Here is a 113,557-nt window from a genome sequence, read left to right as displayed (position 1 = left end):
CAGTTGGGTCCACCTTGAAAATATAGCTTACACCTGCTTACCAGCTTCTACGTTATTATCCCCTCTTGTTTAGTTTACTGCAATTGCCTCTTCAGCTGATGTCTCTGCTTCTGATCTTTGCTCCTAGAGCCTACTGTGAACACAGCAGCCACAGTAATCCTGTTACAACAAAAATCAGAGTATAACATTCCTTCGCCCAAATCTTCCACTTGCTCCCATGTCCTTCAAGGAAAAGCCAAAGTTCTCAAAGCCTTCAAGTCTCCACATGCTGTGGCTCCAGCTCCATCTCTGTCCTCATCCAATACTCACTTCAGCACATGGATCACCGTGCCCTTCCCTGGGCATGTTTGAGCACTCTCCTCATCAGGCATTGCCATTTGCTGCTCCCCTGTCTGGAACTGTCTCCCAAGACATCCATACTGTCCATTCTCAAATGTCACCTTCTCCTAAATAAGGAAGCAACCCTCTCCAGCACTCACATCTCCATCCTCTGCTTGCTTTCTCCCACCCCATTAGCACTTAGTAGTACCTGACATGCCATGAAATTACCTGTTTATTAGTTTGCTATATCTTCCTGTATAACTATAAGCTTCTTGAGGGCAGGCACTCTCTTTTGTTGTAGTTGTCTTACTGCTGTATCTCCAAAACTAAGAACAGTGCCCAGTACCTAGTGTAACTATGTAATATACATATGCACACACACACATACACTCACATACATTTACATATACATATAAACATGTTTTTTATATATTTATATACATTTGTATTGTGGATATACATAAATGTGCACATACATATCTATGTATTCTATATTTGTTGAAAAAAGTAATGGCATATGTCCATATGGAAAGAATGAAGCAACAGTAGTGAAATGCTTTCTCCCTCCATTTTTCCTTTTTCTTTTTTTCCTGTGTGCATATGCTCACTCTGAATCTATGGCTTTTTTTCACCTCCCATGTCTTGCTTTCTCTCTGTCCCCAGGTCCCCTTCTCCATTGCCCTTCATTCTCCTTCCTGGTTCTGCAGTAATCAGAGGGAGGCCACTTCCAGCCTGCTGCTGCAGCCACCTGCATTCTTCATCCCCACCTGGCTTGCTCACCAGCATGATGGACTTAGAGTCACCAGGACGTGATGTGGTTCTGTCCTAGAGTTGTTGATGTGTCCATTTTCCATTGATGGAAGCTGCTCCTTATAGATAAATGTATTTGTAGATGAGAAGAAATCAGGAATGCTTATTTGGTTCTGAGCTATAATAAGCTCATGTGTTATAATCAACTTAGCATATTTCTATTCCTTCTGCCATCACACACAACTGGTTCAAATGGACACTTTTCTCCCCTCAGGGAAAGAGGGAGGAAAAGAAAGTCAGGAATGAGTAACGCTAGCCCTTGGCAAGGTGGAGGTTGTGAATGGACCTGGCAACATAGGTAGCTGGGAATTGGGAGAGGGTCAGGTTGGAGATAGAAGACATGCACATGACGATGAAGTGGTGCAACGGTTTGAGCACCTTCACAAGGCACTGGGCCAGAGCTGGATTTTGGCTGCCTGATGACTAGGGTTTATCAATACCGACATGTCAGAAATACCTCTTGTTCTGTGTGCATTTGTCTTCCCCACTGACTCCTTGCTCCTGGATCAAAATCTCTCAGTGTTAACCATTTAAGAGCTGTGCCTGGCTGCACACAGATCTGCAGGTGGGCCAGCTTGGAAGCTCATCAAGCTGATGGACACTCTAAAACGATCTGATCCAACCTCTTTTTTTATTGACGAGGAAACTTGAGCCCAGCAGGGGAATTGAATGACTCAGGTCATTGGGAGAGTTAGGCATATTTATGATACAAATTGTTATTTAAAAAGAAATTAGTTAATTTCTATGACTTGGGTGGTCATTCTTGAGTTTTCTCTTTACCTTAACCCTCAATCAAATAATCAGGAAGCCCTATTGGCTTCCTACCCCCCACTCCAGTTTATACAACAGTCACTACTTGTCACTATTTTCACTGTCACTACTTCTGTAAAACAGTATCACTAGCCTCCAAACTGGTCTCCCTACTTCTACTCTTAATTTCTCACCCAGCCCCTACTAGTCTCTTTTTCATAGAGCAGCCAGAATAGTCTCCTTCAAAGTAAATTATATTACATCACTTTCCTACTTAGACCATGCATTTGTTTCTCCTTGTTCGAAAAAATGATCTCCAAACATTTTGATATGGACCATAGGTGGCTGCATCTCCTACATGGTCTGCTCTGTAGTCTCATCTAAAACCACTCATACCCCTTGTTCATAATCCTCCAGCCACATGGGCCTTCCTCTGGTTAGGCTTGTGTTCCCACCCAAATCTCATCTTGAATTGTAATCCCCAGCTGTTTAGGGAGAGACCTGGTGGGAAGTGACTGGATGATGGGGGTGGTTTCCCTCATGCTGTTCTCATGGTAATGAGTGAATTCTCACCAGATCTGATGGTTTTATACATGGTAGTTTATTTTTTAAAAAGTCTCTCTCTCGTCTGCTGTCATGTAAGACTGTGACTGCTTCCCCTTCTAGCATGATTGTAAGTTTCCTGAGACCTCCCCAGCCATGCAGAACTGTGAATCAATTAAACTTTTTTCTTTATAAATTACCCAGTCTCAGATATGTCTTTTTAGCAGTGTGAGAACCCGTCTTGGTTTCTGATATCATTCTCCAATGAAAGAAACCAGGGATCCTTGGAGAATAACTGATTCTAGGGCTGGAGATATGAAACATACAAGATGAGCCTGGGCCGTCATGTAGTGCCAGAAATTAAGGAAGTGCTCAAAACAAAACAAAACAAAATAACCAAACTCATAATGACAGGTGTAGGTCAAAGTGACCTAGAAACCAACTGAAAGAGTTTCTAATGGTCAAAGATGAACTAATTTGAACAATAAATTAAAATAATAGTGGATTCTAACCCAAAGTATAAAGTAAATATCCATGAGTCTATACTGATATAAATAAGTAATAAAATAACTAAGTTAATGGAGGAGAATAAACTCTTCTCCTCTGGAGAAGAAGTTCAAATAATCTACAGACACTACACACTGAGAGGGCAGCATAACTTCCCACTCCTTCAGTGTGGGCTACACATTGTGACTTTCTTCCAAAGAACACAGAATGGAAAGGAGGCAGGGAGGAGGAAGGTGGAAAGAGTTACTTTACAGAGAAGAAATCCGACAAATACTACTTTAGCCAAGGCCAACATAAGCAGTAATACTTCATGTGACCAATACCTGTGATGTTATGAAAATCGTATTTTATCTCTGCAGTCTTCCTCTCAAAAATCTATTACCCCAGTTTAATAACAAGAAACACAGCAGACAATCACTGCTGAAGGACATTCTATACAATACTTAACCAGGGCTTTGTAAAACTTGCAAATATATGATCAAAAACAAGAGGAGCCTGAGAAACTGTCATGGCAAAGAAGAGCCTAAGGAGACAGGACTAAATGCAATGTGGTAACCTGGGTTGGATCCTGGAATAGAAAACTGACATTAGGTAACAGCTAAGGAAATCTAAATAAAATGTGGAGTTTATTTCATAATAATGTATCAACATTGATTATTGGATTGTAACAAATACAGTACACTAGTTGTATTAGTCCATCTGTTATAAAGATACTTCTTGAGACTGGGTAATTTATAAACAAAGGAAGTTTAATTGACTCACAGTTCGGCAAGGGTAGGGAGACCTCAGGAAACTTACAATGGTGGTGGAAGGTGAAGCAGGCACTTTCTTCACAGGGCAGCAGGAGAAAGAAGAGCGAGGAACTTCCAAACACTTATAAAACCGTTAGATCTCATGAGAACTCGCTATCACGAGAACAGCATGAGGGAAACTGTCCCATGATCCAATCACCTCCCTTCCTCGACATGTAGGGATTACAAATCAGGATGAGATTTGGGTCGGGACATAAGAGTCAAACCATATCACCAATGTAAGATTTTAATAACAGAGGAAACAGGATACCTATATAATGGGACCTCTCTGTACTATCTTTGCAATTTTTCTAAAAATCTCAAACTGAAAATCTAAAAATTAAAATTTAATTAAAAAATAATTCAGGTAACATAACTCAAACTAATGCATATTAAGCAGTTTTTTAAAATATGAGTCAAGTGTGGTGGTTCATGCCTGTAATCCCAGCCCTTTGGGAGGCCAAAGCAGGAAGATCACTTTAGGCCAGGGATTTGAAAACTGCCTGGTCAACACAGTGAGACTCTATCTCTACAAAAAGGAAATAAAATATTCACAGGATGCCGTGGTGCATGCCTATAGTCCCAGCTACTTGGGAGGCTGAGGCAAAGGATTGCTTGAATAAAGCTACAGTGAACCATGATTGTGCCACTGCACTTCAGCATGGGTGGCAGAGTGAGACACTGTCTCTCTCTCTCTCTCTATATATATATATACACACACACACACACACACACATATGTGTATATGAGTCAAATCACTATTTCTTGTCACAGAGAATTGTCATAGTATATTTTAATTTTTTAAAAAAGCAAATTTTAAATTAATGTGTATAGTATATTCCTATTATAAAAACAATAAAAAGAATGTGGAAGGTACACAAGAAACAATGGTGTTCATTTCAGGGAGTGACATTGAACTGCTGAGGTGATATTATTGACTTTTTCCTTGTATATCTTTATATTTTTTGACCTGATATAATAAGCATATATTAATTTAAATTGGTTAAAGTCAATGAATAAATAAAGCAAAACCCCAGATGATTCTGATAATCAGGTTTAGACACCAAAACTCTAGTTCCCCCCATCTCTATGACAATTATATTTCAAGTACAAATAAGGACAACTGACATTCGTAAGTACTTCATAGCTTCTAAAATCCATTAATAGAAATACTCTAATGTCCAACCAGCTCTTAAAAATAAGTTTTATTATCACCCCATTTTACGAAAGAGGCTACTCAAGGACTTGCTCAAAGTTGCACAGCTCATCAGTTGGAGAACAAGGAGCAACTGTAGGTTTTGCGACATGTGCCATCTTTCCTCTCTAATCACATCACCCAGGCACAAATACCTCCTAGTAGCCTACATAACAGAAAATAATGATTTTTGAGCCAGATTCAAAATGTTCTAGAAAAAACAGGCCATGTTATTTTAAATTATCTTGAATTAAACTCCTAAGGAAACTGGTAAAACACTCTTAGCTCCCTTACATGAATTAGAATAAATATCCACCAGTCTTTTAAACAGTATTTTTAACATAAGTGATTTTGAGTATATTAATAAAGGTATATTAATAATGGATCTGTCAGTTGCAAGTTAGTGACATCCAACTCAAACTAATTTAAGGGAAGGAACATTAAGATCCCATATATACAAAAAGTCCAAGGGTGACTTTCAGGTACAGCTTGATCCAGATGTGCACACCATGACTTCAGGGATCTCTCTCCACCTTTTTGTTCTTCTCTCCCATATATTGGCTTTATTCTCATGCAGGCCGCTCTATTTCAGTGGTCAGAGAGCTGCCAGCAACCTCAGCAGAAAATAAGTGTACCTAAGAGTTCCGGCAATAGTCTCAGGTTTGACCCTCATTGGTTGTCATTATTTGACTTGTTGTCCCAGCTTGGGCCATGTGTTCACCCATGAACCAAATACTGTCATTAAAGAAAGGCAGAATTGTTACTGGCCAGGCCTTAGAGAGGATATTTTTCCGCAGCCTGGAGGTGGGGTCAGCCACACCAAACCCTCATGGAGAGTAGAGGGGAATCTCCTTCGTGAAAATTCAGGGTGCTGTTACCAGAAGAGAGAATGGACGCCAGGTAGGCAGAGCCAAGAGATGTCTTCAACGCTAAGTGTAAAATATTCCCCACAGGGAACCAGATGTCTAGATTACTGGGTTGGGTAATATCTAAAATGTGAAAGAGAAATTGCTATGGTTTGAATGTGTCTCCCAATGTGGCTGTGTTGGAAACTTAATCCCCAATGCAACAGTGTTGAGAGCCGGGACCTTTATGAGGTAATCAGGTCATGAGGGCTCTATGCATTAATGCTGTTATTGCAGCATTTGAACCAGATTTGAACCAAAACTTTATTATTTACATGATATTAAGAATTAGGAAAAAAAGAATTAGAAATATGAGTGGTAATGGAGTAGATATAAGGATGTCACATTTTTACATTGCTTCATAGTTTACATGAAGTAACTTAGTATCCTAACTTAGTGGTAATTTAATGTCCTATATGATTTGTATCTGGCTTAAATACTCTCAGGAAAGCTAAGAAAACCATGCAGTTCCTGGAGGACTACTTCACAGTTGGTGTGTAATGGGCTCTGTGGTAAATTACCATACAGTTGATGCAGGTAAATATCGAAACCAAAAGCAGCATAATTTAGTGATTGAAAGCATGAGCTTTGGAGTCAGGCAGATTTGAGTTCAGGCCCTGGGCTCTTACCTTGGGCAAGTCACTTATCCCTTCAGCTTCCATTTCTTCATTTGTAAAACAGAAACAACAATGCCAACCATACGATAGGTTAGGATTAAACAGGAGAATGCACATGAAACTGGCAGCACCTGGTGAGAACTCATTGAAAGTGTGGGTCTGCCTACCGATGAGGGAACCTGTTACAGCTGCCTGTCTGAAGAGATGAGATGAGGCAACCCTTGCTCTGGGAAGGCAGAGTCACCTGGTATCATCAAAGTATGATAAGAAAAAAGACTCTCTGGAGAGCAGGGTAATAATGACTTCATTATTCTGCTAGAATGTAAGCTTCCAAAGGGCAGTGATCTTTTTCTATGTTATACATTGATGCCCCCAAGTGCTTAGAAAAGTGTCTGGCACAAAGTGGCTGTTCAGAAATTATAAGTTGAATGAATGAATGAATCATTTCCATTCTGATATTTGATCACTCATGTAAGCAGGCACTAAATGGAAATACCTATGTAAATATATATGGCCAAAATCTTAATATATTGTCAATATATTATCCTTTGTAATTTTTATTAGCTTTCCCTTCTTGATACCTGCTTTGCAACAGACTACAACTGGGAGTAGACTCCTTCATGTATTGTTTTATTTAATTATTCATTCAGCAAATGTTTCCTGGTTTATTGAGTGTCTTCTGTGGGTGAGGCACTGTGCGTGGTGTTGGGGAAATGAAAATGGAAAAAGCAAAGTATTCTGTCATCATGAAGTTCACAGTTCAGCAGAGACAGACTAGTGGTGGGATAGTTAATAAGTCAAACGTGATCAATGATACATATAATAGTAGCAATACAGGAGCCAGTGGGAGGACAGAGGCAGGCATCGAAAACTTAACATGTTCCAAATCTTTATTTATACACCTTCAAATCCATCCCTCCTCCATTCTTCCCCTTCAATCTTCATTTCAGGAAACACAGTCAGCAAGAAAGTAGGAGGCTTCATTGATTCCTCCTCTTTTCTCAATGTAAGTTCCAGGATCTCTTCTCTCAAAACTGTCCTAAATATCCCCACTTCCCTGTATCACTACTGCTCTCCTCCTAGTCCAGCTGACTCATGATCTACCTGGGTGTCTGCTGCAGAAGCTTCTTTCTTGCTCTCACTCCTCCCAGTCTTTCCACTCATACCCACCACCGTAGCATAATCCAGGTTCCACAATGCAGTATTGTTGGAATATTGCATTCCACAACCCAATATTGTGGAAATGCTGCATTGTGTAGTAAAACAATATTTTAAAGATGTGAATTAGAACAAATCATCTCTAAACCATGTAAAGATGTCCCATCCCATTTGGAATGACACCTTGTCTCCTTACAAACATGATTATTTGCTTCCTTCCCAACCCTTCCATTTCTCCCTGCTCCCCTGCCTCACCATGTTGGGCTCCTTTTTCTGTTCTTTGAGCAAACTAGGCTCTCCCAGTCTAATAATTTTTTGCATTTTTCTCTCTCTGGGAAAAATATTCCTGTGTTCTTCATATAACTGTTTCCTTCTCCTTCTCAGGTCTCAACCCAATTGTCATCCGTTCAGAGATGACATTTGATGACCGCCTTTGACTATGAAATCAGCTCTTCACTCTCATTCTGTCATCACTCTACTTTTCTTTCATAGCCCATGTCATCATCTTCAGTCTTCTCTTGTGGTATTTATGTGTTGACTTGTTCATTGTATGGTCACTCTGAATGAGTATAGAAACTTCAGCATGATCAAAATCTTTTCAATCTTGGCGACCGCTTTATTCCCAGCCCCCAGGGGCTCAATACTATTTGCTGGGGTGGGGGGAAATGGGTCATTGGATTAATAGGGCCCTTATGTCCACCCAAATTAGAAATCTTTACACTAACTACACCATGTTCTTGAAACACAATTATTTGGGCACACACACATATTCAAGTAGGTGAGATACAGGGCAGGTGGAAAATTACATTAAAAGTAGAGTGCAGAATAAATATTGTCAGTCTTCTTCATTAAGGCAATGAAAGCCTTGAAAATATGAATCTCTCTAAGCTGGAAGGGGCAAGTGTGAACTGTAGAATATTTGTGGCTAAGACCTCTCTCTGCTTTTGGACAAATGGTGCCTAACAGAGCTGTGTGACAGAAAAAGGTGAGATCATTTTTAGCAGATGCCAGCCAACGTCAGAAGGGTTGACTGATGTGACAAAGTCTTTTCACAAAAAACTCAAATCAAAGAAGATGACTGACAGTGAAGTAAACATTTTAGAACTAGAGTAATTAGGAATATATTAGCAATTAAAATAAACTTATTATCATTAGCAAAATTGGCAGTTACTGGCAATTTCCCCAGGGGCCTCATTTCAAGTTTATCTTAGTTGATTATATCAAAAAGGATTAATGTGTTCAGAGATACGATTTTAATTTTTGTGCATTTCATGTACTCACATCCCTATTCATAATTAGTTGAACTTAATGGTTCTGAAATAATAATCTTGTGGATACCACGTTTTCTATGAGTTGGACCCGGGTATTCTAACACTAAAACTGAATAAAGCTATTGTTTACTTACTTCTCAGAGAAAATTAAATTAGTTTCTTAGAATTATTAAATTAAATTAGATATGTTTCTTAGTTTTTTCCTCTTATAATTTCTTTAGGCCTTTAGCACCTGCTACCACTTGTCTGCTAGGAAGTAACAGAAAATGACAAAAACCCTGGACTTAAAGCAAATAAACTAACCAAGTAAAAACTCTGAACGCCACCCTTCTCAGATGAATAGGGTCTTTACTGTGTGGAAATGTGTGTGATGGATGAGACATCACATGGTAAGAGGGAAAGGATTGAACTCTCTATTTCCTTCACCCTTTGGTTCTTTTCTCACAATGGGGAGGCTACTTTTTAGCATCACAAGACATCAATGTTTTATCACTTAGCATTATTTATTGTTAGCAATGAAAATGACCCTGGCAACAGAATCAAAAGGATTAGAAGAATATTGGGGAGCTCATATGGATTATGGAAATCTGAGTAGGTTTGTAGCAAATAATTTGTCCTTGACCAAAGAGATAGACTGGCCTTTGTGATCAGTTTCTAGGAGGCAACTCTAGTGTCTTTATTTATCTAGGGACATTGGGTAACACTGGTTAGTCCAACAATGTGATTTAGGGGACTCATGTAGTCTTAGGGTGGGGATTTTCCATGCCAGAAAGACCAATCATGTAACTTAGTATGGGGGTGAGGGCTTTGGATCACATGATATCAGTCAACCAAGCGACTGAGATTAACTACATGGACAATCAATCAGTCAATCAATTATGCCTATGTGATGAAACCCCAATAAAAAGTCTGGACAATGAAGTTCAGGTGAGCTTTCTTGGTTGGCAGTGTTCTATACCTGTGAGCAAACGTTGGTGCTGGGAGAGTAATGTGTCCTGACTCCACGAGGAGAGAGCAACAAAAGCCTCTGGACTCTGCCCCATGTATCTCTTCATTTGGCTGATTTAATCTACATCCTTTTTCTTTAATAAACTGTAGCTGTTTCTGTAACAACTTCCAGGAAGTTCTGTGAGTTCATCTAGTGAACTGATGAAACTGAGGGTGGTTTTTCGAAATCCCTGAAATTGCAGTTGGTGTCAGAAGTGAAGGAAGTGTTGTATGGAGAAAGTGCCTTCTAAAATTTCGTAGTTGGTCTTAAAAATTTGCTGTAGCTGCACCAAAGCTTGCAATGGGCAAAAACCGGGGGTGCCATGGAGTGCCAAGAAGGTAGAATCAAGAGGCATATCAACCAGGTGAAACAGTCTGGCCAGGACACCATGGGGATGACTCCACTAATCTTTCTGTCTACAGGTGTTCCCTAAAGAGAAGACCTACATGACCTCACCATATGAGCAAAGTGAGGTCATGTATTCCCACACTGGCCATTCTTCCAGGGGTGGTAGGAAAATAGGAGGGGTCACTTTTAGCTTTTCCAGCAGAAAACTGGCAACTGGACTTGTCCTCCAAAGAGATCCAGGGGAAAAGACACTGGGTACCAAACATGGCACATTCCTACTTCAAAAGTAACACATGAGAAACTATCAATAGCAGCAAGATTCCATTTTGTGTTAGAGATACTCTATGCAGAAGAACCTGAAGGCTTGGTCTCCTCCTACTGAGGCTGTGTAGGGGCCAGAAACAATAGCTGCCTACCCCCAGGGGCACTGGCAGGATGGAGCTGGGAGGCAAAGGAGAAGGCTGGACTGAGGGGTAAATAAGGAAACAGGTCAGGAGACCAAAAAGAACGAGGGAGGGCATGTTATTCTAGGTGCCCATCCAAGAGTAGCTGACCTGGTGGGAGGCTGTGCTGGCTGGGTTGTTCTGGGCACATTGAGGATATGCCTCAATGGGCTCAGAGGGGGCCAAGGGGCATCTTTAGCTCAATGATTTTCCAACCCTATTTTTGTGGAGTATCTTATGAGCTGGGTTCATGTGTTCCCCCTTCAACATCAAACAAAATCCAATACTTCTCTTTTCCCAGGTCTACATAGACAAGACATTGATTAGATTGTCTCAGTTCTCCTCAGGTTGGTCCTCATGGTCATTGACCCCTGGTTCAACCTGAAAAGATCCTTTTTTATTTGTCCTGTATATTAGGATTTGAATAGAAGATTTAGGCTGCTAAATCAAAGCTCAAATACCTTGGAATCCAGCTGCTATTATGTGGATTTGATTTTTCCCCTCCAAATCTCATTTTTAAAATTTGATTCCCAGTGTTGGAGGTGGGGCCTAATGGTGGTGTTTGAGTTATTGGAGCAGATCCCTAATAAATAGATGAATGCCTTCCCTTGGGGGTGAGCACATTCTCGCTCTGTTAATACCAGAGAGAGTTGGTTGTTAAAAAGAGCCTTGTCTCTCTTGCCTCCTCTCTTGCCTTGTGGTCTCTGCACAGGCTAGCTCTCCATCATCCTCTGCCATGAGTGGAAGTATCCTGAAGCCCTTACCAGATGCAGTTGCCCAACCCTGAACTTTTCAGCCATCAGAATCATGAGCCAAATAAGTATTTTTTCTTTATAAATTACACAGCCTCATGTATTACTTTATAGCAACACAAAATGAGCTAAGACACTAGTTTGTTACCTACGTAAAGTGTCACCTTCTACTGGAAGAGTAATGTGTCCACACTGCTGACCTATCCCATTAAAAACAGTAGTGAAAGGGGCTTGTTCACTTCCCAAGTCAGTCAGTGTATTAAAATTAGTCCCATATTTAAAACAGATATTTGACTATATCTCATGATTCTGTGGGTCAAAAATTCTACCAGGGATCAGCTGGATGATTCTTCTGTTCCTTGTGGCATTGACAGTGGTCAGTCATTCAGTGATATTCAGCTGATGGATGAAATGGTTCAGAGAGTCCAAGACAGCATCAATGATGTGTCTGGTGCCTTGGCAGGGAGGGCTGGAAGGCTGGGGCTGGGCTGCAGGCGGCATCTACATTCCAGATGGAAAAAAAGTTATCTCTTATATTGGATGCAACAGATTTACTTAAGCAATGCTGCCCTTCTCCAGTTTTCTCTGTGCAAGCAAAACAGTTAAGTTTGATTTTTTTCAGATCTTTTTCACTATGTTGATACAAAGCAGACTGAATTTCTTTATCTGTAAGATGGAGACAGTAATTGTACCCACTTTTTAGGGTAACCATCTATGGATTGCTTTGTTTCAAAAAAAAAAAAAAAAAAAGGAATAGTTGGCTGGGTGTGGTTCCTCACACCTGTAATCCCAGCACTTTGGGAGACTGAGGCAGGTGGATAACGTGAGGTCAGGAGTTCAAGACCAGTCTAACCAACATGGAAAAACCCCATCTCTACTAAAAATACAAAATTAGCCAGGCGTGGTGGTACATGCCTGTAATCCCAGCTACTTGGGAGGCCGAGGCAGGAGAATCTCTTGAACCCAGAAAGCAGAGGTTGCAGTGAGCCGAGATCACACCATTACACTCCAGCCTGGGCAACAAGAGCGAAACTCCGTCTCAAAAAAAAAAAAAAAAGTTATTGGGTGCAAAAGGAATTGCAAAAACCACAATTCCTTTTGCACCAACCTAAAAGCTCATACTGAGTATTTTCTACATGTTAAATATTCTTCTAAGTGTTTTACATGTAATGTGTCAATTAGTCCTCAAGGTGCCTGGTATATGGAAGGCACTCAATAAATACATGCTGATGGAAATAAAGAAGGAAGGAGGGAAGAAATGAACCAAGAAGGGAAGGAAGGAAGGGAGGGGAAAAAAAAAAAGAAAGGAAGGAAGGGAAGAGAGGAGGGGGAAGGGGGTAAGAAAAAAGGGATAAGGGAACAGGAGGATGAAAGGAAGGAACTGAGACTTGTAGTGGTGCTGGTAAACTTGGGAGGTTGGTTTACCTTTCATAAAGTTGCAATGAAGAAACTTTTCTGAAGAAAAAAATGCAAAGTATGGTGTAATTCTAGTCACAATATTGGTTACACATCATAAAAATATGAACTTATGTAAATTAAAATGAAAATAAAAAGAACTAAATTGCTTTCTAGGCCAATGTCCCTGGAATTTATCCAGCATAAAAGAAGTAGGAGGACTATTTTGCTGTTACTGGAATTAATAAAAAAAGAAAAACTGTTTAAGATTTATTTTTTCTACTTGTATACATGAAATGTCACAACTGTTTTTTCAGGAAGCACAGCTCATCTTGTTATAGTTCCAAGAGTCAAAGAAATAAGTCTATTTGGACAACAATTGGCATAAACAGACACATGTCGCAACTCTTTAAACTCTTTCATTCACTTTGAGTGAAATGAACTTGACTTACTTAAAGCTGTCACATTGTGATTTCCCAATTGTTCTCCCTGTCAGTGGACTGTGACAATCACAGCACACTGTACACATGTCCTTCATATCCCCTGGGTCCTCTGTTTCTAAGAAACACAGTGGCTGTGATGTTAGGTTGAGGAAGGACACATCATAACCAGCCCAGCCTGGCCCATGACAAACTGCAAAGAAGAGATTGTTGATTTCCTTGCTTTCTCATCCAAAGCTTTTCTCTGCTTGTATTAGTCTGTTTTCATGCTGCTGATAAAGACATACCCAAGACTGGGCAATGTGCAAAAGAAAGAGGTTTAACTGGACTTACAGTTCCATGTGGCTGGGAAGGCCTCACAATCATGGCAGAAGGCAACGAAGAGCAAGTCACATCTTACGTGGATGTCAGCAGGCAAAGAGAAAAGCTTGTGCAGAGAAACTCTCAGTTTTAAAACCATCGGATCTTGTGAGATCCATTTACTACCACGAGAACAGCAAGAGAAAGACCCACCCCATGGTTTACCTCCCACCAGTTCCCTCCCACAACACGTGGGAATTATGGGCACTACAAGAGGAGAACTGGGTGGGGACACAGAACCAAACACTGCTCCACCAGAGCGTCAGGACGATCTGTCAAGACCTTGCCTCTGGAACCAGATCTTATCCTAGATTTTGGTTAAAAGGTCCCAAGAAAAGGTATTGTCCAATGACCAGAGAATAAGGTACCCTTCCTGGTAAACCTGCTAGATCCCTTTACAGCAGGGACACCTCTGTGGTTGGTGATCCTACTGAAGTGACAAGATGTGGGCCTTACACCCAAGACAGCCAAGCTCTTGAAGAAATTGGCTCACCGACTCATTCATTCAATCATTCAACAAATATTTATTGAGCACCCAACGAGTGTCAGGAATTGTGCTGAGAGCTAGGATTCAGGGATGGAAACAAACAAACAACAACAACAAAATTTCCTCTCTGGCCTCGAGTAGCTCTCAGTCTAAAAAAGTGATGCAGTATAGAATTAAGGTTTAGGCACAACATTCTGATTCACCATGCTTTAGTAAAATAATATCACCGGGCTTTAGTTTCCTAATCTGTAATATGTTCATGACAGTATGACCTCCTTGAGGGTTACTGTGAGAATTGAGTTAGTAATTTCAAAGTACATGGGCAGTGTTGAGCGCACAGTGATTAAAAATACCTTAGAGATTTTTCTCCAGTAGAATGACAGCCTCGTTGTTTATTCATTTATGAATGAATGAACGGAATGCTTGAGTCCCACAGATAGAAAATTTCACAGGAAAAAATTCAAGACACGTGTCCTAGTCTATTGGTACTTCTATAATGAAATATCTAAGACTAAGTCATTTATCAAGAATAAAAATAAATTTTTATTCTTGATAAAAATAAAAAAAAATAAAAATTAAAAAAAATTTATTTTTATTCTTGATAAAAGTCCAATATTGGAAGTCCAATATAAGGGCACTAGGCACCAGTTGCAGTAGCTCACGCCTATAATCTCAGCCCTTTAGGACGCCCAGGCGGGAGGATCCCTTGAGGCCAGGAGTTCAAGACCAGCCTGGGCAACATAGTGAGATCTTATCTCTACAAAAAAAAAAAAAATTAAAAAAATATTAGCCAGACATGATGGTGCTCACACATAGTCCCAGCTACTTGGGAGGCTGAGGTGGGAGGACTGCTTGAGCTCAGGAGTTCAAGGCTGCAGTGAGCCATGATCACTGCACTTCATCCTGGGCGACACACTGAGACTCTGTGTCTAAAATAAAAATCAGGGTGCTGGTACGTTGGGTGCCTGATGAAGCCTGGTCTCCACTTCCAAGACGGTGCCTCATTGCTGCATTCTTCTGAGGAAAGGAGCCCTCTGTCCTCACATGACAGGAGGGATAGAAAAGGCGAAAAGGGGTGAACTCCATTTGGCTAGCCCTTTTACAAGGGCATCTCATCCTATTCATAAGGGTGGAGCCCCTACAACTCAATCACCTCCTTAAGGCCATGCCTCTTAATACTGCGACACAGGGGATTAAATTTCAACATGAATTTTGGAAGGGACAAAAACATTCAAACCACAGCAGCCCCTTTGACAACTAGAGAGTTTAAGAGTAAGATTGAAAGTTCAAGAGTGATGAGAAAGAAAATAAACTTTCCATCTGAGGAATGGGAGCCCCCTTTAAATTATCAGGCCCAGAGAGGCACTGAAATGTGACAGCAGTCAAGTTCCAGTCCCCCATCCCATTAAGCTAAGTAATTGTTTCAAAGTTGCCTGCCATAATGTCTCTAGACTGAGTGTTGCCACCGATGGCTATAAATTAACCTAACAATGCTGTACACTGGACATCATAACTCACTCCCCATAGTTTAACAACATACAGCCAATAACTAATCAATGTTATTTCTGTAAACGAGTGAGAATTCCTAACAAGCAACTTTCGTTGTCACCCCTCTCCTGATTAGTCCTTTTTTCTTTAAAACTGGAGCCTCAACTTTGTTCCGCAGAGCACTTCCCAGTGTTTCCCAGGCTTCAGTCCTCAACCTTGGCCCAAATAAAACTCTCTACCTATATTAATTTTACCTCAGTTTCTTTTTTTAGGTCAACAATGAGTAGGTCTGAGAATGAGGATAGAAGCTTAGAGCCAACATATCAAACACCTGGGTTGCAATTGCTCTTGAGAACTATCTACGGTCTGAAGTGGCTCCCTTTGTCTCCTGATCCAGAGGCTGAGATCCTTTATTTTTATTATTTTTAAAAATTTTTGTTAAGAGATATAGTTTCTTTGTGTCACCCAAGCTAGAGAGCAATGGCACAATCCTAGTTCACTGCAAGCTGAGATCCTTTATAGTAGGCCTGACCTCATGGCTCTGTCAGCTTAGAAACTAACCTTTCTACCCAGTAGCAGCTTCCTTCCAGAAGCTAGATCCTTTTTAGCCTTGATGAACCCCTTGTTGTTAAAATGCACAATTCAAGCCCAGGCGTATCTGCTAAACTTGCCTGCTGCTCATAGCATTTTATCTCCCTTGTGAGTAATCAGACATCAGTACTCAGAACTGTCAGTGGCACAGCCACGGATGTTTACCCATATTGTCATCTTCATGTGGAAATAGAGAAGTTTTAGCTTTCGAAGGTGAAGTCTGATGCCACACAGTAATAAATCCGTGTATTTAATCTATGTTTCCAATGCCAGAGCTAATACTGTTCACCTCACACTAACCTGCTTTCAGAAAAATAATAGTGGATGTCAGGCAAGTTTATAGTTTGAGTGCCTTTTGGCCTCCTTGGAAATCCAAATATTTCACTCCTTAGAAATCCAAATATTCAGGGAAATAGTGCCTGAAATCCCACTCTTCCAGTTCAATTCCTTTGGCCTGGCATTTAAGGCCCCCATTACCCCCGATCTAAACTCTCATTCTTACTGTTTGAAGATCTCTTCTATCTAGCTCTCTTTATTGTCAAACTAATGTGTCTGCTTCCCCCCATCACCTCACTCTGTTAGACTTTCCTGCCTCTCTGTCCAAGTTCATGAACTTGTCTCTACCTGGCAAACTCTAATAATTGCCAGCTGTAAATGCTTAACAGCTATTTGCTAGAAAAATTAATTTCTTTGCACTCAGCATTGCTCTAGGAATCTTCTTTTAAAATGCAAACATAATACACATATCAAGATAAGAAGCACGCACTCCATACTGTTTACGACGACTTTTGGAGAAGGGTCTGGGGAAACGTGAGGGGAGTGTGGGGCTGTAGGAGATATACTTCCTACATTTTACAATTAAGAGACTGGAGAATAGGGAAATTGATGGAGGGGGTAATGGGTGGCGTTTATGGAAAACTTGTTAGCCGGAAATGGGTGTTGGGGAGTGACTTTAAAAAACTGGACTATGACAATGACAACGAACCTTTATAGTGAGCCTGTTGATTTTATAGTGTCCTTCCTTCGTTCAAATTATCTAAAGCTTCACAGTGATCCTCTTAGGTTATTACTTCTCATCTTACAGATGTGGAAACTGAGGAGAAGTAAGTGTAAGGTCACGCCGCTGGTAGAGTAGAGGGCGAAATCCAGATCTCCTGGCTCTGGAAGCTTGAAATCAAACACAAAAAGGAAAAAGTCAAAGGCGGTCTGGAAGGCACAGGAAAGAGGAGCGTCCTGATTCTTTGTTCAGTCTGGACCAGTGGGAGAGGGAAGCAGTCTGTGGCAAGTCGGAGGTGGGACGAGGACGAAGACTGGGTTTGGGTTGGAGAGCCCCTGTCTGCTGAGACCCTTCACTGCAGTCTCCTCCGCTTGCTCCGCGGAGCTCAGGAAACGCGGCGTGTCTTGGCCCCGCGCGGCCGCCGTAGAGTCCCCGTTGCCATGGCTCCCGAATTCCAATGGGGACGCGCTGAGGAGGGGAGGTGAAGGGTGAAAAGCGTCCTTCGGGGTCCGGGTCCGGCTTGCGGGGCCAGCGAACTGGAGAGGCGCCATGGGCTGGAGTAAGCCCCCCTCCACCTTCCGTCCTCGGTCGTTCCCCTTGTGGACATCGTCCCGGGTCCCGTGGGATCCTTGTCGCCGGCACCAGCCCCGCGCTGTCGGTTGCCCGGCGCCTGGGCGGACCCCAACCCCACCCGGCCCTCCGCCCCGCAGCCCCGGCTGCGCTAGGTCCTCTGCAGACTGGCCGGGCAGCCTGGCCTTTTCCAGCTCAGGTTCCTAATCTGTAAAATGGGCGGGGCCGTGGGAAGCAGAGGAAGAGGCAGAAAGGCACTGGACTCCAGGAAAGGGGGTCGGGGAAGGTGCAGGGTATTTGGCGTTAGACACACCGGGTTCCGGCCAAGCGGCTCCTGACTCGCTGTGAACGTGGGCCAGTTACTGTCTCCAAGCCGCAATCTTCGGACTCATTCCGGAAGGCAGTGTAGCCTAGCGGTGGAGGGTCCCGACTCTGGAGCCAGGGTTGAAGTCCTCCCTCTTCCTGTGACTTTGAGCGAGTGACTTCACCCCTTGGGCCTCAGCTTCTTCATCTCCAAAATAAAGGCAATCATAGTACTGTTTTAGACACAGTAAGTGTTATAAACGTGTTTTGTTGTTGTTGTTATTTTTGTTTGAGACGGAGTCTTGCTCTGTCGCCAGGCTGGAGTGCAGCGGCGCGATCTCAGCTCACTGCAGCTTCCGCCTCCCAGGTTCAAGCAATTCTCCCGCCTCAGCCTCCTGAGTAGCTGGGATTACAGGCGTGCGCCACCACGCCAGGCTAATTTTTGTATTTTTAGTAGAGACGGGGTTTCGCCATATTGGCCAGGCTGGTCTCGAACTCCTGACCTCAGGTGATCCACCCGCCTCGGCCTCCCAAAGTGCTGGGATTACAGGCGTGAGCCACCGCGCCCGGTCGTAAACGTGTTTCTTAAAAAATACACTAACAGACTGCAAGGTGATGCGGGTAAGTTATGTTGGATGAACCATTTTGATATCAACAACGTTTTTGAGCTCCCCATATGGCAGTTTTGTACAGCTCCACCTAAACGATCACTTATCATTGTAAAAATGTCATAATTAACTTCTTTTTAAATCAAGAGACCGCTCCAGATGATGGGCTTTCTGACCCGGAAAACCTGACAGCCTGCAAGTGGGAGGGGCGGGGTGGGGGGAGTGATTTGTAGATGTTAGAACTCCTTTCCTAAACCAGCTGCTGATAGTTCTTCCTCTCTTCTCAGGGCTGTTTCCCCATGCCCTGGTGTCACCCTAGTTGTTGTTGTTGTTGTTTTTTCCTTCTTCTTCTCATTAGCTTTTTTATGTCGTGAATTTTCCTTTGCCGCCTTTCTCTGAGTCGTGTCCACTTTGACTTGTTAAATCATTAACTTCTCAGACTTGCATTGGAGTGTTTACCTTGAGTCAGGTATTGAATGCAGGAAACAGTGAGGAAGGAGACAGATGTAGGCCTGCCCTCCTGGGGAGAGAGAAGACAAACACAAGCTTGGTGGTTACAGCCGGGAGAGAGAGGGGTGCCTGCACCCTGAGGGCATGGGTGGGTGGAGGCTTCTCTGAGGAAGTGGTGCTGTCTGGAAGGGAAACAGGAAGGCACAGTGAATTGCCCAAAGGTGAGAAAGAGCAGGGCTTCTTGGTGGCTAATTGTCACTGACAGGAACTGGTGTGAGACAGAAAGGAGGAGTGGAGGGCAAAGAGAGAAGCAAGGCCTGACAGGTAGGCAGGGATCGGCTTATACAGGTTTTGTACTTAAGATTTAGAAATTTATCAAAAGAGCCACAGGGAAACCAAAAGGTTTTGTTCACGGGCATGGCTTGGCCCTGTAGGAGACTGAGTGGGAGACAGTAGTCTGAACTGAGGTCATGGCAGCAGGACAGATGACAAGCACTCCTCCAATGAGTAGCTCTGATGTGCCAGGCTTGGTTAACATGCTTTACCTTCATTCTCCTGTTTGATCTTCCCAGCAGCCTTTTAAGGCAGGGAAGGATTACTGACATCACCATTTCTGAGGTGAGGCACAGAGAGTAAATCCCATAGTAACTGTCAGCGCTGGGAACAGAACCCATGAAGATTTCCTCTGGGTCCTGCATTACACTGCACTGCCTCCCACAGGACTGAGGCTAAGGGGACAGATTTGAAAGATGTGGGTGGAGAAAGTGGTCCTCTCTTGCTGTGCCACAAACCCTTTTTACGTGTTCTCTCTCTCCCGTGCTTCCCAATAAATGGCCTTCTGCCTCTTGCCAACATCTCCTGACTGCTCCTGTGTGCCCTTTTTTCCACTGCCTTTCCTGTATTTTCCAGAAAAATATGCAGGGATGTTATTAGTACAGGTTTTAGAGAGACCATGCTCAAAATATCATCTAGTGTACCTGTTCATTTTAGAGATGAGAAGGGGAACATTGATCCAGCCAATGTCACATCCCGTCAGTCAGGAGAGACGTTGGACCTAGGATACGAGCTTCCCGGCTTTCACTGCTCTTTCCACAATTCTCAGCTTCCTACAGCTGAAGGAGAAATTTGGGCCCCTGAGAAAGGATGATAATAATAGCTCACTCACACTTATTGAGCTGCTTATTGCCTTCTAGTCAGTATTCTGAAAGTTTCTGTGTGTGTGTACTCATTGAATTCTCACAAAAATCTTTTGAGGTAGTCACTAGTATCATCGTATCCACGTTGCAGATGAGGAATCTGGAGCACAAAGAGGTTAAGCAGGGTGCCCAGTGCCACACAGTAAGTGGTATATCTGGGATGGTAAGCAGAGCCCGCACTCTTGTATATGGTTGCTATATTGTCTCTTAGGAGTAAGAGACAGGTGAGAAAAAGAGGTCATGGTGCAAATTCTCATGTAAAGTGGAAGAGGCCACTATTTTTGGTGTTCGTGTCTGCTCAGGAGGACCAATACTGAGCCTGGGGATGGTGGCGAGAGGAAAATGAATTAGGTCCTCTCTGTGCATTTAATCTGGTGTGTATTGTGATTTAGAGAAGATCTAGGGTCTTTGTTTTTAAATTTTATATGATTGAATGCATTTTGTATTACTGTGACACCTTTGTCATCTATGGATCTTCTTTGGTGAAATGACTTCAGGTATTTTGCCCATTTTATACATTGATTTGTTTTCTTATCATTGAGTTTTAAGAGTCCTCTATATATTCTGGATATAAGGTATCAGATATATGATTTGCAAATATTTTCTCCCCATCTATGGCTTACATTTTCCTTCTCTTAATTATTTTGAAAGAAGTTTTAAATTTTGAGGTTTAATTTATTATTTTATAGATCTTGCTTTTGGTGTCATATCCAAGAAATCTTTGCTAAGTTTACATAGATTTTTCTCTTTTTTTCCTAGAAATTTTATAATTTTTGGTTTTACACTATTCCATCATTCATTTGACTCAATTTTTGTATATGTGAGATGTAGATTAAATTGTTGTTGGGGTGTGTGTGTGTGTGTGTGTGTGTGTTTAATGTGGAAATCCAGTAGTACCAGCAACACTGGTTGAGGACTATGCTCTCTCCATTGAATTGAACCTTTGGATAAACCAGTAGCATGAATATGTGTGTTCTGGACTTTCTTTTCTGATTTATTGATTTATTTGTCTTCCTTTGTGCCAATTTCACACTCTCTTGATTACTGGAGCTTTGTAATAAGTAGTCTTGAAATCCAGTAGTGTTTTTCCTCTAAATTTTTTTATCTATCAAAGTTGTTTTAGGTATTCAGATCCTTTGCATTTCTCTATGAATTTGAGTAGTATCTTGCCAATTTGTACAAAAATAAGTCTCCTGGGATTTTGACCTGGATTGTGTGAAATCGGTAGCTCAATTTGGGGAGAATGAGCATCTTAACAATATTGAATCTTCTGACCCAAAAACAAGGGATATATCTCCATTTATTTAGATCTTACAAAATGTCTACAATATTTTTGAAGTTTTCAATAGACAGACTTTGCACATATTTTTCTGATTTATCTCTAAGTACTTCATATTTTTTATGGCATTGTAAATGGTTAATATATAGAAGTATACTTGATTCTTTCATATAGATCTTATATTCTGCAATCTTGCCAAACTTTCCTATTCAAGTAGCTTTTTATGTGAATTCCATTTGATGTTCTCTGTAAACAGTCATATCATCTGCAAATAGAAATAATTCTACTTCTCTACCATATGAATGCCTTTTTTTCCCTTGCCTATTGCTAGAACCTTCAGTATAATGTTGAAGAGGAGAGAATGGATTTCCTGGCCTTTTTTTCTGATTCTTAGGGGAAAAGTCTTTCTCCACTCGATATAATATTGCTTATAGGTCTTTTATGGATGCTCCTTATCAAGTTGAGTTCCTTTTTATTTCTGGTTTTCCGAGTTGTTGTCTTTTTAAAATCAGGAATGGATGGTGGATTTTGTCAACTGCTGTTTTGCATCTCCTGGCATTATCACTTTGTTAGTTTATTAATATTGTATGTCACATGGATTTCTGAGCATTATATCAACCTTGTATACATTGGATAATCCCCCCCTTAGTTATAATGTATAATCTTTGTATTACATTATTGAATTGGATTTGCTAAATTTTTTGCCTAGGATTTTTACATATGTGTTCATGAGGTACATGGGTCTGTAGTTTTCTTTTCTTGTAATGCATTTGATTGGTTGTAATTCTGGCCTTACAGAATATAACGGGAAGTATTTTTCCTTTTCCATTTTCTACAAGAGTTTGTGTATATGGGGTATTATTTTCCCCTAAGTTCTTGGTAGAAGTAGTCAAATGAGACATCTGTGCCATAGTTTTATTTGTGGAAAGAAAGGTGTTTAACTACATATCCAGTAGATACAGGGCTGTTCAGCTCATCTATATATTCTTGAGTGAGTTTTTGTAAGTTGTATCTTTTAAGGGATTCACCCATTTAATTTAAGTTCTTAAATTTATTGGCATAAAGTTACTTATATTTTTATCATTTTAATATCTGTAGAATACATATGCTGTCACCTCTCTCACTCCTAATATTGTCAATTTGTGTATTCTCTCTTTTTTGCTGATAAGTCTGACTAAAAGTTTACCAATTTTATTTTCTTAAAGAGCCAGCTTTGATCTTTATTGATTTTTCTCTGTTTTTTCCTGCTTTTCATTTCATTGATTTCTGTTACAATCTTCATAATTTACTTTCTTCTGCTTATTTTGGATTTCATTTGTTCTTTTTCTAGATCCTTAAAGTGGAAGCCAATATTCGATACCTTTCTTTATTCCTACTATAAGTATTTAATGCTATACATTTACCGCTAAGTAATGTTTTAGCTGTATCCCGCAAATTTTGATATGTTGCTTTTTTGTGTGTAATTTTTAATTCTGTTCAAAATACTTTCTAATTTTCCTTTTTATTTCCTTATGCCCAAGTTTAAAAAATTACTTTTGTATGGTTTGTATAGATTTTTAGTTATTTTGGGCTAGAGGGTAAACCCTGTTTTATTACTCTATTATGTCCAGAACCTGATGTCACTGCTAATCTTATGATGAAGTACTGGTCCTAGCCCTCAGCTTTCTCTGTCCTCTGGTTTCAGGAAATGAAAACCTCTTCATAGTGCTCCCAATGCAGTCCTCTGGTTTTACACTTCCTCTGTCAGCCTTTCCTGATTAGTTGTGTTTAGCAGCAGCCTTTATACGATACAATATAATTGTTCTTTAAGTTAGAGTTTCTCTCACATTTCTCTAACACCTGACATGTTACACTTACTAGTACATTCCCTTCTACTTGTATCCTATCTCTGTTCAACACCAGGGCAAGTCTTTACAACTGCATATCTGCCTTGGGCCAGGCACTATCTATGTTCTGCCTACCAGGAATAACAGTGTCCTTGCCACTCTGGCAACCTGTAATCTGACTCCGAAATCCTATCTTCGTTAGCATCTGCTTTCATGCACCACTTCTGGTATCAACTCTTCCAGGTTGGGCTCTTCAGGAAGCTGAAATCTAGGTGGGAATTAGCATGCAGGAGGTTTATTAGGGAGCATTGTTGGGGTGGGTAGGAAAGAAATCAAAATTGAGCAGAGGGAGAAGTTGGGCTGTGATGCATCTAACAAAGACCTTAGGAAACCAACCAGGAGATCTGAACTTGGAATGAACCTTCTGACTTGCCCAAGTTGGGGTGAAGAACTGGGTCTTTACAGCCCCTACATTAGCCAGTCATTGAATTTGGGCTTTCCCGGGAAAGGAAAGGGCATGACCTTGGTTGAACAATCTCTTCAGCTGAGGCAGCTCAGGAAGAAGGTGGGCAGCCGAGGGCTGTCTGTCAATAAAGCCCCCAGCAGCTAGAGGAATTAATCCTTCAGTTTTGAGGAGGGACCTGAGAAGTGCATCATGTCATCCACGATGGCCTGAGATGCCCTTTCCTGGTTTATCTAACAAACATCTACTCCCATTTCAAGATTCAGCTCAGGGCCGGGCACAGTGGCTCATGCCTGTAATCCCAGGACTTTGGGAGGCCGAGGTGGGTGGAACACGAGCTCAAGAGATCGACACCATCGTGGCTCGATCTCTATTAAGAGACCCCGTTTCTATTAAAAATACAAAAAAAAAAAAAAAAAATTAGCTGGGCATGGTGGCGGGTGCCTGTAGTCCCAGCTACTCGGGAGGCTGAGGCAGGAGAATGGTGTGAACCTGGGAGGCGGAGCTTGCTTTTAGTGAGCCAAGATCGCGCCGCTGCACTCCAGCCTGGGCGACAGAGCGAGACTCCGTCTCAAAAAAAAAAAAAAAAAAAAAAAGATTCAGCTCAGACTCCTCCTCCATGAAGCTGCTTCTGACCTCCCTTTTCTCAGTAGCACCGATCACTCTCCTGAGCACTCATCATACTTTCTATGTGGTTCTCTCAGTGCCCCATAGCACTTAGTGCTTCTGAGGAGCACACTCTACTAAGTAGTCCCTAAAGATATCACTAGACTGGGGTGCCATATGGCTATTGCCGCAAATTATGATGAGCCTGGGTCAGCAAGAAAAGACAGGCAAGTGTACAATCCTGCTTTTAAGAGTTTCCATTGAAAATGGTTAAAAAATGTTTTAAATGCTGCAAGAGGTGACCTTCACCCGTCTGTAACCCTTCATTCTATTAAATCTCAATTTCATGTACATATCTGATAGGTCTTTTAAGATGTCTGAAAATGCTACAAAATCTTCAATAAATACATATTGGTTGATTTTATTCTAATCTAGCAGGGAAAAAGAGTTGCTTACATAACATGATGTAAAGCCTGAAGAAATGAACACTAAATTATTGGCTTTGGGAGTTTTTAGAACTTTGCTCAATGTAATGAAAAACTTTAGAAGCAAACACAGCAGGATAGCCTCCAGTGTCCCAGAAACCTCCTCAGCGTGCCCTCTGTCCCTGCTCCCTGCAAAGTCATTTTACTGATACACCCTCAAATTTTGGAGAACCCATTCATATTAACGAATTGGAAAGAAACTTAGGTGAGCTGGATGTGTTTTGTTAAACCCTTGGATCCCTTCACTGCATCTTTTAGTGAGGGGAGTATGTATCTGTGGTTGAAGCTGTCAATATCCTTCATCAAGTACTTATTTCTCCAGTCATGCAGGTATTGGTTAGCACTCACCCGTCTGCATCTTATATTTTGCTATTTGAAATTTCCTAAAATAAGGAAGTGAAAGCAGTATGTTTTATATTGTGCCTTGGCATGTTTTTCTTCCATACCACATAATAGGTACTATAATACCATTTCTCTTGAAATAGTCTTATGATAGCATATTAATGTTTCCAAAGCATTTTATTATTTATTTATTTACATACTTATAGAAGGACGGGAACTAACATTTATTGACCAATGACTGTATACCAGGCACTGTGCTAAGGGCTTTACTTAATTATTTAATCCTCAAAAAATTTTAAGAAATAATTACTAACATTATCTCTAGTTTACAGATGAGAAAACTGAAAATAGATGAACAGTTTTGCCCAAATCTATGTATCATAAACAGGTTGAGAATGGTGGGGCAAAGATTTGACATCATCTTTTCATGACAACACTACACACCGCATCCCTTAGGTTACATTCCGGTTCTAAATTATAGCACAAGTTCATTCTAAGTCCTTAGCTCTCCAGGGCTCTTTACCGTGGACTCAGACTTGCCTGGCTTTTTTATATTTCCTGATTCCTTCAATGCTTTGCTCCAGCCATAATGAATGCCACATAATTTACAGAATCCTCTATGGCCTCTCTTCTTCTGAGCTTGCTTCTTGGAATTGTCTTTTATCTGCCCCATTCTCTTGAATAATCTTACTCATCCTCCATGTCTCAGCTGAAGATAGGGGGCTTTCCATCTTCTCCGAAGACTGGATTAGAAGCTCTGGGTATCCCAGACCATCCACATGACCCCAGTGGTATGCACACCGTACTTCTTGTCTGCCTGTTCTACCAGGCAACCTCCATGAAAGTAAGGACTGTCTCCCATTGTGTCTACAACATCATTACTGAAGGTATGTTCACTATATTCTTGCTGCAAAGTGAATGAAGATACCCTTGCTCCCTGGCCTTTGCACTGTGCTGTTTCTTCTGCTCCACTCTCTTCCTTTTTTCTGGTTAATTCTCATGTGTGCTGTGTATCTCTGTCAACATTCCCTGCTTCTGAAGCTGCAGCTGGGTTGGGTGCTCCTCCTAGGTGTTTCACAGTATCCAGCTCTTCTCTCAAGCTCATCATTCATCTTGCACTGTTGTCACTGCCTCTTACTAATTCTGGACTGAAAATTCCTCGAGGACAGAGTTTATATCTTTTTTTTATTTAACTTTTTAATTTTGTTTTCATTTCACACATTATTGTACATATTTATGGGATACATTGTGATGTTTCCATACATATACTGTATAGTAATCAGATCAGAGTAATTAGCATATCCATTATCTAAAACATTTATCATTTCTTTGTGTTGGAAACTTTCAATATAGTCCTTCTAGCTATTCTAAACTGTGTATTATTGTTTTTAATTTTATATTCAGAGGATACATGTGCAGGTTTGTTACATGGGTATATTGGATGATGCTGGGGTCTGAGCTTCAAGTGAACCCCTCACCCAAATAGTGAACATAGTACCCAGTAGGTCATTTTTCAACCCTTCCCTCCCCTCCTTCCTCCATTTTGGAATCCCTAGTGTCTATTGTTTCCATCTTTATGTCCTTGTGTACCCACTGTTTAGCTCCCACTTGTAAGTGAGAACATGCGGTATTTGATTTACTGTTTGTGCATGAATTCACTTAGGATAATGACCTCCAGCTGTATCCATGTTGCTGCCAAGGACATGTTTTTTTTTTTTCTTTTTATGGCTGCATAGTATTCCATGGTGTATGTGTACCAGATTTTCTCTATCCAATCCGCTGTTGATGGGCACTTGGGTTGAATACATGACTCTGATATTGTGAATAGTGCTGCAGTAGCACACGAGTACAGGTGTCTTTGTGATTGAATGATTGATTTTCCTTTGGGTAGATACCCAGTAGTGAGATTGTTGAGTTGAATGTTCATTCTGTTTTTAATTCTTTGAGAAATCTCCATTCTGTTTTCCATAGGGGTTGAACTGATTTGCATTCCCACCAACAGAGTATAAGTGTTCCCTTTTCTCTGGATCCTTGCCAACATCTATTATTTTATGACTTTCATAATAATAGCCATTCTGACTGGTGTGAGATGGTATCTCATTGTAGTTTTAATTTGCATCTCTCTGATGACTAGTGATGTGGAGCTTTTTTTTTATGTTTCTTGGGCACTTGTATGTCTTCCCAAAGCATTTTTAAATCTCTAGAATAATCTCACGTAAGTGCAGTGCTATATTATTTGGAGTAGAAATTTCTAAAGGCGAATAATGCTCCTTGGACTTAAAGAATGTTTGCTCTAAATTAGATAGTCTATAAAACTGAAAATGCTTTCCTGTTCAAAAGCATGAAACACTATAATCTCCATGCACCATGTAGATATCTTTATACATTTCTTCTTGGGAGCTCTGGTTTTTGTTCTGATGTTTGCCATTACAGGTGAAGCAGCATTGTGTAACAACAATTTCCTCCGTGCTATAAAACGGTAAGCCACATGGCAGTTTGCTTGTGATAGGAGAGTTTAGAAAAGGTCCACTGGGAAATTCCAGATCTTCACAGTTCTATCCTCCTCTGTGATTCTCCATTTTCTTTTAATGTATCCTAATTGTATATAATCATTGCTGTCCAGGCAAACGTCTCTGTTGTGCCTCTTCTTTCCTTTGTGTGTGTGTGTAATTTAGTTATTCATGCTAAGGGAGGTTCCCTAAACTCCACCTCTTTAAACTAATAGGGATTTTTCTCATCTTCAGTCTCATGGTTAGAACATATGAATCAACATAATTATTTCCTAATATCTACATGCCTTCAAAAGAGAAGATTTGACAGTTGCATAAAGTTGTCGATTTTACACACATAATACCTTGATGAAGAGAGTTTCTTAGCTAGTCGCAGTGGCTCACACCTGTAATCCCAGTACTTTGGGAAGCCAAGGCAGGTGGATCGCTTGAGTCCAGGAGTCTGAGACCAACATGGGTACCATGGTGAAACCCTGTCTTTACAAAAAAAAAAAAAAAATTGGTGTGGTGGCGTATGCCTGTAGTTCCAGCTACTCAGGAGGCAGAGGTAGGAGGATCCCTTGATCCTGGGCTGCAGTGAACCATAATTGTGCCACTGCACCCCAGCCTGGGTGACAGAGTGAGACCCTGTCTCAACAGAAGAAAAAAAAGAGTTTCTTAAATGTTCAGAGGTATAGCAAAAGAATACTAAAAGGATATTTGGTATTGGTAGAAACTTTGTCAACCCTGCAAATCTTTAAGAGTGGGCAATTTGGAAAAGTGTAGAGTGTAGACTAGAGGCACCTGTGATACCTTCAGAGTGTAGACTAGAGGTGCCTGTGACACCTTGAGCAGCCCTGCGAGTCAGAAAGTCCAACATGGCAATATGAGGCCAGAGACCAAGTGATGCTTAGGATACTATCAGAAGTCCCCTGAACACATTCGACTTAAGCGTGGATGACAGTCCTTTGGAATTCAAATTAGGTTATATCTTCAATATGGATACAAAACTAAGGCTTCAACCAGAATCTGAGGCAAGAGTATAAGTAAAGGCCTATGTATCAAGTTATAAACCAAACTGCTAAATAAAATACGTCTTCCTCCCTTAACAAGTATACTTTCATAACAACCCAAGGGCTGCATTTCCTATGCTAGAGTTCTATGACAAAGCATGGTGGCTTGGGGAAATCTTGCCCTCTGGCCCTCTCTTCCCTTTTCTTCCCATCTCTGACTCTATCCTGTCCCCTCACGCCCATGTATGAGCATGGACACTTCAGCCTATACATCCATGCCATCCACCTCCCTGACAAACAGCTGATCCTTGGACACCCCTAGGCATTGGGATATATACCTGATGTCATGGTCTGTCTTCAGGAATGAACCTGGAGAAACTGCCATTGCAAGGTTTGGAGTAAGGCTTGGAGCCCCTTGGACAGAGAATCCCATCATTCCCTCCATGGATCATGGTCCAGAGAGGAAGACTTGGGCCCTGGATGGGCACGTCCTCCTGGCCCCATGGACTCCAGTTCTAATAGAAGCAAGGCCTCCAACAATCCACCCCCTTGCTCTATGGATTTGAGTAGTTTAAGTTACAGATATACCGTTAGTCATTGAGGGTCTTATTACTAGTGGTCAATAATTTCCACATTTTGTTAAATGTACAGATAACAAGGGTTGTGCCATCTCAACCCCTTGACCCATGTTGTATCCTTGCTAAGATAATTCTTATAGGCAAATAACAGATACAGATCATACATTTACTTTACATGGGAGCATTGCTCTATCCTCTGGCTGTACCCATTTATTCATTATCAGTTGATTTAAGCTGTTAGAACCAACTTTGGTTAGGAATATAGAGAGTAGTTTTAATGCTTTTCTCTTACAGGTTTGGTTTTTCTCTTTTCCTTGATTATAGCACTCTATTTAAGCTGGTTCGCAAACCATCAGTGAAATTCCAGGGACAGCTGAATGGTGCTGGCGGCAAGGGTCCCAGCGAGCCAGACTGGTGGTGTACTATTAGCCTCCTTCCTTGGTGCTTTGGGCTGTCCCTTACCAGGATCTGATTTGTGACTATTTCTGCCTGTTAGTTAAGCCAAGGCTTAGAGCAGCAAGGACTTTCCCCATGTATGGTATTTAAATCTCTCAACCCCTACATTACTCTGGTCCTTCTTCCAAAGAACTGTCATTGCCAGCACCCGTATCTCCTACCACTGAAAGTAGCAGAGAGTTTAGCTAACTCCACATGAATGATTAAGTTTTTACATGTTTTTACATTTAATAAAAAGGCAAACTCCACTTTTAAGGATGTGACATAGAGATGTGGTAGCAGAAGTTGCTGTGAAGAACTCTGTCTCAGTTAGAGGCGTCTGCACCTTCAGGAAACCTGGAATTTCTAGACGCTGTTATTTGCTTACACGTGAGGCAGTGGAGCATAGTGGTTAAGAGCAGGTGGTCTGGCACTGAACTGTGAATTTAAAACCTGGCTCTAGCACTTATCACCAAGACCCAGGTAAGTTATTTAAACTCTCTGTGCTTTATTTCCTCATCTGACAAATGGCAATAGTAACTCCAGATAGTCATATATTAATACATGCAAAGCATTTAGAATAGTACCTGGCACCTTGTAAGTGACAGTGAGTCTTTATTATCTCCTGGGGTAGACATACAATATTTCCACATCCTACAGAAGATGTGAGGGTTCAACAAATACCATTTTTAGTGGCAGTGGGAAATGCTTGGTTCCTACTTGTCGTTACCTCTTTGGTTTCAACGCATCTTTATGAAGATGATTCATGATCTTGTGCTTGGCTGTGACTGTGGACCATAGATAGCGCTATGTCCAGTCTCCTGGCGCCATCTTCATCACATACTGCTGACCTTCTGTGGCAGGCGAACCCAGGGCAACACATCACTCATGTCAGAGGGATGGGAGCTCCTATGACACCTCCTCCTGTGAGCGGCTTTCAAAAACAACTTCTCCTGGAAACACAACAAGTGGTGGCTGCTTTATAAGACTGCTGTGCAAGATCTAAGGCGTTCCTTTTCTTTCTTTCAAGCTTCAGTTAAATTAACAAACATTGGTTAAATAAATGACCCATGACCTTTATCTTCTGAATGGTGGAAGATGCTTTCATATTTCTGCCCTCTGACAGCCCAGTTGTGCCTCTCAGTAACAAGTTGCTCTGTCTCAGATTAGTTAGTGGGTCTCATCCATTTTAACACGGTACCATCTTAAGATTCCATGTAAACATTTTTATAGCCATTAACTCTCAACTCCATCTCCATCCATACAGCAAAATATATGTAGACCCTTCACATTCAAAGGCAAATATAATATCATCATGTCTTCTTCTTCCCTCTGATTCACATCGTGGCATCACAAAAACTCCAGGAGGAGGTATCATTTTCTCTTTCACTTTGAAAATTGCTTGGGCCTGGAGAATTGACATTTAACTGCAAAAAATAAAATAAAATAAAATAAAAATGCGTTAACAACACAATAATCTTACATTGAACAATGGGGACAGAAATGTAATATGTAACACATTTTCTTTCAGTCACAGAAGATCTTATTAGACGGAATGCTGAACACAATGACTGTGTCATTTTTTCCCTGGAGGAACTCTCCTTGCATCAGCAAGAAATAGAAAGACTAGAACACATTGATAAATGGTGCCGGGATTTAAAAATTCTCTATCTTCAAAATAATCTTATTGGGAAAATTGGTAAGTTTCAGTACTTAGTTCTTATGGTTTCTTTAACATTGTGAATGAGAGAACTTTGGAAAGTGCTGTGTTATTTTTAGAAGAAGACAATCACTGGAAAAGAATTCCATGGGAAAACAGACACAGCCATCTCTCAGTGGCTGTGTGGGGGACATTTGCCTAAACATTTCTGTGTGTAGTGAAAACAATTTCCAACAAGAAGTTGGGAGAGTAGGTAAAGGTGAGGAATACATTAGTTGACCTGATCATCTAAAAAGACAGAGAACACATCAGACCTGATTTTTTTTTTTTAAGTTTGAAAGGGAGGAGGTATTTGTCATCGTTTTACATCACACTGCAAGACGAATTTATATGAGAATTGAGGGAGTCCTTGTCAGGTGACTGCAGAATTCAATAGCTAGTTTTGCTATATTTATTGTGACCATATATGTGCAACGCATTGGGTTCAGTATTGGGTATTGAGGGGCTTCCAATTTGGAATGGAAATTAGAGGTAAATGCAGGAATCGGGTCAGTGAAGATAAAAATATCAGCATTATAACTGATAAAGCTCTTCTAAGAAAGTGGCTTAGACTTGCAGCCAAGTGGGCTTGCTAATATTGCCCTCAGAATTAACTTACCCACCCAGTTACATGCAGAATTGGACAACCACAAGTTTCTCCTACCCAGGTGGGCCTTTGCTTTATGTCAGAAGGTAGGTTGAGACCATGTGCTGTCTTCTGGTAGGAAGATCCCAGAAACCAGGAAAGAGGGTAGGACTGGGCATGCTCAGTTTCTTCTCTTGATTAACCTATCAGATAAGTTGGTCTTCCTTCCCCCACCACACCTGACTTCTCTCACAGAAGAATGATGAATTAAAGGGCAGAGGGAAGGGAGGCATGTGGAGTTACTCTAATGGAGGTCCTGCCACATGGACACAGAAGGAGAATCCCCAGGACCCAGAAAGAGAAAGCACAGGCTCTGGCATCAGGTAGACCTGAGTCAGAACACTGCCTCTGCCGTCTCCCTCTACGCAGTGTGAAATTTGACAAGTCAGTTACTTGCCCAAGTCTTAGTTTTGCCATCTGTAAAATGGCTAATAATGCCTAATGTATAAATTGGCATAGGGATTACATGAAATGATATGCTTAGCGCTTGCTCACCATGAGGTAAGTACTCATTACAGGATAGCTGCTGTGCTGCTGCTGTTATCAATTTGATCATTTACCCCAGTGTCTCCAGGCTAGCCAAATGAAGGTAGGAGCAGAAAGGAGAAGCCAACGGAGTTGGAGGAAAAGGGATGGAGTCAGGGCTGATGAGGCAGAATGAGTGCCAACCCCTGTGTGCCCTGGCATGAGAACCCAGAGGTCAGCTTGCAGGATTCTATTTAACTTCCCATGGTGATGTGCAGTGGTTCACAACAGGGGCATTTGGCAATGTCTGGAGATATTTTTAGTTGTCGCATGTGTATAGGAGGATGGGGAGGGGATGCTATTGGCATCTAGTGTACAGAGGCCAGGAATACTGCAAACCATCCTACAGGGTTCAGGATGCCCCCCACCCCCACAAGAAAGAGGCCCAAAATGCTAGTATTGCTGAGGTTGAGAAACCCTGGTGATGTGGTTGCTTCTAGTTTCGTGGATAATTGAAAATTGGCTTCAGGCTTGCAAAAAGCCTAGATTTGCATCATTTTTGGAAGATTTACTAAAATTCTCTGTATTTTTTCAGTTAATTATTTTTGGCATCTTTAACTTGACCAGAAATTAGAAACTCTGGCACATTGTTCAATTAAAAAGGCTATTACAGAAAACCACCAGCTTTTATGCATGGGGGCATGAAAGAACGGTTCTAATTGTACAGATCTAAAAGAGTTCCTAAAATTTTAATCTCCACAGCTGGGTCCATCACAATTACTAATTAGGAGCATGGTATTTCAGTCCTTTTCAGAGCTGTGAGAAAGCTTAAATTTTTGCTTCCAAAGTACTCTTAAATTAAACACTCTTTTAAATCCTAATAATGGGATTTTTCAGTGCTACTCCACCCCTAGGCATTTAGGCACTTATTTAGCAAGTAAAACCACCCCTCTAGGATTCAGACTCACTCTTGTGCCATTAAGGTAGAAGTTTGTGAAGCAATTGGCTTTCCTAAAGCCCTGTTGCCCACAGGAAGACACAGATGGTCTGCGGAGGAAGGTGCTGCTTAGAGGTGACCCAAGAGGGAGCCCAGGGGCCATGTGGGGTCTTGTCAAGTGCCCTGCCCCCAGACCTACTGAATCAGAACCTGTGGGCTCCTGGAATCAACCCTTTCAACAGCTTCCCAATGGACTGCATGCCTGGGCCAAGCTGAGAGCCACAGAGCTTCTTAAATCCCAGAGGCAGAGGGTCTACTCCAAGTTCATGGGCCTGCTTAGTTGAGAACTGTTTCTAGAATGGTCTCACTAGAACTCGGAGTCCCTTTTCACTACCCAAGAGGCTCTTCCATTTTGACTTACAGAGCCTTTTTTTTCCCTCTCTGACCAAGTTGGGCCCTGTGGTTTTGAGGAATTAACTTAGGAAACCCTCCCTGAGCAAATCTTACTTTTCTATCATATGACTCCTTTAGCGTTTACAGGGTGATGCATATAACAAAGGTGGAGAAGGGAAATCCTATTTTGAAGAGGTATTTTATTGTGGGCTGGCCATTTAAAAAATAATAAAGTATTTTGTTCAGGATGTGGATGAGACTCTCATAGTTCTTAGCACATAGAAACCTCCAAATCTGCTGGGCGCGGTGGCTCACGCCTGTAATCCCAACACTTTGGGAGGCTGAGGTGGGCGGATCACGAGATCAGGAGATCGAGACCATCCTGGCTAACACAGTGGAACTCTGATTCCAATAAAAATATGAAAATTAGCCGGGTATGGTGGCGGGTGCCTGTAGTACCAGCTACTCAGGAGGCTGAGGCAGGAGAATGGCGTGAACCCGGCAGGCGGAGCTTGCAGTGAGCCAAGATTGTGCCACTGCACTCCAGCCTGGGCAACAGAGTGAGACTCTGTCACTTAAAAAAAAAAAAAAAAAAAAAAAGAAACTTCCTTATCTTTGACTCTTGAATGCTCAGATGTTTCTAAAAAGCTTTTTCAAACATTAGGATTACTTAGAATAATTTAAATTCTGAGAGAAACATTTGTAGTTTTTTCCCCCAAATCCTCCATTTAAACAATGCATAAATTGAGATTCAGAGATGTGAACTGTTATGTTCAGGTCTATGGAAACAAATATATGATGTTTTGTACATTTTAGATTAACTATTAGTGGTGATAAGGGTGATGATTATAAATCACCATGTTTGAGCTTCATGATACCCCTGAGAAATGGGCAGAGGATGCACTAGTTGAGTGAGGCTGCCCCCAGTGCACATTCCTTAGCAAAGTTTTCTACATTCCTGTCATCTTAGAAAGGACTGTTCTTTTAAAGTGTACTATAATGATTTAGTTCCAGGTTCTGGAGTCAGATTTCCTAGCTCTACCACTTAACCTTGGACAAGTGAATTAATTCTCTGTACCTTGGCATTGTGATTTGTAAGAAGGAGACAATAGTTTTGACCTCATAGGTTTATGATGAGGATTAAATAAGGTAATACGTACTAAATGCTTAGAACATTGTGTGACATGTGATAAGCACTCTTGCTATGGTATTATTCACTGTTTTTCAAAGGCCCCATTCTGCAGCAATTCTGTGACTTGTTTATGCTTGTTGTTCTGCCTGTATGAGCTTTCATGTTTGTTAAATAAAATAATTCTGTATCAGGTTATTTTGGTTTCAAGTCAAAGAAACCCAACTAAATGTGGCAGAACAGTAAGGAAGTCAATTATCTTACCCAACTTTAAGTCTAGAGGTAGAGCAGACTCCAGAATCAGACAGGGTTGGTCGATTCCTTCTCTCTGCTCTACCAGCTCTCAGGCTTTGTCCTGCAGCTGCTTCCCTTATGATTGAGTATAAGTATCAATAGAGATAGTAATTCCTTATTAACATCCAGCAGGAAATAGAGATAAGAACCCCCCAAGCATGGAATATAGATCCTTCCCTTTTATCTGATTAGGAGCACTGGGTGTGCATGTCCTCTCCTGTATCACACAGTTGTCAAGAGACTGCCATGGCTTAAACTTAGGTTCCTGAGCCATCACTAGCGAGAGAGATTGGATTGTCATGCACTGGCCCAACTTGGCTAAACCTAATTGCCTGGAGTTAGGGCTAGGTAGAGACATGAGCAAAACTGGGTGTCATCAGGAAGGATGGAGGGAGCAATGGGTCCTCCTTAGGCAGCTACCATGTCTGATGTACAGGTATAGATTTGGAAAAGCAACATGGTTTTGATAACCATAATAATAATCTTTAGATTTTCTTTATTATTTTAGTAATAGATTACATAAAAGTGTCTTTATTTTGAAGATTATCTTAATTACATTATCTTGTATTTCAGAAAATGTTAGCAAACTCAAGAAACTTGAATATTTGAATTTAGCTTTAAACAACATTGAAAAAATAGAAAACTTGGAAGGTAAGAATGTTTCTTCTATTATGCTATTATGAATTAAAATTGAGATTTAAAGTTAGAAGGTCAGGTGTGGTGGCTCATTCCTGTAATCCCAGCGCTTTGGGAGGCCGAGGCAGGCAGATCACCTGAAGTCAGGAGTTCGAGACCAGTCTGACCAGTATGATGAAACCCCATCTCTACTAAAAATACAAATTTTAGCCAGGTGTGGTGGCATGCACCGGTAATTCCAGCTACCCAGGAGGCTGAGACAGAATTGCTTGAACCCTGGAGGCGGAGGTTGCAGTGAGCTAAGATCATGCCATTGCACTCCAACCTGAACAACAAGAGTGAAACTCTGTCCCCGCCCCCCACCCAAAAAAGAAAAAAGTTAGATTTAAACAGTCTTGTAAAAAATAGGTATGCTTTTAAAATTAACATTTTACATACATCTTATAGTTATTCTTCTTATAAAAATTCAAGCAATAAGGTGATATGTAAATTCAAAAATGGAAGTCCACTTTACCCCTTCCTAAGTAGCCAGAATTAACACTTGGGTGTATACAGGTAGCCAGAATTAACACTTGGGTGTATACAGATAGCCAGAATTAACACTTGGGTGTATACAGGTGGCCAGAATTAACACTTGGGTGTATACAGGGTGATTTTATTTCATTTTGCTTTCTATTAATGGTATCATACTATGAGTATTGTTTTGAAAATTAGTTTTTTCCCTACAATTACCTTGCTTTTTTGATATCCAGGAAAGGGGGTGTGGGGCTACGTACTGGAATCACTGTAGACTGATTTATCTAACCATCTGTCTGCAAATGGACATTTGGGTGCGTTCCAGTGTTTTGCTATAAAAAGCATGGCTACAGTGAGCCTCCTTCTACATTTTACTTTGTGTACATGTGCACAGTTTTTTCTAGGACAGACACTTAGAAATGGAATTCCTGCATTTAAATCAGCATATTTTGAAAGATACTGCCAAATTGTTCTCCAAAATATTTATTGTATCGATTTGTACTTATACTGATAGTCCATGTGAGTACCAACCTCTACACAGTTTCACTAATACTTTCTATAAACAATATTTTTTAAGATAGGAAGATATTTTTGTTTATTTTTATAGTAGCCATCCTATCCTAATAGGTGTGAAGTGGTATGTTATTGTGCTTCTGATTTGCGTTTACCTAATGACTAATGATGTTGAGCATTTTTTATGTGCTTACTGGCCATTTGAATATCTTCTTTGGAAAAATGTTTATTCAAAGCTTTGGCCCATTTTTAAATTAGTTATACTATTTGTCTTTTCACTGCTAAGTTATAAGTATACTTTATATATTCTAGATGCTAGACTTTGATCAGATATTTGATTTGCAGATATATTCTTCCAATTTGCGGGTTTTCTTTTCAACTTTCGTGATGGTGGCCTCTGGGGCACAATTGTTCTTAGTTTTGTCTGTAGTTTGTTTGTTTGTTTGTTTGTTTTCCCTATAAGTGTCTTTGGTTTTACTGTCTGGAGAGTATGGGCCTTTATAGAATGAGTTGAGAAGTGCTTCTTAATCAATTTTTTTCAAAGAGCTTGTAAAAAAGTTTGTGTTAATTCCTCTTTAAATATTTGTTAGAATACACCAGGAAAGCCATCTGGTCCTGGACCTTTCTTTGGGAAAATTTATTGATTATTAATTTAATCTCTTTGTTTGTTGGAGGTCTATTCAGATTTTCTGTTTCTTCTTGACTCAGTTTTGGAAGGTTATGTCTTTCTAGAATTTGTCTATTTCACTTAGGTTATCTCATTTTTCACCATACAGTTGTTTTTACTACTCCCTTGTCATCTTTTTCATTTTTTTAAATGTCAACAGTAAAGGCTCATCTGTCATTCCTGATTTACTAAATTTGAGTGTTCTCTTTTTTTTCCGGTTAATGTGTAGCTAACAGTTTGTCAATCTGGTCAATCTTTTCAAAGAACCAACTTTTGATTTTGTTGATTTTGTCTATTGTTTTATATTCTCTATTTTGTTTGTTTCCATTGTAATCCTTATTATTTCTTTCTCTTTGTGTTTTCTCTTTTTTCTAGTTTCTTAAGACAGACAATTAGGTTATTGATTTGAGTCATTCTTTTTTATGGAGGTATAAATAAAATTATATGAATTTTCCTCTGAGCATTATTTTTTTTGCATCTGTTTTGATATGTTGTGCTTTTGTTTTAATTAATCTCAAAGTATTTTCTGATTTTTTTTGCAATTTTTTTCTTTAACCCATTACTTATATAGCAGTGTTAATTTCCACATCTTTGTGACTTTCCAACATTTTCTTATTTTACTGATTTCTAGTTTCATTCCATTGAGATCAAATAAATACTTTCTTTGATTTTAATTACTTTTAGCTTATTGAGACTTGTTTTATGGCCCAAAATTTGATCTATCCTAGAGGCTGTTCTGTGTACATTTGAGAAGAATGTACATTCTGCTATTCTTGGGTTCAATGCTCTAAATATGCGTGTTAGGTCTAGCCTTTTGTTTCTTTCTTTCCTACTCTTCTATTTCCTTGCTGATATTCTGTCTAATTGTTTTATCTATTATTAAAAGCAGGTTATTGATGTCTCCAACTATTATTGTTGAATTGTCTCTAGCTCTCTTCAATAATGTTAGTTTTTGCTTTATGTATTTTGGGACTCTGCTCTTAGGTGCATATGTGTTTATAATTATTTTATCTTTTTGATGAATTGATGTTATTATTATAAAATGTCATTTTTTGTCTATAGTAACAATGTTTGCCTTAAAGTTTATTTTGTCAGGTATTGATATAGTCACTCCAGCTCTCCCTTTTTTCTTTTTGGTTACCATTTGTATGGTATAACTTTTCCTATCTTTTACCTTTCCAACTATTTCTATCTTTGAATCTAAAATGCTTCTCTTTAAATAACGTATAGATGAATCATATTTTGATTTTTAATCTATCCTGTCAATCTCTGCCTTTTAATTGGGGAGATTAACCCATTTACACTTAATGTAATTAGCAATAAGGCAGAATTTCTGTCTGTTATTTGCAACGTTTTTCTATATATTTTATGTCAAACTTGTTCTTCTGTTTTTGGATTACTGTTTTCATTTTTGTTATTTTTGTGTGTACCATTTTAATTCCCTTGTTCTTTCTTTTATGTGTATTTTTGAGTTTTTTTAGTGGTTTCCATGGGAATTAAAATTCTAGTTCAAATTAATACCAACTTCATTTCAATAGTATACAGACTTTGCTCCTGTATAGTTTAGTTTCCCTCTCTTCATTTATGCTGTTATGGTCACATATCACATCTTCACATATCATATGCCTATTAACATAGATTTATAATTATTTCTTTTTGCAGTCATCTTTTAAATAATTTAGCAGAAGAAAATAGGTACAAACAAAAATAAATTTATGTTGTCTTTTATATTTACTTATATAGTTACCTTTAGTAATCATTCTTATTTTATTAAATGAATTTGAGTTTCTCCCTAGTGTCTTTTCATTTCAGCCTGAAATACACTCTTTACTATTTCTTGTAGCATAAATCTGTTAGTGAAAAACTCTCATTTTTTCTATCTAAAAATACCTTAATTTATTTTCTATTTTTGAAGGAGAGTTTTCCCAGATAGAAAATTATTTTTTGACAATTACATTTTTACCATTTCTTCTTTCCTTCCTCCCTTCCTTCTTCCATCTATCCATCCATCTACCTATCTATTATCTTTTCCAATAACTTTTTTTGTGTTTTTTAAATCTCCCCAAGAACTTCTTTCAATTGGATTTTTAGTAGTATAATACTGATCTTTTGTGCCTTTTAACTTGCATCTTTTATTTAAATCCATTTTTGTTGATATTGTACATTTTGAAATATTTCACCAGATTCAAATTCCAAATAATCATTTCCTTTTCATACCTGTTCGTTTTATAGTTCAGTCCATCTACAATTAACTCTTTAATTTGGCCATACTTTTTTTTATTATTTTAGTTTAAGTTCTGGGATACATGTGCAGAACGTGCAGGTTTGTTACATAGATATACACATGTCATGGTGGTTTGCTCCACCCATCAACCTATCATCTACATTAGGTATTTCTCCTAATGTTCTCCCTCACCTAGCCCCCCAACCCCCGACAGGCCCCAGTGTGTGATGTTCCCCTCCTGTGTCCATGTGTTCCTATTTTCAACTCCCAGTTATGAGTGAGAACGTGCAGTGTTTGGTTTTCTGTTCTTGTGTTAGTTTGCTGAGAATGATGGTTTCCAGCATCATCCATGTCCCTGCAAAGGACATGAACTCACCCTTTTTTATGGCTGCATAGTATTCCATGGTGTATATGTGAATTTTGGCCATGCTTTTTATTCTTCTGAACTTACTTCTATGTTCTGATTATTTCGTTCCTGTGGTGTGTATTCTTATTTTATGGATGAGATATCTTCTAAATCTCTTTGGAGATACTCGTTAGAAATTTTCGCTGCCATTTTTTTTTTTCATCCCCTGAATTATCTTCTTCATCTGAGGTTTTCTGTTTTATTTTGCAGACTTCTATCTTGTGCTATTTTTCTCTAAATGTCTGATAACATTTGGTGTCTGATTACAGTCACAAAGGATTTCGTGTATTAGGTGGCTTGTGTGACTTATTCTGCAGCTGTAAGGTTCTGCTTGCCTATCCAGCCTCAGCCTGCCTGGCAGAGCCACTGTGCACTCTGCCAGTGGGTGGGGCATGCTGACTGGCAGACTTCACTTTAGGGTGCAGGGCCATGGAATAGAGGCAGACAACCTGTTCTCTTCACCCCATTGCCATCTGCTAATAGCTGAAATTAGGAGGACTGTACTTAGGTCATGGTAGATTTTAGCCTATTTGCCTACTAGGGTAAAAATGGATATTCCAGTGATTATCAAGGTTAGGTATTTACAATTACATAAATCTGCCTCATATATTTTCATTTTTCCTTCTCAAAAAATTACCATTACCAAAGCCCTCAAACCTGGCCTCAGTCCTGGGATCAAGATGATCCTTTTAATCATTGGCATTTTTCTGCATTAGAAGTGGAGTCATTGCTGTCTCCCAGCTAACACTTTACAGCCCTATTCTCCTGTGAACAAATGGAATAACAAAATTTACTCTATGTCCATGTTTTGTGGTAATGAATTTTCTATCTAAAATGACAAAGAAATAATTAAAACTGGGACTCTTGGCTCAGTTGTCCAGGGCTTGTTAGTTTTATGAAGTATTCTCACACCGTATGAGAAGTTCTGTTTGTGTGATTTGTTTTATTTATGTACCACTAGAGGGCAGCATCGTCACTATTGTCTTTTTGAGCTTGGCAAACTGCAGGCCAGCCCCACTCCTGCCTTTTACCTGGACAGGTCTTTTTGTGCTCTGCCTTCCAGCTTTAACACGGATGAACTGGGTGTAGGGTAGGATTGTTTGGTGAGGGTGGTGGAGGGGGATGGGGGAATGGAGATGCATCCTATCTGCTGGCAAATATGTACTTTTGTTTAATTTTAAGGGCTTGAGGTGACAGAGGAGGAAGATGGGGGTACACCTTCAGCCCACCTCCTTAAGTAAATCTCAAAATAATTTTAAAAATAAGTTGTTTTGCTTTTTTACTTTTTTTCCTTGGATGGCAAAAACATAGCTGGTATCTTTTTTTTTTTCCTCTCCTGTTGAGGATTCACCAGGGTAGAATAAAATGCTTTTGTTTTCCATCCCTTACCCTAACCTAGAAGGAGAGGTGGAATTTCCCATAGCATGAGCTCCCCCACCCACCTTGGGCAGTCAGTATTGTTGATTTCCGTGATTTTTAGACGCCAGAGGGTCACTGAGCTGGATCTCCGCAGAACAGGAGATAGAGGCTGGGACTCCACTGAAGGAAGCAGTGTTGAACTCCAGAGACGAGATTTTTCTCGAGCTTGGTCAGTTTGGCAAGAATTGTTCATGTTAAGGATGACAAACGTAGTTTAATTTCTTAATTGTAGGCCAAGTAGACATTACGATTTGACACTTTGAAAAATATAATGAACATTTGGAGGGTTCTTTATCTACAAAATTATAGCAACATCCAAAGATATATGACATTTTTACCTCATTGGAATCTTTCAAATGTCACTTTTTCTTATATGAAAGAAAAATGTAATTAAAATGTCTTCTGTAGCCTCCTAAATTAAACTTAAGAAATGCCACATAACCTATCTTAAGTCAGTTTACCCCAAATATATCTTCCACATTTATAAAATTCATCTGTCATTTTGCCAATGTAAAATAAACATACAAACATAGAGATATAGACTTAGTTTTATTTATAGATATAGTTTTGTACACATCCTCCATATAGTGGCTGAGTCTACATTTTTATAATTTAACAACTGCATTATCAAGTTTATTGATGTGTTTTAAATGCAACCTTATTGTTTGGTGCTGGAGGTGTTTTTAATTATGTTCGTTATTATGAATATAACTGTTCTGAGCAGAACTGTACGAGTTACCTCTGTTTCCAGTTGAGATATTTGGCTCGGACTTTTTTTCCCCCAGATGAAATTCTAGCAATGGAGGAAAAAAGAATTTAAAAGCCTATTTTATATATTGACAGATTGCATGCTGAAACGTATAACTCTTATGTCACAGACTTGCCGATATATGTTTTTAATATTATCCACGTTTTTATTAATTTAATAGAAATGATTTGTTTCTCCCTTTCATTTATATAATTATTTTTGAAGATGTGAAGTTAATGAATTTCACCTATATAGTAAAATCTAGAATATATAAAAGCATGTATTTGTTCTTGTACATTTTGGATATTTATCTTTTGCACAATCAATATTTTTAGCATAGTAATAGTTCACAAGGTCACAGTGCTATACTTATGTCCCTTGTCAATCCCCTCAGACCTCTAAGTCCTACTGCCCAGAGGTAGCTACTCACAATTCCCCTTGCTTGTTCTATTACAAGTGTCTAAATAATGCACTCAGTATTATGCTTATCTCCCAAGTATTGCACTTACATCATGCTTATCTGCTATTTCTTGATATTCCTATTTTAGATGTCATCTATTGACTTCCCAATGTGGAAGATGCAGATTTTGTTCTCTCACACCATGCACAAGGTTCTCAATTTTCTCCTATCCACCCTCCGTGTATTTTCATATAACATTAACAGGATATCATAATGAAATATGGGATATGGACCCATTTACAGGGACTGGTCTTTTGAATTAACTCTGTGTTGGGAGGAGATGTTACACTCGCTGCCCAACTCTCCCACATCTAATCTCTGGCCTTTCTTATCCCACCTGCCTCCTCCTGCCTTCTTCCAAGCTGGTCTGCCCGTCTCCACCTGTGCCATGAATTCCAGGCAGGTCAGTCCTGGGCCACGCCTCTGCTGGCTGGTGACAACTGCTTTTACTTACAGACTCAAATATGTGTTCCACAGAATTGTAGCTTGAGAATTGCAAGATGAAGATGATGATGATATTTTAGTAATAAATAGCTAACACTGGCAAAGAAACTCTGTAGCACAGGGGTCCCCAAACCCTGTCAGAGGACCCATACCTCTGGCCTGTTAGGAAGCCACCGCACAGCAGGAGGTGAGCAGTGGGCCAAGAGGGTCATAGTGTCTGAGCTCCACCTCCTGTCCGAACAGCCGCTGTTTTAGATCCTCATAGGAGCGGAGCCCCATTGTGAACTGGTCTTGCGAGGGATGTAGGTTGCGTGCTCCTATGAGAACTTAACTAATGCCTGATGATCTGAGGTGAGACAGTTTCATCCCGAAACCATCCCACCCCACCATCCGTGGAAAAATGGTCTTCCATGTAACCAGTCCCTGGTGCCAAAAAGGGTGGAGACCGCTGCTCTAACATATCAGTTCAGAGAATCTTTTCAGGTGGGCCAACCTGGGTCCAAATCCCAACTCATCCATTTAGGAGCTGTGTAAATTTTGGTAATTCCTTAGCTCATTTGCATTGCAGTTGCAAGTATCTATTGCCAGATAGATCCCAGAAGCAGCCGTTGCTGGAGGCTCCACCTCCAAGATGGTTGCTTCAGTTACCATCTGGCGCCGCTTCTGGGCGTGTTTCTTTCCACAGAAGCGGGTTTCGTTCTCTCTCACTGCTTTACGATTCTCCAGGTGGCTCAGGGTCTCTGAGTGTGGTGGAGTAAAGGTAGCCAGACACTTGATGTGGCTTCTGACATGTCCCAGAGCAATTGTTTGTAGGGCAGTCCTTCCAGTGTGAGCATTTCAGACATCTAGGCAGCCCCAGAGCTTCAGTGGTGCCCCAGTCTGTTGGTCAGGCAAGTCCCTGGGGCCAGCCCCAGTGCAGAGAGAAGGCGAAGGATTCGATGCCATCTCTCCATGAGAAATGGCATGCGTGCACATAATGATGGGCATCTCAGAGCCAAGTGCCCACACTGAGCTATCTGACCTTCAAATAAAGATAGTAATTGTGATATTTCTCTCATAGGCATGATGTTAGGATTGAATAAGATACTGTATATGGAAGAGCTTAATATAGTCAACAGCAAATAAATATTAGCCATGTAGTTAATAAGCTTGTTATGTACCTGGAGCATACTTATCACATTTGAGAAAATTATGCTAACTTATATCTTAGTTTTCTGTCAGTTTTATGTATTTTATCTATTTGTATACTTTAAAAAATTCCCAACTATAACCATGTTGCAAAATTTTGAAAAACAGAATGATGTTTAATCTTAATTCCACCATTGCTATTATCATTTTGCTGTATTTATTTTTCTGCCTTTTACATTGTTGTAATTTTGGCGCATGGGCGATGTTGTATCTTACTTTTTCCATTTTCATTATATCATGAGCTCTCCTCTTCCATGCTGTGATAGTTTTCATAACCACCATTTTAGATATACTTATAACATTAAACATTGAATAGATGTATTAGAGTTTGCTTAACCATTTTTCTACATTGAGTTTCTTCCTAATGTGCTTCTTTATTTTATATCATGTAATTATATTTACTAGAATTTAATGTCCAACTATAATAGTCACCTACACTCAGTCTTGTCAATTCCATTTTTCCCCTCAGTTGCTCAATTATCTTTAAAGTTGTCTTTCCTTTAGTTTTCACCTGAGCCAACTAACTAATCTATCTGTTGACTTATCTGCTGCACTTACCCATTTTCCTTCTTTGTCTTTCTCATTCTTTCTTTTCTCCTCCCCTCTCTTCCTCCTCCCATCTCTTCATTTCTTCTACAAGTATTTCTTGACCTTCTATCTTATGCCAAGGAATCTTTTACGTGTGGGAAATAAAGTAATTAACAAGTCAATCTTCCCCTCTCCATGGAGCTTAAATTCTAATGGGGAAGACAGGTCATAAACACTCAAACAAAAAAGAAAAACATCAGATATGACAAAGGATGTACACAAAATTAAAATGAAACAATATGTGTGTTAGAGAGTATCTGATTGCCCTAAAAAGAACCAAAGAAAAGACAGTGTCTACCAGGTTTCTCTACTGTAACATTACTATATTTCACTTTTAACCAATGAGTAATTTGTGGGAAGATACTTGAACATTATGTAGATATCCTATTCCTCATCATACTTTCATGCACTGGTTTTAACATTCTAATGACTTGTTTTCATTCCATCATTCTTTTCATATTTATTAGATGACATTCTTCCTTAAGAAAAAACTTTGCCTTCTCCCCCAATTTATTCGTATTTCTTATATTGGCATAGACTCATGGATTCTTGTTTTGTTCAACGAATTATGTTACTACCATTATTTAGTTTAATGATCACAATGTCCCAGGTTTGGCTACAGAAGCCCTTCCAAGTAGACTCTTCTGACATTTTAAAATGTTCTTATCTTTCTTTGAGTACTTTCTTGCTTAGTGGTACATCAAGAAGTTCTAGACTCCTCTTTTCTTTTCCTACTTTTATCTGTTCTTTCCTTCTTTCAAACTGTTTATATTCTTGAAATAAGTATATGAAGGAGATTATTACCATATTTCATTGCAAAAGGTGATAAGAACCTGGGGTATGGATAATAAGATTATACTAGACAGGAAGTATATGATAAAATTTAGGAGTTAAGGTCTCTGGGACTTGGCTAATGACATGAAGGAGTTAAGAGAGTAATTTAACTTTTAAATTTATGACTTGACCCTTAGATGTATCAAATTCATGTCTAAAACCAAAATAGTGATAGTATTGAAAGAGTTCAGACATAAACAAGGCAGAGAAGCTGTGTTGAGGAATAGAGAATAAGAGGAAATAGGGAGAATTCCATTTTGAACATGTTGAATGTAATATGTCTTACAGACATTTGGAAATAGGAGTATGATATTCAGATAGTGGGTTATCATTTGGAAATCATCAGAATCTGGGGTTAGTTAAACCAATAACCATGACTGTTGTCATCAAGAAGATGATGATAGAAAATACTGGGTCAAGGGTGGAACTCTGGGATATATCACCATTGAAGGGATAGAGAAGTTTATAAAAGAGATGAAGAAGAACAGACTACATTATAAGGAGAACAAGAAGAGAGTAGTATCACTGTTACCAAGACGGCTGAGAACTTTAAGAGATAATTCATGAATAATTGTGCCATATGCAGCAGATTGTTCTAGTGAAAAGTGGGTTGAAGACGGTCGATTAGACTGTTAATATCATGGTCCTTGGTCACCTTTAGAGAAGCAGATCTTATAGAATGCCAGGAACAATGGGTTGAGCAATGAATGGGAATTGAGAAACAACCAATGAATATAGGTTTAGGGTAGCTTTCAATGTCTAATGGGCATTGCCTACTTCTGGATTCTGTGTTTGCACATTTAATTTTCTTTTCCTTGTATTTTTTTTCTCTTTTTATATTTTCTCTATGTTAGACATAAGTGTGAACTCAGGGACTGTGATTTTTTTTTTATCAGTTTATTCTAAAGACCTTGCTTAGCAACATCTATGTAGCAGGCACCCTGCAACTCCCACGTGGATGGATGAATGAATGGATAGATGGATATAGAGTGAGGTCATACATCTGAAAGTTCTAAGATAGAGGTTGCTTATTTGGAGGAGATTGGCTTGGGGTCTGACTTAATAAGAAGAAAACATGAAATTCTGGACCAGATTGAGTCAGGTGATAGAATAAGGGAACAGGAAGGGAACACCATCATTTAATGAAGTTGACTCCATTATATAGCCTTCAGAAATGAGGAAACCTCACCAAAGGTGACACAGTTGCATAGCTGTAAACCAATCCAAATCAAATTCATATTGATGACATTAATCTATCAGGAACTAAAATTCACTCTAAATTATATAGCCACAGAAAAATTACAAAAAAATAGATAATAAGGAATCATAACGGAAAGGTGTGTAGAACTTTGAAGAAATAAATGCAGAACAAGGTGGACCTGGGGTATTAGCTGGGGAAGGCTTTCTAGACATTGGAGGTTGCAAAATCTGCCATGTTAATCCCACAAGCATGAGGCAGTCATAGTGAGAGATAATCTTATATTGAACCAAGCCCACAAAGGCTGCTGCCTAAACTAGGTCAACTCTTCTTAGTTCACGGAAAGAAACTGTAAGGTTTCTGCTCATGAGACAGCTGTGCTTGCTTCCTTCCTTATAGGTACATTGTCCAAGAAGTCATATGGTAATTAGAGTGCTCATTGAGCTATTCTAATCATAGCTCATGTTTGCTGACACTCTCAGTGGCAAGCATTATGCTAAGCACTTTACATGAGTCATCTTATGTTATTTTCACAACTTCTGACTCTGGTACCAATACTATTATAATTCTATAGATGAGCAGGCTGAAGCTTGTAACTTACCCAAGGTCACATTAGCAAGGATGAGGTAGAGGAAGCACTTGAACTTGTATCTGTCTAATTCCCAAGTCTGGACTCCTAGCCACCAAATTTGCATGGAATGTGAATGAGGGGATTAATTCAAATTCAAATTTAGATTCGATTCAAGTTTCTATAGCATCTGGCTATCTCTGTAATGAAGGTGGATGGGTCAGATTTACTATAAAACCCTACTTCAGTGACTCACCCTTTTTCTATTATTCCTTTGAACATCAAAACATCTTATTCTTCACTTTTGTTAATACCTTCAGTTCAGTTCTTGGTGGCCTTAGAGCCATTCTCTCTCTGCTAGGTGACTTTGCAAATACTGGTTCTGATGCACTGGTTTTATGAAATGCCTTTCTTTTTGGAGAAACTTTCCACTATCACCCTCCAAGATGAAATATGTCCTACCGACCTGCTAAAACTCAAGAGGACAGGTTCCAGGTGCCCTCTCTAGTAGGAGTTTTGTTCTGAGGTAGCACCCACTGTAGTAGCAGCTTATACTTTTGCTTTTTTCATGCCAGATAGTGACCAAATCAAAAAAAAATAACCAGTCTTGTTGTAAGCAGGGAAAGTGATTTCCCCTGGCTGGAAGGACTCAGAGGGTGAAAATAAGGGGAGACAGAAATAGAAAAATGAGTTAAGATGAAGCCTTTGAGTTGATATTTCTGAAAAATCACTTCATGGTAAGCAATGCAATAAATCAGCAGACTGAAAATACAACAACAGTTACTTCTATTATGTGCTATTACACATGTTTTATTACCACTGTGATTTTTCTTTATTTGCTTTGTTTTCATTTTATTTTTCTCAACAGGATGCGAAGAGCTGGCAAAACTTGACTTGACTGTAAATTTCATTGGAGAGCTGAGCAGCATTAAAACCTTGAAGCACAATATCCATCTGAAGGAGCTCTTTCTCATGGGGAACCCATGTGCTTTCTTTGACCACTATAGAGAGTTCGTGGTAGCAACTCTTCCACAACTAAAGGTATGGTTATTTTAATGGTGCAGAAATCACAGAGAAATGAGCATGAGCAACTATAATAATTCTTGCTTTACTTGCAGCAACAATGAATGTGTTGTTTCAGATAATGGAATATTCCAAAGAGCCCAAAGTAATTATCTGAATGGCTAGACCTTTAATATTGTTTAAATAGTTTTAATAAATCCCTGAAAAATAAATTGCATATTTTTCACCTTTCTCATCCAAAACTTACAGAACTTAATTTGACTTTTTCTCAATGAGTTCAAATCATAGTTACAAAGAACATTCATCATTACTGATTAGAATTCATTATTACTTGTAGCAAACCAAAAGTTTAGGGTTTTAGAAGTAGCTACAGCTATGTACCTTTGTATTACATAGTCTTAAGCTACTGTGCTTTTATAATTATTATTTTTTATCATTGCTTTTTCTTAACATTTTCTTTGTAGCAGTGGTTCACTGTCTTTTTTAAATTTTTCTTTTTTTTTTTTTTTTTTTGAGAAGGAGTTTCGCTCTTGTTCTCTTCTTGCGCAGGCTGGAGTACAATGGCATGATCTCAGTTCACTGCAACCTACGCCTCCCAGGTTCAAGTGATTCTCCTGCCTCAGCTTCCCAAGTAGCTGGGATTACAGGCATGTGCCACCACACCCGCCTACTTTTGTATTTTTAGTAGAGATGAGATTTCACCATGTTGGCCAGGCTAGTCTTGAACTCCTGACCTCAGGTGATCCACCTGCCTCAGCCTCCCAAAGTGCTGGGATTACAGGCGTGAACTGCTGTGCCCAGCAAGTTCACAGTCTTTGGTGTGCATCAGAACACGTAGAGGCCTTTTCAAAACACAGACTGCTGTGCTCCTCCCCCAGGGTTTATGGGTCAGGTCTGACATGGGGCCTGAGATTTCACATTTCTAACAAAATCTGTAAGTGCTGCTGCTGGTGCAGGGACCTCATTTGACAACTACGACTGTTTATGTTACTCTTATACCATATCCCCCCAATCGAATAATTTTAGAACTGAGGGAAAAATATTATTTCTTGAGAAATCATACAACAGAGAATATTAAAATAGCAATGTTAAGTTTCATGTAAGTCCAAGAGTTCCCAGCCTGCATGTGGCTCCATGTTCCTGGAGAGAGAATGCATGGATACATCGCCTGTGCAACAGGCATTTTTTCAGTTCTCAAAGGATATTTGTTTCTTAGACTTCTGTGTTCTCTGCAGTCAAGAGACTGCTGACTGCTGGATTAATGGAATACATTTCTTCTACTGTAAAATTTCTCAGATTAAGAGAATGAGTGATTCAGGTAATTGAATATAGAATAAATAATAAATTGTCTCATATGTAACCTAAACTGATCGTTATTATACAGTGATTTCCTAGAAAATGAACTGATGAGACCTAGACTATCATAGAACTAGGTCTTGTAGTGTAATGCTGTGAGCCATGCCCTTTGAAGGGCTAAGGGTCCAGGAGTCCTCATGGCCACCACAGCTGAGCCTGGTCAGGCTAAAGGTGTGAGAGCCATCATATGGCTGCCGCAGACAGGGTCAGAGGTTGTGCCAGGTACTTTGTGCACAGTGTTTCTGATTCTCCCAGACCCAATTAGGGAGACAATTAGGTGCATTCAGAGCTTGGGGAGTTAATGCTGCTTGTTTAGGCTGACACCTCTGGCAAGTGACACCAGTGGGATTTGAACCTACATGAGTCCAACCTTGATGCCTCCACCATTCACACTATACCCACACTCACTGCTTCTCTCTGGGTTAAATTACAGGCTTTGGATCAAGTCTTTCCTTTCAGAAAGACTTCTCCAAATCAACTGCTTCAATAGAAAACAACCCCTTTTTGAAAAATAGCGTTCATATATTTATTAATATTTTAAAATAGTTTGATATACTATAGAATCTTAATTACCATTTCATTGAAAGCTTGTGAGCTGCTTGAAAGGAATTGTGTTAATAAATGTATTACTTTCCTAGGGCTGCTGTAACAAAGTACTGCAAACTAGATGGCTTAAACAACAGAAATGTGTCATCTTATAGCTCTGAAGGCCAGACGTTCAAGTTCAAGATGTTGATGGGGTTGGTTCCTTCCAGGGGCTGCAAGGGAGAATCTGCTCCATGCCTCCCTCCTAGCTTCTGCTGATTTGCCGGCCAATCTTTGGCATTCTTGAGCTTGTAGACACATTACCTGAGGGTCTCTGCCTTCCTCTTCACAGGGCTCTCTCTTTATAAAGACACCAGTTATATTGGCTTGGGGCCCACCTGCTTCAGGATGATTTAGTCTCAACGAATTACATCCATAATGACTCTGTTGCCAAAAAGTCCATGATTTGAGCTGCTGGGGGTTAGGACTTCAACATCTTTTTTTGTCAATTTTACCCATAACAACAGAGTAGTTATTTTAGATAGTCACATAGAAGAGGTGTGAGGAGAGTCAGCCCTTTTCAAGGATTTTCTTCCCAGTGTCTGAGCCACTCCAGAAGTAGGTAGACCCTGCAGTGCAGTGGGAAACAGATTTGTTAGCAGACAAACCAAGGTCTGACACCTGCTTCCACTGCCTGTGAATTGCGTGCCTCATTTTACTGATGTATAGTGGGATCATAATTCCTACTTCAAGGGAGTTCTGTGAGGCCTTCAATACACCTTAGTGTCCCTTTCTCTGCTTCAGCACTTGCACGGTTATTACCAATAAGTGCGGACACTCCACCTTTGTGCTGCAGGAATCCTGGGTGAAGAAAGATAAAGAAACGCTCAGCTTAAAACTGAATCTATGATTCTTAGGCCTTCTAAACTCAGACGTGATTTTGGCTTGAAGGAAATGTGGGCCAATTTCAAAGATGAACAGAAATCACCAAAAAAGTGAGGTTCCTAGAATAGGTGCTGGGGTACAGTCCCGAACTTGTCATTAGTTATTATTATGAGGTCTTTTGCCTCCTGTCAGTAAAGTGACAGAGGGTTCAGTTGTCATAGCCTTTTAGGAATAGTAGTGCTAATTAAGTCAAAATACACTTAAACCGTTTATAAGACAGAAATCAATCAATCAATCAATCAATGTACTTCAATTACAAAGAAGAAAAGATCACCTTGCTCCCCAGGGTTCTGTTGGGAAAAAATCTCAGTCGAAAGAAATTATCTGTAATAAGCTAGAGTTTTCTAGCTTATTATAATACACAGTTATATATAATGTATTTATGTTAATAATATATATTTATATATAAATTATACTATATAAATTAATATAACAAAGTACTACAAATTGGATGACTTAACAGAAATTTATGAAAGTACTATATTTATATAGTATTAATTACATATAAATATATTTATAATTATGTTGATTCATATATTTATATTAGTGTATTTACTTATGTACACTTACAAAATAAGTAAATTTCATTTATCCCAAAATTTCCAAATTGATTTGATCCCAACCCTGTATTAAACTAGATCAGATTAAGTATGTGGACCACAATTACTTAATGCCTTAAATAATAGGTTTTATTGCATTGGGTTCATCATTATGGCCTCATACATAATGGTATGAGGATACCTTTATTGAAGGATACTACAAGAAACAGCCCTATGAAACCTGTGACTCTATGGACATATTTCTGGAGAAACAATGCCTGACATCTCTCAAGGTCTCCATTATGAAACTCTGTGCTAGAAGTGTGTTTTAGAGCTGCATGTTAGAGGGAAGCTACAAACTATTTTTTCCTTAAAGACCATGAAAATTGTGTAACTAATTATGTTTTTCTATTTCACTTTGGCTGCCAAGAAGCTCGGAACCAAATCTGCAGCCCATCTATAGCAACCATATGAGTTCTTATGACCAAAGCATATTTGGAATTATCTTTTTACCAAATCTCTACATAATTTTGACTTATAATTCAGCTGATTCTAATAATTTTTTAATTTGTATTTTACTAAATCTTTCTGTGTATTTTTCCCCCTTTTATATGTTTCTTATTGCTGCTGTAACAAATTGAGACAAATTTAGTGACTTAAAACAATACAAATGTATTACCTTATGATTTTGGAGATCAAAAGCCTGAAATGGTTTCACTGGGCTAAAATCAAGGTGTTGTCAGGGCTATTCTTTCTTCAGGCTCTAGGAGAGAATCCCTTACTTTGCCCCTTTCAGCTTCTAGAGGATACTTGCATTTTTAGGCTCATGGCCTCTTCCTCCATCTCCAAAGACATCATTATGCCAACTTTACATCTCTCCCTAACTCTGGCACTCATGTCTCTCTCTCGTACTTATAAGGACCTCTGTGGTCCTTACAAGAATCACCCTGATCATCCAAGATCCTTAACCTAATCAAACCTGTAAAGTCCCTTTTGTCATGTAAGGTAACATTCATGGAGATTAGAACATGGACATTCTTGGGGAACCATTATCTTCCAACCACACCTTCCTAAATACCTCACCTCATTTTGCAGAATAAGGCTGGGTAGATAAATAGGTATCTTTAAACTGTTAGCTCTAACATTTTAGGTTTTAATTGACACTTTTATTTTAATATTTTACTTTGGAAAATCATAATTGAAGTATCAGATGTAAACAATGCTGTAACAATAGCCTATCTATCTTGTTAAGGGTGAAACACGGGCTCATTTGTATTAGAGGCCAATCATGCGTAATATTCAAGGCCTTTTTTTTTTCTGTAGAGAGCTTTTGAGAAGTGCCATTGTTGTACTTGGAAGCTATGATTTGACTTAAGCATTGACATTTTTGACATAGTGAGCAATTATAAAATTAACATAAAATATTTTGAGAGTTTGTATTAATTATCATTTTTAACAGAAGACCTAATCATTATTATTGCCAGTAAAGGTATTTTTAAAACTGTGTAAATTGTATGAAATAAACATTGATTTAGAACAATGTTCTGATATTTCCCATTAATTATATTGTTTTAATTCTCTATCACTGTGGTGTATTATTATTTCTAAGTTTCAAAAGTTCTAATCAAAATCAACCTGGGGCTGATTCACACTGCTACTTTTGAACAATTGTACTATATTTATTGTTTTTTGTTTAAGTGGTTGGATGGTAAAGAAATAGAGCCTTCAGAAAGGATTAAGGCATTGCAGGAGTATTCAATAATTGAACCACAAATCAGAGAGCAGGAAAAAGATCACTGTCTTAAACGAGCCAAACTCAAGGAAGAGGCTCAGCGGAAACACCAAGAAGAGGATAAAAATGAAGACAAGAGAAGTAACGCAGGCTTTGACGGACGTTGGTACACAGACATCAATGCTACTCTGTATGTAAATTATTAGTTTACTTTCTAGTCAACTTTTGTTAAAAGCAGCAAACTGTATTCTCTTTCCAAGTTCTTTGCAGTACACTTATATTCTGGATTAATTTGAAGAATAAAACATGATGTGAATTTTGGATGGAAGAATATGAGCATCCCATTGCTTGTGACAATTCTGTAAGGCTTTCTTTCCTTGGGGGAAAAATTCCTTTTTAAACGAGTAACTTTAATTTCCATCTAAAATTATTCTCAGAAAAATCCATAAAATATGTACAGAAAAGATGAATTAACAGGTGTACTTTGATTTACAAACTAGGAGTATTTTAGAAAAGTTAAATACAAATCACATTATTATAATTTGAATAATTCTAATTGTATCATACAACATTCTGTTTTCTTTATATACTGAATACATTCTTAATGTGATTAATAACTTTTTTAAATTAAAATTTTCATGTTTATTTATTTTAAGTGAATTGCAATTATAGTCAGTTGATTTGATTCCATACAGTTAAAGTGTAAGGTATTTAGATAACAGAATCCCTTAAAATTGGGGAAATAATACTTATAGAGTATTTCAGACATACATAAATGTTTGAAAATAGTTATATAGGCAGCTTGTAGTTCTACCACCTACATTTAATAAATGACAATATATTTGCTTTGGATCTTTTTTTAAATAAGAAATAAAATATCATTAAGAGTGTAGAAGCTCCTTAAGTACTTCCCCTTCATCCCATTCCTCTCTTCATCCTGGTGGCATCTGCTATCCTGAAGCTGTTGCGTATTTGATATATGTTGATTCATTCATATTTTTAATACCTTTATTTCACAAGTATGCCTCCTTAAACAATAGTAGTTTGAGTATGTGTGTTTAGCATGAATGATATCTTTCTATAGCTTTGCTTTTCATGCAACATGTTTTTGAGATTTATGCATATAAATCTAATGTAAAACTAATTCATTTTAAGTATAGAATAATATCCAGTTGGATGAATAAATTATAATTTATCCCAGAGGTAATATTCAAAATAGTTAAATAGCCAGTATTTCAAACAGTTAAATAGCAAGTGAAATAGCCAGTATTTCACTTGCCCTGACCAATCAGAAGGTGCAGCAGCTCCAACAACACATACAATCCTTCTAGTGGTGCCAGCCGGTCAACCTGGACACAGCCATCCCTCTTTGGCTGGCCATGCACGTTGTTTTCCCTATTCCCATTTCCAATTCTCACAAGAGTAGAATCTCCTGAAAGTAGCATCATGGTCTATCTTGGCCAGGGCTGTATCTCTGGTGCCTGGCACAACAGAAGATGCCCAATAAATATTTCTCGAATCCATGTTGAACATTTGTTGAGATATTCAAGCAATGTTGCCCTTGTCTCCTTGTTCAGGTATGAAAGTTTCTTCAGGGTATTTAGCAATGGCATTGCTACAACAATCATGATATCTTTTCAACTTTATACATACTGCCAAATTGTTTTCTAGAGTACTTGTAATAATTTATGCTAATATATCAATATACAGGAGTTTTCAATCTTTGCCAATACTGGATAATATATTTTAAAATATTGGCCAATCAAGTGTGTTGCATAGTCTATAGTATCCTCTATTTTAAAAAAATTTAATTTGCATTTCTATAGTTACTAGTGAATTTGAATATTTTAAATATGTTTTATATGTTTGTTGGTTATTCAGATATCCTCTATTCAAGTCCCCTACTTGTTTTAAATAAGTTGTTAAGTTTTTTTCTTATTGATAGTTCTTTTATATTCTGGATACAAATAAAAAATATATTCTTTGGTGGTTATGTGCTTTACAAGTGTCTTCTCCCAGTCTATGACTTGTGTTTAATTATAAGTGCTTGTGTTTTATGAAGTTTAAAAATATTAATGTAGTTAAACTTATTTGTACATTTTTGTCTTGTTTATGGAATGCTTCTTTATCCCAGTACCATATCTGTTTGTATCTTTTTATCTGGAATTAACCTTTGCCAATGTATAGGGTAGGGTACTAATGGTTTTTCATATGGGTAGCTAATTGTCTCTGTACCATTTATTAAGGTGCTATTCTTTTCCCACTGATCTGAAATGCCACCCTTACTAATCCCTTCAAACCATGTATTCATGGGTTCATCTCTGAGTTCCCTAGACTGTTCCATAGGAGCACTTCTACCTGGTTTTAGTTTGTATAGATTTATAGCATATCTTGATATTTGGTAGGAGATATTCTCATTTTTCAAAGTTATCTTGGCTATTTTTAGTTCCTTACTTGTCTGTATGAGTTTTAGAATCCGCTGCTAATCAAATTCCTTAAAAATCCCTAGTGGAATTTTGATTGAAATTGCATTTAATTTGTATGTTAATTGGGGGAAAGTTGGCATCTTCATGACATTGATTCTTTCCTTGCTGAACTTTGGAAGAGCTCTATTTACTTAGACCTTCTTCTGAGTCATTCAATGAGGTTTTAAATTTTCACTATAAAAGTCTTAAACCATCTTTCATTGTCTCTATTTCTAAGTATCTTGTAGAATAAGATTTTAAAAATAGATGTAATTGGTTTTGCTGATATTTAAAGGGACAAATTAATTATTTCTGTATACTGATACTGTATTAATCTTGCTAACCTTTATGAAAGAGGCAATCCTGCGTTTTCTAACTGGAAAAATACATTGTTTGTAAGCAGTAACTTGAAAATTGTTTTCCAATCCCTCTCCTTCTACTTTATTTTCTTCATGTTGCCTGCAAAGGTCTCCAGTATGGAGTGGAATAGTAGCGTTAAGAATGGGTATCTGTATCTTGTTTCTGACTTTAAAAAGAATGTTTGCAATTTCTCATCATTAAGTATAATGTTTGCTATGGGTTTTTGGGTCTTGTTAAGTAAGCTTCCTTCTATTCTTAGTTGATGAGGAGCTTTTATCATCACATGCATTATATTGATTTTTAAATGCTTTCCCCAAATTTATTGAGATAATAGTGTTTTTCTGTTACTGTGTTGAATTACATTAATAGAATTTCTAATGTTAAACCATCCTTGAATTTCTGGGATAAACATCCTTTGTCCATGATTATTTGCTAATGCATTGCTCCATTGATTTTGCTAATATCTTATTTTAATATTTGAACCTGTGTTCATTAGTGAGTTTATGCTATAATATCCTTGTCTCATTGTATTTTTTTCCTGCTGTTTGGCATCAAAGTTATGTAATAGGCACATACAATATCTTGGAGATAATTTACTATCCTTGGCTTTTAAAAGTTTACAAAAGTTAAAATGATCTGTTCCTTGTATTTTAGTAGAAGGTTACAGTGTGGTTTCTTGCAGGTGCCTTCTTGCCTCCCCCATAGACCTGGCTGATCCTTAAGTCTTCACCATTCTCACCCTATTTAGCCTGTTTGAACAGAAACATATACATTCTGGAGGAGAATCATTGAAATCCTGAATCATTGAATTAGTTGGTGAGGAGTAGGAGGTATTTCCCTCTCAAGGCTTCAAGAAGAAACACTACAGAGAATCAGAGGCTGCAAGAAAGGGAGATGGACATTTACCTCTTGACTAGGTAGAGCCTGCCTCCAGCCTGGAGAATTGAAAAGATAGAAAGTGACCTGGAGCAGAGGGATCAGGGAAGAAGGTATTAATGGCAACAGCTCACACTTCATATGCCAAGGATTTTGTGAATATCTTTTTTTTTTTTTTTTTTATCAGACAGAGTCTCACTCTGTCTCCCAGGCTGGAGTGCAATGATGCGATCTCGGCTCACTGCAACCTCTGCCTCCTGGGTTCAAGCGATTCTCCTGCCTCAGCCTCCTGAGTAGCTGGGATTACAGGTGTGTGCCACCATGCCTGAGTAATTTTTGTACCTTTAGTAGAGATGGATTTCACCATGTTGGTCAGGCTAGAGTGAGAGACTAGCCTGATCACCTCGTGATATGCCCACCTCGGCCTCCCAAAGTGCTGGGATTACAGGCGTGAGCCACCCCACCCAGCCAGGATTTGTGAATATTGTATAGACCAAGTGGACATGGCAGAAGAGCTGGATTTGAACTGTCTTGAAGAGATGCTGTCCAATAGGACAGCAGCGATAAGAAACTAAGGGGTGGATTATCAGTGGCAGAAGCTGGGGAATTATCACAAAAGGAGCCAGGAAGTATATTGACCACCTCAACAGTGAACAGTACACTTGGAGGGTTCTTGTAGTGTCTCCAAGAATGACAAAGGTGCCTGCAGGAAGAGAAAGCCAGTATCTGGATATTGGTCCCAGCAAGGGTAGCAATAGCCAGGTTATAATAGGAGTGGTCATATAAGAGATGTTCACCTTCTCCTCATTCATCTTCCCAGGCCCCAAATTCTGAAGGCAGGAAGCCTCTGAACCTAAGAGGCCCAGTGGTATGGGATTCAGAGGAAGGAATGGATGACAATGAAAAGTAGGAGAGGGTGTACCTCTTCCCATGCACACCCCAATCTGAAACAGGGCCAGGAGAGAGAATGGGTTGGAGAGGGAGGGAATGGCTTCGATTTGAAACTTAGGTCTGAACTTTTATTTAAACTTTAGACCCTTTAGTATCTGAAAGTGAATGTTTAGCTGAGATTATACTGTTCTTAAAAGTGACTATAGAGCTGTGGGATCTGCTTATGGATGAGTAGAGAGTTCTGAGAGAGCAGGTTGGAAGGCAGTGGTTGAAGAGAAAGTTTTTTTGATCAGACACTAATGAGCTCACTTTGTTTCATCAACCAGCTACACACATTTATATGCATTTTGCCTTGGAGACATGTTATTTAGCTGATATCTCTGATAATTTTTCTTAAGTACTGTTATTTTTATGTTTTTATAATTATTATTTTAGCTTGCAAAAGGCCAGATTGAACCAATTAGTCACTTTCCAGGAAAAATATAATTTAAATGGTTAAATGAGAATGGAACCAATTATTTCAGTGGCAATTATCTAGAATATTGTAGAATATTATAGATACCCTTCATAGATTATTCTTTCAATGCCATAAAGAACTGTAGCTGTATAGCAAAACATTTATTTATTTTCAGCAATTTGCATTATTTTGCTTATTAAAATATTTAGTTGCATTGTATCTGTAAAGACAGCAGAATTTTGCTATATATTCTATTGATGCTACTTAAATTTCATGTTCTAGTATTTTTGGTTCATCCCTTTGAAAAATATCTTTCACAATATTTTCGAGATAAAGAAAATACATTTGAAAAGATATTGTCAAAATGAAGAAAATATCTTTAGTTTGAAGATCAACTAAAGGAGCCTTTCTTGTCACCTCATTCAATAACAAAACCCAACATGTATTGAGTACCTACTATTTTCTATAGTTGGTATTAAAGGCATCATGTAATTTTTTTCATTTAATGTCATCTAATAAAGTGTCTATTCTAGGGAGAGGTAAGGGGAGAGAGACTATACCTAATGTTTATTGCTTGAATGATGTCATTTTCTTGCCACAAGAATAGAATCTCCCTGAAAGTAGTGTCGTGGTTTGTGTAGGCCCAGGGTTGTATCTCTGGTGTCTGGCACAACAGAAGATGCTCAATAAATATTTTTGGGATCCATGTTGAACAAATGTTGACTATCTCACATAATACCCATTTGGTGACATATAGAGACATTGTTTAATTCTCTGACAGTCTACAAAACATGAATAAAAGGGAAGAGAGACCTGTTACCATATAAAGCTACATAATCAGAAGTTATCCATGAAAAATAAACTAGGTACAGGCCATACTATAAAAAGTGTCATATGTCCTACAAGCAAATTTTGGAAATAAGAGAGTCATTAAAAAACCTAGAAATAATGTGATCCAATTTGCCTGCTAGAAAAGTCCCTCTGGGAGTAGTGTGGAGAGTGTAATTGACAGGTACGAGATTAGAAGTGGGGTGATTGCTTGTCTGATCATCAGAATCTCCTGCAAAATATAAAACACAGATTCCCGGCCGGGCGCGGTGGCTCAAGCCTGTAATCCCAGCACTTTGGGAGGCCGAGACGGGCGGATCACGAGGTCAGGAGATCGAGACCATCCTGGCTAACACGGTGAAACCCCGTCTCTAATAAAAAATACAAAAAAAAAAAACAACTAGCCGGGCGAGGTGGCGGGTGCCTGTAGTCCCAGCTACTCGGGAGGCTGAGGCAGGAGAATGGCATGAACCCGGGAGGCGGAGCTTGCAGTGAGCCGAGATCTGGCCATTGCACTCCAGCCTGGGTGACACAGCAAGACTCCGTCTCAAAAAAAAAAAAAAAAAAACACACAGATTCCCAGGCTTCAGATCTACTACTTCAGAACTACTTCAGATCTACTGAATAGGCTTTCTGATGAGAACCCAGGAATCTGTACTTTTTATAAAGCTCCCCAGGTGATTCTTAGCAGTCAGGTCTGTGAACCCTGGAATCTGATTACCTCAATATTCCTGATGATAGAGTATGAAGGTCTGCCCTATTCAACCTTTCAATGTAATGAATGTTAACAGCCTTGGGTTGATCTCACTACATATCCAGGCCAGGGTAACCAGGCCTGGATAGACTGTCTTTCAGAGTCACTTTGTCATTCAAAGGTAAGAAGATAACATAAGAAAAGTATGTAGATATTAAAAGGCCAGCATTAAGGATGAAGCTCATGAATCCATTATTGTTCTTAAGTGCTCTCTTTTTCCTAGTTCCTCTTTAGAGAGCAAAGACCACCTACAGGCACCAGACACAGAGGAACACAACACAAAGAAATTAGACAACAGTGAAGATGACTTGGAATTCTGGAATAAGCCCTGCTTGTTTACTCCTGAATCGAGATTGGAAACTCTTAGACACATGGAAAAGCAACGGAAAAATCAGGAAAAATTAAGGTATTTCATTCTTTCCTATGAGAGGGAAGCAGTAGCCACTTATGAACTATATTTTCATGATTGCCCATTTTTTTCCCCCATTATTTGTGTTAAACCTTTAGCACTCATATATAGATTTTGTTTTTTCTAACTATAGCTTTTTGTTGAATTGTATTGGCTAACATTCATTAATATCAAAGTACCTTCTTTAGAACGTCATGAATTATGACATTTTAGGTAGAGGTTTTTTGTATGTCTTCAGCTTTTTACAACTTTTAATATACCCAATAATAGTGTATTAGGGTACACTAATACATTAGTATTTCTAGTCTAGAAAAAGTTCATTTTGTGGAATGAATGGGCTCCTTTTTGAGTCTGTTCTATTAATTTGCAAAGTGAAGAATTGGAAATTAGTTTTATTAGACATTTTATTTTCCTAATACAACTTTCTTCGACATTTAACACTATGATTTCACTTTTGAATTGTTTATCTATAATTTGATGATTTGTTAGAAACTAGGATGTTTATGCTATTATCTTCAGAGTAGATTTTTCAAAAACAGATTTTGTGTCATTCCATTTCATGTCATTGCTTAAGTCTAGTATGTAAAATATATAACTTATGGGAATACTTATTATTCATGAGCTTGAGAAAGTGATAAATTAGCCTTGAAATATAGTAATCTACATGGCAATGCCTCAAGTGAAACAAAACACAGTATCTCTCTCTGTGATTAACAACTAAAAGCAAGAAAGTAGAAGTAAAAAAGATTTGAAATCTCAGCTGCTTTCATAAAATTTTCATTAATTAGAAATACAGGGAGGTATAACAATCAAAAATCAAATTTTATCTAAAATACTGGTTTGTAAAACGTGGGTGATTTTCACACTAAGGGACCACACAGCCCTTTGGGAAGAGCATTGAATAAGATTATGTATGCATGTCCTGACTCCACTATTACCCTCTGTGTGATGTTGGCAAGTACCTAACTTCTCCTCATCTGGTTCTTCATCTGCTAAACGGGGATTATCATACCTGTCTTACCTACCCCACTGTACTGTTAAGAAAATCAGATGAGCCCATCCATACATGTGAAAGTGCTTTGCAGACTCAAGAGCCCTTTAAAATGGAAGTTCTACATGTTTATAGACTGTGAAATATTTCTTACATATATACCCATACACACATATGGTATATTTATATATCTGTGGGTATATATAAATAATAACTAATCTATTATGTATTGAGCCTGAAATAAGGAGAATTTATTTTTACTCCCTGACACCTAATAAAGTAAGGCTGAATGGGATGGAGATCTGAGTCTCTATGTTTTGGACACCTTAGACTTCCCAATCCAGTGAGTCCCTGAGATGTTTGCCTCTGATTGTGTTGCCATTTTTATTAACTGGGTGTAAGCAGGGACAAAAGAAATATTTTATTCCTAACTCTGATCTGCTTTACACTGAGTAGGGTTAAGCCAAGGGCTTGTGAATGCCCCTTAATTGTCCTGAGTCATTGAAATATTAACTCCATTGGATCTGGAGGCCCAGCTTAAGATGCAGAAGAATGTGAATGATTTTTTCTAAAATAAAGTTAACTGATACAAAATCTGTATTAAAGTTACAATAGAAATTTAAGGCAAAGAATTGCCAACAGTTCCATCATCTAAACAAATTTTTCCATCTGATCTAGATATTGTCCATATTTGCCTATTTAAGTTTCTATATACTTTCAGTAATCTTTTAAATAGAATTTACATACTGCATTTTAATTTTATATTACTCAATTAATCTTCTATTATTTGCTTCCTTTATTTACCCCTTATCCAACCCTTCAACGTAATGAGTGTTGTTAACAGGCTTGGGTTGATCTCTCTACATTTTTTTTTACCCTTTACAATTGTATAAATTATCTCTGCAAGTGTAGGATTTGGGGTCTTTTTGTAAAACAAATATGTATTTATGTTTTATATATTTTTGCTCACTAAAGACATCATAAACACTTTTCTAAATCAATAAGTAATGAGCAAATACCTTTTTAAATAGCTGCAAAATATGTTATAGCATGAATGAAGCACAGTTGATTCAACCATTCCTCCACTGATGGGCACTCACAACAGTTCCAGGGGTTTGCCACTGTAAATAACGCTGTGAGAAATATCCTTTTACATAGATTCTTCTGTGCTGATATTTTTATTTATATTGAATAGATTCTATTCAATTGGTATGTTAAATGTTGTATTTTAGCTAAAGCAGAAGCTCTGTACACAAATGGAGAGTCGACAGTTATCTGGGTAAATCATGTATAAAATAGACTTATTTAAATATTAATAGACAGTCATGAAAAGGAGTTTTCTTCCCTCATTCAAATTATCTGGCAAATTGTCTTGGTCATTTTTTTGCTGTACAGATACAGATACAACCATGTAAAAAAATCTGGCTTGATTGTCAGTTCCCAGCATAGAATTAAAGGAATGGACTTCAGAACAATGAATTGCTGATGTGTTCATAAAAGTTCAATTAATTTTTTTAAAACTGTTTCACAAAAATGTATTAATTGCTTTTATATTCTCTTTGCTTATTTTTTCTTTCCATGCTGCCCCTTGTTCTCACCCACCATCAATCTTAAGTGAAAGAAAGAAGAAAGTGAAACCACCCAGGACTTTGATCACTGAAGATGGGAAAGCCCTAAATGTAAATGAGCCCAAGTATGTGAGGCCAAATAGAGAGTTAAAGACCCAAAAGTGTCAATCAATGGTGTTGGTCAATCATTGTTTCAATTCCAGGTTTGCTCTGCAAAGAATATATCTGACTGCTCTTAACAAGTTTGATGAGTCTAAAAATAATGTCATTTGGTGCATATTTAAAGGGAAAACATCTATTATGTTTTCAAATGCATAATTGTCTTGGCATCTAGCAAATGATCTTGGCATATGGAGATCTTAGTTATTTATGTACCCCATGAAACTTTGGACCATATACAGTTTTATGCCTGAAAATTGCCACCACATTGTTGTTGTATTTATGAATTTTTAAAACTCTGCCATGAGCAAGCTGGTGAGAATACTGATGTACCGTCTATACATCTACTTTATACTCTGGAGCACATATACAAAGCCTTTGAAAGCTAGGGAAGGAAATCAATATAATAACCTCAATGAATTTAATAGAGGACAGATACTCAAACTGGAAATCTTCAAGTATAATAATATCTAATCTACCCTCTTTATCTGTCTTAAAGTTTGAAATTAAAAAGCAGGACAGAAAAGCCTTTTGTGGCCAAAATACAGACCAAAGAGCCTACAGACTAAATCTCATTCACTTCATTTTATTACTCAAACCTATTTTCCGTCATGATTTCATTTGCTCTGTCATGATCATGGTGAAGGCACAATCTTGAATTATTTCTGGGCATCATTTATCTTCACGGCAATCACAGGTGGTAGACAGTATTTCTTTCTTACATGTCCAGCCTGGGCCTGAGAGAGGTGGAGTGACTTGCCCAAGGTCACACAGCTAATAGGTGGTGGTTCTGAGTTGCTCATGCTAACCTAGTTCTAGTGACTTCCATGATAAGATATATAATCCCTTCCCCTTACGCACCTACAGCAGACAGGAATGCAAGACAGAACACTAGGCTAGGCCCTGGGGATAGAGCAGTGACTATGACCAGTTTCCTTCTGACCTCATGGAGTTCAGAAATCGAGTTTAGGCCATCTCTCTTTAGTCTACAACAGAGCTCAAGGGAGACTCCCGGAACTCCATGTGTCTCTGGTAAGACCACCACTCTTCCCACACACTGCAGCCTCACCTGCCCCTAAAACCAGTTGTACTGAGGGTGATTCTATGAAGAACTGATTACCCACCACCTCCTCAGTGGCACTGCGTCCCGACATGCGATCGTCCCCTGTTCCTGCCCTCCCAGGTCATGCACCACTGTCCAGAATCTTATACCCAAATGGCACTGATCCAACTCAACTCATTCTCACCTCTTTTGGACCCCTGTGCCCTCTGGAGCTTGAGCCTGGACAGCAAAGCCTGAAGCCTCCACCATTTCTCCTCTTTCACTAACTGAAGTGGAGGATTCACTTCTGTGACTGCCCACTGTTCTTCCTCACCACATACACTACAGGGACAGTTACAGCCCATTGCCACTTTCAGGCCATCTTTCTCCCTTTCTCTGTTGAAGCACAAGCCATCTAGATACAGCACCCCTGCCCCTTCTTCCCGCAGTCATCTACATCACCCTGATCAACTCTCAACCCCAGCCTTCTCAATTCATTGAAGATCTTTCACCCACACCAGTGTCTCTCTCTGCCACTCCCAACATCATCAGTCTTGGTGATGACTTTATCAAACATGTAGGTGACCCACCAGAAGCCCTGGCCTCTCACTTCCCCAACCAGCTCACTTCTCCAGCTCAGCTCAACCACATGATTTCATTTTCATTCCTAGATTTGCCACCATCAATATCTCTTCCACATCAGAAACTTCACCGCGAGTGTCTCACTAGATACCATTTCTTATGTTCCTGGGGGAACTTCCTCGACTCCAACAACCAAATGCCCCCATGAAGACCATAAGACAATTCACTCTCCTATTTTTCTTACTCTCCGCTAACCCCTCATCTTCTCTTGCCGTGGTTTAGTTTCATGGTTCATCACAGAAATCAGTCCTTGGGCCAGGTGCAGTGGCTCATGCCTATAATCCCAGCACTTTGGGAGGCCGAGGCAGGCAGATCACTTGACGTCAGGAGTTTGAGACCAGCCTGGCCAACATGATGAAACCCCATCTCTACTAAAAATGCAAAAATTAGCCGGGAGTGGTGGCACACGCCTGTAATCCCAGCTACTTGGGAGTCTGTGACACGAGAATTGCTTGAACCCGGGAGGCAGAGGTTGCAGTGAGCTGAGATCATGCCACTGCACTCCTGCCTCGGCGACAGAGTGAGACCCTGTCTCAAGGAAAAAGGAAAAGAAAAAAGAAATCAATGTCATTTGTCTTCCGCTCTCTTATTTTTTTCTCTTTCCATCATCCTCACCTCACAAAACCCCAACCTTATTTAAATCTAGCACACTACCCACTCTTGGGCTGGTCCTCCTGTGTGGCTGGAGGAGACCATTCACTTCTACTTTCTGGTCTTACCTTAAATTCATAACCACAGATCTCAAATGGACTCTGGCAATCTTCCTTTATTTTCTTGGGCCGTCCATTCTCCCACTGTCCTGCAGGCTGCTCTCGTACCTTCTTTCTCCTTACTTCCAACATCATCTGACACTTCCACAGTCTTAACTGAGGACCTTGTTTCCTATTTCATTGAGAAAAAAAGCAATCAGGAGATGTTTTTTCCTCCCAACATCCAATTTACCAGTGTAGCTGGACCTGTCCCATGTACTCCCCTCTCTTCTGCTTGCTGACGGTGAACTTCCTATCCAAAATCAGTCTGTGTGAGCACCCTGACTCCATCCCCTCTGCCTATCAAGGACTTAGTTGCTCAGTTATCCTTGGTCTTCTGCACTAGTTCTCTCCACTCTGCTAGATCAATCTCACCCATATGCAAACAAATTCTAAAAATCTCTGTCTTAAACAAAACAAAAGCAACAATTTCCCTTCCCCTGGTTTTCCTTCCAGCCACAGCTCTTTTTCTCTGCCCCCATTTAATGGAATTGTCTGGACTTGGTCTCCAGTTTCTAACTTCACATTCCTTCTTGAAACCACTTCTGTGTATTCCATCATCCTAAAATTTCTTTAGCCATATTATTTCCACATTCAGTGTTCAATTCTTAGTCTTTGTCTTACTGGACATAGCAGATTTGAATCAAATTGTTCAGTACCATCCTTCTTAAAGCAATTTCTTTGCTTCTGATTTTTCTTCTACCTTACTGACTGCTCATCTTTCTAAGTTTTGATGTATCCCTTTGGTTTTGTTTTTTGGGTGCCCTATAGCAAACTCCTCAGCTGTCTTCCTTTTCGCATTAGCTCTTCATGGCTCTCACCAAATCCCATGGCTGTAAATACACTCTTTACATTGCTCCCAACTTGATCCAACCTCTTCTCTGAGCTCAAGACTTGTCTATTCAGTTATGTTGTTAAGAACATATAGTTCCTCTTCAAAGAGTTTTTGTTCCTGGTTCTTTGTTCTATTCTAAAAGGTAATCATACCCATTCATCTATCAGCCCTCCCTATCTCTGCTGTACCCAAACACCCTAAAATGTACCGTACCTGTCCTTCCTGTGAAACGCCCACCCTTGCCTCCTTTGATGAGGTCAACAGTAGCCAATCAGAATTAGCCTAGATTGTGCAGTCCATCCCCAGCCTGCAGGGGGAGGGCACAGGAACAGGGTCTGTGTTAGGGATAAAACACTCCTGCTCTCCTTTGTTTTGCTCGCTCTCCCTTGCCTCTGCCTTGCATGCAGGAAGTGCCCTTCTATAGAAGTATATTGCCTTGCTGAGAAAACTTTTGCCTGAGTGTTGGTTTCACTTTGTGGCATCAAAAATTTGTTTCTAACAATTAGAAGTTTGACATCACTGGGTGGATGTAAGAGAGTCACTGCACACTTATTATAGCTAAAAGAGAACCCCTGATTTCAAGCCTCACTACCACTCTCCAGCATTGTGTGCTTGTGTCCCTGTGTTCTCCATCTCAGTAACACACATCCACCCCTTGGCTAAGACCAGAAACCTTGGATTCTCCCTTGATTCTTCTCTCTGTCATCTTATCAGTGAGCCCTGTGAACTCTTCCTTCGATATTATTGGAATCCAGCCATGTCTCACTGACCCCACCACCACCTGTAGCTGACAGTAACTCTTGCTTGGACAGTTGCAATTGCTTATTAAGTAGTCTCCATCGTTCATCTGTTGGCCTCCCCTACATTCTGTTCTACTCAGCTAAATAAAGAAGAAAAAATGGAAGAAAGGACACATGCTCCTTTTCTTAAGGGACATTCTTAGAAAGTGCCATGCAACGACTGTCCCTCGCGTGACCTCACCTACCTTCAAAGGAGGCCACAGAATGCAGCCTTTATTGTACATAGCCATGCACCTAGTTCAAACCATGGTTCCTGTCACTAGGAATAAAGGGGGAAGCAGATAGCAACTAAATAGCAATATGTGCCATAGGAAACTTCTCTGAAATTACTTTACAAGTAATAAGAAATCGAGGCAGAGCAGGAGCACATAGAAGGCTCCTGAGATGAGGTTCTACAAATGCATGGGCCATTTGAGACACTGAAGAAGTCCCACAGGCCTGGACTATTGAAAGCAATGAGACAATTTCTGCCACAAGCAGAAATGCTGCTAACAGCCACATCTATCTCTAACTTCACATTTTCCTAAACAGTTTAGCTTATGTTCTTTAATATTGTTGAGTTGTATATTTTATAGAGTAATACGATAAGTGAAGTGCTCAAAAGAAAATTGACCAGGCAACGCTGATAGCATGATGTTCAGTGTGGAAGCTAGACCTAGGACTCAGCCTCAGGGTACAGTTGAAAGATGGTAGAGCTTTGAAATCCTGCCTAGCCAGGCTCGTGCAGACAAAGTGTAAAGGCATTTATTATAATTCAGCTATGCCAACCTCTTTGAACCTCTGTTTCTTCATCTATAAAACAGAGGTAATAGATAATGGGCAGTGTCTCAGCCTTTTTCAGGGCAATGGAAGGTCAGCGATGAAAGGAGAAGGAAAAAATAGCAAGAAAAAAGAAGGAAGACAGGACTCTTTAAAACCTAAGGAATCGCCATTCGAACTGGTGTGAGATGGTATCTCATTGTAGTTTTGATTTGCATTTCTCTGATGGCCAGTGATGATGAGCATTTTTTCATGTGTCGGCTGTATGAATGTCTTCTTTTGAGAAATGTCTGTTCATATCCTTTGCCCACTTTTTGATGGGGTTGTTTGTTTTTTTCTTGTAAATTTGTTTGAGTTCTTTGTAGGTTCTGGATATTAGCCCTTTGTCAGATGAGTAGATTGCAAAAATTTTCTCCCATTCTGTAGGTTGCCTGTTCACTCTGTGCTGGAGAGGATGTGGAGAAATAGGAACACTTTTACACTGTTGGTGGGATTGTAAACTAGTTCAACCATTATGGAAAACAGTATGGCGATTCCTCAAGGATCTAGAACTAGATGTACCATATGACCCAGCCATCCCATTACTGGGTATATACCCAAAGGATTATAAATTATGCTGCTATAAAGACACATGCACTCGTATGTTTATTGCAGCACTATTCACAATAGCAAAGACTTGGAATCAACCCAAATGTCCATCAGTGACAGATTGGATTAAGAAAATGTGGCACATATACACCATGGAATACTATGCAGCCATCAAAAAGGATGAGTTTGTGTCCTTTGTAGGGACATGGATGCAGCTGGAAACCATCATTCTTAGCAAACTATCACAAGAACAGAAAACCAAACACCGCATGTTCTCACTCATAGGTGGGAACTGAACAATGAGATCACTTGGACTCAGGAAGGGGAACATCACACACTGGGGCCTATCATGGGGAGGGGGGAGGGGGGAGGGATTGCATTGGGAGTTATACCTGATGTAAATGACGAGTTGATGGGTGCAGCACACCAACATGGCACAAGTATACATATGTAACAAACCTGCACGTTATGCACATGTACCCTACAACTTAAAGTATAATAATAAATAAATTAAAAAAAAAAACAAAAAACAAAACCTAAGGAATCGAATGCAGGATAAAGGGGAGGCAAAAGCAACCTTTAGTTCTCCATAAATAATTCCAGTGTTTTAGTTTGCTTCTGGCAAACTCACATGAAACGGAAAAGAAAACTTTAGCCACCAGATGTCTCTATCTCTGCACCAAAGCTAATTTTTTTGTATGTGATTTACCTTAAGATTCTCACATTTAAACACTGTAAGCACAAATAATGTATTAATATGTTGTAGGTTTCGCTGAAATTTTAAAATTACCATTGACATTTGATTGTCCAACCACCAAAATAAGTTGTCATTGGACATTATTATAAAATTATTATCTAATTTGCTTCTGAATTTGTGAAGGGATTATCTATACAGTATCCTAACGTCATCTTTTTTTCCCCCAAATGTGTTATTCTTAGAATTGACTTCTCTTTGAAAGACAATGAAAAGCAGATCATCCTGGACCTTGCTGTCTATAGGTAAAGGCATGTTCTGTGTATTTATTTAATGACATTTCTGTCAGTTTTCATTCTCAGTAGTAATTTTTTAGTTCTGAGAAAATTGGAAATGGAATTGACTTAGACCTATAGTTAAATGAAGCTTATTTGTTAAGACAGAGAAGTTACTATAATTTTTCAAAGCATGAAAATGAAGGGAAAGGTAAATAAAGCCACAATTTCATGGCTATGAACTCAGGAATATCTAAGGCAGAGTTTAAATAATTCTGAGACCTATGCTGTTTTCTGATGCTGATACTACAAGGACCCCACTCTGCTCTTTGCTGGCATAGTCCTCTGTTTTTGTCTAAAATGCCTTCCTATAGTAATAGGTATCAGGTGGTTGGCTCCCCTCCCTCAGTCCCATCTCAGAGGCCTGGGGGAACACCTAGCAGCCTCTGTCACCAGTGGACCCTTCTTCCCTGCTGCCCTCACATCCTGCCTGTTTTCTCACCCATGGGTAGGAGTGGCACAGACCTCCTGCCTGCTCTCATCACCACACCCAAACTATTGTCGTTTTCTCCTCCCTAAAGCTCCATGGCTTTGACACTCAAATCTTCAGCCTGTATCACCTTCTGCCCTTCTTTGTGGAAGCATCTAAAGGCAGCAGGTCACTCTGCCTCATTCCCTGAAGATTTGAGACCCTGGTTCGCTGTGCTGATACATCCTTCTGATGACCTCAGTGTCCCCTGGCACCATCTCAGAGGCTGCTTGCCTGTGCTTCCCTCTGCCTGTATCGCCCTCGGTGTCCTTGTAGCTTACTGCCTCGTGTCCTTCATGCCTCTGCTCAGATGTCACCTCATTAGAAGGGCCTCTCTGCCCCACCATCTGACATAAAGCAGTACCTGCCCCTGCCCAGCACTTCCTTCCACTCTCTCTACTTGGCTTCCTGCTGACAAAGTGTAAATGTACTTGTATTCTTAAAAGTTCGTGGTCAGAGCAGGAAGTTGTTTTGTTTGTTCTTTCCTCTCTACATCTCCACACCTAAAACCTGGCACCTGTTAGGTGCTCAATAAATACAAGAATGAATGAATGAATCAACAAATACTGATCATGGGAGTATGACATTGACATGCGCGAATGAATGGATGTATGTTTACATGCATGAATTATAATAAATGCCTTTCTCTTTTTAATGGCTTTTGATGTACCCCATTTTATTTAATCTCTCAGTAACCCTGGGAGGTAGGAGGGATTATTACCCAACAGGGGGTAAATTTTCCAAGAGTGAGTCTTGTCAAAGTAAACAGGGACCAAAGGAGCCAGAACATCAGCCCTCAGGACTTCAACCAACTTTGCTGTTTTGATTGTGGTAAAATACACATAACTTAAAATCAACCACTTCAACCATTTCACAATGGACAATACCATGGCATTTGATAAATTCACAATATTGTACAGCCATTACCATTGTTCCAGAAAATGTTTATCACCCCAGAAGGAAACCCTACGACCCTTAAGCAATCACTGCCCATTCTCCCTCTTCATGGCAACCACTAATCTGTTTTCTGTTTCTATAGATTTGCCTATTTGGAATCTTTCATATTAATGGAATCATACAACATGTGGCCTTTGTGTCTGGCTTCTTTAACTTCCCATAATGTCTTCAAGACTCATCCGTGTTGTAGCATGTGTCAGAATTTCTTTCCTTTTTACGGCCAAATAATATTCCATTGCATGGATATACCACACTTTGTTTATCTGTTCACTAGATGGTGGACATTTGGATTGTTTCCACCTTGGCTCTTGTGAACCAGGGCTAGCCTTAGTGTGGTCCCTTCCTCTCCACACCAAGCTCTCTCCGATCAGCTGTATGCCTCTTCACAGAATTCCTGTCAGTTCTTCTGCCTGCTTGCTGCCAGGTCATCTGCCTTTACAAAGATCCCAGCTCTTCTCCGGCTAGCTTCATATCCTCTGCTCTTCCAGCTTCCCAAGCTGCTGTTTCTACTGTTTGACAGACAAATCACTGTTTCATTCTAGTAAGTCCTTTCCATTTTTAGGCCCTATGCCTGGAGTTTAATGAATATATAACCCTTTCTTTTTCAGCTCTGTTGGCTGCTTCCTGTTCAGTTCTCAAATGGAAACATTCCTCATTCCCATGCATGTGCATTTTAAGGGGTGGTAATATTTCTCCAGTCTGTGTAGTAAAACTCTTTCATTCTCATGATTCTGTCTAAATGAATTATGCTGTAATTCTGTGTTTATGGGCACATGGGTATACCCTTGAAAGTTAAATTCATTCATTCACGCCTGCTTCCTGCCTTTATTCAACAAGCATCTATAGAATACCTACTATGTGCCAGGCATGGGGAGACTGTAACTGGCATATTCTAAATCCAGTCATGATCTCCTATCACTTAGAGCCCTGTGGGGGAGGAGGACCGACAATAAATAAGCATCTGATGAGTCACAAAGGAAGAAGCCTGCTGTCAAGGAAAGGGACAGTGTTCAGGGATGGGAATAATGGTGTGTGGGGAGTGATCAGGGAAAGGGGGAGACATGAGCAATAATAATTGAAAGATAAGAAGTAGCTTGTTCTGCAAAGAACTGTCAGACAATTGTTTCTAGTGGAGAAAGGCCATGTAGGTAAAGATAGATGAACATTTTAGGGGGTCCAAGCATGGAAAATACTACACAATCCACTAAAGTGTAGATATCACATGTGAAGCTGTAGAAAACCTCATCTCTATTATTATTATAAAAATTGCTTTTAAATGCTGTATAATAATACTTGATTAACTCTAGCTATGTATTGGGCACTATACATGTTCCTTCCTAACAATCTTAGGGCTAGATGCTAGTAGTATCCCCATTTTACAGAAGAGGAAACTGAGACCTAGAGAGGTTAAGGAATGTGGTCCCAGGTAATAAAGCAGGAAGAGGTGGAGCCAGTTCCCCACAAGCCTGTGTGACTCCAAACCTAGGCCTGTAACCCTTGTATTAGCTTACCTGCCTTAACATTTGTGATTTTTAAAGCAGCTCTGCATTTTCTAATGTTCACAATTAGTATTTTGAAGTATGTAAACGTAATTATTTGGCTAAGCTTCTGATTTTAATGAGCAATATGAAATCTAAATCTTTAATTTGCTCATGAGTGGAGGAGAATAATTGCCACCTGATCTTGAGGTCACTGCCATAAACAGAAGGGTTTGCTTATTCAGCAGGATGTGCCTTTGAGGGGAGAAGCAAGCTAGTCTTCCAGGAGAGATAGTATCAGGGCAGCTGCAGAACAGCTGCAGGGGATCCAGAGCCGCCGAGGAAGCAGGAGCTGGTGGTTGCAGGCCTCAAGCAGACTAGAATCAGCATTCCTGGCTATTCAAGTCTTAGGGGCTTAAAATAAAATATTTGTGAAAGAGCATGGCAAGCTGTTTTTTGCAAACCTCTGGTGTTTCAGACCTCAGATATTTTTGGGTTGGGGCAATCAATGCCAAGTGTACTTGTGGGTCTAAAAATGAAATTGCTGATACATTGAATTTCCTTTGGTCTGGGGATTAATTTAAAACTAATTTTTTAAAGACCCGTTTAGCATGGATATTTTAAAGTCCTTCATTTAAAATCGTCCTGTAAGTGTGAATTTGTATTTGCACTTCTTCAAACTTGATATATTTTTTAAATTATAAGATACTGTGTGTTTAATTTTGAAGGTACATGGATACCTCTTTAATCAATGTTGATGTGCAACCAACTTACGTGCGAGTAATGATCAAGGGAAAGGTAAGTAGAACCCTGTAGACTATTACAATTTCAAAAGCTAAGCTTTGAACTAAGCTGTGGTGCCTCACTTTTTTTAAAGTATTATTAAAATAGAAAAAGGGCCCAGGCAGTGACTCATGCCTGTGATCCGAGCACTTTGGGAGGCCAAGGCGGGTGGATCACCTGAGATCAGGAGCTGGAGACCAGTCTGGCCAACCTGGTGAAACCCCATCTCTACTAAAACTACAAAATTAGCCAGGCATGGTGGCTTATGCCCATAATCCCAGCTCCTCGGGAGACTGAAGCAGGATAATTGCTTGAACCTGGGAGGCGGAGGTTGCAGTGAGTCAAGATCACCCCATTGCACTCCAGTCTGGGCTACTAGAGTGAGATTCTGACTCAAAAATAAACAAATAAATAAATAAATAAATAAATAAATAAATAAAAACAATAAAACAAAACTAAATAGAAAAAGGGGAACCAAACAGAGTGCTATTTTTTAGCACATGGTTTTATATATGGGAGTGGTATATGGTGGGAATGACTGCTGACCATATGTAGTTGGATATCATTAATATTTTAAACCTGTTTCTATTGTGTTACACTTTTTTCAAAACTAATAACATAATCACATGTGTGGGAGCCTATGCATGAAATTAAATAGTACAGCCATTCTAAATTGTCAGTGATTTCATTCATAACAACTATAATTTTATAATTTCTAAAATACCAATTTTTGCTAATTTAGGCTACTATGGGCTTGAAGATTAGCTGAAAGATTTTTAAATGGAAATATGTTGGGTTTTTTTGACAAGGCTTTCTCTATAAATTGCTTTTTAGTCATAAATGAACCCATGAGCACTTCACTGTTTGTGATTGACAGCTGTTCTTTAGACTGTTTGTTAAAATAGGTAAAATAGTTCGTGTATAATGCTCATATAAATATTTTTAATAAGTTTAAGCACATTTCTTAATTGAAGGGTGTGTCTTGAATTTGTAATGAAAATGCCCCTTGTAGTCACTCTCTCATGTAACGTCCTTGCTCTCAATGATACTTTCTACTTATTTTCAGCCATTTCAGCTTGTCCTTCCTGCAGAAGTGAAACCCGATAGTAGTTCTGCTAAAAGATCTCAGACAACAGGTCATTTGGTCATCTGCATGCCCAAGGTAGGTCATGTCATTTGGGCCAATTTCAAGTCTGGATATGAGGGTTCTTGAAGGAACTTGACCTGTCAGGACTAATGATGACTTCTGATTAAAGTACATTTTAGTTAGCAGCACCAGGAAATCTCATAGCAGCTGAGGTAGGAGAACAAAGGTCTATGAGAACAAATAACTCAGACTGGGGTGTGTTTAGGGCCTAAGGTGGTTTATCCTTTCCTGAAAGAACTTAAGGAAATTAAACTTAAAAAAATTAATTTGTCCATAGAAAGAACTTGGATTTGTTATTAGAAGCCATATGAATGAGTTGGGATATTTCCTGTGTAAGCTGTAGAAACCCCGAATAAAACTGGCTTTTATCATAAATAAATGGTTCATTTCTTGTAACAAGATAGGAGAAGGTGGGGGGTAGGGAGGCCAGGCACACTGGGTCAGGATCTTTCTGATATGTCAACTCTGTCCTCAGACTGGTTTTCTTCCATAAGATGTGCACTAGCAGTGACTTGGGCAGCATACTTTCTTGTTCCTATCTTGCATGAGATAAAAAGACAGAGGATCAGAGAAAGAAACACAGAGAACCTCTCCCATCACAATGAAACAGAAGTTCCCCTGGACTCATTAGGTCAGTTTAGCTGAAGAGCCCACTAAATCTTGATTAGCATAATCCTGAACCAATCTCTGGCCAAAAAGATGGTAGTACAATAGACTTCCATGGGTTCAGCATCCGTGGATTCAACCAACCAGGAATCAAAAATATTCAGGAAAAGAAGTGTGTCTGTACTGAACATGTACAGGCTTTTTTTTTTTTCCTTGATTCCCAAGACAATACAGTATAATAACTACTTATATAACATTTACATTGTACTAGGTGTTATAAGTAATCTAGAGGTAGTTTAGGATGTAGAGATGTGTGTGGGTTATATACAAATACTATGCCATTTTTTATTGGACACTTGAGCATCTGAAGATTTGGTGTCCAAGGGATGTCCTGGAACCAGTTCCCCACAGACACCAAGGAGTATTTTGATTGGTTTCTATTAATCATACCTCATCCCATAAGTTAGGGGCAGGGTCAACTTTGCCCAAGACATTTAGATTTCAAAGGAGAAGGGTAGTAAAACAGTCAAAATTGGGTTCTGCTGATGAGGAAAAAGAGGAGAATGAGGGAATGTCAGCTATGAAGAGTACAAACTTGATTAACCAAAAAGATTTTCTGTAATAATTTAATAATCCTGCATTTTCCTGTAGCCGATTTCCAACGGATTCATTATAGGTAATCAATTATGTATTTTTACTCAGAGGCAATAAAATAGCAAATACAATTTGTTGTCAAGTAATAAAATAACAAACACAACTGTGAGAATTGTATTGTCCTTGATGACTAAAACAAATTAAAGAAATGCTTCTATAGTAACCAGAATATTCTATAGGGAAATCTAACAGATAAGTTAATTACCTCAGTACTTTGATATAGACATTTATATAACACTGTGATTAGCAGCCTGTTGTTTTTGTGTCTGTGTGAAACTTCTAACTGGAAAACCAGACATTAAATAGAGACTGCTAATTCCTAAAGGGAAATCAAGACAGATGATCTGTGTGTCTTTTGCAGGGTGCCAGGCAATTGCTGAGAAAAGCTCTACTGTCACTGTTTATGAGTCTTAAACAACTGCAGCATTCTTTTCCCCTTTTCCTTTTTGTTTTTTATCTGTCTAAATTTTTCACATCAAAAACACATGAAAATAATAAATGGCTTATTGAGGAAAAAGCATTTTAGAAGTGCTTGATTGGAGATGAAATAATTTTTATATATATGGACTAGGAATAGTTCTATTTTCCTCATTAATAAATTAGGAATAATATTCTCCCTTGAGGGATATATTTTTTAAGATTTTCGACTAATATGTTAAAGTAATATTGATGTAGAAGTTCATCGTCTTCTATCATTATTCCTTTTAAAAGGTAGATAGTAAAAACAAACTTTGGGGAATAATTTCTTGCTGAAAATTAATCATCTTTTTCATCCGTAAGTAGTTATTTGCAAGGACTTTGAAGCTCAAACAACAGATCTTATAAACCACCAAAAGTTAAAAAAAATTCTAATTGCATGTAGACTTAATATTAAAATGTATATTTCTGAAAATTAACATCTTTCTAATTATTATTGATTGAAACATTTTAAGTACCAAAGTTTAATCCATGGAGCTATTCTGTATTAGTCTAGACTTATGAACTTACTGTGGAATTGTGTGAGTCTGACCTGCATTATAATTACTGAGGGAAATTCTTGGAGTTATGAAACATACTGTAAGAATCAGCCTTTGTCCATCATCGACAAATTGATGAAGAAACTGTGATGTGTGTGTGTGTCACTGTTTAATATGCTAAAATATCATTCAGCCCTAAAGAGAGTGAGATTTTGCTATTTGCCACAACATGAATGAACCTGGGTATTATGCCAAGTGAATTAAGCTAGACACAGAAAGAGAAATATTGCATGATGTCATTTATGTATGGAATATTAAAAATAAATTCAAATGTACAGAGATAGAGAACAAACAGTGGTTACCAGTGATGAGGGGGATGGTGGATGGAGGAAGTAAATGGGAAGGTCAGAGGGTACAAATTAGCAGGTATGGAGGATGAACAAGTCTAGAGATGGAATGTACAAGATGATAATTATGGGTAGTAAAATTGTACCGTATTTGGGATTCATGCTAAATGAGTAAGTTTAGCTGCTCACTCTTGCCACAAAAAGAAAAAATGATGAGTAGCTCTGAGAGATGATGGATATTTTAATTTACTTCAGTATAGTAGCCTTTTTATTACTATCTTTGTGTATCCCATAACATCATGTTGTATACTATAAATATACACAGTAACATCTATTCTTTAAAAATAACTTCACAATCTCTGCATCCAACAGAGGACTAATACCCAGAGTCTACAAAGAACTTAAAGAAATTAGCAAGAAAAAAGCAAACAATCCCATGAAAAAGTGGGCTAAGGACATGAATAGATACTTCTCAAAAGAAGATAACAGATTGCCAACAAACATGAAAAATTCACAACATCACTAATGATCAGGGAAATGCAAATCAAAACCACAATGTGATACCACCTTATTCCCACAAGAATGGCCATTATCAAAAATATTTAAAAAATAGACATTGGTATGGATGCCATGAAAAAGAGCAAGAATACTTCTACACAGCTGGTGGGAATGTTAACTAGTATAACCACTGTGGAAAACAGTGTGGAGATGCCTTAAAGAGCTAAAAGTAGAACTACCATTTGATCCCACAATCCCACTACTGGGTGGAATACTACTCAGCCATAAAAAGTAATGAATTGAATTAATGGCATTTGTAGCAGCCTGGATGGGATTGGAGACTATTATTCTAAGTGAAGTAACTCAGGAATGGAAAAGTAAACATCGTATGTTCTCATTCATTAAGTGGGAGCTATGAGGATGCAAAGGCATAAGAAGGATACAGTGGCCTTTGGGGACTAGGGGGAAAGGGTGGGAAGAGGATGAGGGATCAAATATTACAAATTAGGTTCAGTATATATTGCTCGGGTGATGGGTGCACCATCATCTCACAAATCACTGCTCAAGAAGTTACTCATGTAACCAAATACCATCTGTTCCCCAAAAACCTATGGAAATAAAATAAAATAAAATAAAACATGTAACATAAAATTTACCAACTTGAAAAAAAAGAACACTGTATAATTGGAATGCCTTTGGCTTCAAGTAACAGAAACTCCTTACTCAAAGTGGTTTAAATAGTGAAAAAAAATACACTTGTTCACCTTAAAAAAAAAAAAAAAGGATCACATAGACACTTAGGTACAATTTCAATTCATTCACAGTATTGTATTGTCAACATGTTAAGTGATATTTAATAGTTCTAGAATAGTCTTTAATACTTTTTAATATTTGGATACTCTAAATCAATTTTTAAAATACTAGATTTGATGTTGAGTAGTTCTCTCTTTGTGTCAGCATTTGTAAAGAATACTGTGAAGGGCGGACCTTGTTTTGCCTATGCATGGGATGATTCTATCATGTGAATTCAATGATAATCTTTGTATACATTTTCTAGGGACACAACATTTGTCATTGAATCCACAAGTCTCTATGATATTTCATATTAGATACTTCATTCAGCATTTTTTCATGATGTCAAATTAATATTTTTCTCTTTTCTTGCTCCTAAATGAGGCTGGGTCTATACACTCTGGGTAGTGACCACTAGGCAAATTTCATGAGTCTGTCTTTCCCCTGTCACATGGGTCATGGCTATGTTTTGTGTTGCTACCATGTCAGTGGAGGTTCCCAGCTCAGCCCCTTGTTCCAGGAGGTTTCACTTTGTGCTAGCTCTGCAATCCCAGATGCTTCCCAACACTCACACCTGGGTCGGTGGCATACTACAGATTGCTGTAATATGCAAATATCATAGTCCCTAGTATATGGCCAGGACTTTTGTCTCCATTTGCCATCTTTATATCTTACCTTGTGGGTATCACATTTCCCAGAAAGTCAGTTGTAACTGTACTTCCTCTACCGTTTTAACAAGGGTGACTGTCTAGGCTAGAAGTGGCAAGTGAATTAGTAGAAGAGGTGTACTCTGGCCATCTCATAAAGATAGCATCCAGCAATGGGGGAATCATAAAAAATGGTACACCTGCATAGAGCACTTACCAGGAATGGAGCCTGCAGGACTGGAAGTTGCTCTGGGTGAGTCAGCAAGTGAGTGGTGAGTGAATGGGAAGGTGCAGGATGACTATACACTACTGTGGCTTCATAAACAGTGTACACTAAATTTACTTTTTAAAAGGTTTCTTTCTTCAACAATAAATTAGCTTACTGTAACATTTTTACTTCATAAGCTTTGTAATTTTTTCCTAAGTTTTGACTCTTACGATAACATTTAGCTTAAAACACAAATACATTATATAGCTGTATGAAAATATTTCCTTTCTTTATACTCATATTCTATATGCTTTTTTCTATTTCTAAACATTTTTGGCCAGATGCAATGGCTCATGCCTGTAATCCCAGCACTTTGGAAGGTTGGGGCAGGAGCCCAGGAGCTTGAGACCAGCCTGGGCAACATAGTGAAGCCCAATTTGTACAAAAATGAAAATAAAAATCAGCCAGGCAAGTGACTCATGCCTCTAGTCCCAGCTACTCAGGAGGCTAAGGCAGAAGGATGGCTTGAACCTGAGAGGTAGAGGCTACATTGAGCCTAAGAAGTCCAGAGGCTACATCGAGGCTGCACCGAGTACACCACCACACTCCAGCCTTGATAACAGAGCAAGACCCTGTCTCAAAAAACAAAAATTGTTTAATGTTTTATTTGTTTACTTTTTAAAATTTTTTGTTAAAGACTCAAACACACACATTAGCCTAGGCCTACACAGGGTCAGGATCACGAGTCTCTCTGTCTTCTGCCTCCACATCTTTTCCCACGGTAAGGTCTTCAGGGACAACATTATTTTTTTAAATGTAAGTAGAGGGAGCACACTCTAATATAATGATAAGAAGTATAGCACAATTAAACATATAAACCAGTAACATAGTCATTTATCATCACTATCAAGTATTATGTACTGTACATAATTGTATATGTATACTTTTATATGACTGGCAGTGCAGTAGGTTTGTTTATGCCAGGATCACCACAAACATGTGAGTAATTCATTGTTCTACTACATTGAGATAGTTACAGTGTTAGTAGGCAATAGGAATTTTTCAGATCCATTGTAATCTTATGGGACCACCACTGTATATGTGGTCCATTGTCATTGGAAATGCCATTATGTGACACCTGACTATATGTGTAAGTCAGACCAAGTCACTCTTCCCATTTTATTCAGAGTTAAAGGCAGAGTCCCCTGATTAACCTGTCCCCCCACCCCATTATCTCCCTGACATCATCTTCTACCGCTTTCTTCCTAGTCATTGCAGCCACATTGGCTTCCTTGCTATTTCACAAACATGACAAGCATCTTTCTACTTCAGGACTCTTGCACTTGCTGTTCTTTCTGCCGGAATGTCCTTCCCCCAGATGTCCTCATAATTTGCTTTCTGATCTCCTTCAGGTTGCTGCTCAAGTGTCACTATATCACTGAGGCCCTTCATGATACCCATATTTATAAAACATCTCCTCCCAGTCTCAGCATTCTGTATCCCTATTCCTGCTGTATTCTAAATCTCCTGTTCCTGCTGTACAGTCTAAATATTTAATTGTTTATTTCTTTTTCTGTTTTCCCCAACAAGAATTTAAGCTTTATGAGAACAGGGAGTGTTGTCTGTCCTTGTCAATGGCACCTAGAACAGAGCCTGGCAAAGAGTTGGTCTTCAGTAAATTTTTGTTGAATGAGTGAATACCTTAAATGTGTCTTTAAAATACATTTTAATATTTAGAACTTGCATCTCCCCTAAACTACTCTCCCTCTCAACTATTTCCTCATTGTTTTTCCGTACATATTATTCCGGATTAACTTTAAAATGAGTTTCTCAAATTCCGCCTCTGAAAAGGCTGTTGGAATTTTTATTGCCATGGATTTAGAGGCAGTGGGAAGAAATGATTAAGGGAATGGGCTCTGGAGCCAGAGAACCTGAATTAAATTCTGATATTTCACTCAGCAACTGTGTGACCCTAGCAAATTATTCATCTCTCTGTGCCTCAGATTCCTCATTCATAAAATGATGTCAGTAGTAATTGAGGCCTCAAAAGGTTGTCTTGAGGATTATACAAATGAATATAAATAAAGTACCTAGGACAGCACTTGGGATATAATACACACTACATTAATGTTTACTGTTAATATTATTCATTGCTAGTAATGCATATTATTAAATAATATCAATTGCTACTAGCTAATATTTTATAATTATTAAGATTGCATTGAATTTATAGATTGTAATAGGAATGAATCGATGTATTTACATTATCAAAACTGGATATTCAATAATGTGTTTCTCCATTATTACTCTTATTATATGTCCATTAGAAGGTTTTCTTTGTTGGTAGTTTTCTCTTTATAGTTGCTACACATGTCCTAAGTTTATTTATAGATATTACATGTATGATTTTAGTTTCTATTTTGGTTGGGGTTATTCCCCATCACATTTTCTAAGAGTTTATGTCTGGCCTTCATCCAAGTTCTTTAAAATGTGTAATCAAACTAAGTTCTATGTACATAATCTTTTCATCATCGTCCTGAGGATATCTAGCATATGATTTTACCACAGTCCAACTTAAGATTTAACTGGAATTTTGCATGCACTGAGAGGCTTGTTCACTCGCATCAAGTCATTAAATTAAACTGCCATCTCAATTCTTAAATGACAAGTTACAGGAACACTCCAAGAATATGCTGCATGATTTCCTTCGGGTGTTTCTTCAGAATAATTAACTGAGATTAAGGAAGTTGCCATGTGAACTGAACAGCAAAATATATTTACCACTTCAGTTGGTGAATATCTTGCTTAATTCTGTTTGTCCTGAGCACAAGAAGTGAAGGTCACATATTAAGGTCAATAATGCAGACCATACTTCTAAAAAACACAATCTCAAACCAGCCTCCTCCTTCTTAGTTGCACATGTTCCACAGCACTTTTTCTCTGCTCAAATATACTTGTGATATACTCAACACAAATGCACTTTTATTCTCTGATTGTCAAGTGGGTCTATAGGGTTGCCTGGGCATCTTGCTAGGTTTTTCTTGTTTCATCCATACTTCTGCTCTTTTATTTCTCATTCTCAGCTCATTTATAAAACTTCCAACTGAAGTTCATTCCTGAAATTTCTAACTGAAAAAAGTGGAAGCCTCAAAAGATAATTTCCACAAACTTCAACCATGATGGCTACCAACCTACCTGCATTTATATCCCCTTGTGCAACCTGGCCTTCCTTCCTTCCTAATTCTATGAATGAACTCTCTGTGGTGTATGCAATCCCTCTAGGTGTGTTGGATCCTATTTCCACTTGCTTTTAAAAGACTCCCCACCCCGCCCCCGCCTTTGGCAGTTCTCTGCTTTCTATACTTTTTCTTTGAATGTCACCTCTGAATCTTACATTAGAAAACATTCTGAAAGGTCTCCCCTCTTAACAAAGACAGAACAAAATAAAAACATCCCCCTCTGTTTATTGCCCTGGTCCACTTTATTGCAAAACTTTTAAAAAAGACGCCTCTATTTGCTGTTTCAAATCTTTTCTCATTATCTGTCAAATCAACTCCAATTAGGCATTATCTCCTCCCCACCCCTTCCACTAAAACATCTCTCTTTGATGTCTCCAATAACCTCCAGATTACTAAACCTAGTGATCATCCCTGGGTCCTCCTGGTATTTAACCTTTTAGTAGGCTTTTTACCCCTTATGCAGTTCTCCATTTTTAAACCCTTGCTCACTTGGGTTTCAATACATGGCTTTCACTCTACCACCAGATACTTCTGTCCACTGGAGTCCCTTGCCACCAGGTGCTTCATTGCTGATTGTTTCTTATACCTAGGCTTCTGCAAGTCGGTGCGTGCAATAGTTCAATTCTGAGACCTCTGTTCTTCTCTATTTGTACTCCTTCCTACATACTACCATCTTCTCTCATAACACCTCTAGAGCTCTGTCATCTGCTAATGGCCAACTAAGTCATAAGGAACAGCAATCACACTGAGAACTTAGGAAGAGGGACTAAATATTTTAAAAACATCTTAATAGTACAAATACCTACCAAGATAGTGAATAGCCACTGTCCTCTGAACAAAAAGAATCCTTCAGTGACCACATGGGTGGGAAGAAAACAGCTAAAGTCCAGAGCCTGCCAAAAAGGGGACTCTAATAAATCACTCTCACTTTGGGATGTGATTCTGAAGGACCGTCACCTCTGAGTAAGGTGAGTAAGATATAAACCAATCATCAGAAGTCCTCACAGCCTGTCTTCACACTATCTAACTTGGACTTGAGCTTGAGTGAAGGTTGTCTCAGATAAGTAACACCCGCACATGCCTGGCAAAACCCAGTGAAAATCCTTTCTAGAAGAGGCAGGCTCAAATTGTATATATTATAAACATACACGCATATGTATGTATGTGTGCTGTGTGTGTGTGTGTGTGTGTGTGTATATATATATATATATATATATTTCAAATCAAGTATCCAGCATGCAAAGATAAACTAGATACACACAGGGACATGAGTAGGATTCAGTAGAAACCCAGTCTAGCTTTGGAATTTGATTATGGCAGGTTGTTGCTCTTCTTCCTTGAGGGCAACCTTGAGGGTCCCACAGTTGCTGTAGGCATTAAATTGTTAGACACAGACTGTAAAACACTGTTTTAATTTGGTGTCTTTCAGAAGCAAAAATTTACATAGGGATTGTAGTAGAATAGTTTATTTGGAAGTATGGGAATGCTGGAAGGGAAGGCGGCCAATAGAGAGTTCTCTGTTAAACCAGCTTCCCTAGTGGGAAAACTCTAGGAGACAGTGCTAAACACATACCTCAGCACAACCCTACATAAGGGGCAATGGAACTGGGACATGTGTGCACCAGCTCCTGAGGATCCTTGGTTGATGGCCGCTCCCTGTTGTGGGGTGGTAGTGACATTGATGTTGGTGCTTATTATGTTAGGAGGCAATCGTCAAGCATGAAATGTTTTATAAGGAACCAGAAAATACAAAAGTGGTTTAACATACTTGAAAATGAATGAAATAAAAAATTTTTTAGAATTGAAATATGATACATTTAAAATTTAATGAGTGGATTTAACAGCAGATTAGAAATAACTGAGGAGAGCACTGCTACACTGGAAAGGAAGAAGATTCAGAATGAAGCATAGAGAAAGAAAATATTAACACAGACCCTAAGAACATGTAGAATAGAGTGAGAAGGTCTAACATGTTTAGTTTAGTTAGTGTCATATGGAGAATAAAGGAAGAATTAGTAGAGATAATATTTAAAGAGATAATGGCTAACTACAGGATTTATACTTAGGATTTTTACATGTATACCCACTGCACAAACTGAAAACATTTTGTATGCCTTCAGTCTGGGAGATACTATGCTATACTTTTTATGAATAGAAAAATAAAATTGGCTTGGCCCCTGCCCTGAAAGACTTTACCACCTTCGGAGATATATCTACAATTATGACTATTTAGCAAAAATTGTATATACTCTGTGATAAACAATTTAAACAACTCACTTTCTGCAATAACCCTGTAACCTAGGGATTTTTATTATCCAGATTATTTAATGAGGCTTGCTGACGTTATATAAATTTCCCAAGGTCATAAATAGATGTGTCATGTCATAGAAAACACTAGATTGGGGTCATTAGTTCTCTTCTTTCAGAATCCTCTAATAAATGTGATACTTAGACACACCATTTAGGCTCTCGCTTTTATCCTTATACCAGTTAATAATAAACACAAAGACATAGCCACTATTTATTGAACATTTACCATGTGCCACACACAGTGTTGAATACTTTGAACATCTTATGGAGTAGGGGTGATTATCCTCATTTTGCAGAAGAGGAAATGAAATTCTGATGTTGCCTTAAATCATAGGGTATGTTTCCAAATGAACACAAACAATGCCTCATAATTTTCATCTACAGCCAGATTACTTTTGGATCATTAGCAGCTTAAACTAGTAAAGTGCTTCACCTTTAAAATTTTGTTCCCAGTATTTCTACTCTAAAATAAGGAAGTAGTTTAGGGTATTTCATGAGTATCAGTATCTTTGCAGTCTGTATTCTCCTGTGAAATTCCCTCCCAACCCCACTAAGAAAATTGTTGAGGATCAAATGTAGATACAATGAAATGTATCCTTTCTTCCATGACTCCTCATACCACTTTAATTGGAAGACACCTGCATAGTTACCCGGCTTGTTGTCAACTGGGAGACAAGGAAATACACATTATTTCCAGATAATTGTTTTCTTCAAGGTTATAGAGAAGCCTCTTTTCAAAATCGTGGACAGCTTCTCTAAAACCTTGCCTAGCCTCCTCCTGGACCAAGGGGTTGTCTTTTTTCTGTGTTTCCTGGAAGTGAAATAAACAAATGTCACTTAAATAATGAAATTTATTGCTGTCAACTTCATACATTCTTGTCAGAATAAACATACAGTAGATACCAGATGAAGGTCAGGCCCTAGCTGCTCAGAAGGTAAGTCAGATCTCACCAGGAGCTCCCTGCACAGCTGACCTTGATCCAAGAATGGAATCAGCTTTGTGGGCACTGGAAACTCACAGGCCTCCTGTTGTGAGGTGAGGCTCCTAGGTATGAGGGAGGAGGGCTCCTCAGGGCTACACATAGGGCAGGTGGTGCTCTCAAGAATGGCAGTGCTCAGTGGGCTCTGGGGAACAGCCACATTTTGATACAGACCCATCAACTGCATCTTTCTTGTATTCTTTATCTCCATGAATCTGTATACGGTTATTTTAAAAATAAAATAAGAGGTGACCCAAGGCTAGCTCTCCACTGGTCAAGTGCTGTCTCTGTCCCTGACTGCAAAGGCTCCAAACACTGTCTTTCTGTGACTTGGTTTCATAGCTTCTACAGAACTGCAAAGTTGACACTTAAAATGGGCTTTGTTCCTTTTTCCCATTGGCCAGTGGGGGTGGGTGACAGGTCATTCTTCTTATTGCCAGCAATGGGGAGGAAAACATAAGATAATATCAGACAACAATTCAAGGTAACCGGGAGAGGCCATAGACTGTGGCAATCCCCTGCACAGCTGTCCCTCGTCGGACAGATCTCACCACAGTCCCTTTGAGACTGGGAACCAGGCTGATGCCCCCATCACTCTGGATCCTTACAGGGGGCAACAGGAGAGGGAGTATTGCTCTTTGTTTTATTCCAGTGTTTCTGATATTGAAGCTTTCTCCTAGGCAGTGAGGCTAAAGTAGCCTAGGCAAGTCAGCCTGATTATTTGCTCACTTGATCACCTACTGTGAACAACGCTACTGTGAGTGGGAGAAGCCTCAGGTCCTGGGTACTTAGCCTGCAGTCAGACAGAGGGGTTGACTTCAGGACGTCATTTTGTTCCTGAAGCGCAAAACCCTCTTCAGCATCTTTACAGACTGTCTCTAGCAAGATTGTAAAAGAAAATTTTCTTTTCATTTTATACGTTATTCTCAGTCTTAATGTTTGTCCTAACTTAATAAAATATTTTCAGTTTTAGACTGCAATGTGTGAATGATCTTCTGTGGGGGGAACTGTCAGAAGAGTGACCTTCCAAGTAGAAAATAATTTTGAAGGAATCAGTTGATAGTTAGATTTGTTCTCTGGTTACTCAAGACCATATAACTGCCTTGTGTAACTGTCAGTGTTGATTTTACATATACATATCAGTAACTGCATCTTTACAAATTTTCCTCATAATATAAATATTAGCAAATTATGGGCCTGAGAATCAATGACATTTTGTATGCACCTGCCAATTGACGGGCCACATAAATGCATGGTGAGGATGGACTTCCTATCCTGCCATTTTGCTGATATCCAGCCTCAATAATTTAAAATGGTCAAATGGACCCATGACTTCCTTGTGTAGACCGGCTCCTCCAATAGTCCTCCTTGTCTCAGAAAATGGCGCCATCAACTGATACCCAGTTGTTCAAGTCAATGATTAGGAGGCATCCTTAACTACATCTTGCGGGCATCACTACCAAAATATATCCTGAATTCAGTTACTTAGCACCACTCCCACCATCACCTCCCATCAAGCCAGTGTCCTCCCCCAACTGGACTACCTTGGACAGCCTTCTCACGGTTTGCCCTGCTCTGTTCTTTCCACTCTTTGATACTTTCTCCATAGGGAAGCCAGAATGCCCTTTTATTTATTTTTTTTGTTTATAGTTGAGTTTTAAAATATTTTTTCTTTCCTATTATGAAATTATTACTGTTGAAATACAACAAAATGTAAGGAAAAAAAATAACTCAATGGTCCCACTATCCGGATAAACATTTTGTTTTGTTTCTTTTCAGTCTTTTGTCTGTGCTCAGGTATAATTATTTCAAAGTGATTGCTATTTGTTTACTTTTTAAAGAAGTAAATTTTGCAAAATAAAAAATGTACATCTTGCAAATAATAGCTTTATTCCCTTGTTGAAACCTACCAATGACTTTCCATAGCACTTGAAATATATTCAGACTTCTTGTTGTGGCCCAGAAGGCTGTGTACAAGGTAGTTTCTGCCTATGTTTGTGGTGCCTTCTTTCATTTTTCTCCTCTCATATTCTGGACACAGCTTTTTTTTTCTCTCTCTCTCTCTCTTTCTGGAACACAGAGGATTCTAATAAGGTTCTGAAACACAGGAAGTTCTAATAAGATTCTGGAATACAGAAGGTTCTAATAAGGTTCTAGAACCTTATTCCCACCGGCAGGACTTTTGTGTTTTCTGTGCTTTTTTTGTTAAAAGCATTTCTGCCCCTCTCTCTGTTTGTATCTGTATTAGTCTGTTTTCACATTGCTATAAATAAATACCCAAGACTGGGTAATTTATAAAGGAGAGAGGTTTAATTGACTCACAGTTCCATGTAGCTGGGGAGACCTCCAGATCACGGTGGAAGGTGAAGGGGAAGCCAACTTGGACCACAGCAGCAGGAGAGAGAGTGTGTGAGACATCCAGAAATACTACCATTTATCAAATCATCAGACCTCATGAGAATTCACTCATTATCGCAAGAACGTCATGGGGAAACTACCCCCATTCTTGGTACCAATTTCCTATGTTAGTCCGTTCTCACACTGCTCTAAAGAACTGCCTGAGACTGGGTAATTTAGAAGGAAGAGAGATTTAATTGACACAGATCTGCATGGCGGGGGAGGCCTCAGGAAACTCACAGTCATGGTGGAAGGGGAAGCAGGCGCATCTTACATGGCAGCAGTTGAGAGCGTGTGAAGGAAGTGAAGGGGGACGAGCCCCTTATAAAACCATCAGGTCTCCTAAGAACTCCCTCACTATGAAGAGAACAGCCTGGGGGAAACCGCCCCCGTGATCTAATCACCTCCCTCCCTCCACACAGGGGGATTACAGGTCCCTCCTTGACACATGGGGATTACAATTCCAGGTGATATTTGGGTGGGGACACAGAGCCAAACCTTTTTGTATAAAATGGTTTTTATACAAACCAAATTGAGCCAAACAGATTTGTATAAAAAAAATACAAATCTGTTTCCTTTGTATTATGCAGGTTTGGGCTCAAATATTACATTTTTAGAGGGACTTTTTTTTTGAATACCAGAGCTAACATAGCCAGTCACAATCTCTCAGTCATCTTTCTCAGCCATATTACTTGGTTTATTTGATCACAGTATTTATTACTGTATGAAATGGCCTTATTTGTTAAATTTTGTGTGATTTGTCTTTACCTGTCGAAATGTGGGGATTATGAGAGAAGAGCCTCGATTCAGCCAATGAGTGGAGTAGTACTTGCCTTCCAGTAAATAAATATTACAACAAATAAATATTAGTTGAAGAATGAAACCTCCAAAGCTTCTTATTCATTCCTTATCATGCCTTATCTGATTTTTGAATATTTTCTGTTAGCCAGTGATTTGCTTATTATTTTATTCTGCTTATTATTTGTAAAATAAGCAGAAGTTTTGGCTTTGGTGAAATCTCATATGTTATTTTATTTCTATTTGGTGATTACTTCCTTTTTCCTATTTATGACATCTTTAGCTTTAAAGATATTCTCCCACATTTTCTTTTAGAAGCTTTACCATTTTAGCTTTTACCTTTAAGTCTGGGATTCATTTCAGATGGGTTTTTATGTATGGTATGTAGTAGTGGATAAGGGCCATTTTTTTTTTCCCTTATGGATTTGAAGATCTAGCCCAAAAGATTTTACTTTCCCCATTGAGTTGCTTCAGCACCATTGTCAAAAATCAATGGCCTCATAAAGAAGGGTCTATTTTTAGGCCTGTATTTTTTTCCCATTGATCTCTTTATCCTTATGCCAATACTACCCTATACTAATAATTTTAGCTTTATAATACACCTTTAAGGCTGCAATTCTTACGGTTTGTTTGTTTCTTTTTGATGATCATTTTGTTTATTTTTGTATCAGTATATAAATTTAGAAATCAGTTTATCAATTTTCATACAAAAACATTGTTGGGATGCTAATTAGGATTTTATTGAATCTGTAGGTCAATCTGGGAAGATCTGACATCTTAACATTATTAAGTTTGCCAATGTATGATCATGAGGTGTCTCTCTATGGGTGTTCTAAAATTTGTTTCTCAACAGCAACTTGTCATTTTCAAGGTAAAAGTCATTGGGCATTACATATATATATATGTACATGTATATATATATATGCACATATATATGTATGTATATATTCTTTGAAGTTTATTATTTTTATCTGTCAGAAACTTCTATCGTACTGAACAAATATCTTCTTTTACTGAGCTCAACAGAAAGTTTGTAACACTTACTTTACTTGATTTCTCCATTGTATGAGATATTGTTGGATTCTCCTCTTCCTTTTAATCTTGCTCTTAGTTTTATATAATCATGTACTCCTATTCTTTCTTCTACCTTTCTGTCCTTTCTTTTGCAGTCCTTTTTTGTAAGTACATCTTCCTTTGCTCATTTCTTAAATGTTCACTTTCTTTTGTGTTTCTTATCCAACTCTCCTCATTCTTACCCTCTCCTGATTGATCTTATCCATTGAATTGACTTCGGTTACTTCCTAAATATGATGGACTTTTAAATATGTATCTGCAGGATTTTCAGTTAAAATCTGAACTCTATTTCCCTTCCCACCTTACTACACCTCCCAAATCCCTTTTCTTAATGAATATTACCATCATCCACCCACTTGATATCATCTTTGTCATCTCCCTCTATCATCACTCTTTACATTCAAGTCTGCTAGATTTTTACCTCCTTCATACCTCAAATTCATTCTTTCTCTTTAATGCCACTGTCTTTGTCTTGGCAGAGATAACAATTATCTCTTACCCTATTACTACAATGGTATTATAAATAGACTTCCTCTTTTCAGATTTTATTTCAATATATACTTTGCTTTCCAGCAACCTTCCAAAAGTGCAGACTTTATGGTGCCAGTTTCTCCTTTTATGAAGCCTATTAGTGGGGTCCCTCTCATCTTTAGAATAAAGTTATAACTGCTAAAACAGCCTACAATTCCTGCATGCTGTAGACCCTGCTTACATCGACAACCTCAGCTCCTACTGTCTCCCCTTCTAAAGCCCATGCACTAGGAATATGGAACAACTTACAGTTCCAGGAACTTGCTATTCTCTTTTACTTTTGTGCAAGTTTTCCTTCTCTGTGAGAGGCACTTTTCCTCCTTTCAACTGGATATTCCTTTTCTAGCTCAGATAATGCTCCCTTGGGAAATTTCCCTGAGCCCCCAAAGCTGGGATATGTCTGTCCTTGATGCTCCTACAGCACCCTGCATTTATTCTCTGTCTTATTGATCTCACTGCCCTAAAGCTGTGTGCTGACTTGTTTTCTCTTCCATTAAACCATAAGCTCCCTGAAACAAGAACTGTGTCTAGTTCAGTGGCGTGTTGTAAGTACTCAAAAAAATACCTGTTGATTGAAATTGAGTGAATTAATGAATATTTTAAAATAAAATTGGAGGATATTGGCTATTTGGAAAACATTAGTTCGTCAAATACACCAGACACGAAAATAAATTTCATATGGATTTTAAAGAATTGAGTGTTATTTTAAAAGCATTAAGAAAACAAATAAAGATAAATATCTACTTTCATTCTTTAAAGGATTTTCTAAACATAAAATAATTTCAAAAATCACCAAGGAAAAGCAATAGTTTTAATTATTTACAATCTACAATAATTAAATAATTATTTCATTATTTACAGTGTAAGAGTTGTATGTCAAAACCTACCATTCAGTAAATACTTTTTGTTCACTTGCATTTCATCTATGTATTTATTCAACAAATAATTGTTGAGGGCTTACCACGTGCCCAACACAGAACTTCCTGTCCTCATGGAGTTTACATTTTAGTGAGGTAAAATAAACAAGTTAAGATATATTATTTTTAATGCCGATATGTCCCATTGCCAGAAAAAAAACCACAAAAGACTAAAGAAGGATAATATGTATAAATTCATAAAAGTATTTCAGAAAACAATTAAAACTCTACTAGCAAGGTGGGAAACGACAGTTACAAAAGAAACACAAAAGATATGAGAAATTTCCATTATATATTATAATAAAATATTATATTTTTTCATGTTATTATCAAACATTTAAAAACTTTTTACTGCTTCTTATTTATTTTTAAATAGATAATATATATTTACAGGACAGAATCCAAAAGCATTAAGTAACTTACAGTACAAAGCAATCCTTCCTTTCATCTCTCTTTCTCAACCATCTAGTTCTTCTTTCTAGAAGCAACCACTGCTGCCAAATTTAAAAAAAAATTTTTCAGTTCAATGCTAATGAGGGTTCATTGAAAGAGTACTCTCATAAACTGCTAGAGAAAATAGGAAATGATTTAATCTTTTTGGGAATAAAATTACTGACATATATCAAGCCTTAAAATGTACATTATGACTTAATAAATCTAAATTTGGATTCTCTCCTAACAAAATAGTTAGGTATATCATACAATATACAATTTATGTACATGGGTAGACACCATCATATAAGAAATTGGAAACAATCTAACTATTCAAAACCAGTCCATTAAATGATAGTGCACACATAAAACAGAATATTACACAATTATTATCTCTCATCTGTAGATCAAAGTATATAATTTTGAATAGCAATGTAAAATATTTCATCAGTGCAGTGACCATGTTTTTCTGGTTCATCCACAGCATCCCAGCTCCTAGAACAATTTCTGGAACACTAATAGGCATCTTGTAAATGTGGGTTGTATAAATTAAATTGCATCCAGAAAAGCCTGGAAGCTGCAGTATCAGCTAGGACTGTTTTCAAAACTCATCTAATCTAAGAATCACCTGGGGAGAGCTTGTTAAAAACTAGATTCCCAGGCCGCTATCTGCAGATTCTAACTAGAAGGTGTGGGAATCTTGTTTTAATGACCACCCCAAGGTGTGAGAAACACAACATAAATAAGAAAGGGTCTAATGAGAAATCAGGAAACTCTTGAGTATTGAAATGTATACAATACAGGATTTATAAGGGAATTTATTATTTAGGAGTAATTCAGGAAGAATATTACACAGATAACAGGAGATTTGAGAAGCCAAAGAAAGGAAAAAATGTGTACCATCAGGAAGTTACCACCATTCCTGCGACAGAGGGAGAAGTTGGTGTTGGCAGAAAGCAAACACCAAGGTCACCTGGAAAGGTCACCTGGAAGAAACCAAAACTGCAGTAGCCATCTTGGGCAGGGCCTGGAGCCACAGAGTAGATTCTATCACTGCTGGAGGAGTTGTTAATGCAGACAGGGATTGTGAAAGCGTGTAGGGTTCTTGGCCCTCCAGCTTCCCTCCATTGCCTCCCATTGGCCAGGCCCAGGTGGAAGTCAGTTAACATAGGAGGCCAGCAGGTTCTGTGGATAGTGATAGTGAAGCCAGCAGGGTTCTGTCTTCCTGTGATTTATAGAGCAGAGCAAAGACAGGGCAGGCAATGGATATGAGGACAAACAGTCTCAGTGCCTGTACTATGCGTTAAGACACCATGTCACACCCATATGAAAATACTGCAAAGGTCTGCACTGAAGAGTGTAAAAATCATTTATTAATGTTCAGTTCATTTTAAGAAACTATCCCCTTAACTTCCATGATCTTCCACTCTGGGGCAATTGTGGACAATGGATTGTATTTCATGCAAATGACCCCTTTTAAGAGGATATATAAATGCTAAGTGATCTTGAATGCAGAGGCCAAGACCTACCTCCTATGAGACAGTGGTCTGCTAGAGAAATGGTGGTCTATAGGCAAACTAAAGCCCAACAGAACAGCACAATTAGCCAGTGATTCAAATGTGTGAATTTGTAGAATCTCTGTGATGGCCATTATGCACATTTAGACAGTTTCCCAACAGGATTGTGTGTCATGAGTATTTTCAGAGTGAGGTTGGGTGCAGGAACAGAAATTTGACTAAAATAGTCTAAAGAGAAAGGAAAGTATTTTTATCTAGCTAGGCAAGAGAAAAAGACACTTTTCAAAAGCTATCACTCCACTGGAGTTAGTATTTTTGTTAACATCACACACCTTATCTAAGGAAAATAAGGATGTGTATAAAATACTACTCTTGAGCTGAGGTAAGTAACTGTGTGACTTGGGAAGAAAGCATTGCAAAGTTCTCATCACCACTTATGCAAAGTCCAAGTGCCATGAAATAAATTCCCCCAAATCTCTCCTTTGTTCTTTAGCCTTCTCTCCAGCTACAGTCTGCCACATATTTCGTGCTAGTTTGTGTGGTCATTTACTTTCCTGTCTCTGCTCGTGCTTGTTTTCTCTTTCTGGAATATTCCTCATCTACTACATGACCTACATCTTCTGGAAAATTCCTGCTTATCCTTTAAAATTCATATCAAACCTCACATCCCCCAGTAAGCCTTCTAATGGCCATTAGGCACATTTAGATAGCATCACAACAGGATTGATTTAGATTTGTGTCCCCACCCAAATCTCATGTTGAAATGTAATGCCCAGTGCTGGAGGTGGGGCCTGGTGGGAGACAGTTGGATCATGGGGTCGGTTTATAATGGTTTAGCACCATCCCCCTAGTGCTGTGTGATAGAGTTCTCTTGAGATCTGGTGGTCTAAAAGTGTGTGGCACCTCCTTCCCCTCTCTCTTGCTCCTCCTCCTGCCATATGAGATATGCCTGCTTCCCCTTCACCTTCTGCCATGATTGTAAGTTTCCTGAGGCCGTCCCAGAAGCTGATGCCATCATGTTTCCTATGTAGTCTGCACAGCTGTGAGTCAATTAAACCTCTTTTATTTATATATTACCCAGTCTCAGGTATTTCTTTATAGCAGTGTGAGAACAGATTACAATACCTTATTTGATTTCTGCTCTCTATCCTTTCTAGCATGGCTCCCTCCCTTGGGCTTCCATAGTAGTCTATGCATATATCTAGCAATTGTACTTTTTTCAGTGTATTTTAACTGTTTATGTATCTTTCTCCCTCATGAGATGATCAGGAATAATTTTTAATCTATCATTCCATATCTGCCTCTCAGTCCTATGCTTGGCATATAACAGATGCTCAGTAAAATTTCTTGGAGCAGATTTAATGGAGGTAATAGTTGAAACTGTGGGAGAAAGTGAAATCTCCAAGAGAAAGAGAAATTTACTGTGATTTTCATGTATACTTTTATTTAAGAAGCCAGGTTAAACTCACAGGAAAAAGTTAAAGTTGATTGATTTATGTTTTCTTTCTTAACAAGTATTCCTGATTGCATTCATGTCCTTTGTTCATTCCCTCTTAATTTACCAGTAGCATGTCTTCATCTGAAACAGAGTTATTGTTTGCTCATTTTTATTTAAATTCACTTAAATATTAAGTTAAACCATAAGAAATCATTTTTCATGGATCAAACATAGATATTGGCAATTTTTATGGTTCAACCCAAAGTATAAGGATTCAGAGCTAAGTAGCTTCGTTGCATCCGTTTACTGTATTTTTACACAGCTCACATAGTCTATGTTTCTTGATATGAGTAACTTTTATAGTTGATGTAGATCATCTCAATGCACGTACTGCCTCGGGATGTAATGAAACTTCAACCCAGGTACTATGTAAGTAAAAGTTGGAAAGTCATGCATCAGAAAAGCCTCAGAATGGACTTCTGTATTCTGTAGAAAAGTGAACTCTATTACTGCCTCCATGTTCACTCCCAACTTTCAATTGCATGGCTCTATGAGAGTTAAAATAATGTAACATTATTAAAATGTTAATTTGTTCCTTTATGCCTATCCCACAATTGAATTTTCAAGTAGTTGATTACATTTCTCTCTGTGGATTCAGGAAACCGTTAGTCTCACATTATCTAATTTACTAAACATATTTTGGCCCTTACAACTTTTCCATTAGTCATTCCTAAACACATTTAGCACAAATGAATAAGACGATATTTGATGTTAATGAGCATTGCTTCCTCGAGGCAGAGCAACCCGGGACTGCAGGTACAGTGGGAAACCAAATGTTAGGATTGCAAAACCTTGGAACACTGAACCTATAGACCTCTGCTTGGGCAAATTCGATCTTATCAGAAAAGGTAACCTACTATTAATATGAACGTTGACGTTAAGATGAATTTCAGTGTTATTATGTATGTTGGCATTAAGATGAATTTCAGTGTTATTATGAATGTTTGTGTTAATATTTTATTTACAGCTGACTCCTTAATTCCTTCTAACTTTTAAACTTAAAACAATCTTTGAAACTAAATGAGCTGAAAATACCTTTTAAAAGAAGAAACACATTTAGATTCTGGTGCACAGCAAATTCCCTGTGAATAAAAGTTCCAAATTTGTGATTCTATTTGCATTTCCATAAACACAGAGTCTTTGTGCTTATTATGTGACAAATAACAGTGTTAGAAATGGGGTGTTTTAAGACTCTAATTATGCATATGTTCCCATTCTCATTGGTGCATGTATTGAAATGTAAAGCTATACAAAACTTGTACTTTGGGTTCAAGAGCTTTCTTTTTTTTAAGTTGATATTTTAATGAATTTTAACTAACATTGACTTCATTTAAAGGAATTAAAATATTAAGAAGTTTAAAAGGTGCTAAGGTGCCACTGCTCCTTGGGAAGCAGATTCTGAAATGCAGATGAGCGTGCAAAATGTGTGTTAAGAAGTGTCCTGGGGGTCAACACCCGGAAAGGGAGGGAAGAAGCCGAGAGTGGGGAAAGGGAGAAGTTGAGCTGTGACGCAAGCCCGACAAAGGTCTCAGTCAACATCTCAGTGAGCTCCCTGGCTGACCTGAGTCTTTTCAATTGGCCAAATCAGGCACAGGGGAGTATCCTCCAGATCTCACATTGATCAGAGAGATTGGATTGTAGACCCCCAAGTTCTCACACTCACATGAGAGTTCCAGGTCCCAGGCATGGTAAGGAAGGAGCAGAGAGTTCCAGAACAGAAAAGACCATGTGGTCTAGACCACAGATGAATTACGGGTGGTTGGTACGGACAAGGTCGTTCACACCTGAAGAAGAATCCCAGTAGCCCATCACATGACCAACACACACGGGTTTGAAGCTGACTGTGGTTATGTTCCTATATCTCTTGCTAAATAAACATAAATTCAAATTAATTAAAATTTAATAAAAGCAAAACTTTAGTTTCTACATTGCACTAACCACATCTCAAGTGCTTAGTAGCAACAGGCAGCTGGTAGCTATTGCGTTGGATAGCACAGAGCATTTCCACCAGAAATATTGAGATAGTAGGAAATATTGAAACACAGAATTGCAGAACATTTTGCTGGACAACACTGCTCCACATGTATTACACAGGCACATCTCTCAGAGGTCTTGCTGCCTCCCTGGGATACTTCCAGGAGGAGGCCCTTCCCCGCATTCTCTCTCTCCTTCTCTAAATCTAAGGAGAGTCTCTTTTTAATCTCCATAAAACATTAAGAAATACCTTCCCAATTCTATTTTTTACATTTATAATTGACATCTGATTTGGTTAACTATAACTGGAATCAACAGCAACTGAAAAGTGTTTTCATTCCCTTAAGAGAAGGGCAGGATATCAGGAAATATTTAGATTCATCCCACTCATTCAGTAAAGAAAAAGAAGAAAACCAGTTGTTCTCATATTTAAACCATATAGACATTCGTACCCTGCCACAGTAACATCCACAAATATAACATTGGTCAGCAAAAAATTAATGGAAAGCAATACAATTACATTAAGTCTTTTAAAACCTAGAAAATACAACATTTTAGACTTAGCCTACTCCAAAATAAACCATGTTTGATAATACAAACCTGCTCCGTTGGGCAAACCTTTCTGTGAGTCACCTTCTTTTAATTATTCGGTAAACATTGTTTTGGTAGCTTTAGTTGCCAATTCTTCCATAGCATTCTTCTATGAGTTTTTGTAATGTGGACTGCATCGCTTTTGAAACATTTCTGAACAAACCCTTCTAGGCTTGGTATTTAAAGTTTTTAGTAGCATTCATTATTTTTTTCTTCTGGAGCTTCAGTAAAAGTCTTACCATCACATAAACCACTTGTGATTATTCTCTCCCAGTCTAGTGTTCAAAGCTGATATTGAAAGGGTGGAGCTGAAGATCTTTCCACATCACATATACACCCTCCCATGAGACCCATGGAAAGAGGAAGATATACTTCTTATGTTCATGGTCTCCAGTGAAAGGGAGCTGCACGACATCACACATACATACATGTGTTGCATTTTTACAAAATATAATTGAAAATTATACAACTGCACCATGTAAAAAAACTAGTCTGGCACCACTGTATGATGTTGACACAGGAGGACTGCCATCTAGGTGTGGGCATCCATCAGAGCCCAAACCTCCCCGAGTTTGATGCTGCAGGCTCAGACTGGGAATCATTTCTTCATTGGTTCATTTATAATTTATTTATTGAAGCATACAGATGATAAACAATGGGCTAGGCTTTGGGGGTTTACTGGAGCCTAGAACCAAGAATCTCTAATTAAATAAGAAACAAATTACCCATGTATTAATATGATTAAGTGACCAACACTTCAGTATAGTAAAGCTTAGATAGGAGAATGTGGCTTAGTGTTAAGGCGAAATTGGGGCTTCCAATGCCCTTCCCAAATATATACTGTAAATCAAGATACATGCCTGAGCCAGTAGATGGGAGGCAGATGATGACAGACCTTTGAAGTCCAAGCCTAGTCTTTTCCCTAATCATTTGCGTGAGCCTGGATCACAGCTGTGCAGCACACCAAGTCTCAGGCAGAACCGAGAAAGGCAGATAGCCCTCACCCTTGAGATCAATGACCCTGCCCATCAGAGAGATGTGGCAGGTGAATGAGTCATTCCCCTGCCATAGAGAAGGGCCTGGTGAGGGTGGAGAGAGGAATGGACACCCACTCAAAGTCACTCTACTCCTTAAAAACAAAGGGCAGATGCCATATTGGTCAATGGACCCAGGCACATGAGAAGAGAGTTTTTAAACTTCTCTCCTCCTGCTAGCAATCCCTGTCTCATAGGAATGTTTAGGGGTGGGGAAATTAAATAAAATACAGTGTTGATATTGGTAGGTGTGTGTCTAGCACACCATTGGAGTCTGACAAGTAGCAGCAGGTTCTCTTTTCCTTCCCCTCTCTGATATCTTAGGAGTTTCTTGAGAGGAGATATTGGGTCTGAATAATTTTTGCAGTACATTTGTTGAATGGAATCATTTTACTTATTGAGACTTCAACATGCTTAGCACTGAGCTTATTTTGTTTTAAAATGTTAGAATTATAGGATTTTTAGACCAAAAAAGGGGCCTTTCAGATCATAAACCAATTCCTTCATTTTACAGAGGAAGAAACCAGGGCCCAGTGAGCTGGGAGAATGAGGATTCAAGCTCCCATCTCAGAGTGCTTTCCACATTTCACTAGGAGCACCTCAAAGGCAGTGTTTCCATCACATCTGTATCCCCAACACCCCACAAAAGTATCTGGCATGTTGTTGTCTCTTAGATAATATTTGTTAAATACATTAATTCACCATATCTCCTGCTTGGCCTTTGACAGTTGTAGATAGCTTGTGGCTTTGCAAGACTATTATGATAGATACAATTCGTGATGTAACCTTCTGTACACTGCATGTAAGGGCTTCAAGATTGAGTCTTTCATGGAATATGTAGAAAAAAAATTAAAATGTTTTAGTATCTTTTAAAATAGATATATGTATGTTTTTAAAGGTACATCAAGGAGTAATGCACCACGTGGTGTGTGTTTCATTTTTATTTTAGGTAGGAGAAGTAATCACAGGTGGTCAACGAGCATTCACATCTGTGAAAACTACCTTGGACAGGAGCAGAGAACACATAAATACAAGGTACCACCCTCCCAGTCTGTCCTTAGCTGTATGATATTGTTCTCTTCATTGTCATTTGTTGGTTGGAATGCAGCTTCCAAAATTATACAATTATTTAAAGTTCTGAGATGATTCATACCATGAATGTTAATGTTTGTTTCCCAAACCATAGACTCTTGCTTTGTAGGGCTCCTGATCCCTAAAATCAAATCTGTGTATATACAGGTCCCAATGTGTCATCATGGTATAACATGACTGGTAATGTCAACACCAATGACGGCTAATGTTTACCAAGTGCTTGCTTCGTGTCAGGTGCTATTCTGTGTGGTTTACCCATATTCACACATTTAATCCTTGTAATTTTTATGCTCAATTTCCAGTTAGGGGAGCTGAGGGAGGGAGAAACTTAGAATGTACTGAAGGTCATGTAGCCGTGACATGCTGGGACAACCTCGCTGGTACCGTTGCTGTCACTGCCTCCCTTTTAAGATCTGTGTGTCACTCCACAGACGCCTCAACTCTCAACGGTACTAGGGCCCCTCCTGTCAATCTCCTGACTGTTGGTCATTTTCTGGCCTTTGCTTAAATTCCTTTCCCAACAGGACCCTCATCCTCTCAAGACAGTATTCATTCCCTTCTTGGTATCCTCTACTGTTAGACAGCCTCTCTCTGTCTCTCTTTGATTCCTAAGTGAAGGCCCAGGCTCTGCTTCCTGGAGACCGTCAAAACCAAGCCAATCTCCCTTAAGCAATGACATCCCATAAAGTAATTTGCACAAAGCTCTCCCCTTTCTCAGTTCTTCTCTAGAATGAGATCCCAGTTCTTCCAACTGTCCTTCTGCTTCTTATGATTTTCAGACTCTTATCATCCAGATGGTAAAATCTATTTTGAAGTAAGGCAAACTATCTTTGTGATACAAATGTATATGCTAGAATTACCATCATAAAAATACCTGAACAAGAGCTATATTTATGTGTTGTATAATAAAGCAGTCAGGCACTGGTATGTTCAAAGACAACTGCTGAACTTTTGTAGAGATTTTTAAACATGGGGTTTGTTTGAACAACAGGTATGCAATTGAATTCCTACTGAAAAACGGGTTGCTGTTTTTAACCTTGGAAATCCACTCTATTTCCCAGCTTAGTGATTTCCATTGCACATACAAGATTCACGGGTATTATGTCTATTATGAATATTCACAGTCATAATTAACCCCCAGCAGCATCAACACATGGAAAGAGTCTGAATCTAATTTGTGAGGAATCAGCAATGGAAAGTCAAATCATTGCAAACAGTTCAGAGCTGGTTTTCAGACCCCAGGAAAACTATCATTACTGTGATTACACTTGAGGATTCAAGATGTCTTAGCACGATTCTTCATAGCAGTCCCTCCTGTGGTATTTTTGCGAAGCCTTTCTTTTTCATTTTGATGACTGAGAAATGATCACACCACAATCACATATAAAATGCCTGTGGGAAGGTAGTTGTGTGGTGCTCCTTCATCACTGGCAAACTCTATTGTGCGCGTTATCCCAGCCTCAGGCCGGGCAACCGCATTAATCAAGCAGCTGCCCGTTCAAGCTGCTCACGGACACTGAGATCAGGCAGGATTGTTGGTTTTAGGCAAAGGACTATGGATGCAGCGGTCCACCGGGAGGGCCACAAGAGGCCCCTTGACCCTCTCTTGGCAGAGTGGTTTGTTTCTCATGCTGGGGAGAAAGTGAATGGAGGGGGAAGAGAAACTGGGGTAGGGTTTTATTCATCAGGGCTGGAGGGTAACACTCAGTGACCTCTTGTGCCCTTAACACTGTAAAATGAAAGAAGATGCACAAATTCCTCCAAATGAAGGGATTTATTGAGTGCTGACTCTGCTACATAATGTTATGTGTTGTCTGTCTTTCATCTTCAAGAATAAAACTGCAGATAAATACTATTATTTATAATTTACTGAGATTGAGAGATGGCATTTGCCCAAGATGTTAAAGCCGGTAACATCTGAACCAGGATTATACAACCTCAGACTTGCCTTCTTCTTCTTCTTCTTCTTTCTTGTTTTTTTTTTTTTATTTATTTTATTTATTTATTTATTTATTTATTTATTTATTTATTTTGAGGCAGAGTCTCGCTCTTATCAAGTGCAGTAGCAGGAGGCTGGAGTACAGTGGCAGGATCTCGGCTCACTACAACCTCTGTCTCCCAGATTCAAGCGATTCTCCTGCCTCAGCCTCCCAAGTAGCTAGGACTACTGGTGCCTGCCACCATGCCTGGTTAATTTTTATATTTTTAGTAGAGATGAGGTTTCGTAATGTTGGCCACGCTGGTTTCAAACTCCTAACCTCCTGTGATCCACCTGCCTTGGCCTCCCAAAGTGCTGGGATTACAGATGTGTGCCACAGCACCCGGCCAGGCTTGCCTTCTTAATCTCTTCCTGGTGTCATTTGATGAACAGAAGATTTTGATTTTAAAATAATTAAAATTATTAAACTTTTTAATGGTTAATTATTTTATGTTTGTTCTGTTGTAGAAATTCTATCCTGCCCTGAGGTCATAAAGGTAGTCCTTTATGTTGTAAGGCTTTATACTTTTGCCTTTCACATTTAGGTATAATTTGAGGAAACATCTAATCCATCAGGAATTAAGTTTGTTTAAAGTATGACAATTTAACATGTTTAAAGTATGACAATTTAATTTTTCCCAGTGTGGACACCCTACTGTCCCTGTGTCTCTTATTAAAATGGTTATTCTGTCTACATTAGTTACCAAGGCCACCTCTGTCATAGACCAGGTGTCCACATCTGTATGGGTTTGCCTCTGGTCTCTATTCTGCTCTACTTCCTTAATTTCCATAGTCTTATAATGAGTTTTATAACTGGCAGGAAGTATCCTCTCACCTTGTTCTTCTTGAAGAGTGAGTTGGCTAATTTTATCCCTTTGCACTTACATATATATTTCAGAATCAACTAAGGAAGTTTTACTCACACACAAACACACACACACAGGTATGTATTGGGATTTTCTTTGGAATTGTATTGACCACATAGATCAATTTAGGGAGAACAGTTCTTATAGTATAATATCTCTCTGTCCTTTCTTCAATCTTATTTGATATCTCTTTATAACTTTTCCATAAACATACCAATGTTTTATTAATTTTTAGGTGTATGATATTTTGATGCTATCACAAATGTATTATTTATTTTATTTTTTTCTCTGCTGCTGGTATATAGATTGCAATTTACTTTTTCATTGTGGTAAAATACACATTACCTCAAATTTACCATTGTAATCATTTAAAAGTGTACAATTCAGTGGCATTTAGTATATTCACAATGTTGTGCAACCATCGCCACTAAGTAGTCTACTTTTGTGTTTGATTTTGTAGCCAGCAACTTTACTAATCTCTCTCATTATTTTATTAACGTATCTGTGGGTTCTTTTAGATTTTCTATATGCCTGCAAAGAATGGCAGCTTGCTTGCTTGCTTGCTTTCCGATTGATCCTTATCTCTTTTATTTCCTCTTCATACCTTACTGCACAGGGAAAAGCTCCGGGATAGTGGTGAGTAGTGGAGTGAGGGCAGCATCTTTGTTGTTCTGCTGAGTCCAGAGGGAAGCTTTCCATCTTTTACTAGGAAGTCTGAGACATGTTATTTAAACATAGTAATTGTAGTGGTTTTATAGTTCATGTTTTCATATTCCAATATCTGAAGTTTTTATATTTCTATTTCTGTTCTTGTTAATTCTACTGGTTCTTGTGGGGTTTTTTTTTTTTTTCCCCTTGAGTAGTCGTCTTTTTTTTTTTGTTCATTTATTTGTTTTTTTGAGACAGAGTTTCTCCTTTGTTCCCCAGGCTGGAATGCAATGGCATGATCTTGGCTCACTGCAATCTCCGCCTCCAGGTTCAAGCGATTATTGTGCCTCAGCCTCCTGAATAGCTGGGACCCACAGGCACGTGCCACCATGCCCAGCTAATTTTTTGGTATTTTTAGTAGAGACAGGTTTTTGCCATGTTGGCCAGGCTGGTCTCAAACTCCTGACCTCAAGTGATCCCCCCGCCTCAGACTCCCAAAGTGCTGGGATTACAGGCATGAGCCACTATGCCTGGCCTAGTTGTTTATTTTTTACTGTGAGCTACTGCATATAGAACAGTTCTCTGAGTGACCTTGGACCAACCCTTTCCCCCTACTTTCTTAGTTGTAGTTCACAAGAATAACTGTGGAATGTGCTGGGAATACAACATCTTGAGATAAGAGGGAGCTGGCTGAAATAGCCTCAGTTCTGTTTCAGTCGCCTTCCCCACCCCGGAAACATATGTCCTTCAAAGCTTCATCCCAGTGATCATGTGGTCCAGGGGTATACAATCCAGGACGGGCTGCTTCCTGGGGTCCCTGTGCTGTGGTACAAGTGGGGCATGTGCAGAAGAGATGCCATCTGCTTCCCAGGCAGCTTTCCTGAGCTTTGGGGTGCAGCCCCCAATGCACCTATGGTTTCTGTTGTTCTCTGCTGCCTGTCTATAAGGAATAAATCTGCTTCATGCAGCCTGTTGTATATGGGGGTGTTCTGTTTTACTGGACTCCGGCAAGTTGGTAACCAGTGCACAGGCAACTTGCTTCACACTCCACTGCCTAGGAAAATAGTCTGGTGCTTCCTTAGAGGCCTGGGAGGTACTTGGCCAGGGAACATTGGCATGTGCTGCAGAGAAAAACACTGCCAATTTGGAACCACTTTCATCTAAATTCAAGATTGAGGATTTTTAACCGAAAACTGCTATAAACTTTCTAGCTTGTGGTGACAACTCAGTTTTCCTCGGCCCCACTGAAGCAGCTTTCCTCAAAGTGCCTTGCGGAGGTGAGCAGTGGGCATTTACTTCTCGTTCACTCTTAAAACAAGAGAAGCTCTTTGGCACTGCACCCTTACTATGGAGAGGGTGTCCCGTTAGACTGCCCACCTGGCATGTTCAGGGCCTTGGCCTCTGTCTTCAGACTCCGTAAGGTCAGATTGACCAAAGCACAACTTCAAGGGCTCCCCAACTGCTCTCAGGGCAAGGTGACTTCAGGCCTCTGCTCCTCCTTCTGAGTTCCCACTTCCCTTGATTTCTGACCTTGTAGTTCCTTGTGATCTTATCAAGTCTTTCATGATCTCAAAAAAGTTTTCAGTGGGAGGTGGGAGTCTTTGGTCCAAACATGCTAGCTTACTAGGACACCAGAAAAAAGTTCGTTCTTTATGTTTTTTTGATAAAAGGAATGAATCTCTGATGTGTTTTGCACTTAGTGATTGATTTTAGGCATTTTCTTTTTTCTTGCTTACTTCCATGATGATAAATCTGTTGATTTTGTCTTCCAGCTAGTCTTACTGGATTCTAGAGGTGATGTTTCTGAAGGTCAGGTGGTGGGTAAGACCAGTGATGGGCATCTGTCCTCTGACATTAAGGCGGGGAAAACAAAAGAGAAAAGGCCCCTCTTCTCTTTATTTTGGAGATTACTATGATCCTCAAGTGCCCCAGGCTTAGCTGCTCACTGTTTCTGACTCCAGAGATCCATGAGTAATTGAAATCCTCTATTGTGATTGAGTTCACAGCACTTTGGGAGGCCAAGGCAGTCGGATCACCTGAGGTCAGAAGTTCAAGACCAGCCTGGCCAACTTTCGGCAAAACCCCGTTTCTCCTAAAAATGCAAAAATTAGCCAGACATGGTGGTGTGCACCTGTAGCCCCAGCTACTTGGGAGTCTGAAGTGGGAGGATCACTTGAACACAGGAGGTGGAGGTTGCCATGAGCCAAGATTGCACTACTGCACTCCAGCCTGGGCAACAGAGCAGGACTCCATCTGAAAAAAAAATTTTAAACTACCGTGTCAATATCAGTGGCTATTGTTATTAACATCACTATTAATTATTTGTACAACTGAATAACTCTACTAAATGATAACTACAATTATAAAAACTTAGTCATAACTGGTCTAATTTACCTATGTAAAGATTCACATTAGGTTATGGGATTCCTGGTTCCCAGGGAGAAGTTGGCATTCTTTTCCCTATGTTTCTATATGTACTGATAAATGACATTTGGACCTGACTTGTATCAGGATATATTTGTCTACTAGTAATAGAATACCTAAAATGGACTTTAAAATGTAGGATGTTTTATTGCCTCAAAGAACAATTATTCTGGAAGAAGGTGCTTTTGTAGGTGGTTCGCCAGCTTAGCAGTTAAGACCCCAGGTCAGCATCTTTGTATTCTATTGGCCTTTCCTCGAGTGTCACAGATGAACTCTGGAGTTTCAAATAGCAAATCCTCATACTAGCACCCTCCGTGAGAAGGAAGGCTTGGTAGGCAAAATGGTAGCCTCCAAGATGGTGGTTTCAGTGGGGGCATCATGGCTGGAAGGGCAAGTAGGAGCTCCTAGAATGCTGATAATGTTCTGCTTCTTAATCCACGGTGCATTCAATTAATGAAAGTTTCACTCTTATGATTTGGTCACTTTTCTATACATGTATTGCACTCAATAAAAAGGCTTAAAAAGAATTAAAATCACCACATAAGAAATGAAGTATCTGTGCTTGCCCCAATCCTGAGCCTGACCCTCAGCTTCAGCCTCTAATGGACCCCTGCCCCTCTCCCTTCTCCCACATCTGCATCAGTGAGGAGGGGAAGGGATGGGGGCGCTCAGTGATGGTGTGAGCATCAGATAAGACTGTGAACATACAGGTTGAGTATCCCTTATCCAAAATGCTTAGGACCAGGCTTGCTTTTATTTTGGATTTTTTCAGATTGTGGAATATTTGCATGATACCAGTTCAACATTCCTAACTGGAAAATCTGAAGTGCTCCATTGAGCATTTCCTTTGAGCATTATGTCAGTGCTCAAAAAAGTTTAGATTTGGGGGCATTCTGGATTTCGGAACTTCAGGTTAGGGATACCCAACTTATATTGAGAGATGATTAAAAACAGCAACACATCCCTTTCAATTCACCAAAACAACTGGGTCAATTTGGTCAGTCAAATTGTCTCACTTGGGCACACATCATATAGCTTCTTTAAGTACAATAATGACTATATAACATCTCTTTTTCCTAATGACAGTAGTATTATTTTATCTTCTTAGTAAGGTTATTGAGGATAGGAAGACAGCTTTTCATTTTCAGTCTCCAGGACACACACAAACCTGGGTGCATAGTAGGTACTCAGTAAACACTTATTGAATGAACGGGTACATGAATTGTGAGAAGCCAATGAAAGAGAAGGTAAATTATCTTGTTGTGACAAATAGCAATTAAAGAAAAATTGGAAACTTAGCAGGACAGTAACCAGAAGTAGTGTCAGTGTTCTGTTTTCTAACTATATTTACATGACACTAAATATAATAAATAGGTTGTTAAACATCATTCCCTTACTTGAAAAATCCATCTCTAACTTTCCTAAAAATAAGCACACTCCTTACTGCTTGAGTATCTAAAAGTGAAAAGAAAAATGTGATGGGCGAGGTGCCCCAGTTCCCAAGAGTTGTGGCACCAGCACTTGCCGCAGAGCTGAAGACTGTCAGCGTCTTACCTTAAACACTTCTCCAGGCAGCCTCCTCAACAGATTACCTTACCCAGCCATCCAAGCTTCCCTCACTCACCCAGGCCCTACCCTGACTGGACTGGGCCAGACACTCCCACTCTTTCCCCCATCCCCACCTTGGGTACCTCACTCTCTGCAGATATCAGGCTAAGAGTAAGCAGAACAAATATTTTCTTACCTGTTGTCAGTGTTACCTCTCCGGAATGTTCTTCCTCCTCAAAATCTTGGAAAATACCACCCCCACCCTGCCCCCAGTGCCAGGTGCCAGTTCCCTTACTCTATGATTCCTACCGTAATTCCTTCCAGGCCTTGGTGATGTTGTCTCCTTGTGCTTTAACCTGACTTGTTTATCCTGCTTGCAGAGCCCTTGCCACCCTGGTGCAAAATAGCCAAGTATATGTGTGTCCTCCTCCTTTGATTATGGGCACACACCATGTCTTACTCATCTTTAAATTCCTGGCACTGATTACAGCACTGCACACCTAAAAGATGTGTGCTGAAAAGCATAGTGAATTGCATTACCAACTCTTACCCATATCCTAGTACATACTGACTGATGCCACCCTTTTCCTACATGGCACTGACACTTATGGAATGCCTGCTGTGTTTCTGGCACTTCTCTGTGTCCTTTACATGGATGAACTCATTTGATCTTGACAGAGGCCCTATGTTCATTGTCATCATCCCTATTTTAAAGATGAGGTCTTTGAGGCACAAAGTGGCTGAGTAACTCACAAGGGCCAACAGCTTAGCAGGTAGAAGCCAGGATCTTGCAAGCTACCCTAGACGCTCTACTGCCTCTTGACTTGCAGTAACGAACTTTGTTTCTTGATTACCAAGAAATAAATGAGACGAAAGAGGGCCTAGCAGGTTGTGGGTTTACTGTGTCATAACACAATTGGTTTCAATATTCATGCTGGAGAACTGTTTGTTTTGATGGATATAAGCTTATGTGCCAAATGTCAAGAATAGAAAGCCCCTCTTTATGCTGTGTGTTTGGTGCCTCATTTTCTGTGAGGAACAGTATGGTGATGTGAATACCAGAGATTTGGATTCAGTTCCCAGCTAGTTCTGCCTGTGTATATCTGTGGGACCTTGGCTGACTATTCCTCTTGTCCTCCCACTGGGTCTGAGGATTTGATGACACAAGTAAAGGCCTTAGCATGGGGCTCAACAAAAGACAGTGTGTCGAGGGTCCCCAGGATGACCCCAGGTTCAGAGATTAATTAGAGGAACTCACAGGACTCAGCATATAATTACGCTCATGGCTAAGATTTATTGCAGCAAAAGAATAGGAGGCAAAATCAGCAAAAGCCTAAGTCCAGAAAAAGCCAGGTGCAAGCTTCTAAGGGTCCTTTCCCTGTGGAGTCACACAAGACATGCTTAATTCCTCCTGCAATGGGTTGCAACAACACATGTGAAATGTTGTCCATCAGGGAAGTTCATTAGAGACTGAATGCTCAGGGTTTTGTTGGGTGCCGGTGGTAGGCACCCTCTGCCTAGCAGGTGCCAATGTTATGCAGTCCCAGAAGGAAAGCATAAACCAAATTGACTGCACACATTGCACATTGCAAGGCATAGTGAGCTACCCTTATTGTTTAGGGAAAGTTTCACGTGGCTGTAGGGAACAGCTTACCAGCCAATGCCCAACCTTGCAGGCCTACCTTCTAAAGATAGTCATCTCTGGTCTGCCATGTTTACTGTTTTCTGCACAGTCAGCCACCAACCTTATGATGACTGACTATGCAGAAAAGAATAAGCAGCATCATAGCTGACACCACAAAACTCTATTCTTTTAAAGGCAGGTGGTTCAGTGAATACTGTGGCACCACGGCGTCTGAGAGGAAGGTATGTTCAGGACATGACCACAGCACCATTCATTTCTCTGGAGCATTAATTCTGTCTTTACTGCTCACCCACATTCCTTCACATCTTTCAGAGCATCTTTGAATTCCCAGCTCTGTCACCCCTTCAGAGGCTACACAAGCCCCTTTCCATTTTTTCTCCTTCCTGTGGCATATGGAGTTTATGGTATGCTGTTTGGACTTCTGAATATACTATTTCATATTCTTTGTATATTTTGTATTTTTTCTTCAGCAGGTCCTTGTGTATTACTCAAAATAGTGTGAAGGATCAAAAATTCAAATGCCTTCAAGGGCTAGGCAGATTACAGAAATGAAGGGAGATGGTTGCAAAGACAATAGAGAGCTGACACTTTCAAAAGAAAATGGAATCTTCCTGCCCTGACAAAGGGTGTTCACTGGATGAGCTTAGTCTGAAGGCATCAGTTTAGAGCTCCTGGATTCAACTGACTGTGATTTTCTTTAGGTCAGAGATAATTTCTTATATAATTTCATTATTTCCCCAATAGAAAAAAAATTTTTTTTTCACCTATTCAACAACATTTATTCAATACAGCCATCTGCCTAGGATAAAAGATGAAAAAGACAAAATCTTTGCATCAAAGATACAAGTATTGTGTGAAAACAGACACATAATGAAACAGGTATATGACAGTGTCATAAATTCTATGTTCAAGCCACATTGTGCTATAAGATATTACCAGGAACCAGGTCTGTTTGCACAGACCATGGTTTCCCTGGTGCCTATACAGCACCTGGAATATCATAGATATTTAACATGTATCTGTTCAATGAACATTTGAATGAATGGTGCAGTGACTCCAAAACAATTTGACTGATTATCAATATAATTTGGGGGAATGTTATAAAAATACAGGCCACCGGGCCCAACTCCAGTCTTATTGAATCAAAATTGCAGGGAATGCAGTCCAGAGACCTGACTACCTACAGTTTTCTATCTGACCATGATATTGGGAACATTGGCCAACCGAGGTGCCCCCTTCTTCTGTTTCATGCTCGCTATTGCCGAGAGAACTGAGTGAGCGCAGAAGGCACAGGCTCTTGTGGGAGGAGAGGTTGCTGGGGCTGCACTTTGCTATGCCCCTGAACTTGTCGTGTAGATGCCCCTGCCAAACCCCTACAAGTTAGATTGTCTGAAGCAGGAGGGTTCAGAAGCCTGATGAGCTGCATTAAGGAATAAGACCTCCCTGGAAGGATTCAGTTATTAATCTTGGCTGTAGGGCTTTGCTTCCTGTATCATTTCAGTTATCAAATACAAATTCTTAGGGAGGTAAAGTTTCACAGGTGACATCTCCTCCAATTGCCTGTGCACTAGCAGAAGCCCAGTGACTTTTTTTTTTTTTTTTTTTTTTTTTTTAGTACTTTTCTTCTCCACAGGTCAGAATCTACAAGGCTCTAAGCTTCTTGACGCTAGGGACATTCTCTCTCTCTCTCTCTCTCTCTCTCTCTCTCTCTCTCTCTCTCTATTTCTAAGCTCCAGGGACATTATTTGCCAATGTTTGCTGAATAAATGGATGGGTGAGTTGAATCTATTTGAAATTTTAAAGGATGTAGTATCCGTTTCTGTTTGTCTTTTTTTTGTTATTGTAGAAGCAAGCACATGGAGAAACTAGAAGTAGATCCTAGCAAGCACTCATTCCCTGATGTGACTAACATAGTTCAAGAGAAAAAACATACACCCAGAAGACGACCTGAACCCAAAATTATACCAAGCGAGGAAGACCCAACCTTTGAAGACAACCCTGAAGTGCCTCCGCTGATTTGAAATATCTGGCTGCATTGCCACTGGCTGAGACCCACCAGGTCCAGTTTTGGTTGGTGTAGAGACCACATGCATATTATTCCTGGGATTAACACAGAGTTATTTGTCAATATCGCTACTCCAGTGTTTTAACTTACTTTGCATAGTAATATCCTTAAGCTAGCTTAAAATTAAAATGTGTGTCTTAAATGCTATAACTCATCATTTGCCTATAATAAAGGGTTGGTATTGAAAATGTTTAGTAAGATCATAGAACTATTGCATAAAACATTGATTATAAATCCCAAAATTGTCTACTTATACAAAGTATTAATTCATAGATAAAAGGACTGAGTATTAAATTGGTACTTCAGCAAATTGGTCAAGCTTAGAAGTTAAACCTATAATTTCAGACCCAACTGGAATACTTTAATATGATTTTAAACAGCATTTCCATTTTCCTTCTCATGATGTGTCTGCTTTCTCTGGTGGCATGGTATAATGGCAAGAATACGAGTTTTTAAGCCAGACACCCTGTGTTTGGATTTCAGCTCAATCACTTTGTAAAGACCTTCAGCAAGTCCTTTAATTCTCTGAGCTTTAGTGGCTTCATGTATAATCTGGGAATAATAACACTTGCCTCACAGGTTTGTCTCAAGATAAATGGCAGAAAGCACTTAGTACAGTGTCAGCCATTCATTGAGAGCCTCCTCTCCTTCTTCCATTTCTCCTCTCTCTCCTCCTCCCCTTCTCCTCTCTCTCCTCCTCCCTGCTCCTTCTTCCCCTCCCTCCCCAATTACTTTTCTCCCCTTATTCTCTTTCTTCACTTTTTTACTCCCCATCCCACTCTTCCTCTACTATTTCCTTCTTTACTTTTTAAATATCTTACCTCTTCTTTATCTAGAACATTATGAATTCAATATTTCACATACATTGTAGGACAAATTACTGTTACTCTGATCATGATATAGCAGCATTTGAATCAATTTCCCCAAATATTCATTCAACAAATACTTATTAAGCAACTATTCAGTGCTAGCCCCCTCTCTGTTCATCAGGGATTTAGTAGTAACAAAGCAGACAAATACATACACACAGACTATGTCAGGTGGTGTTCAGAGCTGTGAAGGAGAGTCAGAGTGAGGGGATCAAGGGTGATGGGTGCTTTTTCAGACAGGGCCATTCTCTATTAAACAGGCTTCCAATGGAAGACTCTGCTAATGTTTAGCAGATAACAAAATGCATCAGTTAGAAAAAATGTGATGAGAATGAGGGATTGGTTGTAGGAATGCAATTGGACACAACTGTGGGAAGAGCTGTGTAGTGAAGCTCTGGAAGGGAGAGGTAGAGAATTGGAAGAAGCAGCATTGGCGCAGGTAGACAATTCAGAACTTGCACAGAATCTGAGAAGCTGAAGTAGGACTGTGACTGGGAGCTTGTGGAGAGGTCTATGGAAATGATCATGCTGCTGGAATTGTTGCCTCTATTTATCTGCTACCCCTCTGGTCCATGGCCAAGATCCTGGTGGGTGGGCTTGAAGCCAGCCTTCGTCAGCAGGCCTGCAGTAAGAAAGATGGGATGGACGCACAGCGGTGGAGATCGAGGGTCAGCTGCAGCAGACTGACCCTCTGCATCTCTCCGTCACTGCAACTGATGGAGATGATTGAGTGTAACACCTTTCTTCATGGTCAACTCTACCCAGGGACCACATAGGGAAGGAAATTCTGGAAAATGGTTCCCAGCCTTAGCCAACTTGACATATTATAATCCACCAGAACTCAAACTCTACCAACTTGGAAATCATGTACATTTGTCAGGACTGTATTTAACTTCTACATAAAGAGAAAGCAAAATTATACTTTTGACCAAACTAATACAATTATCCATTAAACAAACAAAACTGTGCTATCTGTTATGGACTGAATAATTGTGTACTCACAAAATCCATATGTGGAAGCCCTAACCCCCAGTGTGATGGTATTTGGAGGTGGGCCTTTGGGAGATAATTGGATTAAATAGTATCAGGAGGGTTGGTTCCTCATGATGGGATCTGTGTTCTAAAGAGGAAGAGACACTGGAGACTGCGCTCTCTCAGTCATCTGAGGACATAGTACTAAGTCAGGAGGAGATCTCGGACTTCTGGCCTCCAGAACTGGGAGAAATAAATTTCTGTTGTTTTAAGTACCCAGTCTCTGGTACTTTTTCGTGGCAGCCCAAGCAGATGAGGACATTATCCCTCTCCCAAAAAAGATATACAGAGTCCTACATGTGACCTTATTCATCCATGACTGACGGTTATTTCTCTTCTAGAGGAGTCACGCTCTCATTTTTATATCCTATGAATTAACTATTGAGATATAAAGTTAGCCACTATTAACACCTCTTATTTTAGAATGGAAAAAAAAGAAACAAAGTGAAGGGATTTACGTCT

General features: G+C 39.1%; 1 protein-coding gene across 5 annotated transcripts; it reads left to right on the top strand.

The window, feature by feature from the left end:
* The first annotated feature begins 17,571 nt into the window (after positions 1–17,571).
* On the top strand, positions 17,572–113,308 carry DNAAF11 (dynein axonemal assembly factor 11). Of its 5 annotated transcripts, none has more exons than XM_001085271.5 (12): positions 17,572–17,716; positions 31,332–31,499; positions 35,937–36,014; positions 48,641–48,813; positions 53,859–54,082; positions 60,747–60,929; positions 63,539–63,616; positions 70,005–70,064; positions 73,727–73,796; positions 74,848–74,943; positions 99,878–99,963; positions 110,976–113,308. In XM_001085271.5, the coding sequence occupies exons 1-12, from the start codon at positions 17,707–17,709 to the stop codon at positions 111,148–111,150; spliced, it is 1,401 nt and encodes a 466-aa protein (XP_001085271.1). In that variant the 5' UTR covers positions 17,572–17,706; the 3' UTR covers positions 111,151–113,308. The 5 variants fall into 5 exon arrangements, with proteins under 5 accessions (XP_001085271.1, XP_028708746.1, XP_077800172.1 ...); XM_028852913.2 differs by having other exon boundaries at positions 17,633–18,277; XM_077944046.1 differs by lacking the exon at positions 17,572–17,716 and adding an exon at positions 19,341–19,412.
* Positions 113,309–113,557: the final 249 nt, after the last annotated feature.

The sequence above is a fragment of the Macaca mulatta genome, chromosome 8, assembly GCF_049350105.2.
Source record: "Macaca mulatta isolate MMU2019108-1 chromosome 8, T2T-MMU8v2.0, whole genome shotgun sequence".
NCBI lineage: Eukaryota > Metazoa > Chordata > Mammalia > Primates > Cercopithecidae > Macaca > Macaca mulatta.
The sequence above is the reverse complement of the archived record's forward strand: the minus strand, read 5'-3'. Positions and strand labels throughout refer to the sequence as shown.

Coding starts and splice junctions, on each gene's coding strand:
- DNAAF11 (XM_077944044.1), top strand. CDS start 25,986: ATGTCTCAGCTGAAGATAGGGGGCTTTCCATCTTCTCCGAAGACTGGA. Junction 36,015..48,640: donor AAAAATAGAAAACTTGGAAG/GTAAGAATGTTT, acceptor TTTTCTCAACAG/GATGCGAAGAGCTGGCAAAA. Junction 60,930..63,538: donor AAAAATCAGGAAAAATTAAG/GTATTTCATTCT, acceptor ATCAATCTTAAG/TGAAAGAAAGAAGAAAGTGA.